At 39.1% G+C, this 121896-nt stretch overlaps 1 protein-coding gene across 2 annotated transcripts; it reads right to left on the bottom strand.

Moving 5' to 3' along the window:
* Window positions 1–15516: 15516 nt before the first annotated feature.
* Window positions 15517–120901, bottom strand: CPNE8 (copine 8). Of its 2 annotated transcripts, none has more exons than XM_027640020.1 (20): window positions 120638–120901; window positions 107145–107185; window positions 101187–101233; window positions 96844–96947; window positions 96309–96348; window positions 94193–94269; window positions 85923–85986; window positions 83235–83338; window positions 81544–81648; window positions 78248–78289; window positions 71781–71856; window positions 69096–69149; window positions 66231–66292; window positions 62513–62559; window positions 61677–61858; window positions 59610–59737; window positions 56036–56138; window positions 53219–53276; window positions 50465–50538; window positions 15517–16359 (listed from the first exon to the last, which is right to left on the bottom strand). In XM_027640020.1, the coding sequence occupies exons 1-20, from the start codon at window positions 120775–120777 to the stop codon at window positions 16318–16320; spliced, it is 1590 nt and encodes a 529-aa protein (XP_027495821.1). In that variant the 5' UTR covers window positions 120778–120901; the 3' UTR covers window positions 15517–16317. The 2 variants fall into 2 exon arrangements, with proteins under 2 accessions (XP_027495821.1, XP_027495820.1); XM_027640019.1 differs by lacking the exon at window positions 15517–16359 and adding an exon at window positions 43453–45420.
* Window positions 120902–121896: the final 995 nt, after the last annotated feature.

Consider the following 121896-nt stretch of genomic DNA (forward strand, 5'->3'; position numbering starts at 1 on the left):
ATCTCCCTTTTTTTTTTTATTTTTAACACCCCCTCTGCAGCTCCTACAGTGGTTAAATTCCACACAATGCTGAAGGATTGTAACAATGCTGTGAGAATAACAACAAACAGTATATCAAAAATGTGCTATGGAGTAGTTGGAGGTTGATCCAGGACCTGAGCCAGAAAAGGACCATCGTATCTTAGCTGTTAGATACATTTCCCTTTACAATAAATAACTCCCCAAGCATTCTAGGACTTAAAAACTCTGGATATAACTTTTCAGTGTGTCTGCAGACCCCAAACAATTGTACAAACTAAAGCAATTTGCAATGTACAAGAACAGCCACCAGCACATAAGCTGTGATTCTAGCATCAAATGAATATTTTCTCATGCTTGTTATGCCCATCAGGCTGGCAAGAAACTTAACCATAAAGAAAAATAAGCTGATGCTGTTGTTTTTACTAGGAGCAGGAGGGACTGAAGGCAAAAGAGCAAGAACTGGGGAATTAGATCCAAACCACTTTTGCGTGCCAGGTGAGCAGGGTAGGTGTTGCCCCAAGCTCTGATGCTCAGCTAACAGCTCTCAAGGTGGGCAAGGCCACTTCCACATTACTGTGTTTCTTGTTCCCACAGTTTCCTTGGAGAAAGTTTCATGCTCCAACGCAGCTGTGTGACTGTGACCAGGAGCCTGACCTCCCCACCTGCTCCTTATGCTTGTGTTTCCCCAAGGATGTGCATACAGCCCTGCTAATCAGCTGTATCTCGTTGGTGTTAGAGATTTTGTGGCCATCACAGGCTCTCATTTAAGCTGGTTAAAAATCAGCAGATGACCATATTATTTGCAGGTCAAAGAGGCTTTTTGGCAGCACTGGGAGTGCTGCCCAGAGAGCAGCTGCGAGATGGGGAAGGCAGAATCATCAGCCAAATGTCAGACTTCACATCTAAGGTGGTTTGGTACTTCCCTGAAACTAGCACGCTCTGGCTTTGAGTGAAGGATCAGGAAGTGGTATTTTTTATTAAAATAACAAACTATTTTTGAAAGAGATCTTCTGCAAAGAGTGAATGCAGCCAATGGTCTCAATGGGATCTAGGAAACATTGACAGGCACAGTTCCAACTATGAGTATGGAAAGATTCAAACGGCAAACCCCTTCCCAGGAAGCTCTTGTACCCCATTTTGTGCTTTAGCAAGTTAGGCGCATCTGATTCATGATCTGACTTTAATCCCAGTGGTGGCTTAGAGGCTCTATAGATTTCTTACTGGTGGCTGCTATCACAGGAGATGTGGATGTGACATTGTTCATTAGTCTGTATAATGGCTGATGGTGTGATGCTGCATCTCAGTTGCTGAGCTTGGGCATGGAGCACCTCGATCATTGTTTAGCTCGGGAGATACTTGAAGAGCTGCTGTGAATGTTTTTCTACCATTTTCTAGCTTCCACCTTGATGGAACATTCAGATTTGTGTCTCATTACCCAACATTTCTTCTGCTACTGGGATAGTGGAGGGCTTTGGAGGGAAATTGCAGAATGTTGTGAGTAGTAAAGCCTTCTTTTCTGCCACTCAGACTCCTCAGTTTCCCTGTTCTACCGCTGTTCTCTAGTCAAGGTGGTGATGACAGTGCTAAGAAAAAGAGGTCTATGGTAATGGAAAGGGTTGGGAATTGTAGCAGTGGTGAAGACAAAAACATTCCAGTTTTGTCTTCTCTTTTGCTATCTTAAGTTCACTGGTATGGATTTAACTCCATTTTATCCCTTATAGCTGGACATATATCTAGATATAAGAAACAATGGAGGAATGAAATCCTGAAGTGCCTCCATAAGGAGTCTCCTGTGTAACAGAAATACAGAAAAATTGTTCATGCTTTAAATTAAATTTGGAAATTTGGTCCACCCCGTCTTTTATTTCCCAAGATAATCACTGCACAGTACAACTGAGCTTTTGCCAGAATCCAGTTTTTAATCATCATTTACAAGTTAATAATTTTCCCAATTTTAGGATCCTGCACAGTATGCCTCCCTTTCATGGCAGCCTCCTCTCCCAGCCTCTGCTGGAGTGTCTCAGTTTGGAGGAGGCACTGCTGCCGGTGAGTCAGCGCACAGCACGCACTCCTCTGTCAGGAAGAGTGGCTCTCCCCCACTCAGTATTCAGGTTCTCAGTGAAAGGAAATGTCTTCAGTGGAAGGCTGAAATAAGATATTTTCTTATTCTAATGAAAAAACAGGTGCCCTGTTCCCCAGGTGAGAGGCAAGTCCAGTAACCATAGAGGTGGTACTGGCATCCCAAAGGCCATCTTCTAGATGTGCCTTTTCCAGCTGCTTTTCTTTTTTTTCTTGAATTCTATCTTGGATGTGAGCCTGAGAGAAGAGAACCTGTTCAATAACGAGGCCAGAGGCAAGATGCTGACCTGTGATACCACCATAGCTGAATTGCACAAGAGGACAGTTGGATGGGACTGTGAGGCCGTGGTTCATCCACATCACCTCTGTCCCCTTTGCCCATGCTGTGCCACCACTGCTGCCCCAAACTTTGGAAAGCAGACAGGAGAGGAGCTCTGGATAAAGCTGGTGATGGACTGCGAAAGCAGAGGCGGAAGGGAAGTGCCTCAACCACAGAGGGAGGACAAGGAACCAAGAGACTGACTTTGTCAGAAGTTCTGCATAAGCTATCTAAATGCAAACCAGGATCAAGAAATCACAACAGATACTTTTTCCCATGTGTTGCAGTTTAACCCCAGCCAGCAACCCAGCACCATGCAGCCACTCACTCCCCCCTAAAAAAGGCTTTATCAATGTGCTCGTTAGGGAGCAAAGATAGTAGTTGCCTACCATGAAAGGGATGAATGATGGAAATGACCCTTTGGTAATCTAAAACCTCCAGAAAATCAAGGTGTCTCCCCATGGATTATGAAACAGAAAGAATTTGTCCACAATTTAGAGGAATCCTTTGTGCCTCCAAGGTATGAGTATGCTCAGGAGAAACAAATTAGAATATCACACCAGCCCTCAACCAAATGCAGCAGGCGAAGAGACAGCAAGAGCATGTAAGAAAGGTCATTGAGCAGTGAGTTCAGGGAGGCTCCCTTTCTGCTTACACATTTGGGGAACTTTTAAGAACTATGGAGGAAAACTATTGACAGAACTAGCTCCAAAGAGTTTTGCAGCTTTATCATTTCAGGTCAAAAAACCCCCAGGAAACTAACATTGTCTCTTAAATCTTTAAGATGTCAGTAAATAAATGATGTGATTTTCAGAACTGTAAAAATCTCATTTTTTCTGCTGACTTCAGTTGGTGCACTGGATACTCAGCACTTCTGGAAATAATATCATTTGTTTGCCAAGCCATGGGAAGAAAAGCTGAGCAGGCCAACTTGAAGTTCTTGTTCTTGCAAATATGAATATGAAGCAGGATATAAAAATGCAAACTGAATATGAATTGAATCAGAATGTGAAACTTAGTAGTCTTCCCTCAGGAAAATCATTCTTTGGAAGAAGAGAAAAAATGCACATAAAGACAAATTGGTAAACACCACAGGAAAGGAGGAAGGATGGAACTTGCTTGGCATTATTATTATTTCCTGTCTTGGAGCTGGTCTGCCTCTGCCTTCAGTTAGTGGTATTTGTTGTAGTTCTGCATTGAACTAATTGCTTCCAGCCCTGGGGGCTGTCATGGAAATGTAGGCAGTGCTAATGCCTTGACTGCTAATTAACATGATAGCAAAGTGGTTGAGGAAGGGAATAAAATGTCAAACAGTGGAAAAAAACGAATATGAAAAATGCTGGATTCTGGTGCAGTGAGAAGGGCAGGAGCAGGCTGGCACTGCTGCCAGAGGAGAGGGGCTTCTCTGTGGAGCTCGGACTGTCCTTGCCACCTGCAGCCACGTGTCAGCCTCCACCAGCCTGCTCTGCACAGCACAGGTGACATTCTGAGGGTACTGCACAACTCTTGGTCTCTGTGATGTGTTTTTATCAAGAGTTACCGTTAATAGATAAAAAAATTAAGCAATGAGTACATGCAAATATGATGCGTATAACGTGGAAGGGGTTATGAAAGTGTTCCAGGAAACTTGACTTTTTTCGCATGATTTTTTCTTCTGTAATATTCCACAGGAAAACAAAATCCCTTGGTCAGTTAACCTGAAATATTCTTGATTAATTTCCCTTCCACTGCAGTGTCCCAGTAATTGGGAAAACTTGAAATGGGACATGAGAGAAGTAAACCCATGGCATGCTGACGCCAAAAGGTAGTAAAAAGAATGTGAGATCCCAAAATATGTTTTATCTAATCTGATACCCACTGGGAGAGCCAGAGACTAGTGTCTGATGAAGCAAAAACCTTTTGTCCTGGCCAACATAACATTAAGTTCAGGAATGGTTGATACATTGATTTTTCAGTTCTAAATTGAAATGAAAAAAGTGTCAAAATGACAGGACTTCCTACAACACAAAAATATGAAGCCAATATTTTGGTCATTTCTTCAAAAGATTGGTGTTTTCTTTTTTTCTGAGCGGTAATTCACACATTTTAATTCAAACATTCTGATAGAAAAATGTTTATATAGATATTAATTCTAAGAAGAGACTTCCTACTACAGACCACTGCTCAGAGTCCCTTTATTATATAGTTTGCCTAGCAAAACATTTCATCATGCAGAAGGGAGAAATGCCTAAATATACTTTCTGATGAAAAGAGAGAAAAATAAGATTCAGAGGCTGAACAAGATGTCAACACTGTAGGGGAAAAAAAGTCATCAAAAAGCTGCTGAAGAAGAATCGCAGACAATACAGTTGAAATGATCTGTGATGAACTTCTACGTAGCCTTCTCATTAGTGCACTGAAAAAACTTTACAAAGGGAGGCTGATATCAGTGTTTCAGGCAAGGAAAGTAAAGTGGAGGACAGTGAGTGACTCTCTTTGTCTCACCATGTGAACCAAGAGCAGAGTCCAGGCTTGTCAGGCACAACTGAATGTACCTTTTACAAGACTGGGTCCTTTTCTTCTGTGTCATGACATGGCTTTTCTCTCTGGATCCTGACACAAGACATGAGTCAGAATGACGAAAAACAGTGATCCATCATATGGACTTCTTTTGTAAATCAAGCTATGCATTGCATTAATATTTCTGCAAATCTGTTTGGCAATGCATTGTGAAGCCTTGACATATGCCTAAGAGATAAGACACACAAGCTGTGGACTCCATGTTCCTTGTCCTGAAGTACTATCCACAGCGATATGTTGTGTGCTGCTGAATTACCCATGGGATCATTGGGCTCTAAATGCCAAAACACCAGCATATCCCACCACTTCCAGCCATTGTCAAGGGAAGAAGGATTTAATGAATTTGAGAACTGGATGCAATAATACTGTGAATTTAGGGACAGGAGAGACCACTGTGATGTTAGTTGACCTAATTGTTAATTGACAAAATTTCACTCAGTATCAGCAATGCATAAAAGTACTGCTCTTGCTCCATAGCTGATCACCATCAGGCCACGAACTTGCAGCTGAATGGAAGGGAATCTTTGAGAATAAGGCTGCTTAGCACTGTGTTCAAAGATGCTGTGCTGATCTGTTTCCAGAACTTAATGAATTTTCAGTTTTTTGAAATCTTAATTCTCAGTCTTCTTTAAACTGTGGTTTCTTCTTACTAACCTCCAGATGCAGGTGAGCCTGTGAAATACACTCTCATTTCTATACTCTGTAATACAGTGTAAGGTGCTTAGCCCAGAACTACATCATGTGAAACATTGCTGTAATTTCTAAAAAATTATATTTATGTGTATCTGCCTATTTTCTCTTTTGGCCATTTATGTAGAATTATGCTGAAAGTGCCTTCCTGAAAGGTACTAACCATTTTTTTAGTATGTATGTCAACAGATCAGCTCCTGCCTCACACTTTCCCTTGAGGACCTCATAGAGAGCGGCTGCAACAGCCAGGCTGAGTGCTGGGGCAGTTCTAGACATCTGCTTTGTAAGCAGGGAATTGAAGATGCTTCACTTTGCATAACCTTTGCCTTATGATCAGAAATGCCTTTTTTTTTTTTGGAAGCCAGACATGGTTGTTCTCCTGTGGCACTGTTCATATTTAAACCTCCCACTTAGGAATATATTTGGGTTTATTTTAGTGAGCATATTGTTAACAGAAGTTGCTCAGTAACAACTAACTTTCACATCCAGCTATGCTTTCTTTATTTCTCAATGCCATGGGATTTCACGTGATGTGTATTTTCATGAGATTAGTATCAATGTGATTTTCTATATCCCTACTGTATCTCAGCTCATTACACATTTACCCAACCCTATTACCCCATTTCATATCTAACTTTCTAAATTCCTTAACTTGCTTAGACTTCCCTCAACACTGGCCTTCTTTCTGTTTAAGAACATTTGCACACTGGCTTGAACAACAAGATACACCAGATGAAACATCCTTCAAAACCCAGACTTTGGATGAGCTCCAAGGATTGGATGTGCTGTGACAAGGAGGAAGATGAAGAAGAGGGGGTCCCAGAGCCACATGCCTCAATTTCCAGAGGGATGTGCTGGGGGGAGGATCTAGTGGGGGATAAATCTGGGATTGGATGGGATCATACCTTAAATTGTGGAACCCCCTGGACATGCGTGCGCGTCTCTGTACCCCCGTGGTGGAATGCCTTCTATTAAAACTGCTCTATTATCCCATCTCCATAAAAGAGTATGTCGTAATAAACACCTGAAGTACCAAGATCAGTGTTTACAAAGCCATAGTGCTGTCTACTCTCTTATATGGTTCCGAATCATGGGTCATCTACTGCCACCACCTGCGTCTTCTAGAACACTTCCATCAACGCTGCCTCCGTACAATCCTAAACATCCACTGGTCAGATTATGTGACCAATACATCTGTTCTAGAACAAGCAGCAGTCACAAGTATTGAGGCCACGTTGCTGAGAACACAGCTCTGTTGGACAGGGCACGTCTCAAGGAGGAAGGACCACCACCTCCCTAAGATCTTGCTCTATGCTGAACTTGCCACTGGCTGCCACAAGAGAGGAGCCCCGAAGAGAAGATACAAGGACTCCCTGAAACAACATCTCAGCCTTGGCCATATTGATCATCATAACTGGTCTACTCTGGCCTCAAATTGGGAGGTCTGGAGACACACCATCTATAACACTGCTGTCTCCTTTGAGAACGCACGCAGGATCACTCTCGAGGAGAAAAGACAACGCAGAAAGAACCATGTCTTGCAGAATATACCACCTAAGGAGTCTTTCTGCTGTGCCTTTTGCAATTGGACATGTCTATCTCATATTGGCCTCATTAGCCACCAGTGTGCTTGTAACAAATGTGGATAGAACCTTTCCCAAATCTTTGTTCGCGAAGCCCAGCCATGATTATCCTATCTCTATAATAATTGCCTGGTAAGTCTATTTTCTGGCTCCCTCATGATTCTTTCAAGCAACAGTTTTTGACTTTCATTCATTTTGTAAGAATGTCTCTTGCCTTCTACTCAGAAGATGTACCCATTTGTGTATCACCATATTCTCACTCCCAGAACATGGAAGAATTCTCCTGCTATTTAGAAGCCAACTCAAATGTAATGGCTCTTATACCTCCATGCTAATATCTCTCTGCTAGATCAGCTTATGATGTACCCACTGTAAAAAGCAAGCTGAATTCTCTGCCCTAGAATCAGACTGTTTTTGTATTTGTTTGCTATGATTACATTTTCCTAATTTCCAGTATCTGTTTTGAAAAACAATATTAGTTCATTTATTTCCTGTGTCACAAACCAATCTCATGGTGAACATTGCTTTGCAAGTGTATTGACATAATATTTCTCATGAGAGCTTTGTCCTGCTGTTATCTTTGTGCTATTTTTTTTAATGGTAGAAGTGTCACCCTTTTATAAAGTTGCTTTGATTGCAAATAGAAGAATTTGCCCCTTGTGCTGAATATATTTGCATTTTGTTGTGACTGTTGTCCTCTTGCTTACGGCTTCTGGACCTAGCTGTGTGTTCACCCTGGGCTCTGTCTTTGTTTCTCCTTAGGTGCACATCTGCACTGCTGTCTGATGTCTCGGGAATCACATCATAGCTTTCCTTCTGTAATGTCTCAAGTCAAGTCCCTTTCTGACAGTGCCTTGCTGATTTGTAATGCCCAAAGTACTCTCAGTTCTAGTTAGCCCATGTGGTAACATATCTCAAACTTTGTGTGTCCTTTACTATCAGGCTCAGCCACAGGGCCTTGCTTGCTTTGGCTCCCCAAGGGCTGTGTTCTGGGGAAACTGTGGGAGTGCAGGGGCATAAATGGGATTTTTAAAAATTAATATGAGGAACCTCACTGCCTCTTCTGATGCTTAAGTAACTTTTGAAATCTGTCCTCTGACATTAGTTCTGCTCATTTAAATGTTTTTGAGAATGTAGTTCTTGCACACACAAGGATTTTAATCTGCGAAGTTTCTCTCCTGTGCCTCTCACAAGCTTTGAAAGCTCACAGTCATCTTCTCAGCGGCTCTGCCACCTGCAGCTTTCCACTGAGCAGTTCAGAGCATCCTGTTGTTCCCTTTTTATCTAAAGGCTGACCTTATTCCGGAGTAGCAGAGAGAAGAAGTGACACACAATGAGATCGTTGGACACTTCCCTCAAGCACCATCTGTGTTGCTCTGTTCAATTTTTAGCACTTGATCTCAGAGAAATCTTATCCTTCAAGACTACAAGGGATCATCTTTATTATGTGTAATGCTCTTCACACACAGCCATGGGATTTCAATAAAGAGTTTCTGCACCTGCTCTGTGTCTTTTTTTGCACTAGAAAATATCTAGACAGATACTTTTGATTTAAAGCTTTCTGCTGAATGGGATGTTGCTGTGTTTTTAGGTATATGTTTCCAGTGGCTAATTGTTTTCCCCTAAAGATTTACACATGGTGTCTTGCCTGAGGACATGGCAATGCTTTCAGAGGAAACTTCTGACGCTGAGGCCAAGAACAAGGCACTGGCAGAGGTGACAGATCTTTTTGCTCTAGGGATGTCACTGGTCCTTGGCCCTTTCACTCCGATCATTGTTTTTGTTGAGCTGGGAAAAATTCTTCTAGTGTCCCAACACACTCTGTTTGAAGGTGTAATGGTTTGGTCTAGGCCTCTTCCCGGCAACCAGGTCAAAACTAAGGAAGTATCATATCCCAGCATTCCATTCTATGTCTTTATGTAAGCAGATATATAAGTAGGAGGGGAGAGAAGGTTGAACTCTTCTTCTCTTCCAGTGTACTTGGAGAAAGCAGCCCTTCCTGTGGCTCCTCCAGCCGTGGAGGTGTGGGCCTGTGGTTTGTCGAGAGGCCGCTGCCTTCTTTCCAAGTTCAAGAGGGAGATGTAGTGAATGAGAGGTTTCTCTTTTTCTCAAGGAAAGTACTGAGATTTTGTTTTGCTAGTTCTTTATTGACTGTGTGGGTTTGGGGTTTTTTTCCTTTTTCTTCTTTTTGCGGGTGTTTGGGGTTCTCTTTTTATGAGTATATAGTATTGTAACTGTATATAGATGTAATATATGTAAATATATATATAGAGAGAGAGATATTGCATTAGTTCTGTTATTTCAATTCTCTTGGGTTTTTTCCTTCCCCTTGGTTTGAGGGGGGGAAGTTTTTGCTGTGGTGTTGGGGACTTGACAGGGAGCCAGCTCCAAACTGCCACAGAAGGTCTTCCCTGGAAGCAGGAATCCATGCTACCCCCTCAGAAGGTACCTTGATCCCTCCATGGATTTGACCAAAGCCAGTGTTCTCCCCCTCTGGAGATTACAACCATGGGCAGAAGCTCCGTGTTTTTCCTTTCATCATTTTCAGCAGCTGCTCTGATAGATTTTGCTCAAGGGGAATATAAAGCAGCTGAGGAGAAAAAGTCTCCAAGTCCATGTAGACAAAGAGCATGTTCTTCCTTTACCTTACAACACACAATTTTTAAAACTGAACTTTTTTAAGCTCTCATCAATACGCTTTTTAAAAAAATTTAGTTATTCTTGAAAACATTTCGTGTAGCCTTTTGAAAGCACTGAACCCAAGATTCAGCTAAGCATAAATGGTGGTAATCTACCAAGTGAATTTCGGCTGCTGGAAGGTGTAAGGAGCTCTGTACAACTCTCCTGTGCTCACCAGACTTTCTCAGCAACACATCCAATGTTTTAGGCATATTTTTCCATTTCCAAGTTATTGATAAAGATATGGAATAGCACTAGCCTAGGCACTATTCATCTGGGAGGCCATGAACTGTGTGTACCTCAAGCTGCAGAGAGGAGATGGTGGCTTTTGAGGATCTGGATGGTCAGGATTATGTTTCAATTAACAAGTGAGACAGTGACAGAGCAGGTGCTGCATCTACATGTGATTATCTCTTTCTATGCTGGGAAAGTTGCTGTGCCCATCTCAGAAGTGTGCTTCTGCCAGGGTGGAGAGCAGAAACTGTTGCAGGACATGCATGCTCCAAAGTTGGAAAGTCCAAAAAAGAAAAAATGGGCTGAGTGTTGCCATTCTTCTTCAACTTGTAGAGCAAAATGTGCAGGTGACAGTGAAAATGTTCCATAGCAGAGACTGGCCTGGGTCGTCCTTGCTGTAAAATTCAGTATGGGATTGTCCAGTCAGTCTCAGCTGAGTGTCCAGTGAGACCCAGGATGGCTGCTGGCTCTGACACTGCCTGCAACTCTCTGCTTCTGCCTAGGGCTTTCTGATACCAGCACTCACCTGGCCTGTCCTTCTAGACATCAGCAAGAAGTGACAAAATCACCACATGACGCATATCGTAAGGTGGGGATTTGGGACGGAGGCTGCTTCAGCACCACATGAATGAGTGAGCCTCCCATGTCAGAGCGTCTTTCTTAGTTTAGAGGTAACAGGCTACAGTTCCTCCAGATGTTTATCCCTGAGCCTCTGTGCTCACTAGAAAGCCATTTGCTTTACTGCCGGTTCTTCGATGCCCTCCTGTGACTTTCTGCGGGTGACTGATGGCACCACGGGAGCACCAGCGGGTAAGGAGGAGTTGTGCCATGAAGGGAAACATTTACACAGCATGAGCAGACGAACAACATAAATTACTTTAGAAACACCACTGCTGGTGCTAAGCTACAGAGCTTGGCCCACATGTCATGCTTGTATCACAGACGTATTGCCCAAATGATTTTGGAATCAAGGTCTTTGAATGTGTCTCACCTCAATTAATGCACATTAGGGACTAAGAATTCACTCATTACTAAATTCTGTTAATTTTAGTAATGTGTCTTAGTACCAAGGTCCCACTTGCTAGCCACTGAAGCAAGAGGTGATGATTTTCTTTTCAAAGTGAAAGGATGTGGTAGGACTCCTAAATAAACCTCCTCAATCACTACTAGAAGTGGGAGCATGACAGTGGTCAGATGTTCACCGTTACATTGGTTTATGATAACAACAGTCTCTGCCTGTTGTTATCTTGCTGCACTTTCAGACAGGTTAATAGCAAACCTACAGAGCAAGCCTTGAAGAGAAAGAAATGACATTTTATTATAGTTATTAATTATTTTCATTATGATAGCTTCTAGCAGTGGAGGCATAGAATGGGTCCCTGCTGGGGAAAGCACTCTGCAGGCACAATGGAAAGGCAATCCCTGCTCCAAGCAGAGTAAACATTAAGCAAAAAGATTATGAGAGCAGAGACTAGGTCTCAGTGTCATAAAGCTCTTATTTCTTTCTGCAAGAGTGAAAACATGAAAATCAAAGATTATTGCCTGACAGATGTTTCCATAAAGCAATAAAACAAGCAGGGAGAAAAGCAGTCTTGCATGAAGACAGTAATTTCCCTTTGGATGCTCAACTGCTGCTTCACTGGGAAGTTTTCCATGTCCTGCTCCCTCCCCCTGAATAGCACCATTCTTTGTGAGCAACTTCTTGAAGCCAACGAGGGAAAGCCATGAGACAAGAAAACCTCTGGAGTGAGAAATCTCCACAACACACCTCTTCAACCCTGTGCATTCTCTGCAACCTCCTCTGCCTCCTGTGGGGAAACTGCTCACAAGGGACTGTTTCAATACTCAACAAAAATAACTTACCCATGTTCTCTGCAAAACTGTGTGTCAAAACTACTCCAAGTATTTTATTAATGGCACAGTGCCCATGTGCAGTGTAATGTTGGGTCCAAAACAAGCTCTTAGCCTCTCCATACCAGCAACAACACTTATATAAGGGTGAGTAATGCCCTAAACAGCTAAAGCTCTCTTGTGCTATTTTCTGCTCAATAGCAGTACTTGTGAGCTAGGGTCTGGTTTTGGAGTTGAAACTGCTTATTTCATCCCCCAGCATTTCTGTGGCCAGTAGGGAAAAGGCAGTAATGCAAATTTCTCTTTCGTGGTATAAATTGAGAAAAGCTTAATTTAGTAATGTCCATGTATTATTGAAACATTTATCACTTTACTCTTTCTCAGAACTGGTTCTCATCAATTTATCATGTACCTTACATTTTGCCACCTATGTTTTCTTACTTTTGGTAAATCTGAAAAGTTAAAATACCAATCACAAGCCACTTTACATGTCCCAGGGTGTTTGAACGACTCTGCTGATCAGGATTGGGAAAATCGTATCTGAAAACCCCAATCCCTCACTTCTGATGGTGCTGATCCCAATTCCATCCCCTCCCTCTCCACCAGGACACTCAGCCACAGATCAGGCACTGAAATAAGACCTGAGGGATGTGGAAGGAAAAAAGTTTTGGGTATCTCTCTCTGTCTCCTCTGACCACCTTGGCAGCCAGGTAGAGACAGCACTATCTGGGCCACATGAAGTTTGGAGCCAGCCACCATCTGACTGCAGGGCTGTGGTGAACGACTGCAGTAGTGGGACCTCCTGCCTGGATAGGGGGTTGAGATGTTTGGCAAGTGCTGCGAGCTGCTCCTTTGGCTCTGATATCAGAGTCTGGATGGTCTGAAAAAGCCTGACTGGACCCTGGCCAGAAGAAGCTCCTCAGCCATCCTCCTTCACCCCCTGTGGTTAACCAGCTGCTTCCAGATACCACGGGGACAGTGAACACCCAGAAAGTCAGTGAGGAAGGGTGGTATTTCTCCCTGACTCTCAATGAACACAGATATGGGGCAGTGAAGCCCTCTTCCAGTGCTGCCATTGGGACAGCTGGGGTGTGGCATGCTTCTCATGTCCGTCACCCCAATGGGTCTCACTCTGCACCAAATTCCAGATTTGAAGATTTAAGAGCTGCTACCCCCCATCAGGAAGGAGTTGTTTCTTTACAATGTATGTTTTATTTATAGATTAACATTAGCATTTGCCAGAGGAATGACTTGGGCTCTGAGTTATCACTTCCTATTAACCTGAAATTATTGAGTGTCTGAAATTCATGAGGAAACCAAGTGAGCAAAAGGTATGAGAAAAATGTTCCTCTCCTTCCTTGAAGCATAGAGAATAAACAACCTCCTCCCTTTGGGGAGCTGTGCACCGAAATGTCAAACAAAAGTGTCGGCAAACTGTCTTTTAAAGAATCACAAGCATTATCCATTTTCCATCTCGTATATGTACAGCTCTTAATATATATTGCATAACATGTACATTATCAGATTCCTATTTGCCATTAATAATTTATTTATATTACACAAAAGGGCAGATCCTGCAGTGCTCTGTTGTGTTTTACTGCCCTTTGTCCTATGAAAGTGTTTCCCTCCAGCAACAATACAGCCGCCTTGGGGTTTTGTTTGAACGGGCTTTGAGAGACCTGAGCAAAAAAATAAGTACCCTTTCAGCTACACAGTGCTGGGCATGGGATGAGAGAGGCTGAATGGCTCCTTTGCCCCACTGCTGTGGGGCCAGCCCCATTCCCATCCTCAACAGTGGAGTTCCGTAGTGGCTTGCAGGTTGCTTGGGCCATAGGGCAAGGCTCATCATGCCAAGTTTAGACACTTACAATTTAGACATCTTCTTAATCTGACTGCCAAGGTCCCTCCTTCATCCTGCCTGGGTGCCAGCTGCCCCACACAGAGATGGCTGAACAGTTAATAAACAGACGGGCTGAGCTGCTCTCCCATCTTTCTCAGTGATAACAGGGAGAACTCCACTGACTAGCTCATGAGATAATGTTTAACTTCTTTTTAGGTGTATAATTGATCCAGCATGAAGCTTAGGCTGTGAGGAGGATGGCAGTCCTCATACCTCCAGGGTAGACCCTGCAACCTGTAATTTCACAGAAGGCCCCTTGCTGCCCTTGAGCCCAGATACTGGGGCAAGGCAAAGGAAAGAAGCTTACTCTCATCTTTTAAACGCTACATCTGAAATGCAATATTTTTAGTGCCTCATTTTCAAGCATTCTTCCTCTTCATTCAGCCAAATCAGGAATAATCACTTGCATTTATATAGCAACTTTCAGGCAGAAGTCTAAAGTGCTTTACAGATCCAAGATGGCTCTTTACATTGCTTTTTATTTAATCCTCCTTATGCTCTGGATAGGGACAAGCTGGTATCAATCAATTCTTTCTGCGCTTATGAACTTTCATGATCTCTGACTGACAACTTTAATAATCATCTTTATGAAGCCTAGGCAGCATCCAGAACAGCACCTAAATGGTCCCCAGGAGCTGTAATTAAAATTAAGCCGCCCATGGGTTGCTTTGATTACAACAGGGCAGGCCAGCTTAACCTTCAATTTGTGCTGACTTGAAAGATGGCTCATACGGAGAACCTGTTTGCCAGACATAGATTTGAATTAATTATGCTGATTCTCTGGTTTTATTTTACTATCTGATTAGGCTTACAAATGAAATCACAGTCCCATCCTTCACAGGGGCTTTGGTGTGAATGCCAAGTCCCAGCAGCCCACTGTGGGGTACCTGTGGGCTTTCTATCCCTTCTCCAGCACAAGGGACATGTTTGGGCATCTGTGGGAGGTGGTGGCCAGTCACGCACCCACTGCTGAGCTATTGCTGGCAGCAAACGCAAAGCTCCTAATTTGATCTCAGAACTGATGGACTGCAAATGTGTACTCAGCATGAACAACCCTGGCAAAGCCCAGCTCAGTCTGATCCACTCATTCCTCCTGCTTCTTACAAACCGGGCAGGTTTTCAGACATTCCTTGTCTTTCAGCTGCATGGAATAGGCTGTTAATTAGCAGCAACAGTATCTGAAAAAATAATCAGAAAATATGATTTCTTAGGTAAGGTTATTTTCTAACTTCTGTGTACCAAAATACAGCTTCACATAGGGCATTTTGCATAAGTTAAACCAGGTGTCTCACATGTTGTGTAGCTTGAAAAGCCAGACCTGAAACGTGGTGGATGCGTTTCAGCAAGGCTATAATTTTGTTATAGTCACTTTCCGAAAATGTCAAAACAGAGATATGAAACCTCCCCATCAACAGATTTACCAAACCCACAGGTATCAGTCGAGCAGCATGTAGCATTGCTTTTTATGAAACTTCTTCAGTTAACTTAGTAATTGTATTTTTCTTTCATTTTCTGCGGAAGTCAATAACTACAACGATCCCAGTGGAGGCAGAAAACTGGAATGCTTTATTGGACTCACAAGTTCATATTTAAAGGGTTTAGGATCTACATATTCAACACGGGGTTGTAACTATTACAATTAATTACAAACGAGGGGGGAGGGGTTCAGGGAATGACATAACGGAAAAACCCCGGGTTAACAAACTTGGGGTCTTACACATACATCAAAGGGGAAACCCGATTTTGTTTTGGGGGAATTACAAGGGAAAAAAGGCATTCAGGTTTGCAGAATGCACAGGATCCAGGGAACACAAAGGGAGAGATAAAACACAAAAGGTTTTCTGCACAAGTTTGATGAGACCAGGGTATGGTCTCTCTGGCTTGGGCAGGGCATGTGATAACGTCATGCAAGGAGCCTTTTCACATTCTGCTGGAGAAGGCAGGAAGAATCCACAGGGATGAGGTCAACGAAAAAGGGGTTTTCCCAGCTTCTGTAGCCCACTACTTTTTGCAAAGACCACTCAAATCTCTCTCTGCAGATATTATATTTTGGAATCCAACAATTTTCTTTTCTAAAAGCCTGTATCATCACCAACTGAACTACAGTCTCCCTTATACAGTATTGCTTTCCCACAGCTTGGCAAAGTACATGGAGTTAGGGGATTTCTTCAAATGCCTAGTTTTCCTCTGTGCCATGGTTTAGCCCCAGCTGACAATTCAGCCCCATGCTGCTACTCACTCACTCCTCTACAGTGGCATGGAGGAGAGAATCAAAAGCGTAGAAGTGAGAAAACTTGTGGGTTGAGATAAAGACAGTTCAATAGGTAAAGGAAAGCTGAACACACAAGCAAAGCAAAACAAGGAATTAATTCACCACTTCCCATGGGCAGGACAACATTCAGTCATTTCCAGGAAAGTGGGGCTCCATCGTGCATAGCAGTGACCTGGAAAGACAAACACCATCATTCTGACTGCTATCCCCCTCTTCTTTCTTCTTCCTCCAGCTTTACATACCAAGCATGATACCATATGATCTGGAATATCCCCTGGGTCAGTTGGGGTCAGCTGTCCTGGCTGTGTCCTCCTTGTGTACCCCCAGCCTCCTCACTGGTGGGGTGAGGGGCAGAAAAGGCCTCGACTGTGTAAATTCAGCAGTGGCTAAAATATCCCTGAATTGTCAGCGCTGTTTCCAGCACAACTGCACAATATACCAGCTACTGCGAAAAAATTAGCTATACTCCAGCCAAAGCAACCACACTGACAAAATATTATCCTTTTACAGTAGCAAAGACATTCCATGTACTTTTTCTGCACCTGTGGTAGACCTAGACTGTGTTTTTCATAGGCATCTTTTAATGCAGTACAGATAAAATAAAGCTACTATGCTCTTTTATCAATAAGCATGGCACAAAACAGGCTTGAAGTCTCTTGCTGCTTTTCATTAGTTCATGAACACATGTGTGGGTTGAGATCAGAAAATACTAAACTGGAGTCACTGCCAGTGCCCATGACCATGTGTATGTTGTTCCTATCACTGTTGATCCCTGGGGTATCGCTGTCCCCAGCTGCCTAACTCGAGGGACTGGCTTGCCAGGGCAAAGCAGGTACTTTGCTCCTCTTTGTGAGGCAGTATTCAGGTGTCCTGACTTGAGGAACCAGAGGAGAAATTCTCATCTCTCCTTGCATCTGCGAAGTGGTAGTTGTCAGAGATGGATCCCTCTTGAGTGTAAGGGCATCCTGTGAGCAGCCCACAGCACCAGCCCAAGGTCCACAGTACTCTTGTAGAGGATAGGAAGTATTGGCCAGGTCCCATCTTATTCTTTGCATGCAATTTTTAAAGTTTCCCCTTAAACTAAAGGTTTTTTAAAACAGTGCTCTTACAAGTTGAGGTGGTTGATCTGATAATTCCTGCTGCTCTCCTGCTGAACTGAGGATGTCCTTATAGAAAACTGCTTCTCATCTTTTGTAAGGTTTTTGGTCCAACACCCAAGCAGCTTCTTCAAACACAGCCTTAAAATGTCTTCTGCAAAGACAGCAGAACATTGAGTGCTTTGGTACAAAGGCTTTGGAGAGTTTAAGCCTAAAATTCCTCTCTCCTGTCAACTTCAGGCACTCAACTCTTGCAGTGAGAGCCATAGGGCTGCAGTTGGAGTACATCTTACTCTGAAAAGAGAATCAGGACTTTGCCAGGTATTTGGATTATCCTGTACTGTGTTCCCAATATTTTAGGAAGGCTTTATATATGGGGCCTGAGCTTTATTTCTTCATTTCCACAGATTATTAAACTGTCAGTCTTCATATTGCTGGTGAAATCCTATTAAAAAGTTTCAAATTATCATTACAAATTGAATCTTCTCCCACGTGTCTCATGTACTGTGAATCCTATTTTCTTAGCACAGCAACATTTCAGGTCTAGAATTAAAGCCAGAAGGATTGGTATAGTAATTAGTCCTTGAAATAATTTTATCTGCAGTGCTTTGATGCCTTTTAATATTTGGTGAGTTAATGACAGAGCTCTTCCTAGCAGCTTTTCTGTCTCTGCATTTTTGTTATGCCATTTGAAATGGGAATTGGTTTAACTGGGAAAGGCCTGGGTGCAAACATCTGCAGTAGGTGAGGAATGCCTTTGGATGATGAGTATGAAGGTAAGGAAAGGAGAAGGGCCAGGCTTTGCCTTGCTTTCAGAGACCCTTGCAACCTGCCAAGCCTGCCTTCCCTATGCCCTTCAACAGCAAGGGAGGAGCCCAGAGCTTGCCTTTGCCTTACATCTACATGACCTCCCAAAGATGTTTCTCAGTGACTGGGTACAATCCTGCATCTTCTGGGACCATCTTACCTGCATATGTCACCTTTCTGCTAAGTTCTGACCTATGGCATCCTGGACCATGTCTCATTTCCAGGGTAGCTTCTCAAAAGCAACCCTTCAGTGCTGACTTGACCTGTAGAAATCTCAGCAAATTTCAAAGAAAGGCTTAAACAAGCAAGGCTGTGAAGGGAGGAGGAGAAGGAAGAACCACAGCTACACAAATTTTGGAAGCATGAATTATCCCCAGTGACAAACCTATCATTAGTAGCAGGCTGCTAGTGTTTCTGGAGGTAGGCAGACTCTAACCCCTCTTGTGGGGGTTCTGCTTTAATCCCAGTCTTGTGATGGCTCAGGGAGGGTGGGAAACTGGTTTAGGAGCTTCACAGGCATGATGGTTGGAAAGCCCTTCTGGAGGCATCCAGGCCATCCTTGAGGACAAGTGGGACAAAGCACAGCCAGGCCCATCAATCTTCCATCTACCTGAATCTTGAAGGTCTCCATAGATGGAGCTTCCACAGGCCCCATGGGCAGCCTCTCCGTCACTGATCTGATGAAGAGTGCAGCTTTACCATGGGTGACATGCCAGGCAGCAAGGCTTGGTTTGTCCTCTCCCACTAGCACCACTTCTGCCACTGCCATGGGATATTTTGCTCCTCTGCTTTTAATACAGAGAGTTGGGTTTGATTGCTAAAGCTGTTCTGCACTGCTACTGGGAGGCAGCGCTCTTGGAGGCTCAGCTCTTGGAGATGGTCTAGGGATACTGCCTTTTTTCCCCCTGGATGTCAGGAGAAGGTAAGGCTGCAGTTGTTACCATTAAGGACGTGAATATATCTTCGCACAGGTAGGTTAAGTTTTAGTTTACCTCCTGCTGTGTCAGTGAAATGTTAGGAAGATAAAGTGCATTATGAAGCACCACATAGAGCCCAGGTAGATGGGAGAGGTCAGTTAATAGTTCAAGTCCATTCAAAATCTTTTAAGTTTAATTTTATAATTCAAATTAATATGGCCATTTTCATGGCTGCTTGTACTATGCTATTGCTTTCTTCCTGAAGTTCTTTCAGCATCATCAGTGTGCAGTTGATAGGCTGCTGTTAACTGCTAAGGGACAGATTATTATGTGTAATGGCCCTTAGACAAAGAAAGCGGGAGAACCGAACCAAACAGAATTAAGTCAATTGGCTTCAAGAAACAGATTTCGGTACCCAAAGAAAGATAATAAATATTAGTTTGTGGAAAAACACTTTGAAACACTAAATAGTTCAGGAGAATTGTCAGTTCCTTGTGCCAAATGATGTTATGATACAATTCTACCAGCATGTAGTCACACGGCAAATTGTAGCAGGAGACCAATGTGGATTATTTCAGCTCTTCAGTAAGCTCATACAAGAAATAAGTACAGAGAAAATGGGCATGAGGTCAAGTGAACAAGGACGAATATCAAAGGACAGCATGTGCTGGAAGGGAGAAAATCAAATTCAAGAGAAAAAGAAATAAAGAATAGCAAACCCTACAATCTGTGGAGTCATTACTGGAAAGAGAAATATCAGAGGACACATTGGTTCACTACTCACTGCAGAAAAAAAGCTAATGGCAAGCGGTACCGAGGAGACAGAATGCCTTTTTTGAGAGTTTTCACAAGGGGTTCCAGTAGTGATCAAACAGCTAATGTAACAAAGGGGAAATGATACAAATTCAGGCTAAAAGCAGAGAACAGGAAAGTGAAAGATGTTAGAAAGTACAGCAATACATAAAATATTTTCAAATTATTGGAGCCTGATGGAATTTGAAAGTTGGATACTCTCCAAGGATACTTCGAGAACTGCATATACAATTTCAGAGTAGAAGTGAGGAACCAAGAAACTCCATAAAAGAAAATTGTATCTCTCACTAAGACAGAAGAAGGCTCTAGTAAAATACACATAATTTGACTTACTTCTGAGTCCCAGAAGAAGCACTGAAACAAACAAACATCTTCAAAGCATGAAACAAACATGCTTCAAATATATAAAATATACAAGTAATAGCCCCTGTAAATTTGTCATACACTAATTGTGTGTATTGATGTGTTTGATATCATCTTACATGGGGTTTTCAGTAGTGAGCTAGATGGATAACACCTAGAAAATGCTGAGAGTGAGCACAATCCTTCTGGTCAAAGGGAAGGAATTTGAAAGGGAATTCAGTGGAACTTGACAAATGAACAAATGGTTACAGGACTGGTGCCACAGGCAGGGGTTTGGCTACTTAGACCCTGGTCCCACTTTGAGAAACTTGGTCTACTGGGAGCTGATGGTGCCTGAAGGGCAGTACAAAGGAATTCCAGCCACTCCAGCCAGTGAGTTGCCTTAACTTGGGGCCCAACTTAACTGCCTCTTTGCAAATCCACTCACCAAGGGGGATAAACAAGGAGAGTTAGAGGTGGATGCCTGCAGGGTTGTGATCTTACTGGCATCATGGAAATGTCATGGAATGGCTCCTGTGTTTGGAGTGTTGTAATGGAAGCATACAGGCTCCTTAGGAAGAACAGGCAGGAGAGATGAGGGGAGAGTGTTACCCTCTATGTCAATGACCATCTGTCTGGGCAGATAGGGATGTTCTCACACTCAAAAGCCCTGATCTTCATGGGGGATTTCAACCACCTTGATATCTGTAGGAAGGACAACACAGCAATGCATATCCAGAAGGTTCCTGGATCTCTTCTCCTTCTCCAAATTATAGAGTAGCCAACAAGGAGAGCTGCTATGCTGGACCTTGTTCTAGCCAACAAAGAGGCTGGTGGAGAATGTGAAGCTCAAGGGCAACCTGGGCTGTAGTGACCATAAAATGGAAAAGTCTGAGATCCTTGGGGCAGTGAAGAGGGTGCACAGCAAGCTCAATACCCTGGACTTCAGCAGAGTAGATTTGGCCTATTCAGGAATCTGTTTGGTAGAGTGTCAGGGGATAAAGCCCTGGAGGGAGGAGGGATACAGGAAAGATGGTTAATATTCAAGAATTTACTCCAGACACCTCTCCTGCCATGTGGAGTGGGTGTTACCAAGATATCAGTAAGTGCTTGTGGCAGCTCTTTGATTTCTTCCACAGCTGATGTGGAAGCAACTTCAAAGGGTCCAGGGCCAGTTCCCTGTTTGTACTCCCTCAGCACCTGCATCCACGGGTACTCCAGGAGGGATCCCTCTGCCCTGATCTCAGCTGTGGCAGCTCTCCCACTCCCTACCCCAGCAGTACTTCCCCTCTCTGGTGTGGGGACCAGCATGATCGTGGTTGCAGGCAACCTGACCAGTTTTGTTCCTGGAGACACTAAAGAAGTATAAATATAACCAGTTCAATGTGGACGTAGGTGAGACTGAGACAAAAGCTGTTGCAGGGCATATAGGAATTAATTCAGGTAATTGTCAAGCACCATCAATAAAATGATGGAGATAAAAATGGTTTAGATGCATCCTGCATAACAGGTCTTAACAATTTGGTCTTTTCTTCCTGGTTCATTTTTAAGTGACATACAAGGAATTTTAATCCTAGCTAGAGTACTGAACAGTGTCCTTCAATTGATTTTAATTATCATAAACACTGTCAATGTTTTCCAAGTTTCAGTACTCAGATGCAGTGAGCAAAGCCTGCTGCAGAAAAAATCAGAAAATCAGACTGAACAATGTGAAAATTAATTCATGATTGCTGTCAAGGAACTTGGATATAATAAAGGAAGAAGAAAGTGTTTCTTGTAAACCTAATATTAAAACATTGTTCCTTTCTGTTCTTCTGCAAAGAACATTTTAATGGGACTCTGGAGGTGAAAAATGCATTAAAAACAATTATCTCTGTAATTGCTATCTTGCTTCTCTTGACCTCAGAACACACAATCTTGCACTCACTGTTCGGGAATTATTCCTGCAGATGCCTATGTAAATGGGGTCAAATATGTGAGACATTTAAGATTAGCGGATAATAGGAAAGTAGAGTGATCAGAGGCTACAGGTACGTTTTTACTTGTAGAGAAATTGTGCAGAGGTTGAGCTCCCAGCATTTCTCACCCCATCACTCTAAGCACTCACACAATCACTGTGTCTCGGGCACTGAACAGCCGATATTGAGGCTATCTGATTGCAGCTGTACTCTGAACTGCTTCCAAACACTGCATTATTTACAACTGCAATTGAGCTCACACAAGCAACTGAGGCCGGCGTTCTCACCTACTGGTACCTGGCACTCAGCCCAAAAAAAACTGACATTGGCCTTTGTGTTAGATGATGAACCTCACCACAGATTTGCTGTGCAAGCTGCCAATTTCCAACGGGAGATATATTAAAACAACAAGGACAAAAGCTTAATCCCATCCTTTTAAATATGACTAGGTTAATATTTGTGGCAATTGGTTACTGAATTAGGATTCAGGATTCATTCTTCAAACTGCTGTTGGAGAAGGGCTCCCCAGTACTCTCATGGAAATCATCCAGTTGAGTTAAATGAAAGCTGGTAGCAGGACTTCTTGGAAACCTAACCCTTTTCTGCTTTTGCACTGAAAAGTAGGGAAATATCATCGCATTTATTTTATTTCAGTTCCTCTGGGAGGATGGCTCTCAATGATGCTCAGCCACCTCAGCACTAGTGGCTGCATCCCTGTTGCCTTGCCAGCTGCAGCAAGGTGAGGAAGAGCCAACGCTTGTGCAACTGCTCTGTGCACCCTGAACGTGTAAGGGTGTATATGGCTCTGGTTCTACCCACTCAGCTGGAGCTGTCACAGCATCACTGACACACCTGACACAAGTGTCATGGGGCTGGAGGTAGCTGAGGACAGTTCAGTACCACAGGCTGTTGGAAGGATGCAAATGCTCAGATGCTCTGACCTAGAAGTTACCATGAGCTATCCCCATCACAGCTGCTATTTTTAATCGTTTTAACCATTGCAAAGAATTCAACAAGAGAGGCTAAGGTAGTCGTTAGCTGTCCCTGGCCCATGGTACTCAGTTGGAGAATCTGATGATGAAAAGCCTTTTTTTTCCCATTATAAAAATGGGTGGCAGGTACCGAGCTGCCATAGGCGGGCCAGGGAATCTCTTCCCACACCTTTTGCATAAGACAAATCGTATTTGTCTGCAAGGCAAGTATGGAGAGTACTCTGAAAAATGTACCACTCTCCCTCTTAATCTACAGAGACCCAGAAGCACCAGCTTGCGGGATATCCACCAACATGGGACAGTGTCTACCACATTTACCTGAATGGAACACTAAATGTCATGTCTGGCCACGTCACAAGGAGTTGACCTGAGAAGGCTGGAGAGGGTGTCCTGGTTCTTTCTTGGAGGTAAGAATATTAAGCTATCCCTAATGTACTGGGGCAGACAGGACTGAATGCCCTGGAGAGAATTAAAGCCCATCACACACAGGGAATCAGAGACCATGCAAGGAAAGAGGGACTCTTGGACTCTACTTTTGACTTAAACTGAGAGGAGATGACTGAAAACAGCGTGTGAGTCAGGGTTTATCTATAGGTATGACAGCTACCTGCAAGTAGCTCTATACTAGTAAGTTTGTCAGCTTGACATGACACAGTTACAGCAATCTCCTCTTCCATGTAGACAAGAGAAACTGCAAAGGAAATGATCTGCCTCTACAAGATAAACTTGTAAGAATCTCTTTACAGGAATTGAGTCTAGACTCTTCAGAGGAAAACTCCTGCTGACTCCTCCTCAGAAGGAGAAATGACCTGACCTCCCAGCAATGCCTGTGCTGCCTCCAGCTGAATCTCTAGCTCCCAGGCAGAAGAGAATTAGATGGCCAAAGTTACAATTCCTGGGTCACATTGGCAGTGAAGCTGCTCTTGGATGGTGTCAACTGAGTTTGCCAGAGATACGAAATGTGTATTTGAGATCAGTGGGTACTAGCAGGTTTATTGGGTTGGTTGCACTCCTGAGAGCTTTAAGGATATATTATTTTATTTCTGGTTGTACTTTCAATACCTCTTGCTTCCAGAAATGGTTTTTCTTTCTCTCTGCCTGGCAGTGTATTAGTCAGAATCCTTTTCAGAGGCTCCTTTATACATTGAAATTGGTTTTAGAAGCAGGCACCTTGCCAGTTATTTTTCTCCCATTTTCTTGGGAAAGGATCAGACATTCATTGTCCTTGTATTTGTAACCATGGCAAAATATCTTACCTTATCTTTTCTGGTGCTTATGTGGTAACACTGCTGTTTTCTCCTGGAAGTATGTCAAATTGCCTCCCCATGCTTTTAAGTCTATTAACATTTTCATAGGTACCTTTCCTACAGATATATTGGAGTTGAACTACACAATCTTCTCAGCAGATTTTGGGCATTGTGTTTTGTAATGACAGAAGTTCTGTGCTTACATGATCAAGGCTGGAGATCAGTGATTTTTCTTGGTGGATATAAAAGAGAAAGGAGGAGTAATATTCTCCTGCCCAAGAAATGTGAATACCTCCAAGCAATGCTAAATCCCTGGGGCCTATCTGCTGCAGAGAAACACACTGTATTTTCTCCAGAGATGTGCCAATCAAAAAGGAGAACTTTTTGGTGCTGAAAAATAACAGCAAAGTATAGGAAAATAGGAAAGTATAGGTATGTGGAAATTATGTGAAAGAATAAAGTATTGTATGAGGAAAACAAAGACTGTAAGAAGAAGTGTAAATGTTTTTGATGTATTATCAGGCAGTGAGGACTAAAAGAAAATATACTGGAGGAGTATTGCAAACTACTGCCTCCTATATTAAACAATTATCTTCTATTAAGATCTTCAACACAGCAAATTTTCTTACTTAAGCTTGTGACCCCACTCAATTTCAGTTGATTAAACACAACTAAATCAGTTTAGGACATCTTTAAAGATGACCTGAAAGGGAAAGAAGCCATACCAGTTCTGCTTCATTACCAAGTAAGCACCCTTTTCTTAACATCACACAGGAGGCTATAATACTTCCTGTTGGCTTTTTATTTTTGTTTTTTTCTTTGTTCTTTGGGAATTTCTAATTGATTTTCACAGGGTATTTTTGTACTTTTAGATGTGTACATTTATAATCAGATCATACAAGTAATTTCTCTGCAAGACTGGAAAGCAAATGTGTTGGTAATACAAAGAAAATGACATTTGAAAACTGAGAGAAGCAGAAGTTTTTAGTTAAACTGTTTTAAAAGGTTTGACTTTGTTTTCAGGGTTTACTACCTCCAGCTTCCCACAATGCTGTTTGTATCAGTAACAGTGTGGCCAGCAGGACAAGCACAGGGATCATTCGTCTGTGCTCGGCACTGGTGAGGATGCACCTCGAATCCTGTGCTCTGTTTTGGGCCCCTCACTACAAGAAAGATGTTGAGGTGCTGAAGCATGTCTGGAGAAGGGCAATGGAGCTGGTGAAGGGACTGAAGCACAAGTCTGATGAGGAGCAGCTGAGGCATCTGGGGGTGTTTAGCCTGGAGACTAGGGGGCTCAGGGGAGACCTTACCACTCTCTACAACTAGCCAGATGGGTGTTGGTGTCTTCTCTCAGGTAACAAGTAATAGGACAAGAGGAAATGGTCCTAAGTTGTGCCATGGGAGTTTTCGATAGAACATTAGGAAAAATTTCTTCACTGAAAGGATTATCAAGTGCTGGAACAGGCTGCCCAAAGAAGTGGTGAATACCTGGAGATATTTAAAAGAGATATAGATGTGGCCCTTAGAGTCATGGTTTAGATACGGGCTTGTCAATTCTGGGTTAGTGGTTGAATTTGATCTTAAAGGTCTTTTCCAGCTTAAATTCTATGATTCTATTGTATTGCTGCCGGCAGGCAGAGGTAGAGCCCAGTGAGCTAGACTATGAAAAGATCCAGCATTGCAGGCAAGCACAGCATCTCACTTTGTCCTGGGCCCTTCACCCTGCAACATAGCTCACATCCTCGTGCACCTGCAGGGAAGGTTCAAGCCTCTTACATTATTGGGATGGCTGGTTTAAGATTCACTATTTTTAACTAAAATTGAGGATGAAAGAGAATGACATGGGCTGTCTTGGCAGGGATGAAAGACCCAGAGCTGTCAGAGGGACACCATAGTCTACGTGTGTAAATACTCACATCTGAACTGGTCTTGCTTTATAGTCACCAGAGAGAAACAGGCACATCCTGTGTGAACACTCCATTCTAATGAAGCTGCCTGAAATAGTCCAACTGAGTCACACCCTATAAGAGTCCATTTCTCACTTTCACTAGAAAGGGAGCTCTGGGTGATGGACTCATCTGTAGATATTTGCACCACAGACATCTAACATTAAGGCAGGTGAATCCTTTGATTCCTCTGTAAGCTTCTTTGGGAAAGAACGAATAAAATTGATCAAAAATGAACCATGCCCTCTTGATACACCAAATAGATTTGGATGAAATGAGATGAGATAAAAACCGGTCAGTATTTAAAGGCCTTGTAAATGGATAATTTTGGCACAGTTGTGCTAGTCTACAGCCTGTCTGCTGCTATCGAGTTCAGAAGTGGCCTCTTTCTCCTTTTACTAGCAGACATTGATTTCTACCATGGTACAGACATGCAAATTTCTTTGCCAGAGAAATTGATCTTTGGAGGTGTGCAGGGTCCAGAAAACCTATTGACTGCCCTGAAAATTGAGGCCACTCAAGTTGTAGCCAAAACAGGCTCCCAGAAGCAGTGTTCAGAGCTCTCCCAGCAGTTCTCCTTTCCCTGGATGTTTGAGTCTAATGAACATTCAAGCTGGTGTTAATGATCTTCTAAAAGTGTTCATGCTCTGAATATCCCAGCCAACAACAACTCTTTAAAGAAGTAGGCAGTGACCCAATACAACAGAACATCCTATTCATACAAGCACTTTCTTATGTTTAATTTCCTTCCACAGTGTGTTGGCTTTCCTGTTTGTCCAGAAGGACATTAGTTTTAGTGATTCTCCATCAGCTCTGAGCTCTTTTCTCCTTGGATGTTGGACTGTTGGTACGACCAGTTTGACATGATGGGACCAAAAGCTGAGAGAGAGAACAAAATATATGGTATGTGATCCAAGGTCTTTAGAAAGCAATTTCATAGTTGTTTTAGTAAGAAGTGGTCTGTGGTCCTTGGTCCCTTACAATCAGAAGGAAATCTTGCAGGGCTTTGGGATCCCAGAGGAGAAATTAAAACAGATTCAACTAGTAAAGGACAGCTTAAGAGGTGAAGGAAAAGCCATGTTGTCCATGGCTAACCACAAGCATGAAAATTGTGTTCACAGTTGACTGGTGGCACAAAGGTAGGACAGGAATAGATCATTTAGCACAACTCATGGAACCTGGCAAAATCCAGATTTAAGCAAAAAAAAAAAAGTCCAAGGTTAATAGAGTCTTTAAACTAAAAGATCCCCCATCCTTGGTGCCAATGGCAGACAGTGGGGCCCTGTTGTAACTGAGTGTTTTAGGTCACTCAAAGAATTATCAGGAAAGGTATTGGCAAAAGCAGGTTTAATATAAAAGGGAAAGCGCAACAAAGTGTGTTGGCAAGGTTCACTCTACTTACTAGATGGCAAAAGCACACAGAGAAAAAATCAGACTAAAATAAAAAAATCAATCTAAAACTAAAATCAATCTAAAATGATCTACATGGAGGCTGAGGATGGGAAAAGGGTAAGGATGGGAAAGGGTAAGGATAAAAAGGAAGGAGGGAGAACCTCCTGCTGATTCACAAAGTTCAGAGTGGACCTCCTTGCCAAACTTTGCCAGGGACTTGACCAGTGGTTTAGGTATAAAGGTTTTAACAACACCTAAACTTCATTGCATTTTACTGATAGCCTAACTTAAACAATTTAACAAAAGATTCTATGGAATTTACTGTAAGTACAACAGTAACTCATTTGTAGGCCTAACTTACTTATGAATCTAATGTACTTAACAATCTAAGAGAGCAACATTCACAGTACATTTGCTACAGCGTATTCACACTTGCATGTACACAGACCTGAAGGAGTTTGTTCAAGGTGAAAAATCCCCTGTGAAAAATCCCCCTTGCATTCAGTGAAATACACATGTTGGATACCTTGCCTCTTCTCAATGGGCAAAGGGTAGAGCCTCAAGGAGTGGGGGTATCAGCCCCTGCTCAATAATCACTTTTCAACAACAGTCCTCCAAGTATGGCAAACTTGAGAATTCACTGGCTCTGAGAAGTGTCCCACTCAGGGGGACATTGCTGGTTACACACCACTGCAGTCCGGGAGAGCTCAAAGGGTCTCACTTAGGACCACTGTTTATAGAGTTGCAAGAGAGCTGGCTTTAGTCACAGTAATTTTCCATCCTGGCTGCAATTTGGGTTGGTAACTCTCTTTGAAAGGTCAATAACAAAAATGTTGTTCCATTTGGGTTGTTATTCAGACTAGAAAAATTAGTTTCTAAGGATGTTTGTGAAAACCAGGAACCTGTTTGACAGATCTAGTTTCTGGGAGAAGACAGTGCTTCTGACAAGCTCAAGACCAGCTTAGCCCAGGTGTCGAGGCCTAAGGAGCATTTCTGAGGTCGTAGTGTGGCTCGAGGGTGGGGGGTGGTTGTACCACCACAGACCAGAAGGACTATTTTCTTCTCCTGCATGAATGGCCATGTGCTTTGTTGAGAGGGCAAAGCAGGCATCACCCTGCTGGGGATAGTTGGGCTCACAGGCTGCAGGCAAAGTCTTGGTAATGCTTTGGGAGCAGTGAGCAGCAAAGATTTATTGCCTAGCCTATAAGGCCTATTTTCTGTTATCAGTTTTAATTTGGACAGGGCTTGCATTGTGCTCTTTCACTGTATCATCCTGTCCTTTGGGGAGAAGGCTCACAGAAGCACCTGATTTATCTTCCCTCTAGCACTTATTACTTTGTGCTTACTGCTGCATCCCCTGTCTTAACTAAAGCCTAATACATCCAACCTTCTTGGTCCCTTCACACAGCAGTCCCAAGACGCTGCTAATGAGAACAAATTATATTTTGGCATTAAACTTCTGGAGATCCAGGGGGACACCTAAGGTACAAGAATCTAGAAGACGTGTACTATCAATTTGTGCAATGACATTAAAATGGGACTCTAGTGACTGGAAGCTGATCCTGGATAAATTTAAGCTAGCAGTAAAACAAGGACTTTCAACATCGTAATTCATCAGTTAATTGGCTGGGTTGGGATGATGAAATATACTGTGTATATTAAAGATCAGATGTCCCCTTTTGGAGGAGTGAAATGCTTGAATTTCTTTTCTGGTCTTTAAATCTATGTGGGAATTCTCTTTTACTGGCTACCTCCCCCCCCCCAGGTTTGCATACTTTGGAAATTATTTCTTCTAGTGGAAACACCAATTATCACATGGTAGTCCACAGGGAAGTACTATGGTGTAGTCCATGCTAAGGAACACCAGACAGTTGGTATCTCTCTCACAGACTTGTAGGACAAGTTTTGAGTCTATGCTATTCTCTGCATCCTTCCTGCTGTTCTGTTTGCATTTTAACCTCTGAGCATCCTGGGTAAGATCCCTGCTTCATGGTCTGGGTAAGATAGAGCTGATACGTTGCATTTCAGCAACAGCAAGGGCTCTAGGGGTGTGTGATGTCTACAGACACATGGATCAGGTAGCTGCTGTTGAAGGTCCATCTTCATGTCCAGATGCTAAAACACGTGTGACCCTGCTTGCCCTATGTGCTGCCAAACCTCAGTGCTGCTGCCCCAGGAGCCACCTTGGGTATGGAGACAGATAAGATCCCTCGATTGCAGTGGATTTTTGCCTCACCTACTCAGAGGATGTGTGTTTGTTGACATCCCTGGATATCAACATCTGGTATTTGATGTGCTCATGTTGGAAAAGCAGGGAGGTGAAGCAGTGGGTTCTGGTACCACACTCTACCACACCCCCCCACATATATCAGAGCAGCAGTATCGTCCTTTTCCAGACTAGGGAAAGTATCTGCTCCCAAATACTTTTCTGCGCTCTGTTTCTTGGCAGTGTCTGTGGCAGGGAAGATGGTTTGGAGAAGAAATCACATGAACCTGTAGCAGGTCCAGCTGATGGATATTTCTCATGTGCTCCACCAAAGGAATCCTCCTTAAGATGAAGGATTTGCCCTCTGCAAGGCAGAAAGTGCCTGACCTCACTGTCAGAGTGAGTTCAACGAGCATTTGGAAAGCTCTGGCCCTGAACTGAAACCAGTATTGAGTGTCAGGATTTCAGAAGGCCATGGCTGTACTTGAGAAGAGTGATGGAGCACCATTTCTTCATGTAAAGATTTTTAGTCTGTCTTTTGAAAAATATAGCACACTTCAGCCTGCACCTGTTGAGGATGTCTTAGGCACCATTATAGGAATTTCCCTGACCTGTGTTACATACAGATCAGGAAGTCTCTTTACTATGACAATAATATCTCTTATAGCAAGTCCTGGCAGACAATTCTACGGGTGGAAAGAAGACAAGAAAAGGCACCTTGCTTCATCTGGAGGTTTGGCAAAAATCCTCTGGTAGCCACTATTGGTACAGTCATCGCTGCAGCGAGGAGCTGGGAAGGCTTTCCGCTAACGCACAGACACCACTCTCCAAGGCAGCCAAGCAGAGCAATGTGTCCTTTCAGGGTCTAATATCACTGGTGAATAAAAGATAACTCCTAAGTCCTTCCTAGTTGTCAGTGACATTAAACCTGGCCCAGCCCACAAGCCCAGCAAATGAGCCAAGAACCAGCTGTCATCTGAAATATATGGTAATGGCCAAGGGCAGCAAACAAAGTACAGTGTCTCACCTGACACCTTTGTGCTCCTGGATGACTCCTGATTCTCTAGACAGAGCTGTTGAGTCTTGTACCACCAGCAAGACATTGGAAATTCAACATGGTTTATTACCGTCTGTTGTCTATTACGGCATTTATAACCAAGGGAAAGGCCAATTTTTCTGTGACGGTAAGTCTATGCCATGGAACAGAAGAAAAAGCTTGTTTTGACTTGTAATCTGAGCAAACTTGACAAGATGGGAACAGAAAAGTGAAAGAACAAAAGGCCATTTTTATAGCATTTTTAAAAAAAAATAAATAACAAAGCTGAAGTAAGGCAGCTGAAATGTTCAAAGTGTTGCTGCTAGAGCACTTTCCTCTCAGTATTTTTCCAAAGTCACCTTCTAAATAACTAATGCAAGTATCACCTCTGTAATCATGTCAAAAACACTTGGCTGCTTGCTTTCAAGCACTCTGGATTTACAGAAAAAGAGTAGTGTATATGAAATTCGTTCTCAAAACAGTTAAAAATAATCTAGGTCACTCTAGGGATTCAAGATTTCCAGTGAAATCCAGTGAACAAGGCAGTAAGGTGCAACTAGCCCTGACTTATCTGCTGCATCTCATATCCTTCACCTCAGGATACAAGTACTTACACTTTTCAACATTTGTACGCCCCAGACTGGCTATCTTGACATGCTTTTGATCCCAATTAAAACTCAAAAGTATACATGATAATATATGTGAATTTACCATACATGATGCAAAAGGTAATATTGAATTTCTACCTGAGGCATTCACTTGATGAAATGCACAGTTTTAGTACAGTAGAGAAGATGCCCACGAGATTTGAATGTGGTCTTTGAAACCAGCAAGCAGGTCCCACTTGAGTGCTTAAGTTACCCAGTCCTTAGTTAATGGCCTATGACAGGGACTGCAAGAACCCAAGAGTCACCAGAGGTCCATGATCTCTAGGTGTGACACATCAAGATTGGTACACACTCGGCTTTCCCAGCTGCAGCCAAAGAGACATTCGCCACTGAAGCTTGCTCCAGAAAGCTATAAAGTTATTATCTCAAAACCATCACCACCCCAGGCCTCGTGCATATCATGGTGGTGTCAGAGCCGCATTTGACAGGCTTGGCTACCCTGTTAAGAGTTGCCAGGGGAGGGAATTCTGATGAATGTATCCCATTAAGGTTTCTTATATCTGGCTGATATACATGGAGCAGTCTCCATGTATTGCCCTGTTCAATGCTTCTCCTTGCTTTCTTAGTCACTGTCAAGCAGGTTTTCTCAAGAGCACAGAAAAGAGGTCAGGAACAGATCCCTTCCCCAGACTGGAAATTGGGGTTGCTGCTGCTGTGGCACATGCAAGGTATGCGGTCATGCTCTCCACCCTAAATCTTCCTCTTGCAGCAGGAGGACAAGGTACTAGCAGTGCTGTGGCACAGACGGAACCTCAGTGGCACTGGCTGTCATGCAGTCTACACGGATGAGAAACCTGTGTGAGCAGCCATGGTGAAATTTCCATCTAAGCCCTGGTCTACCTCGGCATCAGCCTGCTCTTAGTGGGGATTAACCCTCTGCCCTTTTCTCCTGACAGTGAGGTAAGCAGAAGGCAGGCAGTGAGCTACAGTGCTCCCCTTGCTGCTCTCAGCTCCTATGAAGAACAGTCTGTGTGGCACATGGCCCTCACTGCTACCCAGCAGAGACAACTGCAAGTCCAAGTTTAAGAGCAGAAGCTTTGCAGCCTCTATGGGTGAAAAATCAAACAGAGTAGACTAAATAGATTATGCTAATTAGGAGATACAATATCCAGAGAAGAACAAGACAGTACTTTCTTTGGGGGACATGACTTGTTGCCCAGGTGAAAAATGAAATTTTCCCAATGGATCTGTCCTGGCTAATGTCCTTGCAGATATGCTTTGGAATAAATTATGCAAAGTCATTGGTTTGGGTATGTATCTGATCAGTTATCCCACATCCTCCAAGACATTTCCTATTTAATTTCATTCATTAAAAGAATCAACAAAAAATACACTTAGTAATTGAAAGGAAAACTAATGCTGTTTTCCCAGCACTTGGAAACATGGGATGCTGTCTTGCATCCAGTTAAGTGAGAGCTAAGTCTTCTCATGCAACCATAGTCGCAAGAGGTTTTGTTCTGCACTCCTCTGTCCAGGAGGCTGCTGTGGCTACCTTCAAATTCATCACTACCCAATGCAATTCATGGCATCCTGGTGCAGACCAGGATTCAGCCCCTCTCAGTGCTGCAATTGCTGAGACCTGTATCAAGATGGCAACTGCCGGTGCCAGTGACATCTGCCACCACTCGTGCTTAAAAATGGAACAGCAGGACCTGAGAGCAGAGCAGGGATGAGTACTGGAGTCTGGGAATGAAACAACACTATCAGGAGTAGGGCAAAGAGCTTGCTAGTGCATCCAAGCCTATTTAACACTTCTGGGTGAGTAGCAATGCAGTACATTGCAAGCAGATAAAAACTACTGAGATCTTTGGGTTGTAAGTTTTAGTGCTGGAAATCACATCACACTTGCCACAAACAAATGTTACACTAAGGGACAAATTAATGGAGGAGGTCTGTTTTCTGGCTGAAATCCAAATTACTTTTATGCTGCCTCCTGAATTTCTCAAAATATTAGAAAATCAGACCTGGCCCTGTCAAATCATCCCTGTGGATGAAGAGTAGAAGGTTGTTGCTGCTGGCAGTCCCACTGCCAGGCTGTGAAAATGCTAAGGTCTCATCTCTTCTCTCCTTCTGCCCAAACTGCTGGGCTCCTGGCCTCCTGGAGCCCCCAGACCTCTGCCCACACCAACTGCCCTGGGTGCCTGGGGGTGCCACAGCACTGGAGACCCATCCTCAGCCCGAGCCACCAGCCCCCAGCCACCTGGCCCTCGTGTAAATTGCTGTTCACAGAAATGATGTGCCTTCCCCTTTGGGCTTGGTTTTTCCTTGTGCAGAATCTTCCCAATTAGTGACAGCTTTTTGGCTGTTTAGTAGATCAGTCCCATGCTTATGTATGAAAATTTTCTTCAGCCTGTTTGTTCCGCATCCAAGTGTTTAATCAGTGATTATGCTTAAGGGTAGTCTGTGTTTTTATTATCTGCCTAATCAGATGAAAGAACGCTCTTTTATCTTTTTTTTTATTTATTCTTAATTAAGAAAATACCAAGACATTGCATAAGAGGAGTGCAGCCTTGTCCTCCTAGGCAGGAGCAAATAATGTTGCCAGGGGAAATATCTTGCACACAATCTTCCTTTCAAATCTGGTTATAAAAAGTAGTGGCACTGACATGATCAATTTGATAAAAACCAACTGCTGACTTACTGAACCCTTCACCAACCCTGGACAACTGAAAATGCACTTACTAGAACAACTTATCCCTGTTTATTTTTATAGATAAATATATAAAGTATAATCAAATAAAGTAATATGTGTATTTAATACACAAACACCTCTTTTCTTTGAGGTTACTACTGATTCCAGTGAAGCATGAATATGCTGAAAAAGAGAAAAAATAAAAAGAAAATAAAATATATGGTTAATTGAAATTTCAAATCCCCTTGAACAAGTCCCTGCTCTTCCCAAGACATCTGCTTCTCAGCCAAGGGTCTTCTGCTCTTGCAGGAGCAGCACACACCTGGCTGCAAACCAGGCTCCAGGAGAAGGACCCAATGTTACAGCAGTTTCCCCGCCACTGGTTTTAGGTCATTGACAACTCAGCAGTTTTTTCCCTTTAATACGCTTTTCACACCTTTCCATGGCTTTGTTGTTCCTTTTATGAATGGGTGTTGTGCTCAATTCCTTTCCCTGTCACTGCAAAGAATTTGACACTACTGTGTCGAATCCCCTTTAGGGAGCCCCTCATACCCCCTTAGTCTCCTGCAATCTCCTGGGTTTGCTAGTGCCTGGGTTGGTTTTGTTGGTTTTTTTCTCAGTTCTCTGTGAGGGCAGATGCCAGCCTGGTTTTTCTGACAGCAGGTAAGATCTGATTTGTTGAATTTTACCTATTTCGTATCTTTGATCTTTGTGAGATTTGCCTTCCCCTCTTCGATTAGGCAGGACAGGGAGTTGTTCTTGCTTCTCCTTTCAATACCTACAAGCACCTGGGAAAGTGGTGATTTCCTTTCAAGGAAAGTGCCTTTCCAAAGACCATCAAGGCTGCGATTCTGACTTCATTTTTTTTTCAGATTTTGCTTAGGTTTAACTGAATTTTTGTCAGCAGCTATATAAGTGTAAATGAGAAACAGCTTCATGCCTGACTCACTCAGTACTCCACCTCATTTTATCCCATCTGGCAAGAGCTCCAGTTCAGCTGCTGCAGCACAAATTTCTTGCTCTCAGGAGGCAGAGACGGGGCTGCAGGGTCCAGGAGGTCAGAGACCCCTCTCAGGACGGGCTTTGAAACAAATTTCTGTGATGTCACTGTTTATGCCCCCTTATCTCCCGGGCTGTCTGTGCCCACTGCCAGAGCAAGACCTGCCCCATTCACCTTGCTAGTGGGGCTCTCCCAGCCACCTGGCCCACAGGTCTTGAGACATCAACTTTTCTGCCTCTGCCAGATGGATATTGGAGGAAACAAATGTGTTCCCAAAGATAGTGCCTCCCTGTGTGGCTCTGAACAGCCGTGTGTCACTCATGCTCCTGCTGAGTCTGGCTTTAGGTACAGCTGGCTGCTCTAGGTAAAGAGGGTTATTATTTCTTCCCAGAACAGATTGTCCATATGATGGACATACAAAATGATTCAAGCTCTAAAAAAACTCCAAAACCCAGGAGAAGAACCAACCCTTATGGCCAGGGCAGAGGCAGCACAAGGCTGCACTGGCCAAATGGGAGCCCAGCGGGAGGTCACTGCCAGCCCTGCTCCCCTCATCCAGAGCCCACCACGCCCCACTGGGGCTTGCTCCCTTGAGCACCTGCATGTGGGGCTGAGGTAGATGACCATGATGCACCCACCAGTGGGGTGACTGTCACTGCCATGTTCCCACACTCCAGCCCCACGGGCAGGAGAAGGTTCTAGACAAGCCATGAGGGTCAAGGGGTGGAAGCCACAGTAGGAGGAAAGAGAGCAGAGTTAAGATGCCCCTGTTCTGAGTCTCTGTTGAAACTCTCCTTTGAGGTTAAACACAGCACAGAAACTTAAAACAAGCAGGTGGGAGAGTTTTCAAATCATGCAGGGACTTTGCCCTCCTCCTCAGTTCTTGCAAGATCTGCCCTGGGAGTGTGGGCACAGGCACGAGCCAGCAGGGAAGGCAAAGCAGCACATGCCCAAACCCCTGCTCTTTGACTCCTAATGAAATTCATGCAAATTTTAGAACATGATTGAGATGTCTGGAGCTTCCTCCACCTGTCACTGGCTTATTTCTAACAGAAGCCATAATGAGGCACCTGGAGGACAGGATCATTTTGTTTTCTTTACGGTAATCGCAATTTAGATGCTCTGTAATGTAATAGGAGTGAGAAGGGAACAGAACTGGAAGAGCTTGCCAGTTTGTCAGGTCTGATGAGCTGCAGCACAGAGGGCAGGCAGGCCCTGTCCTGCCATGTTAGGAACACAGCTTTGCAGTCCTACCTTGCAATAAAACCTGCCTGCTGTTGTTCTTGGGGGTTGACCATGCTGGCCTGAGGCACAACTACCCAGCAGCCAGGTGCCCTGACTGCCCCTCTGCACCTCTCACAGCACGCAGCAGCTGAGCATACAGCAAAAGCCAGCACCTTCTGGAGACAAAAGCAGATATTTCAGCTCCTACTAACTCAGCTGGGCCTTTCCCAGGGCCCTTGGTCTCCTGTATATGTGCCCAAGTGTGGCCAGAACACCCTGCAGTGCTGAAGCCAGAGTACAGAGGCATGTTGGCCCTTGGGGAGTGCCAGCAGGCATGGAGAGCACTGCCTTCAGGCTGGAAAATCTTACCTAGAGACCATCAACACAGAGTTTGGTGCACCTGCTTATATATTTTAAGCACAGACTTGCCTGCAGCTGCCTCTGCAAAGCAAACAAAGCCCCTGGTGCCCTATGTTGGCCAGTGAGCATTCATTGGACTTTCTATGCATCTGAGCAGGGCTGGTGCTCCTCCGCTAGGCAGGAACTGCAGCAGCATGTGCCTAACATACAGCTCAGAGCTCAGCCAAGCTGCACCCTCACCGACTCCTGCTCTGAAAACCGAAAAGTCCCTTTTACTGATTAAAAGGTCAGAGAATAGGGCCTGGCCCTTCCTCTCCTTGAGCAGCTGTTAGTGCACCGTGAATGCAGGACAACTCTGTTGCTTTACTCTTTGGTCATGGGTGGGTATTTTCCCCTTGCTTCCCGAAGCTTTCTTTGACTCACTGATGCTGCTGCTGCTCCAGGATCACCTTACAGGGATTTTTCCATGAGAAAACTCATGGAAACAAAGATTCTAAATGGTTGACTTGTACCTTGTTTGCTGTGATGCTCCTGTGAGAGTCCTCAGACCTGAGCACTGTCCCACCCCTCCCAAAGCAGAGCTGGGGCTGTGTGTGCTGCCTGGGTCACCAGCTGCAGAGTCCTGCCAGCTCAGGATGCCCAGGATACGCATACCGGGAGAGAAATGCTGTTCTTAAGTTGCCACCCAGCTTCTGGGACACGACTTGGCAGCTCTGCTTGGATGCAGCGTTGTGCTGGCTGGTGTCCGAGCTCATTTAGCACCTCGTGATCTACCCCTGCCTGAGCAGCATCTGGCTCTGCAAATGCTTCCATCACTGTGGGGAAACCACGGGCAAGCACGGAAGAGGGACTCCTGCCCCATGCTCTGTGATGCAGCACTTCTGTGGCACCAAGAGCTCAACATTCATTTCATGTGGTCCCTTTCCGTCAGTCCCAGACAGCTGGTGGGAGGGGGTGCCTGTGGGGGTCTACCCACCTAGCCTGGGGTGAGGGTAAATGCCCACATAGAGCTAATAGGAGGGAGCCCATCTCTGCAGTATGGGCTTGGGGATGGAAGAGAAGATAGGAAAAGGAGGAAGATGAGGGGAGTACCTGCCCACAAAGTACAGCAATACTTTAAATATGCACTTTTTCCTACTTCAGTCTAACGAGTTTTAAATAAAGCAACATTTCTGTTGTTTTTGCCATTGTGAAAAAGCGTTCTAGGAAGCCTGGTACTTCCTTACAATGACAGGTAAAAGACAGATCTATTGATAATGACACAGTGCATACATGAATGAGCATTTATAATCCTTCTGTACTGTGAAATACCTAACAGTGACAGAAAAAAACCCACACTAACACCATGGGTGTGTGCTAAAACATGTATTTTTTTTCTTGCTAATTCTTCCAGGGCAGTGGGAAATGTTGCAGTGCAGCTGACAATATCTCTCCAGTAATGAAATGCTGCGATTCAATGGTTTTCCACACTCACAGTGGCATTGCCTGCCTCCTGTTTGTATTCCTCCAAGAGGCTTAGCAAGATGAGAAAAGCTACTTCAGAAGCAACTGCGGTGTGTCTGCAATTGACCTGTGGGTTTGGGGCCTTATCTGCTCTAACACCTCTTCCTATGCTGGAGGGCATTTAGCAACAGGTAAATAGTTAATTTCATTAGCAGATTTGACTCCTCCACAGTGTGAGTTGGACTGATTGAGTCACAAGAGTAAAATGCTAAAAAGGAGTTTTATTCTAAGCTTTTTGTCGGGCTAGCAAAGTGGTATTTGCTGAGATTTATATAGGTCCGAGTTATAGAAAGGTGACAAGTTTTGAGGAGGTCTAGATAGGAGAAAATGACATGACTCATGTTTAAAACCAGTGGAGTTTCTTTTATCAAATACTTGTCAGGATTGCAGCAAAAGTGAGTGTCTGAAATTCCAACTGGAGGAGCAAACCATGAACTCAACATAAGGTCAGTGGGGAAGAGCATTATTAACTGACAGTTTACATTGTAAAGTGATTTCCCCTCTACACCAAGGAGGCATTTATCTCTGAATTTTAACATGATGAACACACAAAGCACAGATTTAAGGGCATCTGATAATGTTAATCCAATTATGGTTTTATTCCAGCATCCCTTAAATGCTTCTTCAATTCTTTTATCCAGAGACTTAATTGTCTATTATGAGTGAGTGAATCAGAGATACGAGGCAAATACCAGTTCTTGTTACTGAAGAAACTGCATGTTTCAGTATAGCCTAATGCTATGAATCCTGAGGACCCAATGGTATATTCTGTGTCCTTCCCTGTAAAAGGAATTGTAGGGAATATTTCTGGGTTTTATTGGGTTTTGGTTGGTAACGATAGCTGATCAAGTACATCCAGCCAAGGTGTCATGATTGTAGAATTGACTGTACTTAATTATTAACGTGACAGTTTTACTGCTGCTCCAACACCTTGTTGCAGTTATGTTTAGAAACCTCAGGTCTGTAGACAGGGACTCCCATCTTGCTGTCCACTTATACCAACTCTCTTGGGATGTCTTGCTTTTTACCTGACCTTCACCATCCCGGTGTGACCACCACGAGACTTTTCCCTCCTCATAGCCTTTGGTCACACACAGGGGCTGGTCATCTCACCTGCCCACTGAATAGTCTCCTAAGAGTCTCTCTCTTCACCAGCCTGTTGAGTCCATTGCTTTGGAAACAAGTGACTGGAAGCACACATGTATTTCAGACAAGACCTCACCAGGGCCCTCTTCAGCCCTCCTGTTGCCTTCCTACCCACCCACCCACTCCAGTTCTCCTCTCCCAATGTATTATCCTTGCCTCTATCTTAATTAGGTCACCTACACTTGCAGGACTCACAGACGGTGCTTCAGGAGGATATTTAACTATTCAGTATATTATTTCCCTGCTCAGAGGGAGGTCGCACAATTAGGCCATCCTTAGCAATTCTCCAGACTGTTCTGAACAATTTCTAAGACAGAGATGATGTAATTTCCCTGAGATGCACTAGAAGTGGCCTCCAGTTAGTTCAGGAGGTTTGCCTATCCACCCATATAAGCCATTCTTGCTGCCAAAGATGATAACATCACCCGTCATCTCCGACCTTTGAGAATAGCTCCTTACAGCTTCCCTTGCACAGGCACAGAGTTTATTACATTCCTTCTGGTAATCTGCATATGAAACATACCCAAGTGCTTTAATTTTTTCCTCACAGGTTAAAAAACATCTTTTTTTCTCTACCAGACTCTTTCAAAATTGTCTGTGCCCTAAAGTGTGGCCCTGTGGACCAGACACAGTGTCAAGCTCAGGCTTCAGAATGGCTTAACCTGGAGCAGTGATTACCTCCCTCCCTCTGTGAACACAACCGCTGTTAGCATCTTCCAGAGTGAACTTTGCTTTTTATGCAGCATTGTCACAATTTGATTCATATTTTGTTTGCAACCCAGCTGTAATCTGCAGATTATTAAGTCCCAAACTGTTGCTTATCCAGGTATTTTTCATTTTCATTTCATTTGTGCTTATTTATTACCCTCCTGAATGCAGTATTTTCCACTTTTTTTTTTTTTCCACAGCAGCTTATCTTACTGATTCCTGACCTGCCTTCCAACTAATCAAAACCACTTTTTAATTTATTCAGGCCTCCCAGCCTGCAGTCCTGGTGAGCTGATACTTTTGTTCACTTTATAAATGTAGCCTCTACACTTCTGTTAATTACATTAATGACAATATTTGCCAGAAACAGCCATGAGAGGCTCCTGCTGGGCTCCCCTCCTTTCCTCCAGGTTTGATTGCCTTCTGATATTTTCCATTCCCTCCTGCTCTGAAAAACCATCAACCAGGGCTGCGTGGTCGCTCCTGTTCTTTCAGGGGCTTTCTGCCAGTACCAGTGGAAGTATTTAATCTTCTCCACAGAGAAGTTCACCAGTCTGTAGTAGCCCTGTGCTCATGGAAACTAGCCAATTCGCTTCTCTCTGAATTCTCTCTTGCTGATGATTGCGTCCTGATGGCCCACTCAGTTGAAGACACAGCAGTTCAGCACTAATCACTTTGCACATTCAGTCAATTGCTTTGATTTCATGACCAGCCTGAAGCAAAGCAAATTACAGAGCTGCCTGTGGCAGGGGGACACACAGGCCACCCAGTTATTATGACAATCATGTTTCTCTCAAGGATGGGCAGAATTTTTGCTCCCTGGGGAACAGAGCAATGCAGAAGTGATGAAATTGCTCAGTGCACAGGCACAGTCTGCTGTGGCTTGGGAAGGCTGTCCCACCACCCGAGGCATATACCGCACTAGGAACCACACTGCATGATTGCAGGACAGGTGTCTCAAAGCAGTTGTACACCTTCTGCAGGATGGGATATCTATAAGGATACTCAGTCACTTCAATGCCTTCAATGGTTTGCAAAATAAAATCATCAAATAAAAATTCCAATGATGAAATTAATTCTTGTCAAATGTTTGGCTGTAGGCACATACACCCAAATGTACTCTATAAATAGTACTCTATACCCTTTGGTTAGACAGCCAGCTTGAAAATACCAATCATCTACAGTCACTTGCACTCTCATGGTAATTCACAATACTGGCTGGAAACAAAACCTGAAATCATACCCTACCAACCCAGTGGCAAAGAAACAATAATACATCGTGCAGTGCTGAAGAAAATGTGTACTAGTGCCATAAGCCAGTTTGAAAGAGAGAGTATATTTCCCATAAAAAATGTGAGCAGTAGGAAACAGTAACCCAACTGTTTGGGAACAGACATGGTCTATTCTTCCTGAAAGTATTTCTGCTGCAATGGCATCAACCTGCTTCCTCACACAGTCATCCAGTAGGGCCTGTCCTGATGTCACACACTGACCCTTGCTCTGGTAGTTCACTGAGGTCATCAAAGAGCTGGAGATGATCTCTGGCACAGAGACCAACCCCACAGAAACCTTTCCTGATCATCTGCCCAAATTGTTCCAGCAGTCCTTGGTGCCCCAAAAGTCCTCTGAGCTTTTCCAGTTAACCCATAGGATATTTAAAGTCTCAAAACTGGATGTGGCACACTAGTCAAGGTCTTAATATTTTGAGAACAGTGGACAGATTACATCAGGTGGCCTATGTTCAAAACTTCCACTTAGACACCTTCCCCTCAGTATCTATTTTCAGATCCACTATAACCTCAGACACTGTTCTGCAGAGTTGCTGTAATTGTGTGGTAGGTTTTAGTTACTTTAGTACTCTTACCTATTTGTCCTGATTGAATTTGCTCCTCTTTCAAGGATTTTTTCTAATTCATAACTTTGAAGTTTGAGTCCCATCTGTGGAACTGATTAAACTATCTGCAGTTGATATAATCCATTAACTTAATAACCCTATTTTATAAATGGCTTCATCAATGGAAATGATTGAGTAATACCAAAAGCAATACAGGTACCTAAGGAACATCAATTGTTCTGTTTTCAAGTTTGATGATGAAACAATGATAGCATTTTTCTGAACAACTTTATAGTATTTCATAACATTTCAAATGAGGCTGTTATCTTCTGCTTTGCTTTTAAAATATTGTGTTAAAGCAGTTGTTTCTCTTTTTTATCCTGAAGCTCACTATACTGTTTTTCAATAAAATCGTTTTAAAACAGTGTATTAGTAATAAATTTTTATTGGCAGATATAAACCCAAGCCTTATTTATTTTTAATTTACTATTTAATTCAAGGATTATCCCTCTTCCGTGAAGCTTGAAGGAAAAAGACATTGAGTATTTCAGTTTTCCCTAATTTACTAAATGCACATCATTTTGTGTGTAATTGATTTAACTTCCCTTTCTAGTAGAGGTTTCACTAGGCTTTAGCAGTCAAAATTTTTTTGTGGTTTTCACACATATCTGTGCTCTTACATTTATGCATAGATACATATTCTCCCTGTCTGTTCTTGTTGATTTTTCTGTTTAAAGAATTTATGGTACAGTTATAATGCCTTCTTATTATAATCTCTGGTTTCCCATTGCATTGGCATAATTTGTCATTATGTGTCCTTTTATAAAGTATTCTGGAGTGCATTTCATCTACTTAGGTAAGACATTCCAGCTTCTCAAACTTTTCAGAGAATACTGCTCTCCTGAAACCAGTTCCTCTCCTTCACACACCTACCTGGGGGGACCACAAAACAAACCTTTTTGTATAGAGAAGTGAACTGATATGAAGTCCATGTAAATTCTATTGTGTAGCTTTGCATCTTTGCCTAAAATTTAAAAATTGTACTTTGTAACCAGGATCAAACCCCTTTCTTCTTCCAGATTAGCAAACTTCTCCTCACTAGTCTGAATCAAACCTAAAGTAGTCACTCTTGAATTATATCCTCCACGAGTTGTTAAAATAGTTTTGAGGCTAATCTTTAGATTATTAAAAGGTGCTGGCTAAATGAGAACTAATAAATTACTCTAAACTGAATGAAAGAAGTTTGTATTTTGGTCTTTGAGTCAAAAACTGTTAAATATGTGGGTCACTGGGAACCAATACAAGTATCAGCACAAGATTTGTCTAACCAAATGAAACAACAGAAACATAGCATTACCTCAGTTATTTCTAAAGCGCCAACACTGTAAGTGCAGAAACTAATTCAGAAGATGGAAGGAGAACACCACCACCAATAAGTAGATTTAAACTTACTCTTTATGATGCACTTTCATCAAAATTTGTAGTTGCCAAGTATCAAATTTCATTCATGCAACATCAATCCACTAAGAAATACATATTCTGGTGAGAAAATTAAAGTCCATATTTATGTAAAAATTCTTTTGAAATAAAAATAAAACAAGATCTTTATTTAAAAAAAAAATATTATTTTTTTACTAACAGAATAATTATTTGGAAAACGTAATTTCCCACATGAAATAGTTAAAGGAAGTTAAATATATTTAAAAATGGAAGATTCTGCATTTACATAGTTATATGTCATTAATATTGAAGATATGTTTTCTGGCAAAAAACTTCTCATGCTTAAAAAATGCACCTTAGTTTTATACTGTACATTACAACATTCAGTAGTAAGAAACAGAAGTAGTAAACAGGTCATATGCAAAGAAAAAAAGTTACATATACAAGACAGTTACAACTGTGACACAAAAAAATTAAAATGTTCAGTTTTAACAGTATTTGAAGGCAATTCAAAATCATTTCAGGAATTTTGTGAAATTTAAGGCCATTAGTTCTAAATAAAACGTATCTGACACAAACTCACAAAACTGTGTATTTTGTACAAAATATACATGCAAAACCATTTTATAATTATATACGAACAGGCATATACTAAAATTTTTTTGGGTAGTTCTGTACACAAAATTGTGCACAAAGCAACATAGTTGTGCAATTTTTAAACCAGTTAATTAACATTATCATTCATGCACCCTGAATGAAAACGTGATGAAATGACAATATTAAACCCAAGTATTAAGAGTCAGCATCCCTTTGAACGGGTAATCTAGACAAAAAAAGGTTATGATTTTAAATTTTAAAGTTTAAAATGGTCCATTATAAAACATCTGCTGTAATCACTTCAAAAGACATTTCTGATGCAAAATTTCTAGTCCTTTAAGGGATGCATGATATGATTGAATGAGCTCGGTGACTCAACTGTAATACTCTGATAGTTCTGAATTGAGGTAATTTTCTTTAATTAATTATAGCAAGTAACTATTCTAATTTGTTTCAGTAGTTAGTTTAAAAATCTGTAAACTTAGATAAACTTAGAAATTGGAGAATCTCTGAAAAAATACACATACCTCCCCCTCAGAGTTTGGAGTTAGTTACAAGTCATATGCAATTATATTATTCACATTTCAGGAGTTCATTCTGAAACTGTGAGATGAATGGATTACTGAGCACTGACTGAAGCAATTCAGTTACTTGAAAACACATAGATATATTTGTCCTTTTCTTAGCTTTCATTTGTATTTGTCTGGACAAACATTCAAAGAGATATTGCTTCTCTTGTTATCTTGTGACAAACTATTGCAAGCTCGAAGACATGTGAATCCATATTCCAAACTTTTATTCTTAAGAATAGTTATAAAAGTACTGAAATTTAAAAATAGTAACATGTAAACATTGATACAGAGTAATAGCATTCCTATACATTTATATACACACAGTATTCAGAGAGGACACTATCTTCTGAGTTGAAAACCTGACTTGTGCTTTCCCCCTCCAATAAATACATCAAAAAAGTAGGATGCTTTGTAAAAAAAAAAAAAAAGAAAAAAGAAAAAAAAAAAGACTCAGATCACCAACATTTTACTCTTAGCATTTAAAAGCTTTTCAGTTGCTATGCAACTATAGGAGAATTTTGGTATGTAAAGAGAATTTTTCTAGCTCCAAAAAGTTATCAGTAGCTACTGCTGCATCCAGAGACTTGTGATAAATGCTTCAGAGCAGTCATATCTGAGTCTGCAACACGTGAATTGGAGGTGTATAGGGTGGTGGTGCAGGTAATGGCTTTATTCCTCTGACTCTCATGTAGGACAGAAACTGCTCCGGAATTTCAGCCAAAACATCTTTAGCAAGTCTTGCCATGCTTAACACGTGGTTACCACTTCTGTCAATGTAATCTCGGAATGGCACAAACTACAAAACAAAACAGATCATTAACAGATCATTCACTTAGGTCATTATGCAAACACAGAATACATCTTACAACCTAAAAATAAAGTTTTATCTAGGGAACTGAGAGATAACCCAAATATATCAATGAAACCTGTCCTGGGCAATCTGAGTGAGCCATGGCTTATGTGAAGAGGTTCACCTACAGTGAAAGCGTAAGGCTGTTTCTACCACAAGACAGATTTTAAAAAATCAAGATACAATGAATATATATATGTAAAATACATCATATAAACCACAACATATGTACATACAAAACAGGTAAGGTAGCATATTAATGTACTCTATCTCTCAACCCTTTTCACACAAAAAGGTACTTTTGTCTCAGAAAACTATCCTTAGCTTACATTCCCTGCTTCTGGGGCTCTCCTACCAGGCTGCCTCCCCTCTGGCACTTTGTGAATAGATTTTTTGCCCTCTGAAGTGAACAAAACAGAAAGGATGGCTTTATATTTTTGACCATTTTGCATTATACCTGGTAGAACTATGAACCATCCCAACACTTTTAGTATTATACTAACAGATGCATAAAGAAGCTAAGCAAAAAGGATTGGATTCAAACAGGAACTTTTTATGTGATACTCAGATCTGCAACACCTAAACCAGTTAGCTACCCAGCTCTGGCTGGGATTTCATAACACTTCATGAGATGCTTGTGCTACTGGCATAGAAAAAAGAAACAACCCAGGCTCCTAGATTTTTATTCAAAACAGAGAGTACACAGCAAAGCAGTGGGTTAAGTTTGCTAATAGGTTATGCCAAAGGAAAGCTTGATTTGAAATTTTGCTTCTTGATCAGATTCTGGAGCCTATCTCAGGGTAACAGCCGGATGACAAAATTGGGATTCAGTGTCCCAAACCAATTCTGGTGCTGATATGCCAGGCTATGCTATGGCGCTCTTCTGCTCCCCCATCCCCCAAAAAACCCAAAACAAACAAACCAACAAGTACATTGTCCCTATTTGTTTGCTAGCTGTTGTACTCCAGGATAAAACTAGAACTGATTGTTAAGTCAGACCCACAGAAATTTCATTGCCCGTCTCAACTTTCAAATCTTTTGCCCATTATACCAACCACACAAATTATGCTTTCTTGGATGCACAGCAACCACAGCCACAGACTAAATTCTATTTTTCTGAAAAGCATTGAAGTTTTCAAGATTTAGGGGTTACAGTGCATTACAGTGAAAGTTTAACCTACACTTAACTTCTAAGATCCTGAGAGTTTCCCAGAAAAGACAGAAATATAAGAAATCTAGTAAATGTATTAAACAAAGAAAAAAAACCCCAACAACCTCTTGGACAAAAAAAAATAACTGTAAAAACATCCAAACCCAAAGACAACATTTCAGGAATAATGAACTTAAATAACTTTTACAACAACTTTGGAAAGCACTTCTCACCCTTGACTTATGGAAGCCATCTAGGCATCAATCTACTAAAAGACGTTTAGAACTCAAGCAAGAAATGATTCTCTGCATAACTTTCCTGAAAAGGATCTCAAGCTGCCAGAAAAAAAGGCTTCCAGTCTTTGTATTTTAACTATGTTACATTAAACTGAAATCAAATTAAGTGTAACCAGCTACTGATTAGGGCATGCTCCCAGGAAGCAGTGTGTCTGCAGTTTTCTCTGAAGATGATGACTCAGTTGCAAGATTGTTGAAGCTAGAAGTGCTCTCACAGAGGTCTTTTAGTCCAACCTTGCTGCTCAACAGAACCAGCAAGCACAGGCTACTGCAGCCAGCAAGACTAAAAGAGTAGTATTCCAGACAGAAGCATCCTTCACTTCTTCGATGGGTTGTGTCCAAGAGCATATCAGGTATAAGGGCAGAAGAACAGGCAAAAAGGAACCTAATTTTAGGGTATGAAGCCAGGAAGCAAGATATCTGCAGTCCTATAATTAGCTGTCTAAACCATTTCTGTGTTTACTCAGTAACTTCTCAAAATACAAGAGGACAAGTTTCAATAGAGTGACATTTACTAGAACTGACTACTTAATTTCATAAAAAACTTCTATTGGTTTTCAAAAGCCAGCCCAGAACTGCCCTGTTTCAAGTGGTTGTTCCTTCTTAAACTCTGATAACTTTCTTGTAAGAATACACCTCACTGTCCCCAGAATCATGGAGGTTGAAGAATAACGCAACAAAACAAAACAATCATCTCTGTAGCCTTCTGGTTTACACATTCAGCCAGGATGGAATCAGCTTGGTGTTCATTTCCCCCTCATGTTATTCATTTTCTAATGCAATGTCAGTCTTATGTAAAAAGCACATGCAGTCTGAGTTAAAGAACAAAATGTGTCCCATCCCAAGAGCTCACCTTACCCATTAGTCTGCAGACATGAAATCTCACACCACTGTTCTGCAGCAAAGTGAGGTTATTTCAACAGTAATTGTTGACATGCAATTATACAATGTAGATGTCCTGATTTAGTTCTCCCTCCCCCCTCCTTACGATAGATTTTGGAGGAGCTGGAGAAACTATGGACAGATAATCAAACATAGAGATGCACAAGGACAGCAAACATGTAGAAGTAGAGATGGCAAAGGAATAGAATGAAAGACAGAAGGGAAACCAAAGGGAAACTGAAGGAAGGTCAACTGCTTTTTCTATAGTTTAAGGCTTTAAATAAAAGGCTAATATGCAAAATTTTCAAGACAAACAACAGGTACATTACTACAAGTATTCTTCTAAAATGTCTTAAACAGCAAAAGTATAACATAAAGGAGCAGAAACGAAATAAACTGAGGAAGAATTGATACACATGAAGTAGAGTATATATAATACTTCCTTCCTCACTAGTATATATACTAGTGAGGAAGGAATAGTGAAGGATATGTCTTTAAATGAATTGCAATCAGTAGTAAATATAAGAGATGTAGTGACTCACTGTTAACAGGCAAATATTTCCTTTACTAATTTAATCATAACATTTGACAATACTGTTAGAATCAATAGTTAATTTCGCTAGCTAATTTTAATTAACCTAATACACAAAAAAGATAAACTTTTTTTATATTTGAGCTGTTAGTTTTATAAAGGCAAGTCAGTTTTATCCTGCCAGATATAAAATAAGGTCATACCAAACTTAAAGGGTTTGACATTATCCCTTTTTATTTATTTAGCTAGCCTATGAAGTATTTGTTAGTATTTAGACAGAAAAAGAGCTCAAAATAATACTGCCTTCAGGTAATTCAGTATGGCTTGGGGCAACATTCTGATTTAAATATGTTAATACTAAATAAATGTTTTATTACATTTCTGACACACAATGAATTCTAAAGAAATACCAAAGGGTATTCATTCTAATTTTTTAAATTTATTTTTCAGTGGAAATTAGTATATCTGTGATGCAAAGCCTTTTCACAAATCTTGTTTAAAACACTTTAAGAACTCTATCCATTTATGCTCTTTGAATGCAAAACCTGCAGATTTTGGGGACACTTTCTTGGGAAAATTATGTTGCTTACATTTAAATGCATTTAAACATAAGTGCAATGCATTCCAGAGATATCTGAATTAGCTTCAAAAAATCTGACAAGGCACAGGCTTTGCAGAAGTACTAGTTTGGGGTCCATTCCACATATTGCTCTGTTGAAAGCAGTGACATATACAGCATAACAGATTACAGACAGCCCCTCTCCATCCCAATAGGGACTACCAAGGAACACTACAAAGGTTTTGACAAAATGAGAAACATTCTTTCTTGTCTCCTGTTCAGCTGTCCTACATAATCCCTACTTTTATAATTACCTTTTTGACAACACTAATTAAAAAAGATAGCATGTTTTATTCTTCTAAGAGTTTTGTATGTCGTTTTCCCATCACTTGTTATCTCTGTATGTTGTAAAAATGAAAAAAGTCTCTTTTTCAACTATTAGAGTTCAGGAATCCATGACTTTCTTTAATGTATATCTATAAAGAGTTTGAGGGTAATTTAACTGTTATCATCTTATTCTCATTTCTGATCCCCATTTAGAAAAAACAAGAGGGGAAATTTTAATGTAGTGTTCACTGCCCTGAGAATCTTTAAGACTATAGAAAAAATCTCATAATTTTAGTTTCCATATATTTATGTACATTTATTTGTATTCTAATAGAAACAAATTGTAAAATCAGCTGTCATACATGTTTTGAACACCTCCTTGGATTGGAATACTGTATCCACTGTCAGTCATCAATCAATCCTTAAACATTCACATATCAGTATTTGTAACATTAAATATTTTGAAGTTTCAGTTCCTGCAGATATCAATGAAAACAAATATACATATTCCAAGGTTCATCAGCTGCAATCTGACCTTAATCACCATGCAATATAAGCTGTTCATGTAGCTCAGTTATTCTCTCTCTATGCATATGACACTAAACAACAACATAAAAACCCAACCTGTCTTGAAGAGAAGTGAAAATAAATAAGAGGAAAAATAAGCGAACACTGTAAAGTTTGACAAATAGGAGGAATAAAGGGAGAAGAAGAAATGGTTGATTTAAGGTGAGATTTGAATCTAAGGATGCCTGTGAGTGTTTATTAAGAGGCATTTGGATAATGTCCTGTTTTAGTTAGTCCTGTAGTGGCCAGGTAGTTGCACTAGATGTCTGTTGTAGGTCCCTTCCAACTAAAATACTCTATTTTATAAATTTATTCAGCCACTTCCAGGAAAATAAAATGCCTTCCATAAAAAGTTTAGACAGATACCATTCTTTTTATAGACACTACGTTTCTCAACATTTTCAGTACCTAACTCTTCTCCCATAGTTGTATAACACAAAGACTTTATAACACTGTCTTGCCAGTTAGGGGTCATTTCCTAATGGATGCAGATCCACTACTATGTGTTATACAAAGGCTCAGAGGTATCACAGAGAGGTTCTAAGTTTGTTATGAATACCTCAAGATAAAGTATGACTGTGCTAAGGTAAAATGAGAGGCAGGAATACAGTTATAGAAACAAGAATTCAAACCAAACAGGAACAGTAAAATCTATTAGTTCATATTTTCTCTCCCACCTGCACAATGTCTCTTTCTGCAAATTTTCCTCTTGAAGAAATCCTGACTACATCTCCATCCAGTTCTTCCATAGCTACAAAAAAAAATAAATAATTAAATCTATGAGTTCAGGTACACAACAAAAGAGTCTTACTGAGAAAAAGTTCAGACAATATACACTTTAGGGCACCAAAACCAACAACTGTTATTTAGGTAACTCTGTAAGGTCATTTCCACCATAAAATACCTCATGTTTTATAGCTATTTTGCACTTTTTCACGGTGACAATACATACTTTTTGTCTTTACTGTCATCTTCAGAACAAAACAGATCACGCTAGAAGTCCCTATCCTTCCAGCTCTCAAACCAGCAAGTATATCTGTTTTTGTAAGGCTATATTTATACTTTCATAGGTGGAGAAGAATTCATCAACAGCTATTGTTACAGAAGCTATCACAGGATGCAGCACAAAGAGGTAGTAAGTCACATTCATACTGAAAAGGCAGTATCTGCTAATGCATAGGAATGAGGAGTGCTTACAAAAATGTCTTAAATTTATTGGGTAATTCTTCTTGTATCTTCTGAGTAGGATCCAGGAAAACTCTCAAATTTTCCAGATACCTGGAATCTATTCTAGGTAGAAAGGCATAACCACTCTCTGGTAAGTGTAGAGATGGATGGATTTGGGATCTCAGATTACTGCTCAGACATCGGATCTGCAATTCTACAAAGCTTCTTTCAGTGTATGCTACAAAAATCAAAGCCTTGCATCACTGAGCTTCTTGGGGGGTTACAAACTGGGCTGAATTCACCAAAACCAGCATTTCAAAACCTAGTTCTTCTGAAGCAAGAACTAGAAAGCAAAAATGACATTATCAGGAGCCAAATTCAAAGTAAGTGATAGCATATTTGTTCAAAGAAAAAAACTATTAGGTCTGTAGAGCATGATGCCAATGATGCTGTTGCAAAAACATACATGTGTTCAAACTAGGAGACTGAACAAGTATTTAAAGGAGATTCACTCAATATTTCCAAAACAGATATAAAATACATCCTGTTCAGAAAATCAAACCTAAAAACAGTATTCAGAGAAGTATCCTATTTGCCTAGTCTGTTCTTAACATTCTTTAGGAAGCCACCCATAGCCATGTTAGATACAGAATACTGGGCAAAACAGACCCCTGATGAGACCTATTACAATCATCCTCACATCCTTAAGTAAAGCTCTGCCAAACGTTATGTGTCATCCACCTGAGCCCCTGTGGTAGCCCCCAGGGACTGAGAGATCTAGGGAACAGTAATATCATATCTGAAGAGGAGTAGCTTAGTCTCTCTACAGCAGAACTGAAGCTTCAGTGACACCTGAATTTTAAGACAGTCTGCCTGAACATAAACCCTTCCTGCAGATACACTTCTTCGGCATCTACATCAGACATGCAGCCCATTATTTTTTCCAGAAGGAATTTCTTGGGCATTGAGGGACTACAGACTTGGCATACACTTAATGGGTGAATCTCATTGAGGCAGCACACTCAAGGATTGTGGATCCAAACATGGAAACTGTATCCTGCAGTACAAATATAATTCCGGCTTCAGAAAAGCGGTAGGGATGACACCCCAAGAACATGTCCTGACTGAGTTAAGGAGAGCCTGGGCAAACCCAAGGACTGGACGGACAGTAGAAAAGGGAAAAGGTAAAGGAGGGTGAGAGAAAAGTAAGTAACACAGGACTAAATTTGGGAATTCTCAGGAGTAAAAATTAAGTTAACCAATTTCCGTCATATGCATTTATGAATATGAACTATCTTTTCTCACTGAGTGTGGCACACAATCATCTGAAGTGTAAGTGTCCACCTCAACAATTTCTTCAAGGAATAAGATACTTGAAACTATCACTAACATACCACTTGCCCCAAAAGCATTAAGAAAGTCAACTCCCAATAATTTTTTTTTGTTTTATTTTTAACTACTTTTTTCATACTCTTAGAATATTTGTAGGAGAATTAACATGTCAAGTCATTAGTCAACATTAAACGGCTGTGGCAGTAGTACTAAGTATACTTAATGTACAACAGAAGGCATACTGTCTAACCAGACGTACTAGAATTAAAAAGAAAGGATTTAGGACTTCAAGGAACAGACACACAGAGAATGTCTACACTTCACAGTGCAGTGATATATATGATGGCACTTAATAAATTAGTACACATAATGGAAGCAGCTTAGTTATCGCAATAATGAATGGTATTCTGGAATATCATATGAAAGAATATGTAAATAACCTGGTAATTTCTCTCCTGCTTTAATATTCTCTCAATGCTGCTACACAGTAAGACTCAATCCTGTTACCAAATGAAACCCCAGATCATCTCAAATGTATCTATTTTTTCTCAAAATTTTATTACTGCAGTAAGATCGGTATTTCCAGCCTTCACAAGGCATCCAAATATCCGTGTTGAAGAAATTCAACATTACTTGATTATACTTAATTACTGCATTGGGTTTTTTTTCAACTGATCTTCTGGAGCTCTGTAAATGCTGAGCCTCCATATGGTTATGTGACTTGAACAGAGAGCCTGAGGGGCCACACAGCTCCACATGGTAGCTTGTAATCACACTGAGTTATCAATCAATCCAGCTGGAAATGTCAACAGTGCATATTGCTTGTTTAATATTATGTTCTTCTAAAGAACAATATTTGAAAAGCCACATATTACTAAAATGTAAGTAAATACAAGAAAAAAAAAATCTAGAAAGAACACTAGAACACTTACCATCAAACTCTGCTGGTCCTACCCCCACTATAATTATGGACATTGGAAGCTTTGAAGCCTTCAAAAGAAGAAGAAAAAGAGGTTTAATGCATTATATAACCTCTGCCAATAATATGAGAACAATCTGAATAAAAAACATGCATAAGTTATGTTTCAAAGAGCAATTTTTTTCTCCCCTAAAAGGTTCAGGGGTGTAAACTGTCTGCTTAAGTGGTACAAAGCACCTTGGATAAAGATAGAAAGGCAGATGATTATTTTAATTTATCTTTTCATTACCAAATCTTTGAATCATGTAGGGTGCTAATTAAACACAACAAACTATGTTCTGGTTTAATACTAATATGACAACTAAGAGGACAAATTTATCCGGGAAACTTTTGTAAACTGATGATTGCAAATATGTACCTAGTGATAGTCTGACATTTATTTAAATGTACTTTGCTGTTTCTTGGTATTACACAGATGCTTGGTACTATGGGATACTATTTTTTACATTGACTTGATGCTAATTTTAAAAAGGAAATAACTAATCTATTTGAGCAATATGAATCTTATATTTATATCATTAATGAAATTTTATGGAGTTAGTCATCCATGTCACAAAGCAAACAAGATATCACACTGGTTTATGGTAAGATTTTCAATTTTATTTAATTTTTTTCATTCAATGAAACAAGTCAAAGATGGTATCTGGCTTTCCCTGAATAAACTCTCTGTAAAACCTTTAAAATTATGAAGACAGTATCATAAATATTAGACTCTCCTGCCCTGACAGTAGCACCAGTTTACAGAAATAATCTGAAACTGCCTCTGATGAAGAGAGTAACAAATAAAAAAAAATCCACCAAATGTCAGGGTTGACAACTATTGCTTACTGAGTTATTCTGATGAACCATGAAACGTCTACAGTCATTTTAAACATTAAACAAGAGTACACACTGGCCAAAAAAGTCAGAGATGTACACCTTCTGATCTCTTAGAACAGTACACCTCCTTGTTTTTCAGGTGTTTTCTAGAATCTTATCTCTTGATTGTAAAGAAAACATCCTTTAAGGAGATTCCTACTCACACAGACACAGATCTATGTGATACAGTGATATATGAAACAGTAAGTGGCAAGGACAGCATAAAGACAAAGAGTTAAACTCTTGCAAATAAACTTAAGTGTTGGCATTTCCTGAATGACAGCATAACCTTTAAACAGTTTGGTAATACAGAATGTGTCTGACATATATGCTGTAATGAGAAAGATGCCTAAAAGCACAATTAGTGTTAAAAATTGAAACATATTCTTTCTGAGTTTTATACACATCAAGTTACATCGAACGTGATTGCCCTTTTTAGTATTCTGGATATTATTAAGGCAGAAAAAACTGCTATTGAATAGCATTTAATTAGTTCTGTCATGGTATACCGTGCTCACATTTCAGGAAGTATGCAGAAAAATGAAGGCATCTTCATAAAAAGTAAAGACAGCAAATATTCCCAAACTTCCAGTTATTCCAACCAACAACACACCTGCTGTATTTCCAGACGATTGTAGACTAACAGTTGTTATTCCTGGAAACTAACTGTTACTGGAAACAAGGTTTTTCTGTATGTCTTAGTGGTAAATGAATTAATCTTACAAGTAAGATATCAGCCAACCACATTTACGGACTTCAAATGGGGGGGTGAAGTAAGAGCTGCTCTTTTTTCTCCACTGAGTCTTTTTGTCACCTAAAAGCAGCTCATCTAAAAGAAACTACATTTCAAACTTGTAGGCTGGACTAGAGAACAAACATCCAAGCTAAAAGCTTGTTTATCCCCTTTAGAAGTGAGAGTGACTTTATCCTCCTTTAATACTGGAAGGTGGAAGATAGAGAAAGTAAAGTGGTTCTTTTGAACACAGTTACAGCTTTGGGTGTAAAAATTCACCAGGTGGGCTGGTAAGTTTATTAGTAAGATCAGAGTCCTTACTAATACACAGATTTTGCTCCTCAGTGAAAGACCAAACACTGTGGCAGTATTTTCATGTGCACTCTACTAACTAGAATGGTATCGAACCTCTGCAGGAGGTAGTGAAAGTGGGTCTTCAGAAATATGCCACCTAATTCTACACTGTTCACTTTGACACAATGTTTAATTACTTTAATGTAAGCTTTTCACTCACCACTTTGCTATTAACTAGATCCACTGTGCTATGTTAAAACCTATTGGTGGAGATCTTTTCCAACTTTGTCTAAAAGTGTTTCTGTGTGTACTTGCATCTGAAATCTTCCAGGGGCAAAAGCAAAATGGAACCTGTTCATGATACAGAATATTACTTATATACATGGCAGTTTTGAAGAGTAAAATATTGAAAATAATGAAGAAATTGAGAAACAATTAAGAATTTTCTGAATTCTAAGGGGCTATTTAGAGGGAAATCAGATGACTGGTATGCTTGTCATTTGGGATCAGAAAGCTGAGACAGTCTTCAAAAAGCATGAGAATCTAAGTTGTCTGCAATTACGAGAATGATAAAGAACAGTTCACTGTGCAAAACCGCATGGCGGGATGTGCCTGAGAAAGGAAGAGGCAAGAAGTAGATGAGGAAAATCATACAAATATACAGTGCTAGAGAGAAGAGTATAATTTCCCACAGAATACTATCTATTTAGGTTGAGGTTCAATTTTTGCTTTCTTTTTGTCTTTATGCATAACAAACTTGATAAAGATGGTTAATTACGGTGCAAATATCGTGCCTGACATATTAATGGATTTACTTTATTGCCTAAAATATGAATTCCTAGAAACATAATTCTTTTAAATTTCAACACTTTGATCAAAACTTACATTCACTATGGATTCTTTTGTCTGAGCCATATCAGAAATAACTCCATCTGTAATAATCAGAAGAACAAAATACTGGGAGCCATCTTTTACTGAAGCAGCATATCTAAGGGGAAAAAAAGCAACATTATAGTCATAAACAAAAGCCCTTAATAAAAGGAATTAATATAAGCTGTATTTTTAAAATTTGACTGTTACATAATGTAGGGAATTTCAAAAGTAAAGACATTCATAATTATGGTTGACATTCTACTTTTAAATGAAAGCATTGAAAAAACACAGCTAATACAATATTGATATTGATAATCTGCATCTGTTGTATCAGTGAAAAATGGGAATTGCTTCACTACCGAGAGGATCACGGGCAGAATGTCCTTTATAGAATCATGAGTTGTTAGAAAGTCTAAGTTGTTTAACAGTTGTTATCTCTGGGGAATATAGCTTGGTATGAAGGGCATACACTAATATTGAATGGTTGGATTTATAGCATGAATAAAATTTATCAGGAATCAGCAGATTGTGGTTTTTTGTTGGTTTTGGTTGGTTGGTTTGGTTTTTTTGTCTTACAAAACCAGGTTACTTATTGTTGACCACACTTGCATATTTACACATTTATGTGCACATTTGTACAATGGCTGAACACGAAACCCTGCAACCCTGGCTTAGATATTCATCTCTTTGCACCACCCACCTTTCAAGACTCAAGCTTCTCCCTGTGCCGTACATGAATGAAAGATAAAATACATCAACTGCCATTCCCACCTCAGCTAAAGGACCCAAGAAGCAACTGCTCTATGAAAATGAGCAGCTCTTGAATATTTGGAAAGTCTCAAAAGAGAGTCCATAGCAGCCACACTGAGCCCTATGGCCTGCCGGCCAATAACTAATACCTCAGTTAATTTATCTTCAAATCCCAAGGGTCAAAGTGTCCTGTATAATTAGAAGCTTTTTTTGTGTGAAGTTGGTTGCTCCACATGACAATAGCCACTATAGTTCCTACTTTTATGAAGACTCTTGGTACTGTGAAGAAGTCAAATAGCAGAAGTTTGTCATAAAAAAAGCAATGAGTAGTGTGGAGAGCAGTAAAAGAAAAAAACTAATTGCCACTACTATTGAATACATGGCCAAATACATAATATGACTCTCAAAGAACTCACAGTTTTTTTGGTCATTGAACATAAAAGGCATGGGTCACTGAACAGGATATGTTCTAATGATGGTCATCATGACTGCATATGCCCAGAAAATTCAGCAAGTAGTGCTGATAAATACGATGCTGTAACCACAACATTTATAAGAGTTTGGAGGAAGTTACAACTCAGAGAAAGCCATCACCTTTCCTCACTTGCCCTCTCCAAGATACAGATGGGTGGAGAAGCCATACAGACAGTGAACCTGCTGAATATCATCTGTTTGCAGGCTGGCTGTAGGGATTGATAGTTAAATATCAAGATTAGCAAGACCTAGTGTGGAATACATTTTCACCACAATGCATAGACTTCTTTTATCTCATTTTTCCACAATGCTTATAATCTTTTCAATGATGATTGCAATGACAAGGGATGATGGGAGAGTAAAATAAAAATTTATTATCCTTTCTGAGCACTTAATACTGTCTACATACCTACACTGAAGAAATGGAACAGAAATTTGGTTATTTTAAATTTTCTACAGACTAAAATGTTCAGAAGTCTTTTGGAAGAAAGATCTTGTATGTGGAACGGAGATGAGAGAAGAAACTAAGTTGCATCTAGTGTAGTTTAGATAATTCTGTAGCTGGGGGAAGGATAATAAACTCATTATCCGTTTAATGAGCTTCTCATTAAACTCTCTGAAGAGTTCTGAGATCACAACAGGACAGTAACATCTGACATTGTTTCCAGAGATTTCATCAGAGTCAGAGGCATATTTTTAAGTGGGAGTGATGCACAAAGAAGAAATTTCTTTGAGACTGAAGGTAGGTTCAAAGAGTAACTGCAGACCAGTACCATATCTATGGGAGTCAACAGAATTGAACCTTAAAGGAAAATGATTTTACTGAAAACTGGACTGATATATAGATTGTATTAAGGATGATCATGCAGTAGAAGTCCTTGTGGAGACACTTAGCTTTCCCACTATAGTGTAGTGTGCTTAGCTACCAGGAGGAGTTCCCAAAGGTTGCAACAACTTGATATTTTAACAAAAGTTCAGTGGAAGGACTACAAATGTTGCTGGACAGGCTCCTGTTACTCTGCAAAAGTTGACAAATATTCCTGAGAAACAACTGGGGAGAAAAGGAACTGAATTTATGCCAATGCTTTGGTAACACTGGATCAAAAATTTCAATTTTTGCAAGAAGCAGCAGGCTGGAGGTTAACTGCCAACTTCTGAGCCAGACACCTCAGCTGATACGAGCAGCTCTGAAGAAGAAGACAAAACCAGAAAAGTCGATGGGTTAGATTTTCAGATAACGTGGCTAATGCAGATGCCAAATGCCACATATATGGAAAACTGCTACTGGAGAGATCATGTACAAAGGTGATTAAAGGTGACAGCTACTTGCAAATGACAAGCAATTTAATATGCATGTACATAATTTTAATGGGATGATCTGAAGATGAAACAACTAATCCTAAGGAAAAACAACTGAAATCAGCTATCTAACCATCCACAGAAAATTCTTTGCACCACAGAATTTACAAATTATTTTTTTACTGGTCTGTAGAACTAACAACTGCAAAAACAGATAGTAAATAAATAGCTACAACAATTAGCTGTTTTGCAAGCTCATAAATAAAACATTAACAGTATAATTATTTACGCAGCCCTACTGCCTTATTTTGTAAACATTAGTTCTTTCTCTGTGCCTATAAATAAAATCAAATCTGTTCAGGTAGTTACTCAGCTAAATCATCTAAGCCACATCACTTTCCTATATAAATTCATGGAGGTATTATACTGTCAAGATCTTGATCTCAAGATTCTAAGCCAAGATCTTATCTGCCAACATAAGGCAACATTATCCTTCTTAAGAAACTTCTATAACACAAGAAGGGTTTTACTTTCAGAAGTTAGATGAGGTGTTGCATAACACAGCACCACTGCTCCCCAATGGTGACTGCTGTACTATTGGCTTAAAAGTACTGCTACCAGCTGGGAATTGTTGGCACAGAGAGTCCTTGAAGATTTTGTTGACAGTTTGGAAATTTTGAGATTAGAGGAACTATGTATGCCTAAAAAAACTTAGATTTTGTAACTTTTTTGGATAGATTCTTGCATTTTCTGTGAGGCAATAACTCCGTGCTCTAAAAGACAGAAGAGAAACATGACAGAATGATCTCAAAAATTTTCTTTCATTATGATTTCTGCTAAGATCAACTGGATCACTTCTATTTCTTTTTAAACAGTGATGAAATTCTGCATAATACTAGCATGTGGTCTTCAAACCTACTCAACAACACAAGTTAATCACGTTCAACTGAATAAACAACTGTAAATATCTTTTTCAATGTTTTGCATCATGTAACTGTCAGGCTTTTATATGCTTTTATATGACAGTAAGAAGTTTCTGCAAAGTACCTGTGGTGATGCTTACCTGGCTACATGATTAATTACAGGAGCAAAGTTTGTTGGTCCATAAAGCTGTACAGATTTTAGACTCCTGTAATATGCCTCCATTACACCATCAATTCCATGGCAGTATGGATTTTGAGGGTTTCCATTCTAATGAAAATAAGAGATGATTAATCACTGAAAGTAACTATGAAGTAAAAATTATGTAGGCTAATGAATACTACCCACTGTATATTCTTAAAAGGCAAAGACCTAAGCATTCTAGGATCTATTCAAAGAGTTCACTACAAATGCCCAGTGTAAGTGCCACGCCTGCTTGTGAGTGCTAACTATCTAGGGAAAGTGGTTCTAGCGGCCTCATGTTACATGCAGTCTGAATCACTGGAACTGGTTCCTAGACATAAATAGCATCTTAAGTGTAATTAAATACTCTTGCATACACACAACATTAAAAGGCATTTTCCTATGTGGATTTAAGGTATGAATTACAGGTCAGATGTAAAACTAGAATCATGTTTAGGAGCACAGTTCAGGCTCAGTGATTTCTTATTTAAAAATGTGAATAAGCAGAAATGGTAGCCAGACCCTAATGTTCATACACTATGAGAATGTAAGGTAAACTATAAATTCCTCATTGTTTTGGTACAATATTTCTGCATTGGAAAAATTATTTTTGACCTAGTATAAGCAGCAGAAGAAAGGAATTTTCTCATTAAGAGCCCACAGAATGGCTGTACTGTAAATTCTTAGGGTAGGCATTTTACTATCAATCTCCGTAATGACTCTATAATGAGGATACCTATTTACATACAAACATGTAAGCTACATTCCAGATTTATGACCCATGCCAGACTAGACAAATGATCTGTGTAAGGCTTCAAAATCTTTCAAATCTCCTTACTCTCCTTCAAGTGCCAACATCTCACTGGTTTAGTGTGCCAGTATCTCAGTTTGAGGTAGAGTGTACCTGCCTCAGAATCTAGAAAACCAAAGCAAATTTTTCATGGAATTGGTCTAGAACATTAAAAGAGAGAGCTGAAAACACTGCTTAGCATCACATTGGTGGTACCTATACATGTTTACATATGGAGGACGGAAATATATATATATTATATATATTGCGTATACATATATAATATGTATGTGGTGCTTTTTCCTCTGTAAAAGCACCACAACGGCACATAAATTGACTAAATGAATTTTAGAAACACCCTTAGAACTGAAATATGTATCAATATATTTGAACTTGCTACACAAAGTTCAAAAAGTCTGTGATTTAAATGAGTATCTGCAATTGCACCTATCTTAAATTCCTATGTGGAAAACGTTTCCTTGAGGTAAGATAAGGCATTGTTTTCTAGCACAGGCTGACAGAAGAAATATACACCTACAGTTACCAATCTTCTGCCATGTCTTTGCTGCTATCTTATGAAAACTCACCTGATACACCTACATTTGCTGTAATTCTGACAACTTTGTCCTACTCTGAGAAGAACAAAAACCTCCAAATAAGCAAGTACATAAAATATCCACACTAATCACAAGTATCAGTTATACCAGATCAATCTTTCTGGCAAATCCTGGTAGATTTTAGGTTTGCAATTTAACTGACACATGGATCAATCTCAGATTTGTTCTTGTCACCTTAGCTAACAGTCCACTTAGCTATCCCTATGTCTCTAAACTAGCAGCCTGTCAAAGATAAAGAGATGACAGAAAATAAGACAGAACAATAACAACAATAATGAAATATTATCTCGGCTCATGATTTGTCCGCTTCTTAAGATAGATTAGCTTCAATCTGAAGTCTTTCGAGTGACTGTTTCTCATGCTGCTACAGCTGAGGTTAAAGATAATTACTTTTCTTTATTGCCATTTTTGGCCTACAGGGAGTTCTTGACTCTGGATTTCTCTCAGTAACTTCAGTATGATCAAAAATTCTGAAACAATAGCCTAGAGTTAGCACAGAATAATTATCACAATCTCTGTTCTTTACTTGTCCAGTGACTGTTCAAGAGTACAACCTTAACTCCCAAAAATTTGTTGTAGTAAAGAAATTCTAACAATATATAAATATTTATTTACTTACCAGTGCAAATTCATGTGATACTCTTCCATCAGGAGGCAGTCTAGCTCCAAAACCTAGAGCTGGGAACATTTTATCACTATCATAGTCCTGAATTATTTCACCTACAGCTTTCAGTGCCATGCCATAAGCATTCAGCTGATAGGGATTCATGTAGTGCAGTGAAGTCGGCTGTGAAGGGTTACCTGTTGAAGCAAGGATCAGATTTACTTTTAAACTGAATCACTTCAGAATTTTCTCTCTTAAAAAAGGTAAGTTGTATCAGGTAAAAATGCAGTTTTCTGAATACATTTTAATAGTAGTAGTTTTTCAGTAGTTCTGAACACATTTTAACAGTAGTAGCTGTGTTTCAGCATTGAAAGGGCAGCAAGAAACTTGTAGATTTGCATCATGTATAACATGATATACATTTTTAAGATGAAATTTACAAAAGTATTATGGCATTCTGAAAGCAACTCTGGAAGAAGATCACAATTTATCTCTGCTTCACCCCACTTCAGCCTCACTCCACCTGAAACTCTTTTCTTTTGCCCATCTCAATGGCATCTTATAAGTTTTCTCTCAGTAGTTATAAAGAAACAAAAAAATAATAATCAGAAAGTACACTTGCAAACAGTTCCTACTCATTCAATTTTTTATGTAGCTTTTCCAACTTCTATATACTTTATTTGCCCAGCTTTTCTAGATGGGAATTGGCCTCTAGTCTATTGCTCAGCAAAATGGAATCCTGAGTCCAGGTGGTGCCAGCTGAATACTGATACAGACACAAACACACACATAAGTACACTTAAAACTGATGACAGCACAAACATATACAAGACGTTTATTTTTATTCTTACCATTTGAGGCTGTGAAATCAATAGCGACTGTGAAATTGATTTGGGTTCTGTAGAAAAAGCAAACACAAGTCTTATTAATAGTTGTACTATTATGTAGAAAAATAAACAAGAGATGGTAACATCATTTGTGGACAAACTATAGGTCACTGACTTTCTAATACAGGAAATAAACACTGAAAATACTCTTATATAAGGTTCCAGCCAAGGGTTACCCAACACTATTTTATTAACACACTGAAAACAGTTACTTGACTCCATCCTTCCTTTTTTCATTGTTTATGGAAATTTCTAAATCACTAATAAGATAATTAACTTCCATAAGATTTAACTCATGTGCATTCAGATTAAACATCAACAATCTGACACATGTCCTTGCAGTAGTGGTTTTACTGTTCAAATAACTTGATGTGCCCAGAGGAAATACTATTTATTTCACTGAAAGCTGCGTATGAAAAAAGATTCACATAGAATCACCTTATCATACCGATCAAGGCTAACACAAATTAAGTTGCATTATGGGTGGACTCTGTCTCCAAAATTCAGCAAAAACCTACCAATGTCCACAGTATCAAGAAGAGTCCTTGGAACACTGGAATCCCGAAATATGTCTCAAAATGCTGTGACCTCAATACGGACCTCAACAACAACAAAAAATAAAGCCAGTGAAAACTGCTTCAGTCTCTGAAAAGTTCAGAGGCTGAGCTTTATGACAGAAGTTTCCTGCTAGTACTTCTGCATCCTACTTTATGCAGTTTCACAAAAAAAAAAAAATTTAATGGCATGACAAGTCAGATTTTGTTTTATATGTACTCACATGTCAGACCCCGTGGCTTCCTAATCACAATGTCCTTCTGCACTGTCAGTTAGACGTAAGGAGAAAGATTTAGGAAGCGCATGTCAACTAGTTTTCTACCACAATCAATATACTGTGCAGAAAAGTTGTCTTCCTCAGGTAAGAAAAATTTAGGAAAAACAACAAAAAAGTCTCGTATAACATAATAATAACTATAATAATTAAGAACTATAGTTATTAATACAACTATTATTATAATAACACTAATAAAAACTATTCCTAAATTTATGCTTAAGAGTCATGATTGGCATTGCCAAGAAAAACTGCTTTTGGGCTATAATCTCCCTGTACTTAAATTTTAAGAGCTTCAGTGTGGTGCAGTGTTTGAAGAGTAAAACAAGACTACTCCAAGCACTACATGTCAGGTACATCAAGTACAGAAATCCTTCAGCATGCTGAAGAATGTGTCACTGTGAATTTAGTTGGTATAGAAAGACATGGTCTACTTCATCAGTGGACAGGTCATTTTACCCTATATTCCACAAGAAATGAAGCAAGTATCTTAAAAGGAACAGTATTCCTCACCTCACAACCACAGAGCAAACATTTTGTTTGGGTTTTTTTGAGAGAGCAAAGTGAAACCTATCGTCTTTCAATAGCAGCTCCATCAGCACTGATATGTATAAGGGAACAAATTAAGCTTGAATGTAGCTTTTGACTAGGCTTGATAGCATTTGTAACGATTATGGGTTTTTAAACAGTACATTGGAAAGAAACATGGATTTTCTCCCGTGGCTTCAGAATGACAACCAGCTGGTCTGTAAGCAGGAGGGAGCAGCTGAAGGTTTGAGGATCACTTACTGTGCAGAACTCTGCAACAGGGCTAATGGAGTAACTCACACTATCAAGAGGCTCCATTCTCCCCATGGCATTTAAGTCCCTAGCAACAGTTACTTTATAATTTCCCCTTTGCAGATGCTTGTTTGGCCAAATGCAGTATCAACATACAGAAGATTTTTCAGATGAAGTCTCCACCAGATCTTCCTCTTACATAGTCTTATTGCTCCCTAATATTCTCCAAGAAATACATGGCAAAGCCTCCAAAATACAAAGCTATGGCAGCCCTTGCTGTGTGACCGTTTCTCATGCCAGGTCTCTTCTGAACATCAAATATGCATCTCATTATGTTATATGGTGTACTCTCTGGATTAAACAGTTGTCATGAAAGGAGTTCTGAGTTTCCATTTTGACCATCAATGATTCAAGACAGTTCAGTTAAAAATGTATGTCCAAAGCCTTTTGAATCCAAACAATGTGTGGGTATTCATTTCCAAAAACCTGGATGAAGGTAAGGCTTTTAACATGATGGGAGGAAAATACTTTCTCTTATCTTCCACTACGCTGAGACAGAAGAAATGACAATATTTTTGAGCTGCAAAAAGATTCAGCTCCTGAATTTTATTGATTTACAAATGCCCAGCTCACTTATTATTCTCGTAAGTCAAAAAGGCCAGAAACTTCTGCACAGAAATATCTTTTCTGTTCACTAAATCTTGGAGCTTTGTGGCTCCTGGTGTCTCTTTCTCTTCCAGGCAAAAAAAAGAGCAGACTATAAATGAGGTTTGACAGTCATTCCCTAAATTCAACTGCATTTCTTTTCAAGGCTGTATCCCTTACATTCCTGAGTTTATTCATATATTTGGAGGTGTTTTGACAGGAATATGTTATTAACTGCTAAGTGGCAGGAGAAATATGATTTTGAAATATACATTATTTTTAGCACAATGTACCTATTTTAAATGTGGGAAGGTCACTGTAGCAAAATACATGATTAAGTATCAAAATGTAAGGAAAGTCTGCTATTAAGATGGCACCACTTGATGTAATATTCAGATGCAAAAGAAACATTCACCTCTTTCCCACCATACTGCTATAAAATCCAGTCTTATGTAGTAAAACAAAATAAGAATTTATGGACAAACTTCTATTTCATTCTCCAAAGTTCTTTAAGAAAACAACTGTCATATTGATGATACTGATAATGGAATACCCCAATTAAACAGATGCAGACTCGAAACATAAATGAAATCAATACTGTACTCCCAATTTGTTACAATTAAAGCTGTCAAGATTTCCACTAAATCAGTATTAATTCCAGACATCTCAAATCAATTACAGTAAAAGTTCTGAACATGAAGTGTTTCATAAGCATCCATTTACGTAAGAACAAATATTGTGTCTATTGCAGAATCAGCGTTTTCTAACTAAATGGAAGAAAAACAGGAACTAAAACAATTTTGGAGGATGTACTTGATGGGAAAACAGACTGATTAATGACAAAATCTTCTCTTCCCTCTTCCTTCAAAATCTGTCAACTGGACTGCAACTGATACACAGTAACATTAAATCAGACAAACAAAAAAAGGGAGAAGCCAAGAAAATAACTCTGACTCTGAGTCTCCTTGTCATGTTTACATAACTGCATATATTGCAGAAAGAAAGGTAAGATTTTATACAAGTATTTCTATAGTTTTCACCGAGATGTACATAGAAATAATAGTATGAATCACCAAAGAAGATTCTGTATAAGATAAATAAATGATAAGTATTACTGCTCCTACTTTTAAACACAGAGCATTCTACTGAATTATATTCATTTTTTGTAAAAAGAGTGGAAAAAAGTTTAAGTGGAATTTCTCTGGTTGATCAGTCTTTATCAATACCAATTCCAACATTGTAAGTGAGGTTCCATAAAGTCAGTAGCTATAGACAGGCTCTATGTAGGAAAGTACAGCCTCTAAAATGAGGAAACAATACTCCTTACAGATACCACTTAGAGCGATCGTATGTGAAGTACATAAAAAAATTATTAGTGAACTATAATGAGACTGTGAAAGCAAGAAAGGTTTGATGCCAATCACATACCCGCCTTTAATATAGTCAAGGAATGAAACTTCTGTTTCAATTAGGAAGGAAAGCAATGTCACCTGAAAGCAAATAAAAGAGAGTCAGACATGAATTATTGTGTGTTTCCCAGTTGAACAAGTAGAGACATAAGCACAATGTTTTCGGAGTTCTGTCCTTAAGATGTAATTTCCTACAGTGTTAGGGGAAAAAAGAAGATTAAAAAAGATATTAAATAATTTCAATAGGTAGTTCTTGAAAGGGAAGAGACACACTGGGAAGTCTACTACAGTTGCCTTTTTGTTTTTTTTTTTTTAATAAGGAAAGGTAAGCAATGGAAGATTGTATTCCAGAGCAGGCTACCACATACATATTTTTTGATCACTGTGTACTACATCTACAAATGAATATTAGAGGCTAAATGAAAATGCACCTATTTTATGAGCACTTCAACACTGTTTAAAGAACTCAATTACAATCATTTATGTAATTACTCATCTCGCATTAAAAGTGGCATTGAGTATTGATGCAAGCCAAGGATGCAAAAATCTAGTAAATTACACACATATATGAAACATATATAAAAAATTTAAGTTTATATATATATAAATATAAAGATAAGAAATTTCTTCAGTTACAATGTTTATTGCTCAGAAATTATACAGATTCAAAACACAGAAATTCATCTAAAGGTGTTGCTGGCATTTTCAGCAATTGAGTCACATTAGTGTAAATTCTAGTGGAAAAGATCCATCATTGAAGATCTTCATATCCTGTGCAGTATTTATGAAACAAAAAATTAAAATTATTTTAATTTTATTTACAGAGTGACACAAAACTCTCTCACAGTGTAAGTCCAGCAGGCAGGCAATGAAAACTGCTTAAGTAACTACTCAAAGGAAATCCACTGATAACGATACAAGGAATAGAAATGAGATGGAAGTTTGTCACCAAATCTGATTTACCTCCACATGCAGCAAAATATAAACATTTAAAATACTTCTATGCTGTAAACTTAGACTCAGAATGAGATTCTGTTTTCTATCCTACTTCCTTTGCCACAGGTCCTCTCTGATTGTTAGGGACTAGCAAAGTTTAAAATGCTCTAGTTGAGAACAGAAGACCATGACAAAGTTCGACCAGGCTATCAGTAACACAGACTTGCATGTAAGACTGAAATTTCTATGCATCTTCCCACTGGACACAGTAATATTAACAGTTCATCTGTTCTTACAGCTGGTCATCTTGTTCCTAATTAATTTAAGCAAATGTTTTCAGTGTATCTGATGTTAAAAGGTAAAAAACGGAAAGAAAACAACTCCCAAAGTGGCCAAAGGGTTTACTTCCAAATAGAAAATGACTACCAACGTGTCAAGTTTTATCCAGTGAATTTTTAAGTTTATTACTAGGCTTTACTTGAAACTAATCCTGCATTCTGAAACATTTACCCTTACTATGCAATTTGTCTGTCTCAATTTAAAATGACCCCATAAATAATAACAAATTGAGATGTGTACTGTATGTAAAGCAGCAGTAAGATAGCAGTCAGTAATCTATATCCACTTTAAGCTCTCCAGTAGTTCACTTCCTATTAGTGAGAATGATAGTCTTGGTGCCTGGTCTGAAAATTTAGAAATCAGTGGGATGAAGAATATCTTGGGTGAATAACGAGGAGAAGAAAAACAAAACTGCAGGCAAACACGAAAGGAAGTGACCATTTGGAGAAGCATAAGGGAAGCCTGAAGGACTAGTAGAAGTAAGGGCAAATGAGGACAAAAATCACTTGATAAAGAAAAAGACCAACAGAAGAGAACACTGGTAGAGAAGGACAAAGGAAAGAAAATTGCTAACAATTGTTTATTGGAAATTTTGATGTAATCAGAAGAAAAGAATAACAAGATTTTGTCTGTTCAAACATGGGTAAAATATGTTCTTTCAAACAGATACAGATACATGTGAAGATGTTAAAATATCTTAAATCAAAATTAACTGAAAAATTGAACATGAAATAACGTTTTTTTGCTCTTTTGTACCCTAAGTCAGATTTCATACCTACAATTTTGAGTACACTTTTAGCGTTGGTTGAAAATAATCACTTTACATAAGTTTTTAACTCACTAATTTAGCATAATAGAACTTTATTTTAACATGATAGGTTTTAGTAAAAGGAATATGCTAAAAAACCTGAATTAGATACTACATGGTAAATTTTAATGGGCAAGCTGTTTCTGCCTATTTTTTACAATTTAAAGCGGAGATGGAAAATCAAGTATTTATTTTCCTACTGATGAACAGATCTACACAAGAATGTGAGAATGTCAAAACATTCCTTCAAGGCTATGGTTCTGTGCAGAAGTAGCCCTACTGACTTCAGTGGAACTATTCATGTGGAAGAAACCCACATGCTGGATGTGTTTTCAAAAAACATGTATCTGATTAGGTTTTTCAATATACAAATCTTCATTTTTTATCTTCTTTTTTTTTTGTAAATTATGTTCTGAATATCACGGATACCAGGAAGTGGAAGATGAGAAAGTGCTGAAGGGAAATATTTGCTTTGCTAGCAAATGGTTCACAAACATGAGAACAGAACATGCAATACAAACAAAAGGACAATAAACTCTCATCCCAAACAATACTAACAGATCTTTCAACATATATTAAAAAAAAACCCTGTTGCCATTAGCAACTTAAGAGCACACTTGGACACATTTTTTATCAGACTCTTCAAATTAAAAAAAAAACTCGAAGAAAAATGCTGTAACCAGTAAATAGTTATTGTGACCTTCACAAAAGGTTCTATTCTAATCCTGTTGAATTACAAGTCAGCTACACTGTTTCAAGCAAAAAGAAAAGCATCCAGTAACATAAAATATATTTACTTACTGTTCCAGAATTAACATACTTTTTCTTTTTTCCTTTTTTCTTTGGATTTATTACCTAGAAACACAGATACAAACATCAAAGCAGTGGGATCTAACATAAGGATAAGTGTTTACAATATTTTCAAAGCAGAACGTAGTCTATTTTCAGTGGATTCTCAGTGTATTTACATAAGATTGCATTACCTATGCATCTCGATGCTAGGATATATGCATGTTGAAAAACAGCAAATTTATCTTCATGGTACCTGTCAGGTAAGTCCGTGCTGGTGTTCACATTTGACAAATAAGGGACTGGGGCAACAGCGGTGAGAACGTTCATTACATCTGAATGCTCAAACACTTTGAATTTTCACAAGATTCTGCATTTTTCTGCATTCCTGATTCCAGGGTTTCAGTGTCCTGTGTCACTACTTTGTCATTTCACAATGCACCTCTTCACAATCCAGTTAATCTATTTCCATCTTCTCATCAGTATTTATCTGAGAAACATGTGAGCTGTTCTACTCCCAGTTTCTGTATCTGATGCAATGACAGATCTGCTGACAGGAAGAGCCATTGGGGGCACAGATCATACTGTGTCACAAGTAATTTCATGAAAATGGCAAAGACCACCATCTGACTGTGGAGTTGTGGGGGCTCAATGCACTCCCCATACACAAGAATCTTCATAGAACTGGACTACAAACCATTAAACAGTTTTCTTGAATGTCTGGAACCTACACTTATAAAATTTCTCATTGTAGCCAACAACAAAAATTGTATTCCTTATGAGTACCTACCCATTCAAAGGCAAGCCTCAGACAATTTCATTACATATACACTAAAATGTACTCCTGCATTTTTCAGAAACACACATGGAATTAGAAGCAAAACATTATTTTGGTAATTAGGTCGCTCAACTGTATAACTAGGAAACTTAAATCCTTGTGGCTTACTGTCAAGTTTTACTGTAAACTACTCGCAGATGTTCTGGAAATGATAAGGAATTAGAACATTCCCCATTGAAATGTTAGTCACTTTTCTGCTGTAAAATACTTAAACTATTTTGCCCGAAAATGGAAAAAATAGAAATACATGTCTTCCAAAATTCTCACCTCTTAACCAAAATGAAATTACATTTAAAGATCCTAATCCTTGCACAACACAGAAAAGCCATGAAATGTAAGGCAGGAACAGATAACTATCATTTGAGGTCTTCCCAAACAGGCTAAATAAGTGACTCTTTCTTTCCCTCCAGTATGGCACACTGTTATACAGTAAGTATTCTTCAAAGTTTTTACTCCCTTACATGCATATAAGCCCTTTAACACTTAAAAAATCCCAAGTAACTCCTCCCCTCAATTTAACAGTGCTTTGACTGGCAAGCAATGGATTATATCTGTGTTATTAAACAATGCAGTAACTCTTGTTGAACCAAAACCTTAGCCAGAAAGCGAGTCCTGCTGACAATTGTCTGGAAGAGGGAAATGAAGGTAACAGACTGCCTGTCTGCCCTATGGCAGTTCATTCACTGCTCTCCAGAATTCAATGGTCAGGCCTGAATTAGCAGCATATTGCTTGCCAGCAGTCATTAAATGCCAAAAAGGAGATTCATCTGAACTTTCTGCTTCAGGTAACTTGACAACTGGATTCTTAATAATTGCACAGAACTACACTAGAGCTTTGAGTGAAATATCATGGGAAAAAAGGCATCTACTTGGGAGCAAAGTTGAATTAAACAACAGTTTGTTTCTCTCCTATAATTCTAGGTACTCTAATTGTTATAATATTGATGTAGTTTTTCAAATTTCAAATAACTTTATAAATTAAACAACATTTTTTAGCCTCTGAAAGTCTTACACCCCTGCAGGAACCTAGGAAGCTACATGAACTCTTACCTATTTAAAAAAGTTCAACTAAAAAGAGCTTGCTCTAGCAGATTCTTTCTAATCTGAAAATATGGGACACTCAAACACAAACTTCTCTACCTGCCTCGGGTCAGTTTGTAAATGCAAAACATTTTAAAAAGAATTTGTTCAGTCTCTTTTGTTCTGATACTGTATGGACTAATCAAGTAGAAGCAGTACATGGAGGACTGCAATGTAGGGAGGCAAACATAAGATGCTCAGGAAATGTATGCTGATGCTGGGAGTATGATATTGATACTATATTTAAGAAACTGAAAAATTACTTAAGATGTTATGACAGAATATTCATAGTAGGGTAGGAGTCACAACACAAGAGGACATTTCCACTGCATACAGTAATCTGTGTTGTGACACTATCCATAGGAAACTTCTGTAAATTACAGTAACTCTGGGATTGATCTTGGATCTAAATAAGAAAAAAACCCCATGTCTTTGTCCTGCTCTGCACAGCAGCACCTTTGCTCATCTTTAAAACAAAATTGCAGCACACAATTGGAGCACCCTCCTTCCCTTCCTTCCATTAGTGCTTATCTAAACCATTTGTCAACCATTATGAAAGTTGACAAAACAACTAGGTTTAATGACAGTAAACTGAGACCAATTAAAGGATAGCTTAAGGAATGACAAAGATCTGCACACTATACAGAAAAAAACATGCTACAGCCACACAGGCTTGTCTTCTCATTATTGGCAAGAATATCTTTCCATTGCTTTCAATGTTTTCCACTGTTGTTTTCTCATTCATTTCCTGAAAGAGAGTAAATACTCACAGTACTTACCTCATACACGTTGAACTGAGATTGCCCTCTTGACAGCTCTCTGTAACTTGTTGTGAATTCTCCAATGAAATCATGGCTGTATAAAAAAAAGGGTTTCAAATATATAGCATTTAGTAATTTAAACATGTATTTTAACTATTTATGAAAAAGAGAAGCATGGCCAATATGAACCGACACCCAAGAAAGGAGCAATGGCAACGGATACAATTTGCTTAAAAATCTCTATTTCTCCCTCTGTTGTGTGTTCACTCTATTAGTAATACAAATGTAGAGGTGGAAAGTATTAGATTAAATCTTCTTGACAGCTTTTGCTCATTGCTGCACAATGAGGACTATGTTGTAAATCAGTGATTTACAAAAAAACAGAGTGGGCTGCCAAAGACTATCACCATTTCCTCACTGGACGACCACTGGCACTACAGACTCTGAACTATGTGTGACACCATGTGAGAGAAGGGGATTACAAAAAAAAGTAACTTAAACCAGAAAAGACCAGCCCTACCAGTTTGTGTAACATGACATTTGAATGGTACCCAAATTTAAGGGAAAGACCCAAAACTTATTTCCCATCTGTGAGGAGAAAAGCAACCCACTGAGGCTACTCAGCTTATGGTATTAGACACCACTGGAAAGCATATCTTAACCTAACAGTAAAGCAGTGGCTATCAAACTTCTTCCTAAATTCTACTCCTGCTCCAAGAATACATTTGGCACTCCTGTGCTGTCATTCACATTTTGAAAACTGCTTTGTCAACGCTTAAACAGGGGCTGGCATGCTGCCAAGGACCCACTGTGAGCAGAGTGGCCAGAGGGAGTGTAGTGGATGAAGCATTGCTGAGAAAGGCCAGACTGGGGTCAGGGAACTGGGGCATGGAAACCGCAAGGTTTCTGTGCCAGAAGTGACCGATCTGCGAGTTCATATGTCTCGGGTACCTGGAGTGGAAGCGAATGCAGGGGTGAGTACCTCAAGTCAGCTACACACCTTCCAGCAGTTACAGAATCATGCAATCAACTGGGTTGGAAAAGACCTCTGAGATCATCAAGTCCAACCCTTGATCCAACGCTGCTGCGGTTACTAGACCATGGCACTAAGTGCCACATCCAGTCTCATCTTAAAAACCTCCAGGGATGGTTACTTCACCAACTCCCTGGGCAGCCCATTCCAATGTCTGATTACTCTCTCTATAAAAAATTTCTTCCTAATATCTAACCTAAACCTCCCCTGGCACAGCTTAAGACTGTGCCCTCTTGTCCTACTGCTGGTTGCCTGGGAGAAGAGACCAACCCCCACCTGCCTACAACCTCCTCTCAGGGAACTGTAGAGAGTGATGAGGTCTCCCCTGAGCCTCCTCTTTTCCAGGCTAAACAGCTCCAGTTCCCTCAGCCACTCCTGACAGGACTTGGGCTCAAGTCCCTTCACCAGCCTTGTTGCCCTTCTCTGGACCTGCTCCAGCACCTCAATATCCTTCCTTAACTGAGGGGCCCAGAACTGGACACAGTACTCGAGGTGTGGCTTCACCAGCGCTGAGTACAGGGGAAGAGTCACTTCCCTGCTCCTGCTGGCCACACTGTTCCTGATACAGGCCAGGATGCCATTGGCCTTCTTGGCCACCTGGACACACTGCTGGCTCACGTTCAGCTTCCTGTCAAAGTTACCAGACCTGTTCCCATTCTCCACTCTGCCCAGTTGAACTTTGCTCACTGCTGCTCCAAATTTTCCCAGTTGTGCCCTAGCAACATGCTGCCTCCACATCTGGCGAGCTATGAAACTATCTTTTTTACTTTCCCTCCAATGGTAAACTAGAATAGGAAGTCAAAGTTTTATGACTTTGCAACTTGTAAAACTTGTTTTTTTAAGAAATGCAGCGCACTTCTAAGCTATAAATATTAACAGCAAATTTAAATAAATCTGAATGTTGCAAGAAGAGGAAAAATGGAAACAATCCACAACAACGTGAAATTTCTTTCACTTTCTTCATAATAAAATGAAATTAAATGAACCAAATCACACCTCAAATATAAATCTCATTTTCTGAAATCAGCATGAATCACAAAATATGTACATCAAACAACTGAAAGGTCCAGTCATCATGCTAATGCACACGAAATAAGCAAAGCATTCTGTAAGTAAGTTTGTGAAATACTATATGGTGAAGATATTCCTGACTAGTAAGTTTCAGAATGGACCACCTGCCACGAAACACTCCCCTTTCAGTTTGGAGATAAGGAAATTGCTTCCAAGACAGACAAAGACTTTTCTTAAGAAACATATTTTGATGAAATGCTCTCCAGACTGCAATGCTATTTAACCAGGGAACAGAGGAAGCCATCCATACATGCTATGGTACTTGAGTTCTATGTGGCCTGGAGCACATAAGGTGCCTTTAACCTTGGTACTGGACAAAAACGCATATTGGTTAAACTGGAACCTTTCCCTTTTGTAACAGTTCTAACCTTATATTTTCAAGTGAGTTTGTATATTTCGAAGGCAGAAGTTCAAACAATAGCTTAATGACTACCTACAAACATGCTGTAGCAAACAGGAAACATAAGCAATTCTAGACAGGACTGTCTCTGGGGAGCCAAAAAAATCGATACTGCTTAAAAGTAATTGCTTCTTTAATTCTAAGAGACACTGGAAAGTCTCCTTTCCTTGTGGCTATATGCAAACACTGACAAGACCTGAGCTAGAAAGATATAATTCCTCTGAAATAATCACATTAAAAAGGTATGAGCATATAAAACCAGTATCAGAGTTCTCTGCACTTAAAAGATCATCAACTTGGATCTTAACACTTGGTACTCAGGTGGATGTGTGCCCCTTCCCTAGGCTGGCTCTGAAGGATGACTGCCTGTTGGGTAAAATTTGCCTTTGCCAGATGTATAACAAAGAAAAACAAGGCACTGATGCCTCCCAATATCAATGATCACGCTTCACCAAGTGGATCTCCTTATTAGTCTCTGGATTGAGAATCCAAAATAGTTATTCTCTTTGTCCTCCTAACACCAAATAATCCTAGATATACAGACTTTTGTCCATGAATGGTAAATTAGAACACTGAACCAAAGACTCTTAGAACACAAAAGTATCACTTGTAGCCCATCTTCCTAAATCTTTCACTTTTAGCCCTATGTTTTGAAGTGCTGAAAATCACTTTCAAACTTGTAATAACTTTGAATTTTTTAATTATCTAAAGGGAAAAAAGTAGAGGAAAGGACAATCATAATCAGAAATATGTCAATGAGTAAGGGAAAAATGCAATAATTTAAAAATCAACTATCTAGTTGGAGAAGGAGGGCAAAAAATAAGGTGAAAGAGCCTAGAATCTGAGATTTAAAATCTCTCTTGCAATGTTGAGATTCTCAGATGAATGGTTCGGTGGCCCCAGGTTAGCACAGCAATCTACAGCTTTAAAACTCGAGAAAAACCACTTCTTGTACGTAACAACCATATCAAGACTATGAAATGGCTTTTGTACCATGTATGCTAAGGAATATTTTTTTCTGAAATTAAGTGAAAAAGCCTTCAGAGAGAAATAAAAACATCAAAGTATTGATGATGTGAAGTTGCACATTATCTTATTTTTCCTTCTGTTATACCTGTCTGCAAGTACCTCACTGATAAGGACTCTCAAAAAAACCCATATGACTGTTTCACGCAAGTGGGCTCGTCCAAAGTAACAACTACCTTTTGTGACTTCTTACAGTATCAAGTATTTTGGGTTTTGTCACAGCTCTTAGTGACAATAAAAGGTATCAATCAGAACAAGTGGTCCATATTTTGACAATTTTTGAGCAAAAATTGGTTTGAGACAAAAAAACTTTTAATATTTAATAGTGTTAATGTTACAAAGAACCTGTATCACTTTCAGTCAAGAAATTCTAAGTGATGTTTGAAAATAAATGAGTTATTTGATAATGATATTACATGATGACAATTACTCTTAAGAATGTAATTTGGGAACATGACAGTAAGAAGCTCAACCCAAAGCAACGTGGTACCTCTTTTTTCAAAACACAGATAACACAGAATGGGGAAAAGGGAAAAAAACTTATTAGTCAAGACTCTGGAAGTCAGAATCAGGTCAAGTCAAGATTCAGAAATCAAATATATGCACAGTAATGTTTCCTTCCTGATTGCAGAACAGCCTGCAAAATTCAGTATAATTTGCTTTGCTATCTAGAGAGCAGGCAATCTTTCAAAGGTTGTCCCTGCCCAGTCTGCACATTTTTGGAGCAAACAGATTTAGCATAGTGAGGTGGTCAGTTAGTATAACAACTGTTTATAGAAAGAGTCCATCAAAAATGGAAATTAATATAAACTGAGTAATAGCAGACTTGTACAAAAAATTGTTAGAGTAGTTCTTGAATGGGATTCATTTCAGATACACCTGGCAATGAAAAGTTAAATTAGGCCATTAGGTTCTCGCTATGATCACTAGTAAGTGATAAGCACCACCAACTGCCAACTCATTCCAGGTAGGATGGATTCAATCAGACCATTTTCCCCTGTAAGCTACTGAAGTAGCTTATATGATTAGTTCAATCTACTTGTCTGATTTTTACATTGTCTGAAGTTACATGAGATGAGTGCTGTCTCATCTTTCAGAGGAATTTAACATATAAGATGTCGGTGTTCTGCCTGCTTCTAAATTGAAAAAAGACGGAAAGCAAAAAGCAAAAAAAATTCATACAATTAGAATAAAAAGGAACACACATAAATAGTATGCTTCACATTTTGTTTTTATAGATATTAATTTTATACGTATTCAAATTGTGATATGAGCAAAAGCAGATAATCTTTTGAACTGCTTGAGAGTACAGAGGCTAATGATTGCCTAAAATCCAAAGTATGTTGAAGATTTCACTCAGAATTGCAGTCACACCATATTATTTGTCAAATTTCTTCCTTTTCTTCTTAATTTTACCAAATTTGGAAAAAATGGAACAGCATATAGGGCTTGATATCTTGAAAAAATATAATCCTTATTTTTAATTAACTTGGCAATATAATTAACTTTTCATTGTTAGTTTATTTTCAAAAAATATTGTAGCTTATACACAAAAGTACAAATATATCAAATTTTCAAGGATTTGGCAAATATCAGTGAGGAAAGGATGTTAATAGAAATTCTAACAGGGATGCAATGATTTTTTGCATATGCCTTTGTTAATTTAAATACACTTATTTTAATTGACAGAATATGTTATTTTTCCTCTCCAGGGAACATCTGATTAAGAAGGACGAATTTGCACTAGCAGGTATTTATAGAGGGTAAATATGTGATAAGAATGCTTATAAATCAACAGGCTTCATGACAGAACCAAAAAGACAAAATTATAATTTGAGAAAGCTAAATATGCTTTTGGATCTTGTCAGCAAGGAAATGAAAGGTAGCACAGGATAAATTTGCCTGTTATGGTTAAAAGATCCATTGCCACAGAAGCACAATACCATTATCTATAATACTAGAAGCAAATTGCATCGGTAGTATTAAAGACATTACCGTAAAATAAATAATATTATAAATGTAAATGCACGTGCATATCCATATATTTTAAAATATAAATTAAGATTAATAGGACATAATTAAGACAGACCAACTTAAAAGTAAATAGAAATCAACATATTATTATATTACTCTTAGTTCTAGCACCATGATTTATGAGTTTCTAACCAAAGTATTAAGATACGAGTTCAGACATTTTTAAAAGAATAGGAGGTATCAATCCAGTGTGTTGAAAAGTAATTCTACCTTGTTTATCAGAATAAAGGCAATTTGGAAGGCTAATTTCTTCAGAAAAAAATGTACAGTCAGTACAGAATAATAGCAGATATCCCTCCAGAATTTAGTAACAGAAAATCCAGAGATATTCCACTGTCCTCTTTCCAGCAATTTAGTTATATAAAACCCAGGTCTTCCAACTCTAGAGCTTATAACAACATTTTGATAAAGACAGACACTGAAATGAACATTCAAACACAATTTGAAATTAAGACAATTAATAGGTGGTTTCTACATTGCAATATCTAGGCAACCACAAAGTAGCAATTGCAGGCACATGCATTTTGTCATACTTTAAAAGCAACAGTTTATAAAGCAGTGTTTTAAGCAAAAGAAAGTAGACTATAAAACAGATGATGCCTCTCTTCATACAGGTACATTAACTGGTAACATAATGAGAGTCACAAAACTGATTTTACAGATCATAAAGCATTCCATCTTGCTTGTTCCACGGATAAATATACACACAGCATGTTTGAAATAGGCATCAGTATTTACCACAACTGGAAAATAAAAAATAACTGTATCACAGTAGAACTCTTTTCCTAATACCTGTACCCCTAAATATTGGTAAATAACATTCTCTAATCCTGTTCTGGACACTAAATATTTATACTTTTTAAAATGTGTATAAGTATGCACAGATAACCCTAAAGTTTAACAACAGAACTAATGTCTTACCTTCCATCTCTATCCCAGTCATACACTTCTACTTTAATTGTCCTGAAAATAAAAAAATAAATCAACAACAGGACCTTATTAAAACATATGTTAAAATGTACCTGCACTGCCTTTAAGTTTAATGGCATATGGGTGCATCAGTTGTGCCAAATCCAGAAAACAGAATTTTTCAGTCATTTCTCATAGGGCAGCAAATAGCCAATCACTCAGGTTATGCAACACATCCTCATAAATTACTAATAAAATACAGTCGAAACTAAGGAAACACACTGGAAGTTTAGCCAGTATATTTTGCCTACTGATGCTCTGAATTTTCTGGTTTTTAATAAATGATTCTTTAAAACTTAAAGTATTATCACAGTTTTTAAAAACACATTTTGTCTGTTTCCTCATGTGAACCTTTGAGGACAGCTCTAACTATTCTTGCTTCAGGGATGACTGGGAAACAGACAAAATGTAGAAAACAAAAATTTACCATGTAAAGGTTCAATCTTACTTTACAAACTTAGCTGAAGAGTGGATTTCTTAAAATGCAAATACTACAGAGCCTATTATCACAATCATCATTAATGAAACAGGAAACATACATGAGGATGGGGATAGTATATAGCTTTATTTATCTCCTTTTACTACAGAAAGTGTACACAGATAAGTCAATTCAACAATCAGTAACAGAGAATCCTATCTGGCCTAAAATTAATTGAACATGGGATAAAAAAATAACACCTCCAGACCTCCTACATTTTAAGCAACAACTTAACTTTCCTTTATTCTTCAGGACAGTTTCACACGAAGTCATCAGGTCAGTGGTATTAAGAACAGGGACAGAAATCTAAGCAGTTACTTTATAATGTGCTTCCATGGAAGCTGCTCCCCATCCCTCCTATTACATACAGTCAAATACATGTTGAATATTTTTTTTACCAGGAAGGGACTCTTTGGGGATAAGGTTGATCAACAGCTGACACTGTATACACCAAGAAATTAATACCTAGTTGTTTTCACATTTTTTATGATATTCCAAAATAGGTAAAGGAAGAGTTACTTTATCTGGATGTTTCTCTTTCCAACTCAAATTTAAAGGCTCTGGCCACACCATTTGTTATATTTTATAGCTCTTGTGGAATTCAGTTTGGGTTTAAATTACCTTAGAATAAAAGATGATAAAAGTGAAAGTTATTTAGTGGAATGAAGTGAAGAACAGCTCCAAACCTACTTTATCCCACCACGTATTTGACTTTTGAAAGGAAATTGTATTTAATTTAGCAAAAAAAGGCAATATCACAGTTTTTTCCCTAGAGAACCGTTATTTTACTTACAGGTTTCAAAACCTGTTACTATTATATAGGACACACTACTAAGTTAAGATTTACATAAGGTTTAGTGGGATTTAAGTTCTGAACTATGATGCAAATCTGTGTTCAAATAGCCAAATCATCTCAGCAAGAAAACTTAAATCATTAAAATAAATTCTTAAGAATATCAAAATAGATTCCTGAGGTTATTCAGACATACAACTTCAATAAGAGCAATTATTCAATTACTCCTTGAATAAAGCTCCTCTCTCCTAAAATTTATTTCATACTAAAAGGATTGATCACAGATCTCAAGTTTTACCTGTTTTGCATGACACACAAGATACTAAAAGATTTTTCAAATCTTCACATACAGATATTTAACCTTTATCTTAAAGAACACAGTTTAGAGGGTGGGTTCCCTCTTTTAACACTAAAAAAAATCATTAATTTAAAACAAAAATCAAGGTTAGAGATGGGTATCTTGGTCTTAAAACTTTTATGGAGAAAATAACTGTGTGTAAGTGCTATTTGAGAGCTCATACTAAGAGAAAGAAAGAAAAAAATATTAGATACAATTTATTGCTCTAGTATTGAAATGCCATCCTTGTGATAACTGAAAACATTGTATAATTATATAATTTGAAAAAAATTACGCAAATCCTGGTCTTTTTATAATGAAAAAGTGGACAGAGCTTACTCAGAAGCATGCACTAACTCAAGATTTAGCCTTATAAAACCAAAATAAAGGTTTACTGTGATATATACTTATCTGATGACATTACTCCCACCTTTTACATCTATCAGAGCACCTGGAGCACCAAAATATGATCTATAAAACTATTATTATCTGAAAGAGACTTTTGAGGTTTGTGTTTTTATGTATTACCACGTTGATCATAGGAACATAATCTTTACCTTTAAAAAGAAAAGTTTTCAAATTAAAAAAACAAACTTTAGATGCTTTTTCTGGACTATCAGCAGATACTAATTTGAATTAATCTGACAGCTAATGAGTATTTCTTAATTTGAAACATGATTGCTGTAGGTGGGATTATGAAATTTCATGGAGCCTTTATTCACAAGAACATTATGTTCAAAGCATACAAAGTAGAATCAACATGGGACAATGGTAGATACACAACAGTTTGAGGAGTGCTATTATGCTTTTTAATTCTCTTTTGGAATGCTGGAGTTATTTTAATATACCTCCGCCAAAATATCTTTTTTAATTATTATGAAAATTGTTTTTCTTTAATATGACAAATAGTGCAGTGTCCAGAGACTAGCTTCATCAGTACTATTTTGCCTATGCATTATGCACATAAACCTAACCTCAAGTTAAAAATTCTATTTGATTAGAATGTACTTATTATGAAATTGCTGCATTTTATTGCACCTAACTGAGAGAGGAACCAACAAGGTCATTCTTAAGAAGTCTAAAAATATCCATCGTTACTCAACTAATTTGCCTGTTACAATTGGTAAAATATTGATTAAAAACATGGTATTACCATTCAAGGATGGATCTTTTTGCATGGGATCACTGAAAACTTCAAACCTGGAGACAATTACCTTCTGTGTTTCCCATCTACTCACGTACGTATTTTAAAGGCTTTCATTTATTAGCATTCTCTGACATTACAATGTCACTCAAGGAAGACAGACCATCATTCTTTTTCACTGAAATATTATTAAAAAATACTTGTGCACACTAGTCACAGTGGCCATTCTTTAAATTAGTCTTTTCTTTCTGTTTCTAAATCACACCATATGGAGCAAAGAATCTTTTCCAGATATCACCACTAGCATTTCCTACAGATTTAACATATTTGCTTTATTTGTCCTAATTCTTTAATGTGACAAATGGTTTTGAACACCTATTATCCTTTCAAAATGTTGATTAAATAACACCAGGAACTGAAGTGTATAGAAAAGATCATATATAAAAGAATACATGAGTTAGGGGAGGAAAAAAAGAAATCTTAAGCTATAGCTTACCGGTCATAGTCTCCATTACACAATGCTCTGACAGATATCTTGAATGCCTGCCACACTGGATTTAATGTATTTTTTACAACTTCTGTTTTGTGGCAGATTGTAAAACTGTAAGTAAAAAAAGAATATATATTGCATTTATTTACTTCTTCTTTTGTGTCATCTAACATGGAATCAAAAGAGCTGTAATCTGTAATAATTCGTACAATGTCCATATAAAATTTAAGATAAGAAAAAAAGAAACACAGTGAAATTATAAAGGGCAGACTGAAGAGGACAGACTCATTTGAGAGAGATTACAGAGTAGAGTGCTAAACAACTCTAAACCTAAAATGTTTTTACCCAAAACTTCAACAAGAATTAAAATCATTCAGTGAGTTATTTCAGGCAAGAGCAGTCTCCATCCCACTTGCTTAAACAGACCTTGTACAGCCAGGAATCAGTCACAGACCCAGAAAGAAAGTGTCTTGTAAGGATTTGAGTCTTGCTTAGCAGATTAAGAAACTGAGCCAAGGGAGTGATGGCTTTTGGATTCTTATTCCCTATTTTATATCCAAGATTTTTTTAACCAGGGTTGTCTCAGGTAAAACATATAAGCTTCTGTGAGACCCCATGATCACCTTCTTTCAGGTGAAATACAGTGAAGTGGTTTAATGCATTCTGCTTTCTCTAAATGATGCAAAATTGAAATTCATCTTTTAAACTCCCATCTCGGGGACTGAATTGTTCAAAACAAAACAGGAGGCAAGGTCACTGGTGAAATCACTACTGGTGAAATTCCTCATACAATAGTAACTACAGTTGTCCTTTGGGGGAATATCCTCCTCATATTCCAAAGGCCTGTGTTTTTATCCTGGCTATGATTCAGAAGATATGCCTGACGATAAGAAACAGAAAAAGAAGCATCCCTCTGCCACAGGTGCAGAATTACTGTCCCAATCTCCTGCTGTTTTCAGGAGACCAATGAAGAATCAGTGGCTCAACACTCACCTTTTGGGATGAAAGTGGAGAACCATGGCATGGCAAGGCCAACATGGCAAGGCCAAGAAAAATTGCATACACCAGTACTCGCAGAAAAATTCCACCACTGACCTTAATACCACTCACAAAAGAGCCATAACTCCTCCAGGCTTGCAATTTAAGATATTCAGTATTTATTCAGGAAACTGTTTTCCTGAATAACTGTTTCCTCCGAGAGGAAAAGTGCAGGGAACAGACACACATACTTATACATAGGTTTATGTAAACAACATAAGTTTTTGGTTTGGGGTGAGGTGAGGACTTTCAGTTTCCAAGAAAACTTAACCTGCCAGTAGAGACCCACATAGGCACTGTGTTGACCAGTGCATGTCAAGTCTTAGCAGTAGAACAGATTAGTCTACTTTAACAAATTAAACCATGAATGTAGCAAACAGCCATTTGTAAAAAATAAAAACCCTCTTTTTAGGGTACTTTCGAATTCTATTTCCTAGAACACTGTTAAAAAGTTAAAAGAAATTTCCAAATTTGCAGTAAAAAAAGCTTTTATCAAACACAATTTCTAAGCATTAATATGTTTTGCATCTACAATTTTATGGGAGAATTCTATATAATTTAAAGGCATACTATATGTTAGCAAAAGTAACACTATTTAGCTATTTCATTACAATTAAATTGTTTAAAGTTTAGCAGCAAAATACTTAACAGGCACCTACCTGCCATCTTCATTGCTTCGAAGAAATACAAGGAAAGGATCAGATTTCCCGAAGAAGTCCTTCTTGTCTAGTTTGTTTGCACAAAATTGCATTAAAACTGAATCCTGAAATGGGTAATACAGAAAAATTACATACAGCATGCAGTTTACTATTCAAAAAAAAGAATTAAAAATCATTGACTAAACTATGCAAATAGAAAACAAAATAAATGAGGGTATCTGTCTTCTAGATGACCTCTAAATATTTACATTCATGCAATGTCCTCACAGTGCAGTTTGAATGGCAAACAAACCCCCCTTTGTAGGGGGCTGCAGAGAAAGAGTAGTTTTCTATGCTAAATGCTTCTGGATTTTTCCACTATTTTCTAACATTCAATATTGTGTTCTGAGGGAAGAAGATGCACAGGCAAGAAAAGCATATTAGAATTAATTTTAAAAACTCCAGGAGACACAACTCATTCCTTCAGTGGTTTAAACCTTTTGTCTGCTCCTGCTGTATGTAAAGCAAATGGCTTAGCAGCTTGCTATTAAAGAGTCCAGAACCCTGAAGAAAATGAACCTGGAAGGTACCAAATATGTCCATTCTGACAAAAAATAGGGAGAAAAGTTTCTTTGCTGTGGTCAGGCAAACTGACAATCTCACATGGTCACCTCCTTGGGCAAAGCCAAGAATGCAAAAAGGATTATAAATGCAAAGATAAACCTGCAGACTCACCAGTTGGGCCTGCTGGAAGACTGTGTTCCACAAACAGGTCTACAGGTGTAACATCAGGAAGAGGATGACTAGGGAAAATGTGGGCTCACCACTGAGTGGGGCATGGGACCAGGTGACAAAGGACATTGCAAACTCCATGTTTCTCATAGCTTTCTGTGCCTTGGTCTTTACTGCTAAGATCTGCCTTCAAGAATCTTGGAAACCTGAGACCCAGACCTGAGAAAGTCTAGAACAAGGATAACTTGCCTTTGCTAGAGGAGGACCAGGCAAGAGAACATTTAAACAGACTACACATACAGAAGACAGTGGGACTTGACAGGAAGCACCTGAGAGTGCTGGTGAAGCTGTCTAATGTCACCGTGGGGCCACTTTCAGTTATCTTTGTAAAGTAATGATTTTCAGGGGAAGTTCTCCTGTCTTTGAGAAAGGACAAATAAGAGGATCCAGGTCAGTTTTAACTCAATCCCTGAGAAGACAATACAGCAAGTAATCCTGGAAAACTTTTCCAAACACATGAAAGACAATAAGCTGGCTAAGAGACATCAGCATGGATTTACAAAGGGGAAAATTCATGCCTGATCAACTGGAAGCCTTCGTTCATGAAGTGACGGGAAACTAGTGGATGTTGTTTATTTATGACCTTAGCATGGCCTTAGACATTGTCTCCCACAAAATCCTTGTTCACAAACTAATGAATTACAGACTAGAAAACTGTCAGAAATGGGCCAAGAATGCTGAATATCTTCATCAATGACCTGGATGATGGGACAGGCCAGATCCTCAGCAAGTTTGTAAACAACACAAAACTAGAAGCAGCAGTTTATACAACAGATGGTTGTGCTCCCATTCAGAAGCATCTGTACAGGCTGGAAAAACTAACCAACATGAACCTCATGGAGCTCAACAGAGGGAAATGCCAGGTACTGCACTTGGAGGGGAATAATCCCATACACCTGCACAGGCTGCAAGGTCAACCAGCTGGCAAGCAGCACTACAGAAAAGGACCAGGGGGTCTTGGTGGACATCAAGTTGACCAGTGTGCCCTTAGCAGCAAAGAAGGTCAACAGCTTCCTGGGCTACCTTAGGAAGAGTGCTGACAGAAAGTTGAAGGAAGTGACTCAACACAGGTGAGGCCACTCCTGGAGTACTGTTCTAGGCTCCCCAGCACAAGAAAGACATGAACATACTGAAGCAATTCCAGCAAATGGGTCACTAAAATGATTAAGGGATTGGACTATCTCTCATCTGAGGAGAGCTGGAATTATATAGCCTGGAAGAGAGAAGGCTCAGGGGGATCTTATGAATTTATATAAATACCTCATGGGAGAGAGTAAACAGATTCTGCTTAGTGGTATCCAGTGGAAGAATAAGTGGCAATAGGTACATAGTTGAAATGCAAGAAATGCCATTTAAATACAAAGAAAAGCCTTTTTACTGTGAGTGTGGTAAAACATTGTAACAGAGAGATTGTAGAGCTGGCTTGGACTTAAAACCAGAAGGTTTTAAGAAGAGCAGGAGGGTTGGACTAGACAATCTCCCAAAGTCCCTTCCAACCTCTGCAATTCAGTGATTCCAAAACTCTTTGCCATTCTGAACAAGAGCTATAAAAGTTTGACTAAAGTATAAAAACCCAGAAGATCAGATAAGAATTAATCCAAATACTAAATAAACTTAGGTAGGAAAATATCACAAAGTATGTGACACCTGGTGAGAGGCTGTGAGAGACTGTGAGAGCGAGTACATGAAAGAGCATGACAGAGAATGCAAAAGAGAGCGAGAGAGATTGAACATCAGCTTCTGCCTCTTTCTGCTTCTTCCATCTAAAACTAAGAGCAACTTCTATGAAAAAGGTATCCTACCTTCTACCTAAATCATAGAATGCAAATTTATACATTACACCATTGACAATCCAGTGTAGTGTAAATCACAAAATAATTTCCATTTCGGTTTTGAAAAAGTGACGAACACACTTACTCGGCAACAGCCTAGTTCCTCTGCTGTTACTATGACTGTTCCACATTTCTTCCCAGGAATTCCCCTGCAAGAAAACACAACTACATCACCTCAGTTCCTTAATATCATGTATGAAAGTCACAACTGACACAGCACAAGGTAAACTTTTAAGTCACAAAGCATGAAATAAAGTTTCCCTTTTCTGCCACTTGTGTCCCATTGATGTTTCATTTAGAGATGACTCTACAACTGATTTGTGAAAAGCATCCTTTTGCAAATTTTCATTAAACAAATACCTAAAATATATTTAAAACTATACACAAGGCTTATTTTACAACATTTATTCTGAAATGTCTATAAACATGAATAATCAGATACAGGAGTTGCAAAATAAATTATAATTCACTCAGACACCAATTAAAAACATGCTGCTGCAACACCAGAAAGCACAGAACAGTTTCTCAGCATAAAGAACAACAGAGGAACAGAAAAGCCACATGTAATCTGATATTCAGTGCTACCAGCCTTTTGGAGGGGGACACACACAGCATGGATGGTGGGAGAAAGTACAAATATTGAGATGCAACTTTTTGCATAATGCTATACTATAATAAAAAGCTCTGTAATATCCTAGTGTCTACTAGTGTGCCCATTAGCACACACCTTGGCACATACTTCCATATTTTTTTCAAAACTAATGCTATTCCTTATCCTCACTTTATTTCTAGTTCTTTATTCCTTATGCCTTTCTCGAAAATAATTATTTCAATAAAATTACTTTCCCCATTATTTTTTCCACATTAAAGATATTTTCAAATTTATTGTATTTTTTAGGTTTTTCTAAGAGAACTAGAGGGCACTCCTGTACTTCTGTTATGACAAAACATTAATGTAAACACTTTTTTCATTTGTTTCCTTAATATTTTTGAATTTTTCTACAATGCTCTACAACTTTAAATAAGTTTAGCACACATAGTATAATAAAAAACTGGAGGGAAAATAGTTCCTGGAAGCAGATAAAAGTTTAGAAATTAGGAATATAGGAGCAAATATTGATGCAAATTTATGCCGGCTCACTGAAACTTGTTCAGATGTTAACGATCAAGTTTATAAGGAATAAATCTGGGAATGTTGCTTCTATACCACTATAGTCATGTGCCAGTGATCAGATTGATACATGACTGCTCTTCAAGATCTCCTCAGTACTATATTGCAAGTCTGAATTTCAAAAGGAAAACAATGGATAAGGAAACTATTCAAGTTTTTGCTGTGAAATTTTTAACAATAATTCAACATATATACTATACTTATGGCCCTCTTCTAATTAATGCTGTATGACTCATAAAATACAATACTTTCAGAAAAAACAGGAGAATTTTCTTCAAATAACAGAAAAGAAGAATCTGATCATTCCAAATGTTATACATTCACAGTTCTATCAACATCTTCAAATCACATGGATTTAAATCTGTCACCCTTCAACAGCTCAAGACTGGAAATTACCCATTTTAGCCTCTGTAGCAATTGGATATTGAAATTGAAATCTCAGATTTTCTAAAGAAGAAAAAGCTGCACTTTTTATTTTGTAACTTCTTCTTGAGGCTTCAAAAACTTCTGAAATTTTGTAGTAACAGTATTTCCTTACATGGAAAATGTCCCAAGGTACAAATGACTATGATTTGGCTTTGACAGGGAAGGAAGAAACGGAAATCTCAGAAGTGTACTAAAAAACCAAAAGCTCCCTGCACCACAATTCTGTAGGTTATGCCAAGCCAAACAGAAAGCACCAGTATCAGAATTACCACTACGCAAACCAAAATTCTTCCTACTGAAGTATTTCAGCCCAGTTAATGGTGCCATTGTATTTGAGACCTAGTGTGGGCAGTGATAGCACTTGAAGAAAAAACGTGGAACATTTTCTTTAGTATGAAAAGTCAAATAGATTTATCCAACTTCCAAAAAATTACTGTGTCAGCTGCTTGATGGTAAAAAAACCAACTCTGATCACCTCCTGAAGAGCTGGAGGCCTGAAGTAAATTGTTGATAAGCAAAGCCCATTTCTGACAAACTGGTACCAAGCAGTTGCCACTTGATAGAGAACTTTGTGTTACCTTGCCTGCAGTTTCAACACATGACAGTTGATATCTGCCTGTCTCAAACTGAGATTTGCACATGAAGACATTTATGTGAAGACATGCATTTTACCTTAAGAACATGAAGGCCAAGAGATGTCTAGCCATAAGAGATACGGGTGTCTGAAGGATGGGGGGGGGGGGTACTGGAGAGGCATTTTTCTGAAGATATTTGCGTGGGTATGTCAGAAAAAAAATGAATTCTTGATTTTTGAGTAGATATGAAAAGTACAGACACAGTCATATCTGAAAGCACCTGGGGTAAGCTTTGGCTTGACGTATCACCAAGGTTCTTGAGCACCTGGGCCTTATAAAACAAGGATGATAGTAACATGATATAACCAGTCCTGGCTGGTGAAGAGGTGAAATGCTTAATCAAGATTAGCACAGAATTTCTCTACAGAACAAAAAGTTCTCATTATTCAGAAACTCTACAAAAAACTCTACCAAAAGACCTCTATAGTTTGTGACACTATTAAGTAGAAACTTTGTATGCCTGTCTTTAGTCTACAAGCATCAAAAAAGTACTGGACCATTTGCAGACACTAAAGAGTTTGTTCCCTTACAAACCATTCACTAAGAAAAAAATACTTAAATGTAAAGTCAGCATCCTGACAAAAACTTCAGTGACCACAGATCAAGCAAACTGAACAAACTTTAACTAGCAATAATGCCCTGTAAGAAAATAACAAAATAATTCCAAGCTGGTTTTACCACTGTACAAAAAAAAAAAAAAAATTACTTGGAGATTCAGCATTACAGACCAGTCTTTCTAATTGGCAGAGAAATACTGACTAATGTTACCCTGAAGATGAGTATGTAAGAGGTCCACCTGTTTAATTCCAGAACATAAGGCCACTGCCCATCTTCTTTAGCTCTCGGGGATAGCTGTATTGAGCTGCCCTGGAATTGGTTCTATTGCACTGAAGTGATAATGGAAAAGTCATGTTCAGACAACCAATTTCTTAGGGTAAGTTTCTCTGGAAAGGGTTACACATCAGGGTTTTTGAGGTAATAATGAGGCAAATCTGTATTGTATAACCACTGTCAACTCCAACACTCAGTGCCAGTGACCTGACACTCAGATATAGAAAATGTGCCATTCTAAGTGTGACCAGGCTGGAAATTGAACAAATATATAAAACAAAAAGCAAAGAAGATCTACATTTCAGTGGGTCCTACTGGTTTGAAAGTCCGGAATGTGTAGTTTCTCTACAGCGATCACCTCTTTTCAGAGATTATTTGAGCAGGCAAATAATTTGACTGTTAGAGGAACAGAACAGACAACCATTATCAAATGAAAGGTTTTCAACAATACCTGCATGTCTCTAGAAAAGACACGGTCTTGAGGAGTAATTACTGTCTCCTTAGAACAAATGATTCCACAACTGAGACACCGTATCTGCAGCATCTAGAGAAGTTTGAAAGGACACTCTGAAGACTACTTGGGCTTTCACAAGGACTGAAAAGAGAACCTTTACAGAGTTGGTGAAAGACTCGGAGAAAGATGACAATTTATGTGGGAATTCAAACCTAAGAGGTTAAAAAGAGCCCCCAGTTTTGCAAGCTGAAATTGCAATGAGGCAGAGGATGGAACATGTTTCAGATCATTCAAAAATTGACAGCCTTACCCCTGAATTTACAGAGCCTAGCCCTCTGGCAGTCACACACGCAGATAAAAGGATAGGACAAATACCTAGGAAGTCCCAATTTCAGGATTCAGATGTTTTTTCTATCAATTATGTCCACAGCAAGATGACAGGAGAAAGAACTTCCCAAAATAGGCCAGTTGGCTCCAGTACAGCCTCATTAGCATGCAGTGGCACTCAGACGTGAATAACTAGCATAGAATGCTCATTAAGCTTTGCAATGGCTCTGCCTCCTCATTAAAGGGAATCCCTATAGGAATGCACTTAGTAGATCCTGAAAAAGACATTGCTCAGAATTATAAATGTGGCTAGCATCTTCTCTCTAGGAAGACAGAACATGAAAACATCTAATTCTGGATAACGTCTGAGCAGGGGATACTCTCTTGAGAGAAAAATGAAACATATAATTTCTGGAAGTAGATGTATCTGCACATTATCCTTTCATGGTAATACAACTGCAGTATGCAAGGCCACTCAAAGTAAATCTTACATATGGAGTTTGTCTTGAGAAGGCATTTAATTAATCTAGTAACCCAACGGATAAACAGAGCAAACATTCCTCTTAAAATATCAGATTCTCCATTTCACTTGCTTTGAATTTACTAGATTTATTTTCCAAGAGAAATTATGCAAAGCTAATGTTCACCTCTGCACCTGGCCAGTCTGTTAAAGTGCAACACTAAAGTACATCCTTGAACAAAAACACTCATAGTCACAGAGATAACAGGCACCACACTACAATACTGGGAATAAGAGTCTTCTGTGACAGACTGCATTGAATTCAAAGCCCTTAATGGGGTCAGAAAGAGAGAGAGAGGTTGAGGAGACATCCTCATACCTGCTAAGAACAAATACTGTCAGGTTCACACAAAGAGGTGTGATCCACTGGTGCTTGTAATACCAATGAAACTGCAAGTCTTGCACATCATGAAGACAAAGAAGAAAAACATGCGTTGTGTATCTTCATTTTGGTACTTGCCATGAAGACTAGTGCAAGGTATGTTGCAGCCTGCCTGACAGATCACTGCAATTGTGACCCTCGAGGCTTGAGATGTTCTACCTTAAATTTTATGAAGGACAGGACTATCCTTTCATGGTATACTACCTAAGGGAACTTTTCAATCTAACTTGGAATTGGACAGCTCACGGCAGCCATGGAGTCCTGAATTGTATACAACTTTTGCAACTGTCCAAAGTAGACAGATCTGAAGAATAAGCTTCAAGTCTTCCTAATTTTCATTTTGAAAGAATGTCAGAGCTTATTTGAATGCCAGTCAGAGAATGGAATCCAAGCTTCTCAAGCTGATTAATTAAAAAAGTGCCACTTCTGTAGGGTAGCTGACTAAGACAGCACCAAGCACTCTCTTCTGTGTACATCCATTGACAGAGAACAGAAAAGGTAAAATGTTAATGAACTTTAGAAACACGGTGAAAAGAAAAAGCTTTCTTATTTTAACTCAAAGATCATAAAAAGCATTCATGTTATGTGAACACAGACTTGATTTTGTAGAGAGAACAGTCAATTCAAAGCAGTAAATACCCCTAAGGAGGGAAAACATGTACTATCATCAATTGAATTCTTGTTATTTGAATATTAAGAGACATTAAACACACACCTGTAAGCAAACAATCCTAAAATGCAATGCAATTGTTGAATAAATAAATTCAGACAGAAACGTCTCCTAGACCCCAACGTATTCAAGACCTCTGAGAGCCCAGAGTGAACAGTCAACCAGGCGGAGTTGTTTAGCCACTACACTGCCAAAAGCAGCAATGTCAAAAAAGCACTACTGACAAAATAAAATCTGAATGCTGTGAAGAACTGATAACTAGTCATAAACAGTTTCTCATTAACTGCACAACATACAAAAAAAGGAAGCTATATTTCAAAATCTTTCAGGGGGACAACTGGTTTGGGTCCATTTAGTAACTGCCACATAACAGAGTAACAGAAGTCAGACCTGAACAATGCTTGTTTACCCAAGAGAAAATGTATTACGCAGGCCAACGCAACTGTGAAATAAGACCTTTTTTCCACAGAATTTTCACTGATATCTTTTCCATTCTCACAGCTAATTTCAAACTTTAAACTTCATCTGTTACTCATTTCAGACTTCACTTAGCCTGTACCAAGCGATAACGAACTGCCAAATGGATGATTTTTAATCTACATGTTTAAAATAAATTTCAGAAATTTTATCAGAAAAAAATGTGTAGTGTGCTGAATAATTTAGAACTTTGAGGGCAGAACTACAAAGACCTTCAAGAAGTCAGTAAGATTCATTTTAAACTTAGGATGGGTGCCTTCAAAGTCAGCAGCTTTGTCTAACCAAGTCACCACAAGCTTCCAGTACAATCAACTGACAACTAGTCAAACCAGTCCATGGAGCTGTGACCGTGCAGTTTGCTGTGGCAGTTAGCACAAGTTAGGCCTAGACAGTGAAAAGTCAGCAAACTTTGTTTTAGTAGAACTAAACAAAATAGTGCCAATCAACAAGATGCTGTTTCTGTGCTCCAGTAGAAGTCAAACCATGCAGCCAACCTGCTCACCATCAAGAACTGAAAACACACCAGAACAAGTAGTGAGTGTGTGTTGCCATCCCACGGTGCTGAGGCTCTGTGTCTGCTGGGACAGCCCTGCAGCTGGGCAGGGGCTACTTCCCTAATTGTGTTACTGGAGTTCCCCTGCCTGCCTGTGATTCTTTGAGGGTGTGGAAGTGGGATTCAGTGAGCTGATGACTTTCCTGGGATGGGTCTGGAAGTACCCAGGGCAAGGTATTACTTGAGCTTCCCCATCTGCTATTGGGACAGTTTTCTCCCTTGTTTGCAGACAAGCTTTTTGATTACACAGCCTAACACACCTTTTCTATTATATCACTTACTGTACTGATTCTCAAGGCTATTTCCTGGACAGATTTATCCAGAATGGGATTAAGAGGAAAATCATAAAATACTGTTGTATAATAACCACAATATTTGCTAAGTTAATAACTTTGTATGATTGTATTAGAAATCTGGTAGTCTGATCAGCTAATTCTTCACTGTTTCTTTGTGCAGGTTTTTTTTGCAGGAACTACATTAAAATTATGAGTTTCCTATTGTTTCACATAATCTACTAAACAGTAATTTAGCAATCATAATATTGATGCAGTAAATTTTAGAGTTTATTTGGGTTATTTTGGGGGGGTTGTTGGGGTTTTTTTGTTGTTTAGTTTTAGTATTAAGTTTTCTACAATATTTATTTTATTGCAGACTTGTGATTAGTCACAGAAACTGAAGGACATCTTAAAAGTTAAGGTTCATCTGCAAACTGTATGACAACAGAAAATAATGCGGGTTTAGGGTATCTTTCTCTGGGTAGTTTTTTAGGTTATTTAAGGAAGTGATACAGTGAAGTAGTATTACTTCTGCCATATATTATGTGATTGTGTGAATAACTGTGTTTTTAAATCTAAATAGTGCTTTTAAGAGTTTTCTGAATTATACTGCAGATACTGAAACTTGCCTCATCTGTAGAATTGAGGAATTTATTTACCCTTAAAAGGAAGTAGTTCCCAGTGTCAATGAGTACAGAGAAGGGAAATAATAAGGAATATAGAGTGATATTAATAGAATTGTTTATGTATAGGACAATTAAGTTCTTGATATGAAAACAACTAATGTAAAAAGTTTTGGTGTAGTCCTTGGGGAGAGAGGGTGAGGAGGGCAAGAGAGTTTGCAGAGGGAGCAGGGACTAGGGACTTGGCATAAAGGCTGAGTCCATATATACAATGATCAGGTGACTGAATTATATTTGGAAGCTCTCAAAATTCAGAAAAAAATGCACTTATATCCAAACTCAATTCTGAATACTAAAGAGAATATAAATCATATTGCTAAAAGAAGTTGCAGCAGTAATGATCACAGCACTAAACTGGGTTTGCAGGGCCAGGTTTTGGTAGTGGATGGGCTGCAGAGGTGGCTTCTGTGAGAAGCTGCCAGAGGTTTCCTCCATGTTCAACAGAGCCAATGCCAGATGGCTCCAGAATGGACCTGCTGCTGGCTAAGTCTGAGCCCATCAGCAATGGTAGTAGCTCCTCTGGCTTAACACATAAGGGAGCGGAGGACAAAATGCCCTGTGCAACACCAGCAGCACTCAGAAGAGAGACATAAGAATATGTGACAGAAACAACCCTGCAGACAACAAGAAGGAGGGGGAGGAGTTGTGCTCCAGGCACAACTCCCTCTGTTGTGGTGCAGATGATGATGAGGCAGACTGGCACCCTGCAGCCCCAGGTACACTGTGGAGCAGAGATCCACCTGCAGTTCATGGAGGACCACATGCTGGAGCAGGTGGATGTCCAAAGGAGGCTGTAACTATTTATTCTCTCTTAAAAGTCATGTTTGTCAATTCTGTATATCAAGATACCTCACAGCAAAAAAAAAACCAAAACCCATCTCAACACTAACCCCAATTCTCACCTCAGGAAGCAATATGTAATCACCCAACATTCAAGAATGACATACTTACACAATTGATTTTTCCAGTCTGCTCCCCTGTGATCCAACTATTTCTCCCAGTGTACAAAACATCTGTCCCAAAAAATCCTGCAAAACAGTAACATAAAAACTCAAGATTTATATTTCACACTGAAAGAAATTTGGTTTCCCATTTATCGAGGCTGTTCACTATTGAAGAGTACATTCAGCTGAACACCAGATCTTACTAATAATTATGCAAAAATGAATTACAGACTCACTACTACATATTTGACATAACACTGGGTTACATTTACAGAAGTAATTCTAATGCACTATGTTTATTGTTTTTATATTGCCTTTTTCACCAACAAAAATAAAGCCAAAATGGAAACAAAATTAAAAAACATTAAAAACCTGATTGTTTCTATTTCTCCTTTAACTGGAGCATTTTAATAAATTTCTCTTTTATGAAGAGATTCTACACCGATTTTATGAATTATGTTGGCAGAAATTCAAACCTGTGCATCATTTGTACAAGTAACCTGGATTTACAATTATACACGTGCATTGGTTTAATGATAAGCTTTACGTCCATGCTTTATAAGTTTAACTATACCACTAAAAATCAGCCAATTTTCATATTATATCTCCCTGTAATGTAAGTGATATAAAAATATGAAGGGAGTTTTCAAACTGCATGTATTGAAAAAAAATTTATTCTACAGTCCCAATCTTTATCTTGCAAGTAAAAAGAGCTTGCTTGCTCGCTCTGTTCTTCCCAGTGTAACTGCCAGTAGTGACAGTAACAGTAGCTTGTGAGATTTGTTCCCAAACAGTAATGAGAATGGAGACACTCTAATTCCTATAAAGCAAACCATAAGTTTGTGATACTGTGTATAGTAGCAAATATCTGTACAAGCAATTCGGAATCTCCTTTCACTCCAGGCCTTTCATTCCCATCTCTCAACTGTGTCAGTTATGACTCCATACAGCAAATTGGATCTGGGAACTAAACCCACTGAAGAGGGAAATAACCCTTCAAAAAATAAATCTTTGGACTATGTCCTTTGACTGATCCGACACTGCAACACTCTTTCCATAAAGATTAAATAATTTAAAATGGCTAAAATTCATCTGAAAATACTCATCTCCTAGTTCATTTTTAAAATCATCAGGCCTTTATCTCAACTCATGAACCTTTCATTATATTTTCTCTCTCCTGCCCAGCAGAGGAGGAGAGCAATAAGGTGGTTTTGGTGGACACCTGGCATTCAAGTCAGACTCAAACCACCAAAATACTCTAGCCTTCAATTCCTATTCCAGTAATCACACAGCAAAATCTAGTGTATATATTTGAAGATATATTTTTTGCACTTTCATAATGACTAACTTATGTCTTATCTTTTTTCTTAAAATTTAAATATGAGGGGTTTATATGAAGAAGTATGTTTCAGGGTAAAAAAAGAAAATAATTCAGAAAAACTAGTTACTACAGAAATGTAAATAAACTTGGGCAGAAGCCCAGGATCAGACTTTATCCTGGCTAAGACAGTTAGGGAAGACTTCTATTTTCTGCATCCTCCTAGCCAGCATCGCAGTTATTCAGATCACCTTTCCATGATGACAGAGACAGAAAACAGTTTTCCAGGGGCTTTAAATCTTTACAGGGAGGATCTACCTGAAGATCAGAAGCACACACAGACAGCATTCCTTCCATTATTCTCTTTTCCTTTGTTCTAGACTCTCAAAGGTTCCCTTGCCAAAGCCTTCCTATATTTATTTAAAAAAATTCACTAATTCACTGAGAAGCCTCTGAATTCTACTCTTGCATCTCTAAATTTTGAAGCTACTGTTTAATCACTACCCTTACCAATACTGAGACACAGTCAAAACATGCTTCAATTTTTAGGACCCAAAGAAGTATCAACAAAATGTGTCATATCACGTATCTGAAAAGGTATACATCTGTGCTTAAATATGCGCTTTACCAGAGAAACATCCCTTTAAAATTATATTCTTGAGCATCATCTGTGTTATTAGCCACAGCACAATCACTGCATTTGTCTCTATGCATCTGGTATTACATACAGGCAAAATAAAGTAAATGTATTTAGGAAATGTAAGCATTTCAGCACAAGGAAGTATAATAGCAAGGAACAACTTACATGTTTTGACAGGTTAGGACTCTTCGAGTCAACATCATAGCTTACAAAAAAAAAAAAAAAGAAAATGTATATCAGAGTTGCCAGTTGAAAGATCTGAGAACAACTATGTAAAGAAACATATTTAGATGCATAGTGGTATTTATTTAAGAATTTTTTGTACAATATTTTATTTCTGGACAGTATGTCCATATCTCTTTTGTTGGCAATGCTGCAAGAATATTTTAACATTTTGACATCCTTAGCTTTCTAACTATTTTCTAAAAGTAGTAATTATGAGTATAAGTGTACTTTGACTAGTTAACACCAGCCAATTGGTGTGACTGATGACGAATAATGTAATAATGACCAATAACTTGTTATTGGTCATTATTACGTTACACATTTATTTCTGAGGAAGCAATGCTAAATCGATCAGGTTTATTAAGTTAATTTATTCCATGTCAATAGATACCATCTCTTTTCAAGTTAAGTGTATGCTGGACAAAACTTTATATGCTTACAGAGCCTGCACTAGAGTCAAAGATTGTTAACTTACAAATCAAACCGCAGATTCTCTCTTTCTTCAAAGAAGTAGTCCATTATAAATTTTCTTACAAAATCTGGATTTAAAGTATTATCAATTACTTCTGTTCTTCCAAACTGTAAAAGAAAAGTGTAAGTTTAAGCCAAATACTATAATGAAGTATAATTAAGTAGACAGGCAATACCAGCAATATGTGAGATATGTGAGAGCCCATAAAAAATTCTCTTAGATGCCATGGAAGAAAATGACATGAATAGATCAGTTATCTGTGGATGAAGATAGAGTGGCAGACCTCATATTTCAATACAGAGACTGGTACACAACCTGTATCGTATGACCTAAACTTTATATATAAACATCAGCTCCCAAAGCCAATCAAAATCCACAAAAATTTGTCGAAGAAAGTTAGTAACATAAAAATCCACTCTTTCTGAAAAAAACCCCACCAAAACCAAGAGCAAGAAAAAGCTTGCATATATTGCTTATTTCAGATAGCTTTAAATATTATGGAACATGGTCCTTCAATTAGAAGTGTATAATTTTTGCACTGTCCAGTTCCTATTTCACCTCAATTCAGCTCTCTCCATCTCTCCTCTGAGCTTTTGGCAAAATGCCTTTTCTTTCTTGGTGTTTATAGGAAGAACCTCAGCTCTCATCAAGCTGAAAATATTTTAATTTAAAAAACCCACCAATTTTGATTGACTTCAGCTTATATACATTACAGATATAAATGACTGATCATAAAATATCAATGTGATAATTCTGTTCTTGTTTTAGCTGTTCTTTCAAGATACTCAGAAAACAAAACAAAAAAAAGAAGAGTTATTATTGAAATGATTTTGTCCTTGATTTTGTCCTACAGATTGAACATATCAACAAACATTTGAATATAGCCTATGGAAAAGCTTTTTGACAGTCTGCTGAAAGATCATCATTAAGGAATCCTCAAAACTGCAATTTAGGACTAAAGACTTGTGAATGACTCAAAACTACCAACCTCTTCATCAAAAGGACTTGACTAAATCAATAAACACAGATAAGGAAAGAATAAACCTTATTGTAACTAAAGATTTTTGAGACATATTTCCCAAAAATATTTTCACATGACAGATGTGAATCTAACCACTATAACCTGCATAGTAAGTGAGAAGAGAATTTTTTTAAAAAAACAGCACCCTACTACATTGAGAACAAAACACTTTAATTTTCTGCTGAGGACTTTGGTGTGCAATAATAATACCAGGTTAAAATACTGGACTTTGTGCCACAGGTAAACAGGAGTCAGTTCCCAGAAAACATCTACCCTTCATTAAATGAAGGGTTTGATTTAACTATTGTATTGAATCCACCTGCTGAAGGGATTGAATCCCTTAGCTGAAGGGGAAAAAAAGCACACTGATAGAACAGCATGCCAGGGAAATTATGACGATTATGAAATGATTTGTTGTATTCATGATCCCCAAGCATTTTCTACAGTGTTCAAAATAAAGTAATTAGGCAAAAGAAGGAAGAAAACTATGCATAAAAAGATGTGGAACAGAAACAACATAAAGTATGTTGCCATGATTTAACATCATTCTTTAATGTCTATACATATCATCAGGAGCTTATTATTTGTCTCAGTTTTGTATTCTCCAAACAGTTCCAGGTGAATTCCCCCTCTACAAGCTAGTAAAGTATTAAATGAGTTTTCAAATGCAACAAAATGAACTCATATGCAGAATTAGAGCATTCATCACTGCAGGCAGAAAAAGCACAAAAATAAAGATACAGGTTTACCCATCTAATACATGTATCAACTAATCTTCTACCTACCACCTTATTTATTTTTTACCACTGGCATAAATACAATACACCACAACATATAAAATGCAACCTTGACTCAGCCCCTCTATAATGCCAACCTTTAAATTTTGACTGTCATAACCACTACTAGGAATGGATTCTACTAATTGAACTTTACATGTGATAAGTCAAAAGTGTAGGCTTTTGATCATCACTTGGAGGCATTTCTAAAAAATGATTCACCTGATCTAATGCAGACATCTAAATTAGGTCTGATGAACTGACCTCAGGATGTTATCTGTTTCCACTAACTATAAAAAGTCAGCTGAATTATAAATACTTATACCTGGACCTTCCTGATAGACTAGACAGAGATAATTATGGTTTAAAAGAAAAAAAAAAAAAAGTAAGATTTTCTAGCAACTGCAATGTCAAAAGTCTGTTTCAATGCCTGTAGTTCCTAAACTGGTATATGATATACCATAACCAAATGCCAAAATGCATCCTGCAGCCAAGATACTATCTAAAAGTTCAAAGATGCAATACAACAAATAGCACTGCATCCTGCTCTGTTCAGGTGGGTTTGCGTTGGTCAAGGAGATAAAACTGCAGCAGACAACAGAAAGCTGTAAGGTGGTGACACACATTACAAACTTGCATCTGTTAAAATCAAAAGCAGACAGAATCTTTTCAATCACCTCAAAACAAGCACATGAAACATTTTCTAGGTAAGGTGACAATATTATAATTTTACCATCAAGACAATTATAATATTAAAAATGGTAAGTACTTATTTTAACGGTTACACAAGACAAGTAAGAAAATTCCTCAGAGTTACAGATGCACCTTAAACAATAACAAAAGCCAAAATTCCTCTGTTTTCAGAGTTTGCTATCCAAACATTTAGAACTCTGTGTATGTCCACTACATTTGCCAATTTAATTAAGACCAGTGAATTCCCATGTAGAATCCCTAAACTGACATTTCTTCACACATATCGTCAGAGGAGTGCAATCCAATACATATACTGAGAGGATGCCTAGTTGTAGAGGATTGGCTAGCAGGACAAGGGCATATGGATATGGCTAAAGCTATGGACGAGCTGTTAGAGTATAGAACACAGCTTGTCTAGGCCGATGAGAAAATCTGAGATAGCAAGGCCATTGCAAGACTACAGTGCCCTTGTATGTGCTAGTTGGCTGGTAAACAGGACGTTGTGATTAGCAAAACAAAAGCAACTGAGAGCCACCTGTGTCAACAAAAGAAGGGAGTAAAAGTGAAATCAACATTTAAGCAAGAACCAATAATGAGCTTAGCTTTTGCAATATGTATGAGCTAATTATAAAGCGTATATTAAGCTGTTAGCAGTGATCAATAAACGAAGCTTGCTGATTCTCATATTGAGCGTCTCTCTCTTCCCTCGTCGCGACACCTAGTCCCAAGTTAAGAACAACAGAGAGCAGCAATTTAACTTAAAACTACAAGTAAAATAGGTAGAATGTTTCACATATTAAACAGCTGAATGAGCTCTTCCCCCAAGCACAAGACAATTTCAATTCCCTCTTCTTGACAAAACATCCACCATGTTTCAGCAAAGCAGAAAATATATTTCTCTGGTCAACTGGTAAGGACACCAAATATAAAAGAAGAGGTCTGTTTTCTGTGTCCCTGGCCACCTCTCACTGGAATTTTTACAATATAATCACATAAAATATCAGTTCTGAAAACAACAATATCAGACCTACCCTCTTTTACAGGAAAAAACAGTAAGATAGTATATTCCACTCTTGGCTCTAAAAACACAGAGCCACACAGTAATCCACCTGCAATGAAGAATGGTTCCACCAATCCTCTCTGTAAAGCAGGTAAATAGTGCATTTTATCAGTAGAAAGATGACTACCCTTCTCCCAATGCTGTCAACTCTTTCAAAGAATAACATTAAAGGAGAAAAATTAGATGACTAAGTACCGGGAGAGAGTTCCAGGCTATGAATGTTGATCTGCTGCAGATATCCAATTCAGAAGTACTTGATTTTGTATGTTAAGACCTGTCTCTCCGATGTTTACACTGATAGGTTAAGACATAGTCCAAGCAATGCATAACATTCCCTTTTCTTTGTTGCCTGATGTTTACTCTATTCAGCAGCATGTAACTTCTCTGAAACACTACATAGGAAAAGTAGATCTGTACCACAACTACAGGTTAGTTTTACTGACACTGACCACCACCACAATTGAGTCCTTCCATAGATTTTGTACTGTTTGAGTGTCTTCCTCTTTTGATATCCACAAACCTTATCCAGATTGATAGCTAAGTCTGATTTATCTCAGGGAGACTCCTGCATTTTCTCTAATTTTGTTTTCCCTTCTGATGGAAATATATGACACAGATATAGAAACTGAGATTAACAGGACTATATTTTAGTGTTTGCTGGTACACAGGACTCCCATAGGACTCACATTGCTTAGCATGGAATTCAAGAGGCTATCACATGCCCTCTTCTGCTAGGACAAAACAACAGCCTTAAGTATACTCAAAAAGTTTATACATCTATGAATATGTATCTTACCTCTCTCCATTCTTTGTTTCCAATTGCTTGTGTGTACAAAACACAGACTGTGAAAAGAAAAAAAGAAGTTTGGTCATTTTCAGATTTTAACATATCCTTAAATTAAGTGAACTAATTCTGTAGTATCTTGAGCTGTTGAAATTAGTAACTAGGACAATCAAATATGTTTTCCCTCAGTTTTAAGTATGTCTAACCAGACTGGAGACAATATGGTCTAGTTGTTGAAGAAATGAGCTAATAAATGGTAGTGGTTCTAAAATGGGAGGCAGCACTTATGGTTGACCCCCAGCAAAGCATTTGACAATCTTCAGCAGTAAAACTGGATAAAAGCAGGTCTCTTTAAGTGTGGATGGTCAGGCAATTCTAGATAATCTAATGTATAATTACCCTAAAATATGCTTCCTTCAAGAGAGAAGAGCATTAAATTAAAAACAAATGAGGACTCAATTGAAAAAAGAGACAGGGGAAATAGAAGTTGAAAAAGGAAAATAAATTACTTTTTGGGTTTTCTTCCTTAATTCTGCTTCAAATTATTTATATGAAAGTATCTTGCATATACATACTTTATTTTTTTTAAACTAAAACCTAATAAGAAATTGAATCAATTGAGCTTTTGACCTAAGCTGTTTTTGAAAGACCAAGCAGAACAATCCCACAGGTGTCACTCAGATCTGTATTTCCAGTACAGCACTCACTACAAATTTATCTGCAGTTTTCATCACAGGGGACTGGTGACAGGTACAGGTCTTTTAAACACTATTAAAAGTACAGATCATTTGCACTAAATGAGCACTATAAACTTTAATTTCTACAGTCCTGATCTAGTTGCAACTAACTACCATAACCTAATTTTTACCTGAAACTCTTCTACAACCTCTTTCTAAACAATGGAAATACAGATATTTGAACGCTTTTTTTCCTCAACAAATTATTTTCCTGTGCCAATCATTATTTTTTTAAAAGAAAGTTAAAAATAATACTGGTTTAGGTTGTAGCCTTGAACAACAAAGGTAGAGGTCTGGTTTTGTTCTCAATGAAGTGAGAATCATCAACAGACCAAGGTAGAAATGAAGTCAAGCTTCAAACTACATTTTCTTCTTACTTGAAAAGTATTTGGTCTGCACCAAAAAAAAAAATCCCCTTAGGCAGTAGCAAATAAGAGGAGGAACAGAAAAATGCAATTTCAATATTTTAGCTCACATAGAAGTTAAAAGTTAACACTTTTTTTTTTTTTAAATAAGATGTCTTGTAGATGAAAAAAGCTTTTACATTAAAAAAAAAATATTCTCTGGAGATGTCTGTCTTTCTCCATTTACTCTAAATAAACCCTTGACAATCATGTGCTCAGCTTTGGTTACTGTTTATGGTAGACTGAACCCAAACCAAAAAGACTATTTTTACAGCACACTCTGGAGTAGACTGCTAAAGTGCATTACATGACGAATGAAGTGAAATGGGAAAATGTGAGAAAACAATGAAATGGAAGCTGTGAAATCAGCTACAGGAAGTTCTGAAGGCTACTGAAATTCTGACTAACCTTTATATCTAGAATTGTAGAATCATAGAATATCCTGAGCTGGAAGGGACCCACAAGGATCAAAGCTCAACTCCTGGCCCTGCATAGGACAGTCCCAAGAGTCACACCATGTGTCTGAGAGTGTTGTCCAAATGCTTTTTGAACTCTGTCAGGCTTGGTGCTGTGACCACTTCCCTGGGGAGCCTGTTCCAGTGCCCACTCTTTGGGTGAAGAACCTTTCCCTAATATTCAACCTAAACCTCCCCTAACACAATCTCAGGCTGTTCCCTTGGGTCTTGTCACTGGTCATCACAGAGAAGAGATCGGTGTCTGCACCTCATCTTCCCCTCCTGAGGATGTTGCAGAATGCAGTGAGGTCTCCCCTCAGTCTCCTTCAGGCTGAACAGACAAAGTGACCTCAGTCACTCCTCATATGGCTTCTCCTCTAGACCCTTCACCATCTTCACAACCCAGTCTAGTAAGACTTGTGTCAAGGTAACACAGGGAGAAAAAGAAAATAAAAAAGAAAAAATATTCTCTGGACACACCCCTACTGCTAACATGTAGGTTCTCACAAACATTCCATTCACTTTCCCCAGTGGAAACATTTTTTTAAACTAATGTTACCGGTTCTGCAATAACGAATATTTTCCAATTTTCAGCAGTGGTTTCCAAGAATGCAAATGTCTTACCAACTGCAAAAGCAGAGAGAATTGTGAATTTTATCCATTTTGCCAAGGGCTTACATCTAAATTTTCAGTTAGAAATTTCTCATACCTATAATCCCAGTTGAGAATAAAACAGAAGAGGAAAGGCCACTATTTACAGATAATATGCACTTTCATTATTCAGATATTTGTATGGTCCAAATCTTTCTTAAACATAAGTATTTTTCACTACTGATTAGCTGCTTTATTTTTTTGTACTGCATCCTGCCCTGTGTATCAGTGTTAATACAGTAAACTAAGTAAAACCTGTGCATTGCAGCAATAACAAAAAGAATATTAAAAAATTACAGATTTAATATTGAGGAGAAGAAAGAAACAATACAACTGTAAAATATCCACTACCATGAAATAAAAAAAAAGAAATATTCTGGCACTACTTTATCTCCCTAGTTTGTGAAGCCAAATAAAAGAACAGCTGTGAGCAACAACTGTTACATCCACACCGCCCATCTCAGTTTTCGCAAACATAACAAAACATCTATCCCATTTCAAGGAAGACTTAGCTACAGTAAAGTTGACCTTTTTCCCATGCTGCCACAATCCTTTTATGGTACTAGTTTTAGCAGGGCTCACCATACTCTTCACTGACCATCTTCTACACCTTCTAGGCAGAGCTTCCCTAAGGTGTTTTTGTCCCAGCTGCCACAAGATTCTTCTCATTGTCACTATCTTCCATGGGGAGGTCCCCTGGAGGAAGAGTTTTTATGCCTTCGGTCTTTCATATCAGATCCTTCTTATGATCAGACTCAGGCGCCATAGGGTTCCTGAAGAGGACATTCCATCCTGACTACAGCGTTGCCAGCACAGCTACACAGGAGCTCAGCTTGGCTAACCAGAGCAAGGGAAGAAAACAATTCTGCCTAACTGTCATTAGACAGAAGAAATATGCCAAAATCATTAATCTGTATCTCCTTTGCAGGTCTTATCCCTCCCTCATCAGGGAAGCACTACTTTACCTCAATTCTCTACAAGAAAGTAATAAAAAAACCCACCCCAATAGTTTTTTTTCAAAAATATTCCTAGAAAAAACACTCTCCAAACTGGGAGAGCCAAATGGTCCAAATGCTACAATAAATCAGTATATATGACTTGTTTTGACTTCACTGAGCAGAAAGAACTGTCAGTAAGAGGCTTCAGTATTGTTTAAAATACTTCCTGGACAAGGGCTATTCAAGTCTGTCCCATCTATACCTAACATCTCTACTCTACAGTTATTTCTGTAACTTGCCTCTAGGGAGGCAAAGTGACAGATTCCTCTTGGCATGAATATTCTAGATTGCAGGGAAGTGGTCAGAACTGGAATAAATACTGAGCAGCAATTACAGTATCAAAAAAAGGCCAAGTAAAGCTCTGAAGAAAACCGCAGAAATCAGACTTCCCTTTCTAATTTCAGGAGAAGGCTGTTTATGTTGATATGGAAGTCAGCTATATCCATGTGTGTCCCGCTGAGAAAAAGACCAAGAAGATAAAATGGGATTTTCACTATCAGTATGATCCTTAGATAACTGTGTGAGAGTATGAAAAGCATACTAGAATTGGCCTAAGCAAATCCAATGAGACCTCAACATGCAGAGTGACTCTCATATGAGATCTAACAGTTGCACACTCAGTGGCTCTAAAAGTGGATCTTGTGAAAGTGGCCGGATGCTGGGTTTGACACCTTTTTAGCTCCAGGATGAAGCTACTGTATATAGAGAGCAGCCTAAGAATGGCCTTTGTTCAAGCAAAGAGACATCGAGGAAAGTTATCCTGCCTTACTTCCAACTCTAGACAAGAACAGCATGGATAAGCAATGTTACGATACTTTAAAAATATTTCCATATACTCTGAATCCATTAAAAAAATATCACTAGTTTACTTCTCAGAAATATTTTAAAGATACATATTAAGATTTCTCTAGGTTTTCCTGCCACTTTGTTTCCTTGTGTCCCTTCCCCAGCATGGGTCACCCACTAGCCACAATCATCTGGGTTTGCTCACCTGCTCTGGCCTGGGCTGTGTACAGGCTACAGAGATGTACTGCCTTTTGCATGGAGCGTCTCTTTCCAAGAATGCATCTCCAGCAGTGTATCTCCAGAAGTGCAGCTCTGGCAATATCTTCAACAGTTGTGTCTCTAACTGCTGACCCTTTTTTACTAAAATATGTTTGAGCAGGGGGCACTGTGTGCTCCCCTGGCTGGCAGAAGTTCTGGCAGGCAACGGCTACTCACATGGTTTTCAGAGCTGACTGAAGCCAGCTGTGACAGTCACAGGGTGGTTCATGGCCTTCTCAACATAGGTCACATTAGAGCCCCCTGCTACTCAAACCCTGCAGCTTATGCCTAATACAGTTCCCTGCCTGATAAGAACTTGAAGCACTTGCCCTTAATAATATTTGAGCTTAAAAACTAGACACCTTATCACTCCTGTTCAAAGGCATCTTGATTCAATGTAAGAGACCTCTGAAATAAGTCAGGGCAATAGGTCACTGAGCACTCTTCAAACAACTTAACCTACACAACAGGGTCTTTTTTAGTCAATTAAAAATTTTTAGTAATACGCAAAACACTCAATTCTGCTTCTGCATGATCTCCCTACACCAGAGGCATGGTAGTGCCTATGTCTCCTCTTAAAAAAAAGTTTTATAGATCAGAAATGTCAAAGGTAGTCCTAACTTCCTGAAGCTTTTCCCCAGGAAGTAGAAGCTTTTCCCATCAAAAGGGTATTGTGGAGTATCTCTCAATAAATTCTTGTTAAAGAATGTAAACACATACTCTCACAGAATTACTCAAATGGAGTCACACTGTCACATGACTCAATATTCAAGTATATCCCATCAGGACATGGTTGCATGTCCAGACACTTGATAGAAGTATATGTGTCCTGGGTTATTTCCAGTGCCAGTAAGCACAATACATGGGAACCCAAGGAAGAAAAGCTCAGGCTTAAAAAAAGAAAATTAACTTACAGATAATAGCAAATGGAGAGTCGTAGGGGAGACAACATGACACAAGACACCATAATCCAAGGGCCAGCCTATTAACACTACAGAAGTACTTTGATTAAACACTATCGGAAAAAAAAAGGAAATTTTTTGTGGTCTCATTTCCTTGACAGAAGTTTTAGAAAGTGTCCAGTACAGGAAGACAGTCACAGATTTTTTCATAGGCAGGAAACCTTTTGGTCACATTTCAACACAACTTATGGAGAAAGCATGGGTCACTATCTTAAAAATCTGAAAACATTAATTCATAAATCATCATACCATTCTTGATCGGGAAAGGTTGTGTTTCCCCACAGATGAATTAATTAATTTCATTTTTCAGCATTTGATTCTAAGGTTAGTGGACACTGTGTACTAGCAGCAACAAGCACTTCTTGTTTACTTAGAATTTTGCTTAATAGCTTTGAAAAAGATCTGGAACAACAGATACTAAAAAAAGAAAGAACAACTCAACTTTCCTGCTTTTATTAATTTTATGAAACTTTAGGTTGACTGCTAAATAAGGGACTATTTAGCTCAGGAAAGCAATATTAAATGCAATCTTTAAAATTCCAGTTCACATAAATGATGTGTAACTTATTTAAGTGTAACTTCATTACTCTAAGTAATTGTCACAAAGACAATGTGCACCTAACTGATGCTGAAGAAAATCACCCATCTAATTTTTAATCCAGTTTTTTGCACATTTGCAACACATAATGAGAAGAAATTATAAAATGCTATATACTTACTTGGATCAGATTTAGAAAACGTATCTCTGTCCAAAAGATTTCTAAAAAAAAAAAAAAAAGACAAAAATAATCTTATGTATTAAAAATTGTGAAATATGTAAATCAGATATCAATGAATATACATTTTTAACAGTTTTAATCAAGAGTCAACTTAGTTTTCTGCTCTTCTAATATGTAAGACTTACTCAAAGTCAGTCAGCACTAACACTTGAGTCTTCTTACATTTCATTTTATTATGCATTTTGAACTTGAGCAAAATGTGGCTCATTTACTCCAATACCATGTACTCCAATACCATGAAGTGAAAAGCAACCACAAGCACAGTTATATATAAGATGAACATCAAGAATAAAAATACCTTTAAATCACAAATATCTATCAGAGATTAACTTGCTAGTTGGACCCAAAAACTTTAGACTATACTTAAAGTAATGGCTATGAGATTTCAGAGCCATCAAGAAATATCTGTAAGAATCTGTCACGGATGAGAACTAAAGCAGACATGGGACACAACAAAACTAGGAATTTTCTAATTACCTACAGAATACCTAGGAATAAGTAGTAAGAATTAATTTCTTTGTTATGCAATGCAGTCTCAATATTGTAGCCACACTTCAGCCAATTGAAAATCATACACAGATAAGCAGACTCAAATTAACAGTAAGTCTAAAGAATCAGGACTGAACAGAAAACCAGTCTTAGAATAGTTACCAACATTTCATCATTCAAAAAATAAAAATTTAGAATAATTAAACTTAAAAAAATACCTTGACAGACTAGAAAAATGTTCTGAAACCAGGATGCTATTGAACAGGGATAAGAAAGAGCTATTAAACTTAGTAAGGTAGTTAGGTATTAAACTTAACAGCAAAAATGCAGCATAGCTACATGTAGTGGATATATAGCAGTTCTGTCAAAAATGGTTCTAGACATCACAGTTGACCACAAACTGAATGCAAGTAAGGAAAAAGGCAAACTGGAATATACAAACAAAAACGCCACTTTAGACTAATTGTCTGGTTTTCATAATATTGGTAAACACTCAAGTCAAGCAATAGTGTTTTGGACACTCCAATTTCTTGCAGTCTAAGACAGACATGGAGGCTCTGGAGTTCAGCAAAAGCAGAAATAATCAGAAGTATTTAGACTATATCTATGAGAAAAACACTGCTGCAAATTGAAACTGACCTTGATGTAGACAGAGCTCATAGGAACACGTTTAATCCTAAATTGAATATTCTGTACCGCAGACACAGAAGTTGAACTTTATTCCATTGTTTTACTGCCTTTCATTGTTAAAGGTGGCCACATATGATGGGAAATCTCCACTGTCTTTAAGAACATGTAAGGTAGCTACAATTTCTACTAAGTTCTTTGTTTGTACCCCAGAGCAAGAGGAAGGATTAAATAACCAGTTTACATTGCTTACAGCTTATTATCTTTAATAATTAGTAGAGCCTCTTCAAAGGTCACCATTTATTACTCTCATTCAGATCTAAATCACATTATTTTTGTGCTACTGAACAGCACTGAAAAGTGTATTAATATTTTGTTCAATATAGGTGTTCTAAGCGGTCCACTCAGACTTCAACAAGGAAAAGATACTGTATTACAAAGTTAGGTATTGCCAAGCTCACATTTCAGAACAAGCAGTATGAACAAAAAATAGCTTTAAATGAACATTGGATGGATCTGTTTTATTTAATTTAGCCAAAGTAGCACTAGCATTAAAATTATTACTTGTGAATGAACCTGAATTCTGCATGCACTCATTCTTCAGGACTTCTCTAATCTATTTAGAAGTGTGATTTTCATATACACAAACAATTATACTATGAGAAACTGTATTCTACCTTAACCAAAAATGTGCAAATATAAATTAAAATATTAACAAAACCAGGCAAATCAGCAAATTCAAATCAGTATTTGACAAAAATCACTACAAACTGCTTTAAAGGACAGTACAGGAACTTCTGCAATATCAGAATTACCAATCCAAAATGAAAATTGCCTCCTACGCCTCTATGTATCTACCTAGATATGCCATTAATAAATGGTAAATAGAATTGGATTATCCAAAAATGAATTGCTATAAAACATCAAAATTAGAGTTATATGAAAGAAATAGTACATTAGGTTTTGGAATAGGCCTCTCATATTCACCACTGGAATTCCAAACAATTTTAATTCCTCTGCATAATGACTATACAGTGACTTAATAATTGGTATGTTAAGTGTTTGCCACTGCAAATTAAAATTAAGTCATCTTAATCATTCTTATAAGAAGGTGCTTTGAGTTCTTTAGATATTTCCTACTCTTACTGTGTTCCTTTTTAAGTTTTTTCCCTCTGTTTTCCAATGCACATACTAACAAAGTCTGGCCTGGTACTGTAAAGCTCAGTCTATCCTGATACTTTTATTCCAGCAGTTGCAAAAAGCAGCCACCATGGGAACATCAGAAAAACAAGGTAAGAATCTGTAACACTTATAAGAATGTTCCTGGTCTTCAACCATTAGCTGCTATTAAGCACTTCTTGAATTAAGAACATTTCTACATAAACAGTATCCTTGAAAGGATTGCAAGGGTAGAGATACCAAAGTTTAATGTTGTAATTCAGGTCAGTGTCATCAGTTCACAGGTTTGAACTAATACAGCTTGCAATATCCTCAATTCAACCCTTCACACATTTTCCCATAAATAAACAATGTCTTCAGCAAAGTTTGCAGACATGCCTGATCATCCAAAACATTAAGAGCCAACCAAAACAGTAACATAAGAACTTAGCAAGCTGTTGAAGAAGTGCAGCCAATTTCAAAAGGAACTTAAAAGATCAGTGCCAACGGGGAAAAAACTCTAACCAATCAACCAAAAAAAAAAAATCCAAGAAAAAGTCTGATGTGTCCACTAAATCACCTGACAACTCAAGAGGTTGCTCAATTTCATTTGTGTATTTTCATTTTAAGGGGATAACAGTCAAAGTGCTCCTTTAAATAAGCAAAAACTGCATGGTACATAAGCACAGGATAATCTAAACTCACAAGAAATGGTTACAGCAAAATAAGAAAGAAGATCAGATATACTTCTACAGCTTTAGTAGTCTTCACACTCTTAATTTTCAATGGCACTTTCTGCATAGGCTGAGCAATGGAGTGTATTTTTTCCATTTTCCCTGAGAAAAGCATTCTCTTCAGAGGTACACTTTTTTGTTTCAGGAAAGCTCATAGACTCAGAAACCAGAAATATCTGAAACTTCTTCTTCCTTTTCCTAATCAAAGTATCAAGAGAAACAGACTTGCATTTTGACTGAACATGGTGAGTACTTTTTTTTCCTACATCCATTAAACCTTTAAGATAAAGAATGTAAAAAGAAAAGGAACTGCTATCAATTACAAGGGGGGGAGGGGGAAGACACATGTTTTTACCTGGAGAAACATGCACATCAAACACCCACAGCAAAGAAATGTATCAGAATATCTGTGCAGAAAGCATTATTCTATCAGCACAGATCCTGAAGGAATTCATTCTGCACCTGCCCATTCTGGAGTGCAACCAAAACAGTTGCAACAGCATAGATGACTAAGGGGGAAAAAATTAATAGGAGCCATGGCAATAACACCTACTTGGTCTAAAGTGGAAAGCACAAGACGATTAGAAATGCTACGATAATTTTTTTTCAGTATAATGAGAGCAATATCCCTAGAGGGGGGAAAGAAAAAAGGTGATCAGTAAATAAGATAAGTTAAAACATATTTAGCTATGCTTCACAGAGTCATATTGTTCACACAGTTTCATGAACGTAATAAAAATCTATCAAAATAACAGTTTCTGTCCAGTGCTTCAGAAAGTTTTTTAGAACAGAGTGTTTCACTTGGAAGGAAACTAAAATGATCATCCAGTCCAACTGCCTGACCAACTCAGGGCTGACCAAAAGCTGAAACGTGTTAATAACGGCACTGTCCAAATGCCTCTTCAACACAGACATCGATCACATCTCTAGGAAGCCTGTTCCAGTGTTTGACCACCCTCCCAGTAAATAAATGTTTCCAAATGCCAAGTGTCCTGTACTATGTTAATCTAAACAACTACACGTATAAATCATGTACTTCAAGATTCACTGATCCAGTTAGCAGTGGTAGCTAACCAGACATCATCACGGTCTATGTTACTTCACATGATCTCATGTACTCTATGTTATACGTATGTTGTTAGACGTACACTAGAAAGTAGCATTTACTCATTTTGTTCACATATACTTTACTTCAAATTTTACTTCATTTTAATGATCAATATCTGAACTTCACTCTCTGTAAGTTTTTTGTTTTAATTTAATCCTTTCTTAAACCCAACTGCTAAGCAAAAGTAAATCCAATTTCCCCTTCAGAAATGACAGTAATACAGAACTAAGTAGCTTAAAATCTGCTTCTCTAGTTAAAAAAAAAAAAAAAAAAATCTGTGTTGACTGGAAAAATACTTATTTATACATTGCTTTCAACAGCTCTGAAATCCTTAATGATAAATACTTGGTTTAGTTCAAATTAATTTGTCAGAATCTCTCTGCGCGTTACAGTCTTACATTTCCCTTCATCTTTAGATTACATCTAAGTGCATGCAAAGATTCTTAGGTTGTGAAATAAAGCACTCAGCAGTCTGCAAACACAGAAGTTAGTTACCTGTGCAAAGTTATTTTTAATTTTTAGAAAATATACATTTTCAATGCGTTTTATTCTCATATGAGTATATAGTACTTCTCTCACACTTGTGCCAATCCATGGGAAAAGAAATAGTGCTTAGCTCATTAAATAAATGCATTTCTGTTTCCCTTACTCAATAAAGGGCCCATGCCCATTTTTTAAGGAAGATCCTGAAAAAAAAAAAAAAAAAAAAAAAAAAGAAGTGTCTCCTCACTTTTTACTGTGCAGAATAGTACCCACTGTATCACCAATTGTAACATTAACCTAGTAGTCACTGCCCCTTAGTTCTAACTGATATAACTGAATTTGCAAGGGTCAGTCCTAGGTAAGATGACACATAATCCAAAGAGACCTTCACTTGAGTGAAGAGCCCACTTGACTTCCTGCAGAGTAATTTCACAAACAACTTTCAGTTGTCGTGCCAGTTTAAGTAGTCACCCTTCCCCAGCTATTTATTCTCTGGTTTTGTATTCTGTCAGAGCATAAAGCGAGCTATTAGCCTCCAGATCTCCAGATTCAAAACACCCTGGACTTAAAAGTAGATCAGACAACTTCTCGGAATTTTACCCTCTCATCAAAATAACCAGTTCTCTTAGAATAGGCTCACAGGTGAGAAAACAGTGGCCCTACTTAATAAGAGGCAATTAGGATGACCTCTGTCTTTCTGTTCAGATTGTCTCCATTCTTTGGGGCACTAGAAGTACCAGAAAGAAAACAAACATATCTCTGATATACAACCTTAAGAAAACATCCACAATAACCCTTGGAGAAGTAATTCACTCTTCTTGTTCAAAGAAGACAAAGAAATGATTTTCAGCCTCCCACTAACTTTCATTGTCAAGTTAAACATATATTGATTCAGAAGCCGTAAGGGAAAAAAAAAGGGGAGAAGCAATAAGAAGGGTTAGACTAGCAGTTCCTCCATGAGTTTTATGACAACCCACAAAAAGCTTTCTCTGGCTAGACGTAGGCAAACAATTTTAGGATGAAACCTCAACTGATGACTACTCCTGGTGTTTAAAAAAACAACAACAAACAAAACAAAACAAAAAGAATTGCCAAGTTTATTTACCTTAACATAGCAACGGTTTTGCAGGAATTCTGTTGAAACAGACAGGAAGTAGTGGATTATGAAAATACACTTTTGTAGATGAAGCAGACCTGAACACAATCGTGAACTATTCCTGTTTAAATAATAAAACTCCATTTAGGAATATCACAAACTGGTAGAACTCTGCTTCAGTACCAACCAAATTATTATTTGAAACCAACAGAATGAACCATCCATATTTATGTTGCTAAGCCTTGGCAGGTAAACAGTCTCTGGCTCTGAGCTACTGGTGATGTATCCTGGGGGATAGCCCTAAGGACTGCCAGTGTGAAAACAGCTATTCAATCTAGTGTCAACCCACCAGCCCTTTCCAGTTACTTTCATCCAGACCATCCAAATCCATAGATATGCTGCTTCATTTGAGTTCATATTTTTGTTAGGACTGTATTGTTAATACAGTGTTGCATTAATGATTTATATGTTTTTATACATACAGATTGGGTTTGCACTGTTTTTCTGAAACAATTCTTTAAAAGGTATACATCAAAGAAATAACGTACAAAGCAAATGAAATAGAAAATGAAATAAAATTTAGCTATGTTAATTTAGCTATGTAAGTGTGACTTTGCAAAATGTAAAACTGCTTAAAAGTTTCTGCCCAAACTGTGGGCAATTAAGATAAAATAGCTTAGAGAATAGGGAAGGCTTTTTAGCACGTAGAGAGGGGTGGGGAACCTGAAACTGTTTGAAATTATAAAACTTTATGTAACTACTCTATAATAGTAAGAATAGGAGGTAAAACTAAGTGTCTATTTAGATAAGGCAGACTGCAAAAAGAGTGTGTGTATAGATAATTTTAAACTTGCTACTTTCAAACTGTATAAAAAGTTATGGTATTTCTTTGCTCAGTGGAATGCAGTGGGGAAAACACCTGCCCCTTTGCATTCCCCGGCCGTAATAAAAGGGCTTTTCAGATTGTTCAAAGGTTTCTTTGAATCAAAATATATACCATCAATGTAATATTCATCCTTTCTCTGTTATTGCAGGACTGTTGGTGGTGAGCCACTGCTCAGATGGACAGAGAAGGAAGGAAAATTATAAAAATAATGCTACCGTGGAAAATCTTCATAAAAATACACTTAAAGTCACTGCACACTTGCTCGTATCTGGTCCATTTCCTGCTGCCAGGTTTCCCTTTATCCCTTCTGAAGCCTAAGACTGTTGGCTTCAGCTGTGGGAGGGTGTTACAGTAAGCCACCCATCAGTGTCCCACATCCTGTCCAAAGAGAAGCATGGAGTTTACAGTGGTGGCAGGGGCAGAGCAGATGGTCTCAGAAGGAGAATGATGTTCGTGGCTTCTTCCTCCCTGCTCTGAGGACTCCCATATGAGCTAACATGTTCTTACTTCATCCACCTGCAATTCCATTTCACATCCACATTTACTGTACACTCTGTGCAGTGTGTATAACATCTGCTTGAGACTTGCTCTTTCAGCTCTTTTGGATTTGTCCAGTTCCCAGTCTTCACTTCCTTAATAACCACTGGTGACCGCTTTACCACACTGGGGTCCCCAGTAGGGGGGGCATCCCAACCCCCCTCTTTTCACCCTCTGCTCCCGCACCCAGCATAATGTGTCTGTCCCCACTTGCAAGGCCTCTGCTATCACACCATGACAATGGTCCTCTGTATTATACCATTCTATGAGAGTCACAAATACATCATTACACACAGAATAATTACTCTCTACTACTATCTGTATAAAGAAACTTGATTATACCACACAATTACACAAGGACGAGCCAAGTGAAACGAAGGAGTAGCCACCCAGTTGCTAGAAAAAAATCCACTGGGTTTGGGTTTGCAGCTAAGCAAAACCAAACAAAGCTCCTTGTAGACAAAGACAAGTTTAGACAAAACCTGACAAGTCCTGAGAATTGCAGTTAGTGTGAAACCTGGGGCCTGTGTGACAGATTGGAATGTTAAAGGTTAATGACTAACAATTAGATTTGCAAAAGCAGCAGGGTGCTTTGCTGAGGCCAGGTTTGCATCCCCTGTCAAAGGGGAGAAGGAGAGCTTTTGTGTGTGTGGTGGTGCAACCTCTGGTCTACATAACAGCCAGAGGTGCAGAGGGGGTGTATTCCCTCCACCAGAGGACAACCACACAAACACATCTTTGTTTAGTGACAAGATGGTTTTTGAGCCAGATAAGGGAAAAGGCCAAAGGGCCAGTAAGTAGCAGATCCTGCGAGGTGGGATAATGCTTTTAGTCAAGCCAATGTCTTCCCTCCTGATAAGGCTCAGCTGTAAAATTCCGGCCAGGGGAGGTATTGGGACATTCACATATAAGTCTGAAGGTATTCAACCCTTCTGATAAAGCACAACTGGCTCAACTATGTAGGCATGAAAAACAGTGGTCATGTCTTAGATGGTGTCACAAACCACTGAAGACCCCCCAGACTCATTTCTGGGGCCTTCCACCAGAGGACTGTGCATGATTCACAGCCTTGCATCAGACTTTGTAAAACTCTCTCCCCAGGAGAGGTACCTGGACTTTCCCACCTGAACCTGAACATATATTACCCCACTGAACTTTTAGTTTCAAGGGCTTCTCCACCCCCAACAGATCAAGATTGTGCCCATCACCTCAACTGAGGGACATCAAAATTGCGATCATCAAGTATCATCGCTGGATCCACAGGTGGTGATACCTTTCTTCTCCACTATCTATTCTTTTTTCTTTTTTCATCCACCTTTTTTTCTTTTCCTTATATATTTTCTTAAGCTATATTTTTATACTTTTATATTGTTATATTTCTCTAGATAATAACCAAAATGACTACATACCTCCTTTCCATTGCAATCAATTTGTTCTAAAATAAACCTGCCATATATGAATTACCTGCCACTGGTCATTCAGTGTCTTTTCACCCTAATCTGCCCCAAGGGATCTACTAACAAGAACCTCAGTTACCCCATCTCAGGGTCAGGTTGTAACAGCCTGCCCCAACAATCCCAAGACTGAATTTACAGGGTAAAAGATCTGCCTTAAATTCTAGAAGTCACATGGCTTCATACTTAAATTTCGAACAATATAGACACACAGGTGAAAACCAAACCATGGAGTCTATCAGAAGTGTATCTCCATGACTATTTTGAAGGACAATATCATCCATTTATATTTTTTTCTCACAATACAGTAATTTTTCTCAGCTGAAGCAAGCTGGTTGTCTAGGCAGTTCCATTTCAAAGAAAAAACATGTAAGATCAACCTTCTGTTGCCAGTCACATATAACCACTCCATGGACTTTTAATCCAATCTGGAAGCACATACACAAAGAAAGCAGGAAAATCAAAAACAGGCTTATAATCAGGATTAATTTTATATTCTGTATTTTCTACCATACAGAGCTACAAGCTCAATAATTTGTTATGATTGTTATGATTTTATCATTTTTTAATCATTGTGTCTTTCTGTGACAGGGACTTTCAATGAACTATTAATATTTCAGAAAAAAAGCGGAAGGTAAGTATCCTGGCTGGAGAGATATGATCTTGCCAGAAATCAATGCCCAGGACAAACAAAGATATAATTAAACATACTTTTAGGTACTGCAACCACTAGGAAGTGGCTGGTTAAAACTTTCAGACTGCCAAAGAAAAGGAAAAGCAAAAATTCTGAAGTAGTATGCTTTATTCCTCTGTGCAAGAAACTTGAAATTAAATTATCTTAATTACTGAGAATAAGAGTTGCTTAATTCCATTCAGCTCATTCATTCATGTTAAATTTCTGTACAAATTGTGAAGCAGCATAGAAGTGATCCAAAACAGGCATGCACAACCAATTGTATTTCTGTTGAATTAATCATGATAAGAAGTTTATGGTGCCTTTATGCACATTATGCCTAGTGTGGGAATACAGTGTAGACCCTATCCAGTATAAACCAGAACAATAAGGAAACACCGCCTGACTGAGCATAAAGCCTTTCAGAGTGGTAGCAAACTTTTGAATTAGCAAAGTGACCCTGTACTGTGTCAATATTTTATGACACTGTTACCATCTTTCAGATAACCATGTCATCTCTGATACACTACTAGAAGTCATAATATTATAAAACTCAGATTCACTTTCCTATAGATATTTAAAAAATTGCTCTCAAGAAAATAATTCTGATTCATAACTTCTCATTCAGTAAGTAAATAAACATTAATATGTAAATTAAAACTCTTTGCCTTTTTTCAGACATAAGGTTTCAGAATGGCTGTGGCTTAATCAGGTACTATAAGAAAAAAACTAGGTTGGTCCACACAGTAACCATGATGAGAAGAAATCATCATTATATAAATCATAACAAAAAATTAAAAAACTTTAGCCCACTGAACTACACTGAACTTTAAGTTCACACACAGCACAAACATCATGATATGTGATATCCACCATCTACTTGTGTTCTCAGCACTAAATGCACTAGTTCAGTCAACCCATAGTAACTGCACTCATACTAGGGAAGATAGGAACGGAATATGAAGTTTTTCCAAGATTTAACTAGATTGGAATCGGTGAAGAACATCACCAGAGGGAAAACAGGATGACAGGTACATGGCCTGAAGCTTACCTGAAACTCACATAGGAGCACAAACTTACACACACAGCCGGTAAGAGAAGATTCAAGTCTGGGCACAGGCCCAAAATCAGTATCCAGTGCAAACACCCCTCTAGAGGAAGAGGAATCTTTGGGCTGAAAACAATAATGAAGAAAAAGAGCAGCCTATATCCTCTTTTCCATACTGACTGGAGGGAAAAGGTCCTTCACCACATGATAATTGTGCAAAATTATGCCAGGTTGAAACTAATAAAGATCACATGGTAGGTGACAGTAAGATTTTCATCAGACCACAGACGTCCTCCAGGGCATGCAGCAAAGGGAGCAACAGGGCACAGAAGGAGATGGCTACTGGAAAAATTGATCCAGACAATAGTGGACTACTTCCAACATTAGATGATCCTCTGGGATGATACATGGAAGTTTTTCTGCCATATTAGATCTGGCTCTTGAGTCAAAGACTATAAATTCCTGATAAACTACATCTTACAGAGTCAGAAAAGAATTGTGAACTTTTTATTTGCTAGGCACTGAGTAGTAACAGCTAGAATTCAATTAATTTCTTGCTTTTTCTAGCATTTGTAAAATTACAGCCAATGGTGGTGTTCAATAAGCTATGGGAATGATATCAAAAGCTTTTAGTCATAACAAAATCCCAGAAAGAATATCACCCGATATTCAAAAATTTCCTGGATCTTACAATTTTGATAGACAATTTTTCATCCCATGAGATGCACATTTCCTAAAGGCTACCTGTTGTTCCCCTGAAGCTAAACCAGGCTGGCTTGAGAATAAGAAGTAGTGCAATTCCATCTGCATAGTACTGAACCTGGCTACTTTGATAACATTGGCAGCATGAGCATGCAGGGCAGATTAACTCGGGAAGCGCTGACAGACTACACAGAATTAAAAGCTAAGTGAATAGAAGCTCTACTCTTATGAATAAGACATACAGAAATAAGAAGACATGAAAGAACATTGCCCAGAGTCCCAAGTTTATTTTGTGGCACAAACAGCCTGCAGTGCTTCATCAACCACCAAGTTACACCACCTATACAAACTAGAAGAACTTCCCTCATCTCCTATAATGAAAATAAGAAAAAAAAAAAAAAAAAGAAGAAAAATCTAAGAAGTAATAGTTATCAGCTAATAATTGTTGATGTTAATTTGTGACCAAATTGGTTCTACAGCTCTTGGTTATCAAGGAAAAGAAATGTCATGACCCAAACTGTTATAAAAGCATTTCTCTCCAGGTATTTAGGAATACACAACTGCTAATTATTAAAGAATTTTCAGCATTCTCTGAACTTTGCAGTTTGCTCTTGCAGTCTTTCACAATTTAATTTAACACTACGTTTCACAAGCTTTAGCCAGTGAATCTCTTTACAGATGAATCACAAACATGTGCTAATCAGTAATCTCTGCCCCAGTGTCATTCTTTTTACACTCCATTTTAAAGCAAAATTTTGTAATTAAAAGCTGTCATCCAGCACATAGAGAAGGAAGGAATCACCATGGAAATTCCCATCCTCCTACCCTTGACATCAAGACATATCAGGGAGACTCTATTTCTTAAACAAGAAAAAAAAAAGTCAGTTTTAACAAAACAGACATGTATTTTGATGATATCTACAGAGAAATTAACAGTGTAAACTATACACTGAAATTAGTTACAAGTAAAGTCAGAATTGACTGACTATGTCCTATAACTACATTTCTTTGTAACTACCTGATGGATTCTCAAATCACTGTAAAGCACTGCAGGTATATAAAAAGAATACCTGGAATGAAAGGTACACCCAGAATAAGGGAACTAGATCAAAGCCAGCATAAGAGTTCTGACATCTGTAAGTGTGACAGGTTATTTGAAGAAGCTAAAAGTAACACTAGAGGTCCTGGATTGCTTTTACACATAGCGGCACACCTTTCACTGGACCAGGGTTGGCGCCCGTGAACTTTGCAGAGACAAGCAGTAAGTACATCAGGCTGTTCACATGACAGCCTAGTGACTATTTCAGTATTAGAAATTCAATCTTACTCTATTTCTCATTGCTTCAGCCTTCTTTTGAAACGCACCCTTGATTAAACATCAAATCATACTTTATTTACTAAGGAAAGAGAGGGAGTGGTCTGACAATTCAAGTTTAGAGCGCTGCTGTTCTGTCCTAGTAGAAGTACTGCTAACAGCAGCAACTCTCGGACAGCTACATTAGAAAATGATGCAACGGACTGTAGCGGAAACTTTGTCTCATTTCCCAGCAGCAAACAACACTAACAGTTCAAATTTTCCGCTAGAAGCTGCCAATTCTGCTGGTGAAAGGAACCGCTGCTCTGCAATTACTGGGGAATACTTAAGAAGTTGCGAATGTGAACGAAGATACAAATATAAAAGCCCACAGATAAAATTATTTTTAGACCTCTAATAGGAAATTCTCTGCGCTATGTGGGAGAAAGCACGATTTCTGAAATACCAATAAACAAATGTCGAGGAACAAACCCGCGTATACTAGATTTGGCGTTACGGGGTGGCATTTTCGTAATTTCTCGGCACCAGCGTTACGATAAAATGTGACGAAGCAACAGAACACGCCCGCTTCCGTAACAGTTTTGCAAGAGCGCCTCGAAGAACTTACGACAGGATTTCTCCGGACGGGAGTTGTCCCTCCCCACCGCGGCACTTGGGACAGCTCCAGAAGTTAAAATACCTGCCGGAGAACGCGCTCTGCGCGCTCCTCGCCGCCACTCCCGCTCCCCCGTGCCGGCAGCGGCGCGGGCGGGATGCGGGGCGGCAGCAGCTGCTGCCCGTCTCGGCAGAGCCCGAAACCGCTGCGGGAGCGGGCGCTTCGCCGCGGGGTCCGCCGGCAGCTCCCTGCAGCGGGCACGCCCGGTGAGGGACAGCGGACTGCAGCGGGCTGGCAGCCGGCCCCGGGCTGCTCCCAGGCTCTACCCGAGGCTGCGCTGACAGCTCGGCAGGGCAAGAGGGAAAGCGCCTCGCACAGCGCCGGGCGTGCGGAGAGCGTCCCGCGCTGCCCCTTCTCGTCCCCGCTCCGCTGACACCGCCGGGGCGAGGGGAGCCCTGCCCGGCGCACCGCGGGCACCTGCCCGCCCGCCCCCTCCGACGCCGCGGGGCGAGCGAGCCGCCGCCGTACCTGCAGGACACGGAGAGCTCCACCTTGGTGGCCGGGATGCTGGAGCTGAGCACGTTAAAATCCCCCACGGACGCCATCTTCGGCAGCCCACCGCTCCTGCCCGGCTCCTGCTGCCCCGCCGGCTTCTCCAGCCCGAACATGGGGCAGCGCGGCGCGGGCGGGAAGGAGGGACGGAGGGAAGAGGCGGCGCCAAGCGGCCTCCACAGCGCGGCGCCGCCGCCCGCGTCGCGGAGCCCCGTGAGCGCGGAGCCCCGGCCCGCAGCGCCCCGCACCGCCCCGCACCCGCGGGCTGCGGCCGCCGGCGGGAGCGGCGGAGCGAGAGCGGGGCGGTGACGTCACCGCGAGCGGGAGCCGCGCGTGACCGCGCCGGGCGCGGGGAGCCCGACGGCCGAAGCTGGGGCACGGAGCGGAGCCCCCCGGGGGGAAAACCGGCACCAAAGGGTGCGGGGCGGGGAAGGACCCCGGTGGAGGCAGAGCCAGGGGAGGTGTGCCGAGCGATTTCGCTTCTACGCCTCCCCCGTCTCTTCTCCTTTGGCCCCTGTACGAAAACTGCCGTCTCGTCTCGTCCCGTCCCGTCCCGCCGGCTGTCCGGGGAATCCCCTCCTCCTGCGTTTGTGAGTGAGCGGCTCCGCACGCGGGATGCAGCGGCTGCGGACAGTGCGGGCGGGCCGCGCCCCGGCCGGTGACGTCCCGAACTTCAGCGCCCTGTGGCGAGGCGGGTTAATTCTCCCGAGGCCGGGACGGCAAACGCGCACAGGCAGGAACGCGCGGGGAGTTTGCGGGGACCGACGGCGCGACACAGACGGAGATGCGGGGCGGGCCCTCCGCCCCCAGGGGGCGCGACCGAGCGGCCCCGCGGGGCGGGGCGGGGCGATGATCCACCGGGAGTCACCGGGAAAGGGAAACACCTCCGTGCTGATGGCCCTGGGAAAGCCAACGGCCGCTACAGTTGCAAAGACTGGAGGGAAAAGAGATGGTTTTGCTTTGGTTACCTTGTGCATTGACACATGAGAAACGGGAATTTCACTCTACTGCACGTGTGTAGGCCCTTTCCTTTTTTTTCAAGACCACCAGTTCAGTTGCCCTGAATCTCTTCATAATGATTCACAATAATTGCAACAGCTCCACCATCTTATATGTCATGTATTTAATTTGCATTGATTAGAATGGCATCATAGAATCAATGAAGTTGGAAAAGACCTCTGAGATCGAGTCCAACCTTTGACCCAACACCACCTCATCTACTAGACCATTGCACT

Source organism: Corapipo altera, unplaced genomic scaffold, assembly GCF_003945725.1.
Source record: "Corapipo altera isolate COAL_440 unplaced genomic scaffold, ASM394572v1 1b, whole genome shotgun sequence".
NCBI classification, from domain to species: domain Eukaryota; kingdom Metazoa; phylum Chordata; class Aves; order Passeriformes; family Pipridae; genus Corapipo; species Corapipo altera.

What these genes read in the sequence shown, in the direction of transcription:
- CPNE8 (XM_027640019.1), bottom strand. Translation starts at nt 120,777, where the DNA reads ATGTTCGGGCTGGAGAAGCCGGCGGGGCAGCAGGAGCCGGGCAGGAGC. An exon ending in AGTATGTTAATTCTGGAACA is followed by an intron (nt 66,293 to 69,095) that starts GTAAGTAAATAT and finishes ATTTGCTTTCAG; the next exon opens with GTGACATTGCTTTCCTTCCT. An exon ending in CAGAAAGAGACATTGTGCAG is followed by an intron (nt 45,421 to 50,464) that starts GTGGGAGAGAAA and finishes TTTGTTTTGTAG; the next exon opens with TTTGTGCCATTCCGAGATTA.